The sequence below is a fragment of the Dermacentor albipictus genome, chromosome 6 (assembly GCF_038994185.2).
Source record: "Dermacentor albipictus isolate Rhodes 1998 colony chromosome 6, USDA_Dalb.pri_finalv2, whole genome shotgun sequence".
In the NCBI taxonomy this organism is placed as follows: domain Eukaryota; kingdom Metazoa; phylum Arthropoda; class Arachnida; order Ixodida; family Ixodidae; genus Dermacentor; species Dermacentor albipictus.
Window position 1 is genome coordinate 63,165,570 of NC_091826.1, and position 128,738 is coordinate 63,294,307.

The 128,738-nt window shown below is 46.8% G+C and overlaps 2 protein-coding genes across 2 annotated transcripts; one reads left to right on the forward strand and one right to left on the reverse strand.

The window, feature by feature from the left end:
- Positions 1–2,272: 2,272 nt before the first annotated feature.
- Positions 2,273–115,099, forward strand: LOC135912353 (prolyl 4-hydroxylase subunit alpha-2-like). The gene is made up of 14 exons (XM_065444784.2): positions 2,273–2,815; positions 66,260–66,508; positions 69,133–69,311; positions 79,772–79,936; positions 82,951–83,111; positions 85,214–85,259; positions 91,944–92,047; positions 93,955–94,125; positions 98,520–98,696; positions 99,400–99,474; positions 102,723–102,785; positions 106,068–106,136; positions 112,983–113,079; positions 114,848–115,099. Exons 2-14 carry the CDS (start codon positions 66,312–66,314, stop codon positions 114,940–114,942), a joined length of 1,599 nt encoding a protein of 532 aa, XP_065300856.2. The 5' UTR covers positions 2,273–2,815; positions 66,260–66,311; the 3' UTR covers positions 114,943–115,099.
- On the reverse strand, positions 57,201–62,636 carry LOC135905515 (uncharacterized). Its single transcript, XM_070520968.1, has 3 exons — positions 61,442–62,636; positions 58,882–59,092; positions 57,201–57,564 (listed from the first exon to the last, which is right to left on the reverse strand). Exons 1-3 carry the CDS (start codon positions 62,622–62,624, stop codon positions 57,201–57,203), a joined length of 1,758 nt encoding a protein of 585 aa, XP_070377069.1. The 5' UTR covers positions 62,625–62,636.
- Positions 115,100–128,738: the final 13,639 nt, after the last annotated feature.

Here is a 128,738-nt window from a genome sequence, read left to right on the forward strand (position 1 = left end):
TGTCAACATATATACGATGAAGGCCAGACTCCGGCCGAAACATCACTAAACCACTTCATATGCGCGTCTACTTCACTGTGTGTATACACAGGATGTTTCAGCGAACACTTTAAAAAAGAATGTCTGCGACAGATAGTACAAATCTAGTCCATAAGCTGGTCTCCTCGAAAAGGCAGACATTCCTTGCAAAAAAAAAATGGAAATGCCTAATCGACCAATTAACAAAAAATCACTAATTCAGTTCGTAACTAATTGTCTTATAGAACGCGTTAACGTCCATAAAATCCTGCTATCTTTCCTACATGATTTTATTCTTTGACTTTTTTCGCTGCCGGATCCTGTGATTCAACGCCTCAGTGATATATGCATACATGAGCGCGTGTGAGTGTGCACACGTACGCTATACATGGGCGCCGCCCTATGAGCCCCCCCTGACTAAGAGAGAGTTTAAGGCCTGGTTGTAGGCCCTAAGCGTTCACAGTACATCTATCCGTATTGATAGCCGTGTTAATCAGAGAACTATAGAGCACCTTTCTTGAAAATCGTAACACGTTATGACCACAACTTTTTAAAACCTTTGTTGTACGTATGGTTACGAGGTTCTCCCAGCACATCAACCCGATGCTCTACCCATAATACCATGGACTATCCAGTGACCTTTGTTGGCCTGAGAGAGGTTAGTCGAGGACAAGCATACAAATAGACATACCTCAAACTGAGTGAAGTTCCGAAATAATGCTAATCGCTTTACAAAAATCATGTCTAGGCATTCAGACGCAAAGACGTAACCACAGTCCTCGCCTGCGTAAGGAAAGGTGGAAGATAGTCTTTGTGCCCGCAGAATATACCGCTTGCGCATCTCCACCTCGGGGCCCCAGAAAATTATTCAACTGAATCTGCTTTCTACTTCGCGCACCGAGCAATGGACGAAGTTGGTTCGCATTTGCAATGCAAGGCGCGGTGCCAGACATGGTGAAATCCGTGAGCTTGTGCCACTTTTTGCTCGTTTCGTCGAGTCTAGCAGCTTCCGGGCAGCTCTCCCATCGGCAACATAATAGCACTTTTAGTTCCTCATCGCCCGACAATACTAATTAGTTTAGAAAAGCCACATTGATAGGCCATTCGCTAGGCAATCCTTGCTGGTTCCAAACACTTCTCGTCTTTTCTTTCTTATCCTACCTGGGTTCGTACGCTGTCGCCTTCCCTGGAGTAGCGCGAAAGCCATGCTCCTTGCGCGGAAATGTTCCTTCCATAACCAGCGTAGAAGTGGACCAGGCATGACTTTCAGTTTCTTGTTTATTTTCTTCTTTTTTTTTGCATTCATGACTGTAAAGGGAACTTCATCACTTTCATGACGTCCGTCCTCGCACTTATCAAGCTCATTTTTACGAGAAATTCTACTTGGGCTAGTCGGCGCATCACTTACATGAGACACGGACACACGAAATAGCGGTCGTCGCGGATACGCTGCGCGTCAATCCGAACAAGCCAGTAGGTTCATGGGAGGATGAAGGTGACACCACCGTACAAGCAAAGACTCAGCTTGGAGGTAACCTTTCCACAACGGCGCTTGTCCTCGTCAGGATGAAGGCACGTGTCCATGTCGAAACGTTGTGGTCTTCATGCTGGGGGCTTCTCACACTCAGCCATTGTAGATGAATGTGCTGGCGGTGCGATCGCTTGCTTTGCGCTATACCCGTCACGTAAAAGATATCGACGTCGTGTTTCACTGACAGCTGCCAGAGAAGAAACCTCAAATTATCTCATATCTTGCGCCGTCGTTCCAACGTCAACGCAGTCGTCGTCGTACCGTTGTGCCCGTCACACCGCCGTCGCTAACCTTGCCGTTGCACTAGCTACCGCTTCCGTGGGTCACAGGCTTTTCTTTCAATGCCCGCGAATTTGAATGGCAAACGGCCCCGGAGGGCGGAAGAGGCCGGGCTAATCAATCCAATCTCCGCGTGACAACTCGGCAGCCTACGCTGCCTCCTCGACCGTAACGAGGATGACCGCAGCACGTGTGCGTTTGGACACACAGGCACGTGACCCATGAAAGCGGGCGGTGTTGGGCGGTGTTGGCGAGTCGCGGCACCGCGCCTCTGGCTACCCGACCGGGGCCATCTTCCTCTCTCCCCCTCTCTCTTTCTCTCTCTCACAGCAAAACCCGGTCTTCCGTGGGGGCAAGTGCGTCCTCTCCATTGGCTCCGCGCAGCTCTCCCTTTCCCAACGGGAATTTTTTCAGGAGCGCCTTGGTCCCCGTCTCTGACGGATGATACGGCGGCCTGAGCAGCTGTGTCAGTTGTACCCGCCGCTCGGCCGCACAGCACGAACCGCTTAGCCGCGACGAGAGCCGGTCGCGTGCATATACCGGCGAGAGGAACCTCGGAGCTCACACACCCTCGCGCCTCGAGCCAAGACGACGAGGACCGAGCAGTCGCGGTGGCAGTGAGAGCCTTGCGCGCGTACCGGCTCGCTGTGGGTGATTTCATTGCTCGCCGGCTGTGGCTCGCGCGCGCTCTCCATCCCGTTACTATTGCCGATGCGTCGCGGCATTCATTACCGCGAGCGCGCGTCAAGCTAAGGCGCCCAGGAGATATCGCACCATTCGTTCATCTGTGATCGGCGAGGCCTACCCCCCCTCCCCGGATTATACGTGATCTTCTCAAGCTCTTCTTGCCCTTCGCCGGATGAACTTCTCTCCGTCCTTCGAGTGGGCCCTGCGTGAGTCGAATGTGTGATCAGTGAGACCACGGTGTTCCCGAGTGACCACCTGAGGAAGGCCAAGCAGCGTCGTCGTGGTCAGTGGATTATACGGGTGCGTCTTTTCTTCACTCTTACGTTCTGTGTGTTTTGGGGTCGGTGCAACCGCACAGTACCGGGGGAGCTAACGCCGAACGCGCCAGGGCGCCCTCGCCCGATCGTCGATAATGATCAGCGCCCCGCGCTATCGATCAAGTCGACGTTTTAGTAAGGCGTATTGATTTAATCCGACCCATTCAAGAAATGGCCTCTTCGGTCTTCGCGATCGTCTATACCTGCGTCAGTTGACGCTTTCACCTCGGAAACGGAGCTTGTTTGCATCGGCAGTTCCGCGTACGCTGTTATTCGCTGTAGCGCTACGTCTTTATCGCGCATTTTGATGCCGCTAGATTTCATTTTTTTTTTCTGAAGCTGTTTAGTAATGTTTGACCTTTTTATGAAATAGATATTGTAAGTGCACGCTGCTAGAATGCTTAGGCGAATCGGGCTTGAAAGCAATCATGACCTTTAAGCTTCTAACTCTCGGCACGAAAGAAGACTGTTAGCGTCACAGGTGTACGTAGTAAAAACTTGAAGTGTCTGAAGTAAGGCTCCTTTGTTAGGCGAGCACTCAACTGTGGGGCACTAGTTCTGCAAAGGACTTCGTAACTGACTCTGCGTTTGAAGTGTGCGGTGAACAAGTAGAGTAGCTTTCAATGCATCGGAAGCCGTCTTCGACAAGTCCCTTCGTTGCACTGTCAACTATCTTAAACGTACCTGGGCTTGCAGTTCTGAGAACACACATTAATCAGCGCTGCGTCCGTCTCCACATATAGGGTGCGGCTATCGGCAAGATAAGCTTGGAAAGTGATAACACTCTAGAAGTTGATGATTACGGTAGTCACGAACGAAATAACGGGACACATTTTGCGATTACCATTTCCCTGTGCCGCCGTCGCACAAGTATAGGGATGGGATTCCGAACCGGCTCTGGAGACAGACGTCGTTTTTCATGCAAGTTTTCTGCACCGCGTGACCGCGGAGGGCTCAGACAAAGAATGCTTTGCACGAAGCAGGCGCCCATCATTAATAATCGAAGTCCGCATACACTACTTGTCCAAAGAGCGTGGGACCTCGATCATTTAGTCCTCCTTTCGTGACTTCAGCATCTTATTGCTTGGCCAGCGCTTCTGTACACAAAGCCAAGAACATCGCTATCATTTATCAGCTACGGGCTTGCTTTCCATGGGCTTGTTAACGCAGCTGAAAGATATTCCTTTCGCAGCATTTGTTTAACGACTTGGTAGATAAAGCCCGCCATGCAATGCGTTATTGATAAGCGATTATTTCACATTCATACAATACAAAACTGTTCATCGGCAATTTCGTCGACAAAGGAAAGTCGTGCGCCTTTGTCATTTCTTTGGGCCAACATCGCAATTCTTCATAACTCGCGGTGTCCGCCGCCCGTTCGTAGCCAATCGGTTGTGAGGTCTTCATTTTCAGCTGGGTAGAAGCGAGCGGGAAACGTCATTACCAGGTCGACTCAAGTGCATCGCACGACGTCAGCTTTCCTCTCATATCTCCACCTGCCCTGCCGTGTGTAGGGAGAACCAGTTCCATGCCAAAGTTGAAGCTTATCGTTCTCAAACAAGTGATAAACGAAATTATATGCGGACCAATAACTACTCACGTGAAAGCTGTGATAGCGGATCTTATATTTGGCGTTCGTAATAGAATTATGTTTTAAGCTAATCCACGGTAGCAAGCAAGTGAAGGCATAAAGGAGCAAGGGTTTTCTTTTTCGTTCTTTTCCTTTCTTTCTTTCTTTTTTTTTTTGACACTATGTACGGACATGTTGGCGTATAAATGTGCCACCGGCTACTCCTTGGCTCTCCAATAGGTGGTGTATACAAGATGCAGTTGCAACGAATAACAATGTACAACGTACAGTCACAACAAAGTTGTGTTGTCACACACAAGTCGAGGTAACACCACGGCATTACACAGACACTTTTAAAGCAACAATGCGAACAATGATATCGCATAAGAAAGAAACAGTTGAGCAACCGATGGGAAAAGTCAACTGGTCGAACATGAACATTCAGCGTGCAATTATTTTACACACAAATCTTGGTAAAAGAAATGTCATGGTACGACAGTGATTGCAATAAGAACCTTCTTTTGAGACATATACATAGAGTTGTTGTTGCGGTGTCTGCTGGTGCAACTGGTGCATGCTGTTGGTACATCCCAATTCGATAACTACTGTTAATCCTTCACCACCCTGCATTTTCATTTACTTTTCCTCGGAAGTTATTCTGTTACTCAAAAACACCGACTGCTTACTGATATGTGTACTATGTAACAGACGGCCCATCCAATTCTCGATTTTCTTATCAAACGCGAACACGGATATCATCTGTCGGCATTTGCTATCCAATGCGTACTGACGAATTTCATTATTTTTAGCTACGCCTGCCATATTATGGGCTACCTTTCGTTTCCTGAAGAGATCTAACGGTAGCAAGCTGCAACCTGTCTCCGTCATTTCAGAGATAAGCCACCGATAAGTGCTGTGCTATTCTCCCACAAACATTACTAAAGGAACCTGGCGCTAGCGTCTACGGAAGCTACAAAGTATACATGGTTGTTCAGCGAGAACGGTGGTGATGGGTATTGCATGGATTTGCCTGAACATCGCCCGTATGGCTTCAAATGGCTTCGAGGCTCTGTAATTTGATTGTCTTTAACAAAGTATTGTGTTGTGAATGAGACAACTCGCTTTGTGTACGCATGTGGGAAGAGAATAAATGCTTGCCATGTCTAAAAAACTACGAGCGTTTGTAAATTTTCAAAGATAAAGTGTAATAGATAACGTAATAAGTGCTATAACGATATTGCATAATAAGTTGTGAGCTGCTGAAATAAAGATGTATGTATGTATGTATGTATGTATGTATGTATGTATGTATGTATGTATGTATGTATGTATGTATGTATGTATGTATGTATGTATGTATGTATGTATGTATGTATGTATGTATGTATGTATGTACGTATGTATGTATGTATGTCACAACAACGTTTGAAGCGACTAGTGAGAAGCTTAGGCGAATTCATCTACTAACCGTCAGTGGCGCGGCAGTGAAAACGATCGCAGCGCCAGAGGTCCCACTAGTGATTTTTTTAGGAAACTATCATTATATCAGTGTTATCATCTTTATTCGCATTGAAATATATTATTTGAGTTGATTGGCTCGGAACTGCCGTTTCGAATGTACTGTGAAGATCTTTAGTACACCGACAGCTTTAGTACACCGCAAGCTACAAATCCGCGTGTGACAAAGTTTGCTTCTGGGGTTCATTGCTGCATGTATGCACGACATACAGCATAAACCCAGGACGTTTAAGTCGGGCAGTCATATTACAGCGTATGCAAAAGCACCTACGTAGGCAGGAAAATTACAAGTCCACAGTATATCTGCGCTGAACATTTGGTGATTTACGCGTGCACGCTACATATATATATATATATATATATATATATATATATATATATATATATATATACACACATACGAGAAATCGATGTGTATAATTGACTACTTCACAATAACATCTTAACTTTTAAATTAATTACGTTATGAACGTATTGCTGTTTGCGAATCGTAGACGGCGAGTTCGCAAGGCGTATCCACTTGGAACGACTTTTCAAGATGGCACCAGTTTCGAGACATTCACTCCCAAAGTGTGCGACGGAATACATGAGTGTTTCCGTTCCTGTTGAGAATCAATGCATAAAACGAAGGTCTGTCAAAGAAGTAAAAAGAACGATAAGGCATTTTCATCGCAAGTTTCACAGCACCTTAAAAGTCGTCTGAAGTGGATGTATACGCTTTGCGATCTGGCCGGCTCCCACCAATATCGAGTGGCATCCGTCGGTTATTCTCGAGATTGACCTTTCTTTACCTTGGAGGCGCTCCACAGGTGTGGTTTCCAACCCACGAGGAGCGGATCAGTAGCTCATTTCTTTTCGAGGAGAAGCTCCGCCATCTTTTCGACGACCGGTTTGGTACCCAGCTCGCCGCAAAAAGAATTGCTCTTGCTACCCGCGTGCAGGAGTCGACCGCGCCCTACGTCTCTTATATTCTCGGTGGCTTGGCTCTCTGTCGCAAAGCCGGTCACAGCATGTCGCAGGACGATAAGGTTTGGAATGTCTTGAAGGATGTAGTTGACGACGCCTTCAATGTACTTGCATTCAACAACGTCGCCAGCGTTTACGACTTTATGAAAGAATGCCGCCGCCTTTCCCAGCGCTTCACGTGCCTACCCAACACGGCTGCGACGTCGCATCGTCTTGTCTTGCGACGAGCTCTCACACCAGCCTATCCGATGCGATAACCTCAGTCACATGGTTCGTCGTGAACTCGAGGTGGCCTACCCAGCATTAAAAGCAATAATGTTACGTGTAACTAAAGTACGAGGCTATTTACGAGGTATATTTATATATTTTGTCCAAACGCGATCACGATAGCGATCGTTGTTGTCGTTGTTGTTGTTGTTGTTGTTGTTGTTGTTGTTGTTGTTGTTGTTGTTGTTGTTGTTGTTGTTGTTGTTGTTGTTGTTGTTGTTGTTGTTGTTGTTGTTGTTGTTGTTGTTGTTGTTGTTGTTGACTTGAGTGGTCATGGCGCATACCCACAGTGAGGAATTGGCCATGAATCCGGTGGTGGATAGTTGGATGGATGGAATAACTTTAGTGAAAGGTCCTGCGAGCTACGGGGTTCAAGGCCCCATAGAGCGGGCTACTCCCACGTTGGGACCGGGAGTTGTAACTCCGTGTCCTCATCGTGGACTCGCTGGTCAGCCCAGAGCTGCTCCGCCAGGTCCATGCTGCGTTATACTTCTTGTAGCATGGCGTAGTCTTGGTTCTTGTTTGCGTGGGTCCGACCACACAGTCAGAGCAAATGATGTACGTCTAGTGTGCTATGGCAATTTTCGCAATATGATGTTGTGTATAGGTAAGGCATGTGGTGATCTAGTCTGTTCTGAGTCGGGTACGTGTTGGTTTGAAGCATTCTGAGCGTGAGGGCTTGAGGCCTGGTGAGCTTATTGTGAGGTGTGCTGTATATTGTGCGGTCTAGAGAAAAGTGCTTTGTGAACTCGTAATATGTGGAGGGAGGGTCCCGATTATCGCTGGGATGGTCAGGACCAGAATAGGTGGCGTCGCGGAGGGTTAGGTCTCGCGCGCTACTGTGAGCCATATCATTGAGATTGGGAAGGGCCTCCTCGATCTCTCCGAGGTGTGCCGGGAACCAGCAGATGGTATGATGCTGTAGTGGTGCGGATCTATTGAATATTTGTAGTGCTTGGCTTGCAACGGCTCATTTCTGAAAGGCTTTGACGGCCGAGCGTGAATCGCTGTAGACGTGGTGGTGGTCGGGTCTGTGAGCACGAGTTCGATGGCGACCTGTTCTGCTATCTCGGACTTGTGGGTCTTGACTGTGACAGCGTTTGTGACTTTACCTTTCTTATTGGCAACGAAGGCCTTCCTGGACGGGTACTGTGTCGCGTCTACGAAACAGGCTAGGATTTTCGTATCACGTATTTCGCGCAGGTTTCATTAGGTGAACAAAAATCAGGGAATTGACAGTTTCTATGCTGGAACTTAGAAAGGGAAATTTTTGTGGGACGAAAAAAGAAGATAACAATCAGAAGAAAATCGTGAACTAAAATAAGAAGGAAAATAACTAATAAATAAATAAATATATAAATAAAAGAAAACAAAAATTATGGTGGGGGAGGGGACGATCAGTCTAGCATGGTAATCAATTAGCGTCAATGAGGAGATTTCGGATTGCCAAGCAAACATTTCTGTGGCTGAACCCATAATAGAGACTCCACTAACTATTGGTACTACTTCTAGTTTTTCTCAGTGTCTTCAATGCAGGCCCGCTGAGGCGGCCTTTACCTGCGGTTGTTCAGTGTCAATACACTATGAAATACGTGAGGTCACGCTTATGTACCGGGGCTAATGATCTCGTAGGATTAGGTTGGAGAGTACGCAAAAAACGCGGGCTGATGACAGTGTTTGAGATATGGTGAGATTCGAGTCTCCTCCCCTCTTTATCGACATTCCTGCGGCTCATGTCAGATATAGATGCACATTTATATCGTGGCTGCTTTAGGTTTTCCGAAATGGAGGTCGAAGTCTTTGCGCAACTTGTTTTCCGTGTCCCTTCAGTGTCCGTTTCTCTGTCTCTCTCCTCATCTCGATACCCCTTCCCCCAGTGCAGGGTAGCAAACCGGACGTGCGTCTGGTTAACCTCCCTGCCTTTCCTGTCTTCTATTTCTCTCTCTCTTCTGTGTCCGTGTATCTTGCGTGCTGGTCCTGTGTAGACTTACAAAATGAACAAACTAAAATTATATTAAATGCGGCTATGTTACGTTCCAAAACCACATGTTTGTCAGACACGCCATAGGGTGCGACACCGGACTGACACTGACCATCTGGGGTTCCTTAACGTGCACCTAATTCTAGGTGCACGAGCACTTTTCTAGTTTCCCCGATCTAAATGCGGCCGCTGTGGGCAGGATTGAACCCCCGACCTTGAACTTAGCAGGGCAATGACATCGCCACTACACTACCACGGCGCCTAATTAGCCGCAACCAAAATTTTACTCAGGATGTCGTCATTGAATTAAAAATTTCTAAGCTTGATCTTCATCTACTCATGTATTAATCTTGTTTCTGCCGAATCGTTGAAACTATACTTTTGTATGAATACTCTACCACCTGAAAATAATTTATTGTTTAGCTGAAATGTCCCGAAAGTTCCATTAATATGATCTTGCAAAACTTGTAGCAACTATAAGCACACAGCATGCGGTCAATATTTGCAATCGCACTTTCGTGGTGCTTTTTATTTCGTTCGTTCGTTCGTTTGTTTGTTTGTCTCAAAGAGTGGCTCATACTCACTTTGGGTGATTGGCCAAGAATTGGGTGACCTAAAACATATATATATTATACGAGTCTAAAAAGGAAGCACTATTGAGAAATCTTGAATAGCTTAAAATAATGAAGTCAGATAAAGTTTAAGAATTCAGCAAGGAACTCGTCCTGGTTGAATTATACACTTCACAACAGCTGCACCAACATCCCTATGATAATGTCCCAGAGAAGAGGCTCCCAAAAATAGAATACCGGGAATCGTTACATTCAATCCAGCAGCATGAAATTTTCCTTCTAATGCATGTTTTCTTATTGATGAAAAACAGCGGCACGACAGGAAGACGTGTTCTACCGTTTCGTCCTCACCACAGTATGAGCACCAGCAGGAGGACGGCGCCAGACCAGATCAACGCAAATAATAGCTTAACGTAGGTATTCGAAATCGGAATTTGGTCTGTACAGGGTACCTTTCTTCCTTTTCTCTTTTTTTCGTTATCTATACAAATATTTTATAAAAAAGCTATACAGATAAGTTCGTTGGCAAGGCGAACACAGTTTGCTGCTATAACATGACTTTCAGAGGAACAATTACCGAAAATTTGTTCGCTAAATGTTTATTATAACTTTGGAGAAAGTTGCTTAAACTGCAACCTTCGAAGCAGTCACAGTTAACGTAACTGTCGTTCAAAGCGTGCCGTGAACTTTAGCTGAGCACTACTGCACTTGCATTCTTTAGCGTCCACGCACACGTGACGTTACATAGCTTCGCCGCGGAGACCCAGCTAGTGCGAACGTGTGTGAATAGAACGACGCGAACCTATTTACTCTGAGCCTTCAAGGCTTCATGTGTTCTAAATATTTGCGTCACATGGCGGAAGAGACGGGAACAAGAGGGATTGCATCGCGGCCACACAAAGGTTCTCCCCTCCCAAAAGCAGATAATGCGCTGGCATTCTGAAAGATAAATGACTCGACAAGTATATCACTTCGAACTATATGTGTAAAGCAATGGAGCGATAAGGTATATCATCATGTAAATATGTAAGGTACACATTCAGCTAATGCGTCAAGAAGGGCAACGACGTGAATGTAACAACTAACGCGTAATAAAAATACAAGAATATTTGATATGCCGGGAAGTTACTACACTTTTTTTAGAACAAAGAGTTTTTATGGAAGGATTATTCAAACAGCGTTTGTTTAGAGTTGAAGTAATACTACACTGGAGTGCCTGGGGGCATCCCATAATTTTTGCCTGGCCATGGGACATACCGGAACCCTGAGCGCATGCCTTGCCTGCGTAAGCCGCATTTTCAACACGAAAATTTTTTTTTTCTTCAGCCGAAATCGCTAATTAAACGAGAAATACGAGGCTCTACCGCAACATGACACGATACCATTCACTTACTCATCAATGCTATCACAACAAAAAGCGGTGCCGTTTATAAGTCAGCGTCATCCGGGGCGGAGCGTTCAACGGATATTTCATCTCAGCGCGAACTCTCCACCCGAGTTCTCAGTTTCTCTACGTCTCAATTTCATGGTAAAACAGGAGACCCCTGCTGCCCACAACATCCACAATACAGCCAGCGGCACGGCGAACATTGACGTAACATATGCCGCAACAATTCTCACGATCGCCTCGGCCCACGGTATCGCTTCACCCTTCCCTAACGCCCTGGCACGTGAATGAGACATCAACAGCCTCTTAAGCGCCAATAAAAGCGCATCCAGGGAACATTTCGAACACGCGCTTACGGCCCCCGTACGGCGCATACATTAAATACAATCGAGCTGCAGGGGTTGCAAGGCAACGAAATTGTAGTGGCAGTGCACGGATGACTCTCAATCTCGCGTCCGCTATTTCTTTTTCCCTGCCGCGATCATCCCTCATTACCATAATTCCTCTGAAGACAAGCTCTTGAAAAGCGCTAATCGCCTTCCTATCACCTGGCGCAGCTCCATCGCCCCAGCATGCGGCTGCACTCACGAACCACAACAGCAAGATCGCCTTATATCCTGTTGCATCACGACGCGAAGAGGCAGCAGTCTTTACGGCGCTTCCCTTTCCGCCTCATAAAAGTTGTCCCCGTTTAGACGGATTTTTTCCTGCCTTTCGTCCAGGAACATAAATGCCGGCGCCGCTGCCAGTTTTCGTGTACCCTGCTCTTCCGCGCCGTTAAGACCTTCTCACTTTCTTTTAAACTGTCGTTTGCTCTTTTTTATTATTTAGTCTTCTTCCTTTTCTTTTAGTTCTTTTTACCTCCGTCGGTGCAAGCAAATGTGTCCCCATTCGACAGGTTCTTGCGCTTGCAGGAACGTTTGAATAAGATGCGCCGTACCATTCCCAGACATGCGCCGCACCGCCGTCCAGGCTTTCGAGACTCCTCTCCTTTCTTTCTTTCCTTCTTTCTTTCTGTCTTCCTTACTTACCCACTTCCTTTTCTCTTTCTTTACTTTTCTCTCTACCTATTTCTGAAGGAGTCGACTCCGTCAGCTCAAAGCCAAATAGCTGCTCGCTGAGCCGGCCACACACACTTAGGGATGTGCGATGGAAGAAGTCTCGTAACCGGTGCTTCCGTCGATGCGACCTTGCTTTGCTATGCCGCGCGCGTCTCCGAGTGCGTGCTTGTCAAGGACCGTACGGCGCACAGCGATTATTCAGAGAGAGAGACCCCGTCCGCGCCGAAGTACTAAGTATATATACCCACGCCCGCAGCGCATCGCGCGGTAGAGAGAGAGAGAGAGAGAAGGAGATTCTTGATGGGAAGGAAAGGTTGGGGTAAAGTGCAGCGCAGTAACTGTCTCTCAGCAGAGGACACCTCAACCGCGCTGCACATGGGGGTAGGGAATGAAAGTAGGGGGAGAGAAAGAGCACCAGAACATCGCGCGGTAGAGGAACCGAAGAAGCCGAAAGAAGAGCGAGAGAGGTGGCTTGCGCGAGGACGTCGCATTCCGGGGTCCGTGAGACCGAGTTTGTTGCGTGACGACGCCGCTATGATCCTGCGGTGAAGACGCCGCTCTTCGAGCAGGAAAAACGAAGGCGGAGAAAAAAAAGAAAGAACAGCGTGCGAGCGAAAACGTAATGGAAGGCTGACCCAGACTAATCGTTTAACGTGTCACGAGTCCGCAGTTTCTCCGAGACGCAGCTTGATGTGCCGCTCTTCCTGCGTCTTTTTCTTTTGTCACTGCTCTTTTCTTGTATCCCTGTTCGTTTCTATTTTATTTTAGGTTCCTTTCCTTAATTGTCTTTCTATTTATTTATTTATTTGTGGATGTGCGTCTTTTTCCGCGGGCAACGTAAATGCATTACGTGTGTCTGCTAGCAGGGTCACGAGGGAGCGTGCCCTTTACCCAGAAAATGAAAACTTGCGCGTTTCCTTGGTAGGCATGTTTTATTATTCTTACTATTGTGATAGCAACTGCACGGACACTCCAGGCGCGTTCGTGCCTGCGCCGTCGTGCTGTTCTGGTATACCGACGGCGCATGCGCAGACTGCGCGTGTAGAAAGTAGATTTGCCCTGCGTTTTACTTTGAAAAAAAAATGGCTGTGGCTTAGGTAAGGTTAAGCCCAGGATGCGAAGCATACTAGCCTTTATTTTAGTTGTTGAACCACTGTTTAGCCTGGTGAACTGCTGTTGCTTGGCTATATTTGGTTCGGCTAGACGAAGAAACAACTCATGCATTACTGCTTCGCCTTCAAGAGTGGAACGCGACAGCGTTCCCGTCGACCCGCCAAGGGGTGTAAGACAATGGGCTACAGGGCAGCGACTACGCGCCCCGCATTGGACGCGGTGAGCGTCGAGCAAAGCAGCGTTCGGCGCGGCAACGAAATGTGCGCCTGAGCAAGAGACGCACGCCTTAGAAACAGCTCGTTTCTAAGGCAACACCGCATTCACTAGAGGCGCTTTTGTACCGCTTTGAAGCATCGTACTCGTGGCTCAGTGGTAGCGTCTCCGTCCCACACTCCGGAGACCCTGGTTCGATTCCCACCCAGCCCGTCTTGCAAGAGTTGAGCCAAAGCCACTTCTCCTCTGTCGTGACGTCACGGTGTCACGTGGTTTCAAGGCGACACCGCCGCGCCTGAGGAGCTGGGTTGAGCTCTCGTAATATGCTTCGCATAAAACAAAACAAAACAAACTATGAAGCCAAGGAAACTTGCCGTTTTACGCTTGGCTCCGCATTGGAACCAAGGCAGCGTTCTGGCTGCCATTGTAAGCATTCTGCGCACACATATCGGTGTTTCTGCCGAGAAGTCACGTGCACGCCACACTGTGGTGCGTATACACTATACCTGAACGGAACGGATACTAAACGTCAAGCTAATTCTAACTATATATCCCTGCTTTAGCCGCTGACGAGCGCCGACGCTTTATAAGTCGGTATCATCACGTGCACCACCGAAGTGCGACGCCTGTAAGGGCGCTGTCGGCGTTCCTCCACGTGCCAGCGTTGTGGGGCGCCTGCTGGTTGTTGTTGTTGTCAAAACGCCCACTTGCTGGTTTCTACCAGGACTCCATACCTGCTAGAAGGCAGCAGTTTTCCCGGGGGCTGCATCGCGCCGTCGCCTCGGCGCACTGTTATTATAACACCGTGTGAGGAACTCGAGCGCAACGCCTAAACCTTGTGTAGCAGAACTGCAAATTCTGAGCAATCGCGTCGTGCGTGCATGCGTGCGTGCGCGCGTGTAGGCAAACAAGAGAGATTGAGAACATCGCAGTGGCATGTAAGCGGACTGTCAATTATATCAATATGTTGCACGTAGTATGCCGTGTTGCTTTGAACGTTTCGAACGGCTGCCGGCTCTGCGTTCTCTCTCAATCTTCCTCTCCTTGTTGAAAGACAACCTCCGTAATCGTGATGGTGAGGGGCGAGAAACGGAAGTCAAACGAAAGGTGAGTTCGCATTTAATGGCCTCGCTTAACTTACGTATTTCATAGAAAGGAAGTTGTAGCACCGAACTATATAAAGTGAGCACCATTTCTAAGCGGCAATGCGAAGCGTTTTAGAATAGCCTGAAGTAAAAAAAAAAAAGAAAATATTACCAGTATCCGAGCCCAGGAAAGAGAATCCGACGATTTAAAAGCAACACTTGAGGACTGTACGTGGTAGGAAGGAAAAAGGAAGCGGGAACTGTCCTTTCTTGGTTTGCGGATGTTGCAAGCCAAGTGGCCATCTTAATTTCGCTTCAGTCGCAAGTTGGGATCCGAACTTCGTGGTCAGGCGTATCCAGCGGCACAAAACAACGGTGATCAAAAATGTCATACACAACACACAATCTTCAAACAAACTGCAGCGCTGTTTAGTGAGGCAGCAACGGTAGTTCGACGAGCATGGTAATGCCCCTGTTGTTCATATTGACGGTATGAATGAGATCGATCATATTCAGGGTGTCGCCGTGTATGATACGTACATGATAATCCGCCGGCTACGCGTCGATGCCATATCGTACTCTCAAGTAACCACACTTAATATATTTTATAAATCACCGATTTTCCCGTTCGCAGCAATGTTACCGATGCTGGCCCATTGTCTCCAATAGAGGCGGCTTCACACCTTGACCTGGGGTTTTGTACTAAGCGCCTTGAAAGCAAGTAATTTTCATTATGTTGCTTCGATAGCCTTTGAAGAAGAAGCCACCTTAAGTTTTTAAACAACAAAGTCCGATAGGAACCGCTGAACTACATATCGGATTGCGTAGCACAGAATTAATACAAGCTCATTTGTTTTGATGTGCGGGGAAACATGTAATGGAATGGAAGGGAAGCTATGCCGCAGACAAAAAAAAAAGCCATAAAGGAGGGCTGTAAGAAAAGTCGTAAATGCGTTCTGTCTGAAGCCAGGTCAACATCGCCATAAATCGCTGGTACACGCCTAGATAGAACATTTAGCTAGAGCACAAGGAAGAAGTTGAGGCATATCTATGTACTGTCTCAGGATTTCCACGCTCGGCATGCGCCGCATGCTTCAAGCTGCCGAAGACACTGTTGCACGAGTGCGGCCTCTGGTACTTTTTGTAGGAAACTCTATGACAGGCAGCGCAGGTGGCGTTGGTAGAGTTTGTAGCGTTGGTTGCGTTGGAAGCGTTGATAACGTTGAATGCGTCGGTTTAGTTTGTTGGTTGGCATTGTGCCTAAGGGGCATTCGTTGGTTGCGTGCTCGCGTGTGTGGTGTGTATTCGGTATGTGTGGTGGGCCAATGAAACTCTTCGAAATGAAACACTGAAACCCTCCTAAGTGACCACAGCGTGTTTCAATGTGAAAAAAAAAAGAAAGCGAGAAACACTGCATATGAACCTCGTTTGACCAAGAAATAACAACTGATGGAAGTCGCAAGTGATTAGCAGTTTATAAGTATTTTCTTCAAGTATGGGCCAGAATTTACGTTCTATCGTATTCATATGGCCGTTGAAGGGTCAGAGTACCGCAGTGCTATCCTTATATTTCCGCGGAGCTATACGGTACAAGTTTCTGTGCTTTGTCTATATATCATTCGGCACTATAGCTCCCTCTATAGCAATCATTCAAGGAAACTCGATTATCGATCGGTAATCATGGTTTTTCGCTGAGCCTGGCCGCTTGGTTTTCAGGCATGTGATGAGAGAGCAAGTCGGCACCGAGACAACAGCGGCGCACTGGAGAGGTCGAGGGCAGAACCACCTTAGACTTTTAAATCACAACGTGACCGAACATCTCGGGTCGCGGAGTAGTGGACTTGTATACACGCCTGCAGTTTGGAAAACATGCGGTTGCTCAGGCATGCAGCACGCGTCGCCGCCGCAGGTGTGAACTAGGATGTGAACAACACACTCATTGATATCAGCATTGTGCATAAAGCGCGTCGTGACGAAATTATTCTCGATGATTATCTCGCCAGCGATTTAGCCCGAATGTAGAGAGGGTGAAAGTTTAATGATGTCTGGAGAGGATGTGGCCAAGCGATACGCTTCGCATGCTGGCGCATTTCGCATGCGTGCATGCATTAGCCGAGTAGTAGCAGTAGACAATCTAAACTGTCAGATTAATTTATCTTTGAAAGGATCAGTGTCTGCGATCGTCCTAAGGGTAGATAGCGCAGGCTTTTATTTCTCTGTGGTCGCTTCCGCACACCGAAATGTCCCAAATCTGCGCCCACCTGAATGACAAACCACCCACCCCAGCTAAAGCTGCGACGGCTGATGTGGGCGCATTACGATCGGCCTAAACACTGCACCGGGTTTGCTCCAGTCCGAGTTCTTACGTGAAATGCTGCTTTCGAGGCGTTTGAGGTAAGCCACTGCGAACATTAGTTAGATTTGCATCTTTAAAGCGAAAGCTTTACTAACCTCGTCAAGCCAAGTTTCGCCGTCGCCAGCAATTTGACCTTCATTTGACCGCAGCTGCGCCGTAGCCTTGGAAACGCATCACGTGACTCGCCGCGCCGAGCTCCGCCGCCGCCGCTGGCTTGGCGCATGCGCTTTCCGCGGCTGGGTCGCCGCCTGACCACGTGACTCTCCACACACCTGGCTAAGAGGAGCGCCGCGCTCGCCTTGTAAGTGCGAGCTTGGCCATGGATGAAAGCAAAGCCAGGCCCTCTTCTCTGATTGTTGCGTGGGAGCGGGAAGCTTTGAACCGTCGTCGTGAAGCGGCGTCTGACCACCCCACGGAAATCACCCGGCGAGCTGCTTCACTGGAGAGGGTCCGGAATGCAACAAGCGTCGCACCGTCGAGATCAGTGAAACGACCGCTCCGTTTATGCTTCGACGCTTCACATGTTCGTGGAGTCTCTTTGCATGTCTAGCACTTGCGCTTTCCCTGTGGCACAAAAAGGCTCGCACCGTCGAAGGATGCGTGTCTACCCAAGCCTTATCAGAGTCGTGTCTAGCCACCGACCTAGGCCCAGCCGTCATAGCTGGCTTCACGATGATTGTGTACCTAAGTATAATAATTACAGCTAAATCAAAAGTTGACCAGATGAAACTAAGACTTAACCAGGCTAAGCCAAGCTTCCGCTTTGCATGTCCAGGGTTAGCTGAGCTAAGGCGTAGCCAATATTTTTTCTCGAACTCCGATCATAGTTCGCTTCAATCCGCAGAACTTCTTATTTACCTTATTAGTCTTATTAAAATACATGTGTAATTACGCTGCACCAATGGTAGGAACTTATGCTGGTTTGCTTTCTTTGTCCTTTGTTTACTATACCTCGACGTGAACCATACAGGACCTCGTAGACCTTAATGTCTAGGCGGCGTGCAAGATGCGGAATAAAATTGAAACATGATAAAATTGTGAATATAATTTACGAAAAATTATAAGACGTATCCATGCATGTACGGAATGTACGTGTTCTGTTTGTTGAAACACGAAAATTGTCTTGTAGCGGTCAATAAAGCATTCACAGAAGCCCTATGTTACTGTGATCATACGCATTGAATGCCTAGACTCTCCTTATGTTCCTACCAAATATTTATTGGGGTACCCTTAGTCTCCCTCCTGCCTTTTCTTTAAAAAATGATATTCAATTTGTCAACAGCAACTAAGTTCTATGCACGAAGGAGTGAAAACGTTTCTTGGGTGAGATGTAGCTGTAAACTATGGCCTCCCCGGTTCGTATGCAATCGCGCGTCTTGTGAAAATGACGGCGTATAGGATTTGCGTTATCCATAAATTATTTCGATGTGCTTACGCTGTGGCTTCATTATGCTACTTTGCCCATCATTATGTCGGTTACTTTCGCGTCTGTGCGGGTATCATCATGCGGATGATGCCGCCCGATCGGCCCACGATGGTGCCCACGTTGTACCACTAGCACTGTCACGAACAGACGCAGCCACAAGTCTTCGCTCCCTCGCCCGCGAGCTTACGCAGAATCTGTGGAACACCAATGAGTTCACGAACGAACGTCTCCACAGATTGGATCCATGTCTGCAACTCTGCCTACCACCAGGGTTACCACGAGCGGAAGCAACACTTCTGTGCCGCCCGTGGCTCGGCGTGGCATTCACGAACTCCTATTCATTCCGCATTGGAATGGCCGACAGCCCTACTTGCGGCACCTGCGGCTGCGAGGAGACGATTGAGCACCTCCTTTGTGACTGTCCCAGCTACAAAGTGCCAAGAACAGTGCTCGTAACCGCGCTCGAAAAACTGGACAATCACCCCTTTACAGAGGAGAAAGCTCTAGGACACTGGTCCAAACGGGCTTCGGCACTCAAGGCCTTAAGGGCTCTGCTGAAGTTTTTAAGGACGTGCGAATTATGCGATCGCCTTTGAGTGTTGTATCACGTAGTATCGCGTTACTGCGTGAATTTCCTTTTTTTCTTTCTTCTTTTTCCTTTTATTCCCTTTTCTCTTTTCCCCAGCACAGGGTAGCCAGCCGGTACTTACACTGGCTAACCTCCCTGTCTTTCCTCCTCTTTGTCTCTCTCTCTCTTTCGCGTCTGTGGGCGCCTATCACCTTTATTACATCATTGACGCCGTGATCTGCGGTCTTTAGGCGATGCAAAGGACGGATCCTCGTAGTAAAATTATTAGCCTCCGCAGTATAGTGTTCGAAGTTTTGTTTATAAGCCTTCCTCAAGAGCTGTTTATACGCCCCGTTCATTAGCTTACATTACCTTGCAGTGAATAGTTGCATACCGCCCGTCAAGCGTTCGATTGTCCTCAGTGTCCGCGCCAGAGAGACCTCGTATTGCTCATATCGGACGACATGCAGCGAAAGGTGGGACACACGCCTAAAATGACAGTGACCTGAGGAAGCCATGCAAGAGCGTGGACACAGCCCCTCTTCTGCAGCGAGATTCCATAGCATCGTCAGCAGTAACGCAGATCAGCAGAAACGCCCTCAGATGCCTCCGTAAGCAGCAACAACCAATTAAAGTGGAATTTTGCCCTTTCAGGTTTTACTGCTTGAGCAGTCGTCTGACATCGGTTAACGAAAATTACCCCGAGGTTACAGCCCGTCTTTTTTTCGGGCTAGCTGTTTTCTATGCATTAATAAGCGCGAAGACAGAAAACTGTTTTTGCGGCAAGCGTTAAGTGCTGCTCAACATTTGGCCGATTTTCGTTTTCCTATCAAGGTTGGGCGATGCCAGCCGTGGCGGCGCGGTTTTCATTGCGCTGATTAGCGTCAGCGCATCGGGATGAAATTCCGGCAGCAGCGACCTCATTTCGATAGGGGCGAAACGCAAGTACGGTGCAGTGGGTGGATGTCCTGAAACCCCAGGTGGTCATATTAATGCGGAGTCCCCCGCTACGGCACACTTCACAATCATAGTGTGGTTTCGGCACGTAAAACTCCAGGATTTCTTGAATTTTTTTTTCCAGACAAGCTCTCCCCATGGCCACGCGCTGCAAGGCGCGCATGCGCTCCTATGTTCTGGCGAGCAGGCGCGAAATCAGGTCGTAAGCTGGAAATATGCTCCGCAAGATGAGCTGTGAATGCACTGATGCGAAATCGCAGCACGTGCTAATGAAAACTAATTTTGTAATTATTTTTTCACCTCGCTAGGTTACGTGCTATGATGTTCCGGTTGGCGCGCCGAGTTTCGGCGCTGGTTGCCCATAGTGATACCAGTGCGACAAGTTCTATTTGCTATATTCCAGCACTTTAAGTAAGTTTTCAGGCACGTGTTCGAGGCAGCCCGAAGCTACAGCACCCAAATGCAGTCATCTTCAAGTTGGTATATAGCGGGACCCGATGCGTCGTCTCCAGCCAGACGGTCTAATGGCGCTCGATGAATCTCGCCCCACTTTGATAAGGCGCAATGCACGGTCAACGGCAAATCAAGGTTCCTCGTTCCCCCCCTCCTTCTCTCGTTTCCCGGCTGGGCCTCAACGATGGTCCGGTCGGCCTTGACGTCTCACTGGTCCGTGCGTGTCCGGGCACGTCCCCGACATCGCTCGCTTCGCAGTGAGGAAGCGACGACGACGCGAGCCAAAAGAAAACAAAAAAGTGGAACACCCCGTAGAGGAAGAGGAGTACAGAGACGAGACCGTCAGGGCTGCACACAGAGCGACCTCGACCACTGGTAGCTATAGCTGCCTGCACGCAACGAACTCGCACGCCGGACAGAAACAGCGCTTCATCCACGGCGATAAGCGTACGACGACGGCGTTCTCCGTGGGGAGGGGGCTTCGCGACTCGTGCACGTTAAGTGTCACGGGAGTTAGGCCGCACCGAGAGGCACCGCGTGCGTGGTTTGCGTGCCCCACGCTGTGCGTGACGCGAGTGCGAGTCACGTGTCACGCGCTTGCTTTTTGTTGAAGTTCACCGTCGTGAAGGCGCATCGTAAGGTCGCCACAACACGACAATTGTGGGCGCGCAGAATCAGAGCGCGGAATTGTTTGAGAACGAACGCGAGGTGGTAGCGTCATAATCAAATTAGGGGAATGGGCGGGGATTGTGGGGGACGTGTAATGCGTGGAACGCACATCGTCGCCGGTAGGGTGGATACCAAGGGCACGAAAAATATAACCAATTGTAGCGACTTACGATTTGTGTAATGATGACACTAGACGGTTTACGCGTCTGAGGCGGTTTAAGTTGGAGCGGCGCAGCAGTATATAGACGTTCCTGCGGCAGGCCCTTCTTTTGCAATGAACCGAATGATGCTGTTATGGAAAAGATCATAAACTGTAAAAAAAGAAAGCCATCTCTCACGCGGCATGAATGATATTGCGTAAACTTGCTCGGATATTACTGCGAGAATTGTAAATATAACATTTTGATACAACGACAAGCTCCGACTCCCTCACATACAACCTCTAACCCGCGTAAGTTTCCCAGCTCAATGAACATTTCTTTCGATGAGGTGCTGCCATCTTTATGGAATCATCAAGTGTACCTCACAGAGTGGTGGGGATTGTCGAAAGTGTAGTTCCTGCAACATATACTCTATGTAAACGAACGAATTGAGTAAACTTACTTCGACGAAATAATGTGTTCAAACATAGTTTGCTGGCAATGAAGGAAAACAGAAAGGACGCCTCAACATGTATGTTTATTTTTGTTTCACGTCATGCACGGGGGCAGCACGAATGCTAACCAACTTGTCTAGTTGAGCTCATCCGTGGATGGTAGCTACAATCTCGAGGCGCAGCGCCTCGTTTAGGCCAAAGAAACATATGGGTATTCAAGTTCAAAACTACAGGATTTGGTCATCTATTAAATTTGCATGCAGGCATGGGATGGGAGTCGGATGACCGAAGAAGGACAAATCACAGATCGCTAGGGCAGCCTTTCGTCGTTCATTGAACTGAATGCTGAAGCCTGACGATGATGGGTCTACCTATATGCTCCTCATCATGATTTTGTGGACGAGGTAGCAGTACTTTCTCAGAAAATCGACGTGCTGGGACAGCCATTATGCAAACGCCCGCTCTATACCTTATCGCCGTTCTGCCGATTCCACTTGACGAATACTATCGAACAGCTTTCAGAAAGGTTCTGGGTTTTACGTGCCAAAACTACGATCTGATTGCGAGGCAAGCCATAGTATCTGGCATAATTTTGACCACCTGGAGTTACTGAAGGTGCACCAGATGAACAGTATACACGGGTGTTTTTGCGTTTCGCCTCCATCAGATTCGGGCGGGATTTGAAACCGCGCCCTCTAGCTTAGCAGAGCAACGCCAGAGCGGCTAAACCATCGAAGCGCTTTCCATCCCATGGCATAGCTTGCTAAGCATTTAGTGAAATAACTCATGCCTACAGCGCTTTCTGAAGTGGTATCATCTCTTACAAATACTTCTCGAGGGCTGTCCTAGAGATAGCGACGAGATGTACTCTTCCAAAAACACTCTTGATATTTGTTAATTGAACATCTGATGTTCTGTGCACGCATAATCCCTTGCTGATATAGCTATAATCGTGAAGATTATCACACCAGACGATCCCCGCAGAAGCATCAGGCTACCGGGCGCCTGTGATCTTGCTAGCGTGGCCTAAAGCAAGCCATTCCTTGACCGCTTCATCACATCGCGGTTCAGACTCATTCACTCATGAACTGCCGGTGAAGGCTATGCATAAATTGTCGATCGTTCCTCCGCGTAATTAACTCTCTGCCTGACCTCGCATGTTGACATAGCCGCATGTCTACCTCCGTGTTTAGGAACAAGGCAGTGGCTGGCTGGGACGACTGCGTTGAAATGAAACGGAAACCTCCAGGAGGTGGACGTTGGGGGGCGCTAGGTCGGGGACGTGAACTTCGAAAGCAAGCATCTGCCACTTGACTTGTTCATCGCACTTGTTCAGACGCTTCTCTTATAATGTAAACTGGCCTCCGCTGCCACGATCGGACATTATCGCTGGGTATACATGACAACAGTTACGACAGAGCAAAACACTGAATAAATTCACACACAGAACAGATCTTATGGCACATACTGCAAGATAAACGTTATGGTTTTGGGACAAGTATCCGTCGCGATGAAATAATTTAAATTGCCTTCTTTTTCTGTAGCTGCGAGTGGTCTTTCGGTTCAATCTCACTGTCCTTTTATAAACATTTGTTCAAGGGGCCACGCAAATCACATTTGTGTTTTTTTTTCGTGTTTAGCGTAGATCTGCATAAATTAGGAAAAAAAATAAACCTTTTGCATGTCACCGAGTATGACGAGCACGGAAACACAAAACACGGGGTAAATTTCAAGGCATTTAGGAGGATCTCCTTGTCGCGAAATGCTTTTAAATTGATTTGAGCGTTGCTTTTAAAAATTCGTCGTGGTGCCAGCGGAAACGACTGAGGGGTTTTTCTCATGGACACCGCAGTGACTTAGCAGCCACCGAACCGGCACGTGATATCTTTAGTGAGCTACGCAATTATGTTTTGCCCCCCTTTTTTATGTGAACGACGGCTAGGTCATGGGATCGCCTATCACGGGGAGCCACAGATTAGCACCTAGTATTAAAGGAGTACTGACACAAAAAAAATCCATGTGGTTTTTTCTGCTTTAATAAGTAGTTAATGACCCAGTAATCACGGCACAAGACCTCATTTACTTCAGAGCGCGACAGGTAATTATCTGCAGTCTTTTTTGTAGCGACCAGTCCAAGTTTCGGTTTCAGAGAGCAACGAAACGGTCCACCGGGAGTGTAAACAAAGTGGTCACGTGTTCGCAAAAAGCCATGACGTATGCTCTGCCGCGCAGCCAGCGTTCGGCGCGCCGGCACGCGAGCTTCGTGTTGCTAGTCGTCTGCTACGCCTGCACGTGGTTTGCCATGTCCTCGCCATCATCGTCGTCGTCGTCCTCGTTTTCGTCGTCCAGCGGCGACGATTTCCTGCATGTGGGAGTCGCCGCCGTATTAGACGTAGCCAATCACTTTCAATTTGACCCACTGGAGAGCAGCGACTGGGATATTGCGGCCGGCGACGGCGAGCACGTGTAAAGAGCACGTGTAAAGCCGCATGGCAGCCAACAAAAATTCGTGACGTAGCCACATGACGTAGCGTTTTCTTGGCTATTTACAGACCCGGGTGATGTCAATGTCGCGAGGGGCTCTGTTTTACGGTTGGCTGCGCGCACGTACTTTAAAATTGATTTTAAATATGTTCTAAGCGATATTCGCCTCTGATATTTTACACACGATGTGTGTGTGACCCACTAAATCGATCTCACAAGTTATCTCGACTTCAAATTTTTGTGTCAGTACTCCTTTAATAATATCTATATTTACAGTTCTCTAAATATTGTGCATAGACATTCTGTACGCTTCAAAAGATTCATTTTCTTTAACACATCGCAGTACAAGTAATGTTGTTCTTTTACTTCCTTTTTTTTTGACGGCACATTGTTGCCAGTGGACAACGTCAGTAAATTTGCTACAAAAAAAAAGAAAAAGCTTTGCAAATGATTGCGTTAGCGCACATGATTCCACTGTGTAATCTAAGCTAGTCACTGCAACGCGCATGTCCACTACAATCAGTTCCGGCTTCGAGATATATCGCGGCCAGGCTTCGAGACATGTAGATATACTTTGGCCCTCGTTCTACTGGTTATCTCCTCTCAAGACGTCTACTTGCGAACTGCTGCATAAATCTGCGTGACACAAATGCATTTGGTTGCACATCTTGGAGGCAAACTTTGGAACCGATCGTACAGTCCCAAAGACTCCACCTAAGCGGGAACGCCCTGAACACTGAGCAGTTGTGATTCCGAAATCACAACAGCTAAAGCAAGACTGCGAGTCGGCCTAGTTGGAACAAATTCATCTTGAAACTTATTGTGCGCAACAAACAGGGACGAAGAATAGAAGAAACACAAGGACGAGCGCTTTCTAACAACTGGTTTTATTCTTGAAGAACCACCTGCTTATATACCCACAGATCTGCGCGATCTAGTCAAACAGAGCACACCTATAGCGCATATAATACACACAGATCTGCGCGATCAAGTCAAGAGAGCATATTTACAGTGCATATATCATTTGTGATAAAAAAACCAAGACGTGGACCAAAGCCACCCGGTCAACATAAGAACAGCAAGGTGCATGAAACATCCGCTTATGATAATATGCGTTAAAGATGTGATGATAGAAGTGAATTTTCTTTATCCAACAATGAAACCGATGGATGGCTGATGCATTTTTCTTTTTGTTTTTCAATCCAGTGTGCTTCTACAATTTCTCTCGCGGTTTGATTCCTGTTCCTATACAAAATGTTAGTCCTACTCAGACAAGGGGAGCAATCATGTTCTTGGCAATGCATTGCCAAATGCGTGCTAGGGCGACCTTTCAGACTGGACAAGTGTTCCCTTAACCTGGTGTTAATGCATCTCGCAGTCTGCCCTACGTACACATGACCACACGTCATAGGGATCTGATATACAACGTTCATCGCGCAATCTACAAACTGGTTCTTGCGCGGATGTTTGACACTACATTCTTTCTTTGCATCATCCTTTCTTTCGAACTTATTTTTAACCTTAGAGCACACACTACCTATTTTGTTATTCGCTGAAAATACCACTTTCACTGCGTAACTGCCAGCCACCTTCTTAAGTCTGTGGGAAAGGCCGTGCACATACGGAATCACTGAAATCTTGGAAGCTACATCCTTTTGCCTTTGATTCTTTTTGCATTGTCCTTTATCCTGTTTAAGTTTTTTCATTAGCCTTTCGCACGACGCCAACATCACAGCGAGCGGGTACCCAGCCTTTCTCAACCTATCAACTTGCTCAAAAAATGCACTCTTTACGGTGTGGTGACATGAATTCAACAACGCTGACCGGAAACACGAAATGACTATGCCATTCTTCACAAGCCTGGAATGGTTTGAGGCATAATTCATTAGCGGTTTTCCAGCTCGGGGTGAAAATGACCAACATACATGTTCCGGTAGGAATTCTAACTTGACATCAAGAAATTGTAGCTTGTTATCCACCGGTACTTCAGAAGTGAACGTTAAACCCTTGCCCTGAGAATTGAAGGCTTCTACTACCCTATTCCTAAAGGCACCCTTGTCTACCTGGCAGCCTAAAATCAAGTAGTCATCGACATATCTGTATACCTTATTTACTACACCTTCTAAATCTTTGGCCAACTCTCTGTCTATGCTTCCCAAAAAAATGCTACTTAGGATGGGAGCTACCTTTGACCCGATGCACACACCCTTTGCCTGTATATACGTTTCACCACAGAATCCTACATGTGTGTTCGCTAAATAAAAATGCAGAAGTTCAAGAAAGGATTCAACAGCCATGCCGCACGTGTTGCGGAAAGACACCTCATCATTCTCATTAGTTATGCAATCTTTAACGCTGCACATTAGGGGCCCTTGCGGTAAGGAGTAGTAGAGATCTTGAACATCTATGCTGAATCCCCAGCTGCAGCTTGTCTTATCTGATGCCAGAAAATTCACAAGGCCTTCCGAGTTTTTCAATAAGTACGGATCCTGTACTTCTAAGGAATTCAACATATTTTGCAGGAACTCGGCGACCATAACCTGCCAACACCCTCTCTCGGACACAATTGGCCTAAACGGAATTCCTTCTTTGTGGGTTTTTGCTGTAAAAAATATCTCCAATTTCATTCCTTTTGAGTTCTTTACCTGTGACGCAAGCTTTTCTTGGTCACACTTCTTCAATAACTCCACCGCCTTCTTTTTTACGTTTTCTACACTCACGTCACATTTCTTAAAGCACTTATTCACCGCTAGGAAAGCCTTTTCTAAGTAACAATCATTTGGTAAAACAACCAGAAAGCCTTCCTTGTCTGCTTGAACAACACGCAGATTATTCTCAACCAAATACTTAGCAATCCTATCAACATTGGGTCTGGATCCATCGCTTACCGAAGCTTTGGCCACCACATCCACACATTCCACCACACATCGTTCTTTTTCTTTCTCTGGTACACTCCTGGCAATGTCCCTTGTAAGTGCTAACCTGTCGACGATGTCGATCCTTGGTTCCACGCAGAACTTCGGCCCCAACTTGAGTACCTGCTGATGCCATGCTTCCACCGTTGCACCCCCTAGTGATAGGAGGCGTCCCTCTGGCACTTCTCTTTTCTTCTTCTTCGGCAATTTTCGAAGAACATCGTTCCATATAGCCTCAGTCACAATATTTGTCTGTCTGCACCACTCCCGAAAAGCCTTCACGTTGAAAAGACCATCGGAAGCAGATGAACAGGCCACCTTTAGACATTCGTTTAAACAGACATCAAGATCATTAGACATCAAGATCTTGAGGTCAGAGAGCCGGAGACAGGTTAGACATTTCAAAGAATGTCTAAAGGTGGCCTGTTCATCTGCTTCCGATGGTCTTTTCAACGTGAAGGCTTTTCGGGACTGGTGCAGACAGACAAATATTGTGACTGAGGCTATATGGAACGATGTTCTTCGAAAATTGCCGAAGAAGAAGAAAAGAGAAGTGCCAGAGGGACGCCTCCTATCACTAGGGGGTGCAACGGTGGAAGCATGGCATCAGCAGGTACTCAAGTTGGGGCCGAAGTTCTGCGTGGAACCAAGGATCGACATCGTCGACAGGTTAGCACTTACAAGGGACATTGCCAGGAGTGTACCAGAGAAAGAAAAAGAACGATGTGTGGTGGAATGTGTGGATGTGGTGGCCAAAGCTTCGGTAAGCGATGGATCCAGACCCAATGTTGATAGGATTGCTAAGTATTTGGTTGAGAATAATCTGCGTGTTGTTCAAGCAGACAAGGAAGGCTTTCTGGTTGTTTTACCAAATGATTGTTACTTAGAAAAGGCTTTCCTAGCGGTGAATAAGTGCTTTAAGAAATGTGACGTGAGTGTAGAAAACGTAAAAAAGAAGGCGGTGGAGTTATTGAAGAAGTGTGACCAAGAAAAGCTTGCGTCACAGGTAAAGAACTCAAAAGGAATGAAATTGGAGATATTTTTTACAGCAAAAACCCACAAAGAAGGAATTCCGTTTAGGCCAATTGTGTCCGAGAGAGGGTGTTGGCAGGTTATGGTCGCCGAGTTCCTGCAAAATATGTTGAATTCCTTAGAAGTACAGGATCCGTACTTATTGAAAAACTCGGAAGGCCTTGTGAATTTTCTGGCATCAGATAAGACAAGCTGCAGCTGGGGATTCAGCATAGATGTTCAAGATCTCTACTACTCCTTACCGCAAGGGCCCCTAATGTGCAGCGTTAAAGATTGCATAACTAATGAGAATGATGAGGTGTCTTTCCGCAACACGTGCGGCATGGCTGTTGAATCCTTTCTTGAACTTCTGCATTTTTATTTAGCGAACACACATGTAGGATTCTGTGGTGAAACGTATATACAGGCAAAGGGTGTGTGCATCGGGTCAAAGGTAGCTCCCATCCTAAGTAGCATTTTTTTGGGAAGCATAGACAGAGAGTTCGCCAAAGATTTAGAATGTGTAGTAAATAAGGTATACAGATATGTCGATGACTACTTGATTTTAGGCTGCCAGGTAGACAAGGGTGCCTTTAGGAATAGGGTAGTAGAAGCCTTCAATTCTCAGGGCAAGGGTTTAACGTTCACTTCTGAAGTACCGGTGGATAACAAGCTACAATTTCTTGATGTCAAGTTAGAATTCCTACCGGAACATGTATGTTGGTCATTTTCACCCCGAGCTGGAAAACCGCTAATGAATTATGCCTCAAACCATTCCAGGCTTGTGAAGAATGGCATAGTCATTTCGTGTTCCCGGTCAGCGTTGTTGAATTCATGTCACCACACCGTAAAGAGTGCATTTTTTGAGCAAGTTGATAGGTTGAGAAATGCTGGGTACCCGCTCGCTGTGATGTTGGCGTCGTGCGAAAGGCTAATGAAAAAACTTAAACAGGATAAAGGACAATGCAAAAAGAATCAAAGGCAAAAGGATGTAGCTTCCAAGATTTCAGTGATTCCGTATGTGCACGGCCTTTCCCACAGACTTAAGAAGGTGGCTGGTAGTTACGCAGTGAAAGTGGTATTTTCAGCGAATAACAAAATAGGTAGTGTGTGCTCTAAGGTTAAAAATAAGTTCGAAAGAAAGGATGATGCAAAGAAAGAATGTAGTGTCAAACATCCTCGCAAGAACCAGTTTGTAGATTGCGCGATGAACGTTGTATATCAGATCCCTATGGCGTGTGGTCATGTATACGTAGGGCAGACTGCGAGATGCATTAACACCAGGTTAAGGGAACACTTGTCCAGTCTGAAAGGTCGCCCTAGCACGCATTTGGCAATGCATTGCCAAGAACATGATTGCTCCCCTTGTCTGAGTAGCACTAACATTTTGTATAGGAACAGGAATCAAACCGCGAGAGAAATTGTAGAAGCACACTGGATTGAAAAACAAAAAGAAAAATGCATCAGCCATCCATCGGTTTCATTGTTGGATAAAGAAAATTCACTTCTATCATCACATCTTTAACGCATATTATCATAAGCGGATGTTTCATGCACCTTGCTGTTCTTATGTTGACCGGGTGGCTTTGGTCCACGTCTTGGTTTTTTTATCACAAATGGTATATGCACTGTAAATATGCTCTCTTGACTTGATCGCGCAGATCTGTGTGTATTATATGCGCTATAGGTGTGCTCTGTTTGACTAGATCGCGCAGATCTGTGGGTATATAAGCAGGTGGTTCTTCAAGAATAAAACCAGTTGTTAGAAAGCGCTCGTCCTTGTGTTTCTTCTATTCTTCGTCCCTGTTTGTTGCGCACAATAAGTTTCAACACAACAGCTAATTTTAAACGCTATAGACCCAACTAGGTATTTAGTTGGCACCGAAAAAAAGTGGCGTCAGCACGTTCACTTCCGCGAAGAGACATAGTTCAAGTATGTCAGCAAAACCGTTCATTCTTGCAGTAGCGCTAAACAAAGAGAGAGAGAGTTATACAAATGAGAGAAAGGAAGGGAGGTTAACCCGAGGTAAAACCTCCGGTTTGCTACCCTGCACTAGGGGAAGGGAAAGGGGAAGTAAAGACAGAAAGAAGAGCATGACAAAAATAAAAGCGTGAGAAAAAAATATGAAGAGGGATGGAATGGGGTCATTATAGTCTTTCTAATAGGCCACTCTCACGTAAAAAGGTCAACAAAGCTTTGACTAACTTTCGCTCCGACGACAGTTTATGTCGGCATTCCAAGACTGACTGTTCTGAAAGTGGCCCGTCGTCAAGGTGTGCCAACGCGGTCGCTAGTGACAGCCGGTGCGCGCTATATTGAGGACAGTGCCAAAGCACGTGTTCGATAGTCTCCTCGCCGCCGCAGTGACTGCAAGCCGCGCTCTTGTCCATACAGACTCGAAAGGCGAATGATCTTGTGTAAGCGACACCAAGCCACAGTCGGCAAAGTACTGCTCTCTCGAGTCGAGAGAGTCCAGATGGGGGTCGAAGTCGAAGGGATGGGTTCAGTCGGTGTAGACGTGTGTGCTTCAAGCTTGGTGTGTTCCATAACGTTCTGATGGCTTCATTTGCAAGGACACGAAATTTCATTGCAGCGTCTGTTCGCTAAACAAAGCGACGAATTGGGCTAATTCGTGCTTGTTCGTCGTCCTCGGGCTCTGCACGGCACACACTAAAGGGTCCAAGACGCCATCAGACCAGGACGGAAGCCACAAACGGACGAAACTGACTTCTCCGAGACAATCTGTGTCTTCCTTTTGATTAGTGTCCGTTGCTTTTGGCTCCGTTATAGTGTGCGCCCTACATAGAGCGATAGCGTTAAAGGAATTTGAATTAGCGCTCATATGACATGTGCTTAGCCCAGCTTCCTCCACCCCATACATGCCTTCCCCGTGATATATATATATATACATATATATATATATATATATATATATATGTGTGTGTGTGTGTGTGTGTGTGTGTGTGTGTGTGTGTGTGTGTGTGTGTGTGTGTGTGTGTGTGTATCCCACGGCGAAGGCATGTACGGGGCGGGGGATGTTGAGCAGAAAAACACAGCAGCAATTGCCGTAGGATCCCATTAACGGCAAGGCAGGTCGAGTGAATGAATATGAAAGAGCACGCACTGGGTAGTAAATCGAGAAAACAAAACAGTGCTTCACGCAGTACGAGACGGGAACAGTAGGGGTCGTCACGTCCGGCGCGCACGCGCGAACGCTGACCGGGTCAAGCACGAATTCGTTTCCCGTTGATAATGAGCCGGATCACGTCGTTAGAGGTCAGCCGTTGCATAACGCCCGGGAACGACGGCGCGCGCTGGTGGACGCCCGCACGTTGAGCGCCGCGGCGGTCGCGTGGGTTTCCGCACTGAGCTTGTACTAAACGAATACCTGGCCGTCGTATAGTTTGAATGGCGTGGGAATTACGGACAGCTTCATGATTTTTCTCTATGCTGGCAAATCTTTGTCGAGACAGCATGGACCGTGCTCCTGTGGCATTTGAGGCTCGTGGCCAATAGGTGTCCGTCGGCGGTCCGTCATTCGGTGCATCTATCTATCTATCTATCTATCTATCTATCTATCTATCTATCTATCTATCTATCTATCTATCTATCTATCTATCTATCTATCTATCTATCTATCTATCTATCTATCTATCTATCTATCTATCTATCTATCTATCTATCTATCTATCTATCTATCTATCTATCTATCTATCTATCTATCTATCTATCTATCTATCTATCTATCTATCTATGTCTGTGCGTGTGTGTGTCCGTCAGTTAGTAAAGTCCCTCAGTGAAGCCAGTTATTCTAAACACGAATATTGCAGGTCCCGCAGGACAAAAGCATCATCATCATCATCATCATCATCATCATCATCATAATCATCATCATCAGCCTGGTTACGCCCACTGCAGGGCAAAGGCCTCTCCCATACTTCTCCAACAACCCCGGTCATGTACTTGTGGCCATGCCATCCCTGCAAACTTCTTAATCTCATCCACCCACCTAACTTTCTGCCTCCCCTTGCTTACGCTTCCCTTCCCTTGGAATCCAGTCCGTAACCCTTAATGACCATCAGTTATCTTCCCTCCTCATTACATGTCCTGCCCATGCCCATTTCTTTTTCTTGATTTCAACTAAGATGTCATTCTCTCGCGTTTGTTCCCTCACCCAATCTGCTCTTTTCTTATCCCTTAACGTTACACCTATCATTCTTCTTTCCATAGCTCATTGCGTCGTCCTCAATTTGAGTAGAACCCTTTTCGTAAGCCTCCAGGTTTCTGCCCCGTAGGTGAGTACGGGACAAAAGCATTCATAGACAACTTCATAGTGCCTCACATATCATGAAAATGTTGTGTGCATACCTCAAAACATATCGTAAGGCAGAAAAGCTTTCCAGCTCTAGAGTGAATTATTCTACCCATTTGTTCTTTTATAAACCCATCAATTTTGACACCTGAGAGCATGCTAGTCGCTATATACTGAGAGAAATCAGATTGTAAACTTAGGTAAATGATTTCTATATGCATTGCATTTTCCTCCGTGATGTTCTAGAAAGAGTAGAGAGAAAGCAGCTATAGGTAGAGGCTAATAACTGCTATTCAACAAATTTCCAGTGATAGTTCATCTTCAGTGTCCTTAACGTAAGAAGCTACGAGGACGTTTCAGTATAATCTCATCTCTCTACCTTATCTTTCGCTGATTTAGCCGCCGTTGTCACATCGCATGCAGACGCTGGATTTCCTTCTACAGTAAGCATAATGTAAAGCTATTTACTGTCTGCGCGTGGTCAATAAAAAAAAAAAACTAGAGGGTCGTGCAATCCAGCTTCCCGGTACGATATAGTTTAACGTCACGTGCAGTGAGTGCACCATGAACACGGAAGCTCAAGACTGGCCGGCCCGTATAATGTCTAAGATCCCAGGCGATGCTTATATGTGATTGCACTTCAAAGGAGCCGGCGCTCGTGTCAGAAGAAGGCACTCAAATTGGTGCGTATTGATTGCAGCGAGCTTCGTAATGCAATAGAAACGCCATCAGCAGGGCTCGGGCGAGCGATGGGGTACGAGCATGGAGGGTCGTTACGACCTTCCACTTCACGCCGTGTACACACACACACACACACACAGATGGTGCGTCGCTCGACCTCTCTGCCCCGTCTGTACGAATGACTGCTGCCCCGGAAATGTCTTCCTGGTAGCAGAAGTGGTGCTGCTGACACGGTTCAGTAATCACTCTGGTAATTGACGCCTAGCTCGCAGAGAGTAACAGACAGCGCGCGAGAAGCAAGTGGACGGAACGTAGAACTTCTTCGACTCGAGTATCGTGTTGCAAACGTCATCGGGCCGCTCGTTAAACGCAACCACGTGGTAGTGCGACATGCATTTGCTGCTTGGACAAGAGTTACTATACAATGTCTGACAGGGCCGCGAAAATAAACGTCACGCAAATAACGTGACACAGACGTGCTCTTGCGTTCGTCGTGTTTTATGTGTGGTGCCTGTTTTCGGGCTGTGTAAAAAGGAACATATAGTAAACCCCCACCAATTAGGAAGAAGTCCTTTAGAAAAGGATAGTTTTGCTAAATGACGGTCAGAATTTTTCGACACAGAACGCGTCGACACAATACCACCAGGATGGAACAATGCTTGAAATCGCGGACTACTTACATTATATTCTTCAAGTCCATGGGTTATTCTAGCCCGCATAGACGAGAATGCGGCATTGAGCTCAATCCGAATCGGGCCTGTTCGCGATCAAAATTGACCACGTGACACCACTATTAATTGCACGGTTTAGACTGTAATCATACGTCACCTACGATATACCCCGTATTTCAGCTAAATACAAACAAGGCGCCTTCTTATTTAGCCGCATAGAGCACGAAAACCTACTATGTACGCGTTATTTTGCATAGAAATGTAAGGGAAATAGGTATTCAGTAATTAATTGTCAAGACTCTGAATTTGCCCGGGAACTTGAAACTTTCGGCGCATATCACGCATCAAGTGGTTCCCATGCTTTCCTGTTATAATATTGCTAGCTGCCTGCCACCTTTGTTTCTCCCAGGGCAGCGGGAGAATTCGGTAAATATGGTCGCGTATAATGGCGCAAAGGCAAAAAACTAGCACTTAGAAATTTTCGCCTAACTCCTAGTGGTTATTACCCAGACTCTTCAGAATTTGCTTTCACATCACCCAGGTACCACTTTTCGTGATGGATCGTTACCGTAACTGAGCAGGTTGTAACGTGTTTTCTTTTTTTTTTTCGTCGGTGTGCAACAGATACGTCCCCATGACATCACCATCACCGTGGTACTACGGTTGTCGTCGTCGTTGTTGAATTTCGACGCTTACATCCACCCCACAAGCACGATGCCGTCCCACGCACAGCTTTTCGCCTTTCTCTATTTTGTAACCGTACTCTTTTAACCATGCGCTTCTTATAATATATATGCATGCATGCATGCATAGAGTCATGCGGTAACACTTTGCGCAATTGCAAACGACGATAGACAGCCAGGTATCTACAAAATTGTTCTCAACTTACTGATTTCCGCAGTCTGTCGGATCTGCATTATTTTCTCCAGTGAATTTCTTGCCGAATGCGCAATCGTTCTCAAAAGAAGAAAAAGATTGCGAGGAACCAGTGAAGATGAATTTCACTACACGCAAACACCCGAACGATACTCTTGTCGCTCGACGCAATGTTTCGCAGCACGTGTCTGAGCCGTTCTTGCTCGGGCCGGTGAGCAAAACGTGTATTCTGAAGTCCTGCACTTCAGAAAATGCATGTTACCTCTCTGCGTGCCCTGCACACAAGACAGCGTCGGCATGTTTTAATTGCACGCTCAGGAGGAGGAGGAGGAGGAGGCAAAGGAGAGGAAAGACAGGGAGGTTAGCCAGTGTAAGTACCGGCTGGCTACCCTGTGCTGGGGAAAGGGGTAAAGGGAATAAAAGGAGAAAGAAGAAGAAAAGGAAAAAAAATAAAAAGAAAAAATTCACACAGTAACGCGAAACTACGCTCTACAACGTTCAAAGGCGGTCGCACAATTCACATGTCCTTAAAAACTTCAACAAAGCCCTTAAGGCCTTGAATGCCGAAGCCCGTCTGGACCAATGTCCTAGAGCTTTTTCCTCTGTAAAGGGGCGATTGTCCAGTTTTGCGAGAGCGGTCACGAGCACTGTTCTTCGCACTGCGTAACGGGGACAGTCACAAAGGAGGTGTTCAATCGTCTCCTCGCAGCCGCAGGTGTCACAAGTAGGGCTGTCGGCCATTCCAATGCGGAATGAATATGAGTTCGTGAATGCCACGCCGAGCCACAGGCGGCACAGAAGTGTTGCTTCCGCTCGTGGCATTGCACGCTCAGACTGGCCCACAGTGCCTCCTGGTCAATGGTGGTTCGCCGGATTCGCTTTAAACTAAAAGGAGGAGGAGGGAAACGAGGCGCAATAAGAAAACTTATGCTTGTTTACGACTGGGACTCAGCGTGACCTCCTCCCACGAAGCCTCACCACTGCGCCACCGGCCCCCTGTGGCCGCCGAGCTCAGAAATGCAATCCCCGAGCAGACGACGTCTAGCGAAAGTAGCAGACAGTTCCTTGACCGCTAATCTGCTAATAGTGTGCATGGGAATGCGACGAATACAACCGGAATGCATGTTCAGAGCCAGGAACTATGATACAAGCTCTGTTTCTGTGCGTCATATCCGAGGGCTTTTGAACGTTGCGCCAAACAATCACGCCGAGCATCGGAGGAGACGCAATTAGGACACGGAGGTACCGCCGCTGAACTGCTTCACGGGAAGCACACAAAGTGACGTGCTAGACAGAGTCTTTCGTTTATTTTTCTCCCTCAACTGGTAACCAACAATATTTCTCGTTCGAAATGTTTGCACAAATGTAGAATAAAAACGGACATCCAGTGCACACTTTTAGAATCTTTTCGAAATCGAAAGTTTCGAGAAGCGGCTGTTCCTTTTTCATTTGTTTCGCAGCTTAGCAACTACGTGGCAGCCCGGCAAATCAACAAGACGCGGCGACCATGACCAAGCGACCCACGTGGTCCAAGCGACCGCGGATTACACTGCCTCCGGGACCGGCCCACTTTTCCCCATGCCACCCCCGGGATCGGCAGCTTAGTACTGCCCTATCTTCAGGACCGACCTTCCTTTCGATGACGATCTTGCTCAATCCTGATACAGACGATCGCGATCCGTGCATTGTGATCGAGGCTCTTCATCGCGATTAGAGAAAGAATTGAAGACTCGGCGATCAAGGATGCGTCCAGGTGGGAGGCTGCACTTCGCAGCCCGGACCTGGGTGAACAATTCTGGGCTATCCAGCAGGCTCACGATGTGGCCGTGAGGCTTGGCCTTCCGGTCCCGACGTGGGAGCGGCCCGCTTAGTGATGAATTATCACTACTTGCAGGACCAAATAAAGTTTTCCTTCCTTCCTTCCTTCTTCATCGCGATCGTAGGCTGACGACCGTGTAGTACTGAAAGTTGCAGACGATTAGCAGACGATGACAGCCTTACCCACAATGACGCACGAAATAATATATTATTCAAAAAATATGTTACAATTTTTACGGCATATTTGATATGTGCTTTGGACCCACGCCAGTGCGCTAGAGCTCACCCAGACTGTAGATGCCCAAACTCAAACCGGATCGTTGTTGGACTGTGTAGCAGCGATCATTGTCGATCACAATCGTGAAATTCGATTCGAATAGGGCCCGATCGCGATGAAAAGTGACCGTGTGACACCGGTGTTAACTTCGGGTTTTTTTTTTCAATATTATTTATATGAGAGTTCAAGAGCACTAGATTTATATTTATAAACACTGTATGAAGTTTTCCCCATTGTCCTAGAATAACATAACGCACCACAAATTTGAAAATCCAAAAAAATATAGGCATTTTATTATTGAACTGCAGGGCATACTTTCAGGGACATCAGATAACTGATGACATTGTGAATAAATTCCTTAAGAAAATGCTCGAAAGTTTTGTATTGCATTTATCCACCGCATTGTGGAGAAATGCGGGGGATGATAGAGCTGGTGCTTGAATAAGTTTTGCATCCTTGCTTTAAGTATAAGCGTTGCAAATAATTACTCAAGACTCGTTTCTTGTCGTATTCTCAGGCGGTGCCTATGATTTTTCTCCTGTTTCATCGAAGAACTAAGGAAACGTTAGGTTGGCTAAAGGAGATGTGCAAACCAACCTGAAAGTTAGCAGGTTAACTATGGCCGTTGTAGTAAATTGCTTATTCTAGTGCTCCAGGGGGTTGTGATGCGTATTGCGAGTGGCGTATTACTTAGCCAGCTGTCCTGGCGAAAACAATAGCAGCCAACGAGATAAAGTTTCGTGAAAATTCGAGCATTATTAAGGTTGACGTGCATGCGAACATAGATGCGTGCGGGTGAATCACCTATTGCGCAAAAAAAAAAAATCTTAAGCAAAGGCTAGAAACCAGCATACGGCCGTTATCCGCAATATTCGCATTGGTCATACCAAGAAACCGACAATGGTTGTACCTGCCAAAAAATCGAGCCTCTCGGAATCTCTTCGTCATTTCGCCAATTGTCCTGAGAGCAGCTTACGTAAGCGAAAGTTCAAATTCAGTGGAAACGGTAGGCATGTTAGGGACAATGTGTGGCGAAACTTTAGTGCTTCTGGCTCAGATGTGCGATTTGCAAATAATTATTGCTTATTCGTTTTATGTACCTATTTTCAGGTGGTCTACGAAGCGTTTACAATGTTACATTCGCTGTCCCCGGAGAACTGAGAGTAGCACCGATTTAATTTTTGGTGAGAAAGTGAGCTTGCTATGCTTGAGGGTCGTGCGAAGTTTATTCTGTATACGGTGATTAATTACAAGCACAAGCGTTGCACGGTGTCATGGGAGGTCGTAGTGGGACCCGAGTTTAATTTTGCACGAATTAGATAGAGTCCACGTCACGACTCATGCGCGAGAAGCATATTAACGTCCGTGGTCTGCTTCAGGAAATTGAAATTCCTTAATGGAAGTGCTCAAAAGAAGCAGTTTTCTTTGAAACTGGGCGCGTCATTGCGCAAGATTGCTTAAGTCTGCTGTGTTTCTTTTTGAGGGACAGCCGCTGGGACACCCCTGTCGTCCTTGCGTGGACTTGGCAAAAACAGCTTGCAGCAGCTATCAACTGCCAAGTGAGGGAAGAGGTGACCTTCGTCTCATTACGTGGTGAAACTTGCTTTACTGCTGTAATTGCCTTGAACCCCGATTAGAGCGGCATAGCGCGCTGAACTATACCGGTATTGTGGTTTCGTCAAGGTGGAAACGCATGCCCTATACATGTATGAACGCGTTGAGACAGCAAAACTTATGCAGATCTGAAGCGTTTTGAAAACTGACGTTACGCGAAGGCACCTAGCTCGACTATCCAGTATCCTTTGGGGTTGTGTAAAGCGTAACCAAATGCCCCAGCGTGTTTGTGCAGGGTGACCGAATGTGCGTGCGTGAGTGCGTGTGTGTGTGTCTGTGCAACGACAGCGGCTAAGCAGCAACGATAGTATCAAGGTGACGGCGATGACATGACCACGGGCTTATTGTACTCTGGAGAAGAAGCGTTACAACCTGTACGATGTGGGGGAAACTGGAGTGCCGGTTTTCGCTTTTTGCAAGCAGTTTGTTGCTACGTGGACGAGACGCGCACGCGAAGGACAAGGGTCAGATCGACAATTATCTCAGCCTTCCATTCACACTTCCGCGTACCAAGCAAGCGGACGTGCTCTCGCATTCGTTTCTTGAAAATGAAATAGTTGCTATGAAACAAGAAGCCCTACAGTTGGGATAGAGAGAAAGAAAGACAAGAGTTGTCAAGAAAAGAGTAAGCGTTTAGCTGGTGGTGTAACGCGTAGTGTATAAGCTTTCCTTGCTGGAGATATCGACTTCGTTCCCGACGTTTCGTTCGTTCCTTAACAAACCTTCCCGGTCTTCGCTGACCGTGGCTTCTGCTACACCTGCGGCTGCCTGCGCTGCTATCCTACCCTTGCAACGTGCTCATTGCAAGCTTGAGAACGCCGTGCGCGCAAAAAAGAAATATGTTCCCATGAGATCGCTAGCAAGACACGGCGAACCCATTCGCTGTATGCACGCGGGCTCTGTCGCTGCTATGGGCACTGCGTAGGTCAACAGCAGCATATGCGGAAGTGATCCAGTCGCTTCTCGCGTTCGAACGCAACGGCAACGCAGACAGACTGGATGTATGGCTTGTCTATCCATCGCCCATTGTCTCTCGGCAATTGCGCTGGGTAGCGTCTCCGCGCCAGCTAAACCCTTCCGCTGAGACGGCCGTCCGACTCGTTCCGACCAAGCCCAACGCTAGCTCGACGTCGAAAGAAAACAACAACGCCGTTCCGAAGCAAATGCCCACGACTTTCAAAGCACACGTGCGCGGCTCAGGTGACCTCCAAGCACGTCGTTACACGCAGTCGAACAGAGACGCGGCTAAACGGCTTAGCAGCAACAACAAAGCGCACAGCAGCGGGCAATGAAACAAGCGATCATTCGGGACGGATCGCAGTACACGCTACGCAGCCCCAACCCAGTCGATGAGATGGCCGGGCCTGATTGGCGTAATGGTGTCGGGAACTGCTCCCCGCGCGATCAGCAACCACCCCGCGCTACTCGAGCTGTAGTCCTCCTCCCCCCTACCTAACCCCCTCCCCCCCCACTCCGGCGGTGGATCACACACCCGAAAACGTGACAGACCATAGCTGTGATACGCAGAGCAGCTACTTCTTTTTTTCCTTCTTCGTCAGCTTCTCCATTATCATCATCGTCGATTTTTTTTTTTTTTTACTCGCCTGTTCCTCAATAGGGGTGGCCCGCAAGTGGGCCGATCGTGGCCTTCTGTGCACGGTCTGACACGTCGGTCACTTCGGCGAGACGAGCAGAGAGATGAATCTTGGCGGTTGTTCCTGCCACACTCCTCTCTTTCCATCCTCTTTCTCGTAGTCTCTTTATCTCTATCTCTTTCTTTTTTTATCCAGTACGCCGCATAGCACTTACCTCTTTTCTGGCAGTCGGTCGGGCGGTGCTTATTAGGAGGTTGCGCGTTGGGGAGCCCTCGCCCACCGCTGCTCGATAATTGAGCATGGCTCATAGACGCACGTGGTGCGTATACTACGCGAGTGTGGCTTTATCTTTCTGTGTGTCTGTGCGCGTGTATGCCGCGCGCACGAGCTACAGACACTGCGGAAGGGGTTGTGAACGTCACGCGGTTGGCTGTCGTAGATTTATGTGGTGGGGGGAGTTTTTCATGGAGGGCTCGTAATAGAGCATCGTTGCTCACGATCGCGAAGGAAAATAACTGAGGAGTGGCACGGTTTGAAAACGAGAGACGGACACACATTTTTGCACTTTTTTTTTTGCTTTTCTGCGTCCACTACCGGGGAAGCATGCACGGTGATACCGCGAGATCAAAAGGTGTCTGCTCTTCGTCTTACGATATAGCGATAAACAGCCGGTGGTCAGTAACATTCGCGCGACCCATTCGGGGTGCAAACGCAGTATGTCATCATCATCATCATCGTGTAGCGCGCAGCGAGCTTATAGCGGCAAACGATTAGTTCTGTTGAGTAGACGGCGTCTGCAGTCTTCGCAGTGGGATTTCATGCGTTATAGAGTGAAAGTACTGTAGCTAGATACTGGTTCCTAGATTAATATAATAATTAATTAATCATAATTAATTAATTAATTATTTCATTCATTTCCAGTTATATGTAGGCAATGTCTAGCGCTGCTGTCGCAATCTGTAGCAATTCGCATAAAAAGGAAGACTGATGGAAATAAGCAAATGCTGTTAAGACGCCAACTTTAGCAATACTTCCACAACAAACAGTAACTTCTATGTTATATTTTCGCTGGAAAATTACCTACACAATTTCTCCTGCGCAATAATTGGCACTTGCAAGTTGGTAATCCTTTACTAGGATCTCAAGCATGTGAAGCTTTATGCCTACCATACGATTATCCCATGTGATTGAAATTGCTAATTTTATATAACCTAATCGGATGTGGCGCTGTGTGCTGCATCTTTTCATAGATAACAGCAAATAATATGTTTAACCCACTGCATAAAGAACGTGGCCGTGCACTTTCGTAGACAAAACCGGATCAGTGCGCTACCGTAATTCGTCAAATAGCCCGTCAAACATTTTAGGGAAGCATATACACATCTGTTATCATACTTTTGTAAAAGCTACCAGCGCCCTGGTTCATCGCATTGTATCTGTGATTGACTTTCATGCATTTTGTGTCTTCGACCCCCATTATTATTTATTATTTCACAAATGCCTCATGGGAGCCGCTGCATTCTGACCTCATGGCATATTAAGAGATATAACCGTGGTGATGGCATACTAGCGTAGGCATGCCCAATCCCCGGGAGCAGTACCGCATAAGAATCATTTTGAGGTACTGCGCAACGGCACGTCACAACAGGAACGAATACGAACGCAGGCGCACATGGGTTCCTGTTCCTTTCTGTTGTGTCGTCCCCTTGGGCTGTGCTTCAAGATGGTTCTCACGTCAAGCTACCAACTAGTCCGACCTTCAACTCTTTGTGTATCGGATAGCAGCACCGTATAGTGAATGGCGACGCCTTGAGATGCTGTGACAAACCACAATGTTAAAGAAAGAGACAGAAAGAAATACGTTTATGTCCTGTACGGGAATTATAAACAAAGCGACAAATTATTTTCCTATAGAATATATAAGCCACCATTGACACGTTCTTGTCAGCAAATAACAAGATACTGTAGGCCGTTGTATTATAATTACAAACTTGGAAGACCATCCAGCTTCGCCTTTAAGAGCGGAACGCGATAGCTTTCAATGATCTCTGACTGCATGCTTCTCACGCTTCTCGGCAACTGCAGCTTACGTAACCGCTGTTTTTACCAGGAAACGCTAGCGGCGAATGCTATGCACGAAGGCCATCATTCAGGTGGAAACGCGGTCTCTTACGTGGGCCGATCTCAGATGTAGTGCACAGCCGCGCAAAACAAAAATTACATAATTTTCAGGTTTCCGTTATTGTTCCATACTTTTATTAATTAGGCCTGAGAATATTTACCATAAATGTCATGAGCTGTGTGCATTTTGTTTCATGACATTTGTTTGTGGACTGTCATCCTCAAAATTCCGAGGAATAAATTTGTCAAGAATTTAAGACATGGCATGATAGAATGGATGATAGAATTTAGCGATAGAATAGTGTGGCAATATGACATGCATATATACCGCACGTCATACAGTAAGACGTGGTACATACATATACCTAAACATATACAGCAATTTTCGCTCACGGACAACTCCGCCGACGCGGATGCCGGCACCAGGTTTGCTGCCACACGGGGACCTTAACGATAACGATATGGCGTTAATAAAACGTGCGTGCATTCTTTTGTTTAACTTACGCGTCGGGAGATGTCGCCACCACCGTTGTTGCTCCAATCTATGTCTCCCAGTATCTTTCAGAGATACAGCACGTCTCTGCGCTAATCTGTGGTCCTAGTCGACGGGTACGTGATCTGGGAGTTTCGATTCCCGTAACCTCCAAGTTGCAGAATGCTGCCACCCCGTGGACAGCCTGCGCACTCGTCCCGTCACCGCTATCTGAGCTGCGCCTGCACTCGAGTGCGAGCATATGATAACCACGAAGCGTGTGCGCCTTTGAGGTGTTACGTTACCGGCTGCAAGGCGGCACTCCGTGTGTGTACGTAAACTTTCTTATGTCAGCCGGACATTTGTTCTATGTCAGTTTGGCAGTTAGGCATAAGTCACTGGCCATGTGGCCACTCTATAAGGACAAAAATGATCATTTAAATCTTTTTCTAATGCTCGGCGGAAGTGCAATCCACGCTACGCTCGGTCCTTACGGCGGCACCGCTAGGTCGCGCAGCGTGCGCAGTAGTACGCGCGAGTGAGAGGGGCCTGCCTGCATACATTTTTGGGCGTTGGCAATACTATGTGTTGCTGCATTGCTACCATGTTATTCGCATTTATCGTGACATGAATTCTGCGGAATGTTTGCCTCTCATTGCTGTCGAATTTCAACTGCGTTTTGTTGCACGTACACCGCCATTCTCTTTATTGTACGTTTATCTTTAATGTGCTTGTTTTCTCGCAGTGCGTCCAGTTTTGTTCTCTTTGTGGACATCCTCTCCTTTTTTTTTGTCCCTACACTCTCTCCTAATTGTATTTATTTCTTTTTTTGTTTTATATATGCGTGCGCCGGCATGTGGACCTTATCCATGGTTGCTTCAGGGCACGTTAGATAAATTATTAGTTCATTCCTTGATTGATTCTTGAACAGGTGAATCCAGCGACAGACCTCGTTCTCGACATCAGTACGTCACGGTTGAACCACCGCGACGAGTGGCTTTCTGCACCCTGACAGCGTGACCGCCGAGGGCGTACAACGAAAAGAGGGCTCACCGACTACGAGGCATGCGAGGAAGACGCGCGCGACTGTCCCAGAAAACGCAAGCGGAGCACCGACTGCGCTGTCAGCTCTTTCTTTCCCTGTCCCATAGTCCTTTGTGCTCTCCAGGCTTCCGTTGTCTTCGTCATCGTGCCACTTACCTGCAGTCGCTTCAAAGTGATTTGCGCGAAGCGCTCGACGATGAACTCTAGTTCTTTCTTTCTTTCTTTCTTTCTTTCTTTCTTTCTTTCTTTCTTTCTTTCTTTCTTTCTTTCTTTCTTTCTTTCTTTCTTTCTTTCTTTCTTTCTTTCTTTCTTTCTTTCTTTCTTTCTTTCTTTCTTTCTTTCTTTCTTTCGTTTTGCGCACAATGGCCGCAAACAGTCTGGCGACGTCTTAATGGAAAACCGACCAAAGATTGCGTCGCTCGTCACAACGCAGTCGCCGCAGGCCCCGTCCCGAAGTGGGCTGCGCAATTTCTCAAGAGCGAAATCACGGCGGTGAAAGGGTTTCGGAGAGTTCGGAGCGAATCAGAACGTAATACATTCAGTGAAGTTGGAATCGAAGTTTATACATATGCTTGTTCTCGTTTTTTTTTTGATGTTTCGAAACTGCAGGCTGATTTTCGCTAGCGAGGAAAGTGCGGGACGCTCGTATAGGTACTGCGCTTGGCGAATGATGCCGTTTCTCCCAGTTGCATTGTCTGCGCATCTTTTGCCGTCACCTTCACTTGCTGTCGACAGCTGCCTCTGTGAGCGCTGGCTGGGTTATTGCATCTACACTGACGCAGGCGAAGCTTTTAAAACGACGCTTTTGGAGCACGCCAACGCATGTCGTCCGCTGTCTTGCCGTTCAGCCACAATGGGAACGATGGTTATAGTGAATGGGTATTTATTATATTCGTGCTTGTGCCTTCAGACGTCCTTGTGGCTTCGTTTATTGCGCTTTATCTGGGCCTAAATTGGCCTAAACTTAACAACAATATGTATTTTTTTAAATGTAAAAGGTAATAAAGGTAAAAGAGTCTGTTAACGCGCACAATCGCTACTAATTGCGGTGGTTCCATTCGGGTCCATGCGTCCGTGGCGTAACGGCGTCAATATCGGGCTTCTGAGGCAGGGGCTCTCTGTTGGAATCATTCCGTCGGACAACTTTAATAATCGTTATTTTGATAAGGGGATTTATCGACGGCAAGCGGCAGGCGAAGAGCCAGCACAGCAACAACACAATCACGGTCTTGGCAGCAACAGCTCGCGACCTACGCTTGCACCTTACATCTATGATAGCGCCCCACTACTGCTTGCTCCCTGTTCCTCTTCATTATCGCCTAATTATTTATAACGCAGAACTCTCTTTAAAATGATCACTTTGCAAAATCACGAAGACCTTTTCAAGGCCGGAAGGACGAAGTTTAGGCAAATCAATATACTGCCCCTCATTGCCATGCTGTTTGAAGCTTGCCGCTTGCAGCTCCCCCGTAGACACTAGCGCCGCGTACACTTCCCTCTAGTAATTGTATGACACCTTACGCCCGGCAGGCACAAACGACACGCATCGCCGACGCAGCGTTTCCCTCAGTAAGCACATTGTCGTCGTCGTCTTTCGGTCGCACTTTCCTGCGGCACCGTTATCGGAGAGCACACAACGTATAGCACACACACAGAGGGATTCCGATCCGCCCGATGCTCTCTACGGCTTCCGCATAACACGAGAGAAATGCGGTGCGACTGTGGGAACCTGTTTCGCGTGCGGGTCACATCAGCGGCATACACACACACACACACACACACACACACAGCTTTCACAGATGGCTTGCGTGCCGCACCTCGCGCACAATGGCGTGTTGTCACTGGTCGCGATCACCTTTCCTCTTCACGACACGTCAATATACCACCGTCATCGCGGAAGCGCGAAAAAAAAAATCACACGATCGCCGTTGCATACACACGGCCCAGAATGCGACAACGATCGTGCACTTTAATTGAGAAAATAATGCGGGCATTGTAACTCACTGTTGTTCCAGTGCCGGCCGTGCGCTTCTCTGGACGCTGTTGAAGTAAGAAACGCGGAAGATCCAAGAATGCGCCTCCACCCGTCGTGGTGGCTGAGTAGATATCGCGCTTCATTTCTGAGTACGAGGTCGCACTCTTGACAACCGGGTGCGATGGACTCATTCCAACGGGCTCAGCATGTAAAGACACTCATGTACTGAGGGCGTGTTCCAGTTCTTGCCAGCCGCGAAGAGGCTATGCGTATTGACCCTTTTCGCGGAGCAGTTTCTTCTAGAGAATCGAGATGGCGCTTTCGGCGGCCCGCCGCACGTTGCCCTCTAGCGACAGCGCGCGAATATACGACACCCTTACCGCTTCTCCCGTGCTTCTGTGCGATCAGCTGCCGGAAGTGCAACTTACTTTTCCCTAACGCACTTTGCTCCAATCGTGCTGGAAATTGTGCAGCGGTAGATTGAAGATGCGTGCAGTGGTTGCCTGCGAAAATAGTGACTGGCATATTAAGGCGTGGAGTGCATCTGTGTGACCAAGCTCACGGACCCTTGCTGCATAAGGACAGCCTGTGTTGCCGGCCTTTCGCGACGCACGATTTTCTCCGAGAGTAAAATACTTCACTGATCTGCCAGCGCTTCATCGCTAACGTCCAAATGAAGGACTTAAACCGCGAAAAGTCGGCAGAGAGTGAATGTACCGCTGGTTAAACATGGACAGAGGGCTTAGCGCCGCTTCCTGTCATAGTATGTTTCGCGCACGTTACCAGCACACATCTACCACAACTGGCACGCAAACTCACCCACGACCACCCTGTCGCCAACGTATCAAGAATAAGTGAATTGGTGCGCACTTGAATATATGCACAATATATACGCACGATAAGTGACGGACTACACTGACAGCATACGAGTGGTCGAAGCTGAATGGTTCGTGACGGTGCACAAGAGTAATCGAGTTACTAGCGATAATAGATGTTTGCTACAATGTATTACAATGCAGAGGACAGCTACGTTTCAAGCCTTGTGCGCAGTAAAAACAAATCTATCGGAACTGAGCATACCCGCGAGGATTAGGCAGCAAATAATCAGATAGTGACCTCACCGAGAAACTTTGCTGAGTCAGAAACATGACAAGCCGCTGCTTTAATGTGTTTGCCAAATAAATAACGAAGATCAAAACGCGCTGATCCTGATTCTATTCAAAAGCGAAAAGTTTGGATAGCTTGGAACACACATTTAATCACAGTTTTGGAACAAACACCATATACCTGCTCGCGCCGTTTGGAAATATACCTTAGTGAGCTCCCGAAATGCTTTTACATGCTCTGTGAAGCTGTGGCTAAAGCTTCGTGTCGTCCACCCAGCCACCGTCTACAATATCTCCTGAAACAGAGGTCTGCTAAGCCTAACCAGAGCCATACACATCCTTTGTAAACGCGGAGGCAACGGAGGCAGTTTATACAACCAATGGACCCGTCACCACGTGATCAAACATGGCAACGCCTGGATGGCAGCGAAAAGGGTCAGCAGACAGCTAAGGAGTCGTCTTCGAGTCCACGAAATGGTACCGTCTAGAAGACGATTATCGAGATGATTCATCGGCATCCCTATTGAAATGGCAGCAATGAAAAATATTCACCTAACCTGCTTGAGCTAATCATCTATGCTGTACATGCTTTTCAGTCTAGCGTTTTGTCTAAATCTCCTGAACCTTTTTTTTCTTCCTTAAATCTTTTATATCAATCTTGTACGATTTTTTATTCCTGTAACGGATCCGGTTCCATCAATCTCTCTTATGCTTTCTTCCCCTACCACGCCGCCAAACGGCGACATGGAAAAGCTTAGAAAGCACATAATATACATGGTAGTTTACCTCTTTGTGTGTTTGAACCCATGAAAAGCAAAACGTAGCTTACATCCGGCGCAGGGGACAGCGTGCTACGTTGTTTTGTCCGCAGACTATTCCCCGTCGAGATTCCAAGCTTCCTTATCAGTCACCATATTGAAGTCAAGAGTTCGACGAAAACTCGCCTGAACGGGATTGCTCATAGCCAAGGGTAAAACGGACGCCGACCAAAAACATTAAAAGGAAAGAAACCAAGACGTTTCGGCTCCCATACGAGGGCCTTGTTCACAATTAAAGTAAACGAAAGGGGGGATATGATTATGTACGTGGGAATAGATGGCGCGAACAACGGGCATAAACGGACGGAAGGCTGCCGTAATTGCGGTTCAGCGTGGTACCAGTAGTTTGGATCAGTAATGACTCCGGATGCAAACCTGAGGTTAGATTACTTTCAGTGGCAAACACATGGGCCCTACCCCAGTCAATATCATTTCCTTCTGTTACAGAATGCTCGGCAAGAGCGTTAGAAGAAACTTTTTTTTCTTACATTATGGCAGTGTTCCTTGATGTGCCTTTGAAAATTGCCCGTCTCGCCGATGTAGACGTAACTGCACTCTGCACAAGGAATGTTGTACCCAGCACCTGGGCCCCTATCTTTCGGAAGGTTGTCTTTGACATTTACAAGCACGTTTTTCGGCGTTTTCGCTGGCACATGTGCGACGTGCACGTCAAAAGAACGAAGTATATGGGCTAAGGCTTCTCTACTACTGGGAGCATAAGGTATCGCAGCACGTTTACAAGGAGCAAACGTGGCGGGGGATGCACTAGGCGGGCGGGATCAGTGGCGCTGCACTGAAACCACAAATGAAGCAGGGTAGCTGTTCCGTGAAAGTTCAAGATGAATAGTTTCCAAATCTTTTTCTGGGTCTTTAGGAGAATTGCAGGTTTGTTGCGAACAGAAACGGTTCGTGTGAACGTGCGTGTGTGTGTAGTTTCTTTAGTTTTTTTATCCTTCTCTCGCTCTCACCTATCGCATCCTCTTGCTCCTCCCCCAGTACAGGGTAGCCAACCGGAGATAATCTCTGGTTAACCTCCCTGTCTTTCCTTTGCCATTCTCTCTCTCTCTCTTTCTTGTTGCGATGCGGCGACGGAACGTTTGTGGCAAGCAGGATGAATTGACATGAAGTTCAAGTAGCGTTCCGTGTGCGTGGGTTTTCCGAACACATTAAAACGAAGTCCTGTTCTTTCACGTTGCACCATCACATCCAGAAAAGGCAAGCGATGATCCTCCTCCAATTCAACGGTAAAATGTATGGTGTGTTCTACCGAGTTTAAATGCTACGAAAAAGCATGCAGGGCATCCTTCTTTATCACGCAGAAGCAGTCGTCCACATATCCAAGAAATATTCTTCGTTGCGGCGCGAACGTTGCTAGAGCTCGGCGTTCTACTGCTTCCATCGTGAGGTTTGCAGCGGTGACCGACAGGGATGCACCCATCGGCGTTCCTTGAAGCTGCTTTACACGACCGAAAAAACTAGTAGGCTTAATTCTTATAGCTATCCGTTAATCTGCAATTGCAGTCGATGCTCGGGCTTTTGGGTGAAACTGCGACTTTTTTTATAGCACGAGACAGCCAAATGCTTTTTCTTTTGTTTTGTGATGCCTATTATCCGCCTCTTAGGGAGAAATATCGTCTTTGCAAGTATAGCCCTTTTCTTTTCTGTTAGTGGCATCGATGATGTACTGATGCATGATTGCGTGCTGCTGCCAATGGTCATGACTTCTAAAAGGTCGTGCACCCGCTTGTCTTTACTTTTTTTTTCTTAAACGTGGATGTCACTAAACTGTACGGTGCAATGGAAATGGGGACTATGAATATTTTTTTAAAAGCATGGTCGTTGACAGAAGCGGGCAATCCTGGATTAGTACACCATCGACACTACCATCAGAAAAGCCACATGCCCACGCGCCACAACCGGCACCGCTACAATGATACTGGAGGACAGGCTCCATAGGAGCTCCATTTTCGGCAGCACGCCCTGGAGGGTCACGGCGGCGAAGTATCTTTGCTTCGTTTTAACGAGAACGATCTTGAACTGTCCGCCCGGCGTTGACGGTAACCATCGGCTTGTGCTGCTCTCTGTACAGCAGTCTGCTGATCACGACGTTGCCTGGTTGTAGCCGCGCACGTAACTCTACGGTTCGCTTCTTCAGCAGCAGTTAGTATATTGTGAGGAGGCACCATGAACTGTACCGAAGAGTAAACACAGGTATCGAGACTACGCGGTTCACAAGTTCCATCCCTTGACCAGGGGCACGATAGGATGCTGTTAATGATGATAATGATGACGATGATGACTTATTGGCACCTCCTTTGATACCGGACAGCATGCTTGGGCTAACCAGGTCCAGCTACTTGCAACAGGCAACTGCTACATGCCGTGATACCTGGTTAAATACACAGTAACAGTAATGCAGAGTTTGCGCCTATTGACGCTACGTGGCGCGCATGTCAGATCGCATGAGAAAGCGCGCGCGTTGATATTGATGATGATAATGATTTATTGTCATCCATTTGAAATGGGCCGGTGACAAGCAGTCACCTAGCCTGCTTGATTTAATCAGGTATGCATAGATGTTTTTGAATGACTCAGTCATTTTTTACGCCTTTCTTTTTGTGCCCGCTATTGTTTCCGTCTTTACTTCCCCTTTCCCTTCCCCTAGTGCAGGTTAACAAATCGGAGGCATTAACTCTGGTTAACCTCCCTTGCCTTTCTCTAATTGGCACCTCTCTCTCTCTCTCTCATGTTTTTCATTCTAGCATTTTGAATACATCTCCTTAAGATAATTTTTCTTCCCCAACACAATCCTTCCATTTCTTGCCCAGTTCTCCATAATTAGTAGAAGGCTCATACTCGACAGACTACACAAACTACACTGTACCGCTATGTAACTGCTACATAGTCTGCCACCTTGTGTAATAATATTCAACTGCAATGCAAAGTGTCCACGTATCGAGGTTGCGCTGCGCACATCTCACATCGCGTGAGGCAAGTGGCACGATACGATGCTAATTATGATGACGATCATGATTATGATGATTTATTGGTATGTCCTTTGAAACGGGGCGCTGACATGCAGTCCCCTAGCCCGCTTGATTTAATCAGGTATGCCATAGATATTTCATTTCGATAGCAATTATATGATCAGTCCTGGCGCATTTCTGCCGTCGCCGTTGTCGTCGCAGTGGTGCCCCGGCCCCGGCCGGGGCACCACTGTGCACCACTGTGTGGGCACCACTGTATTATTGTCCAAGGACAATAATACCGTCGCCGCGCGCTGCATGCTGTAGGTGCGAGAGAAAGTGCGCGAGGTGAGCCGACCATCGCAGCTCAATCTCGTGCGCTCAAGGGACGAAAGCGGGGAGGAAACGCGCTGTCTTCCGTCGCGCGAAAGACCCGGGGGAGAGGAGGGAAGGAGGGGGAGCGCTGTTGTACTCGGGCACCAACTGCGCACTGCGCGGCTGCGCGCGCCCTTTCTTGAAAGCGATCTCCATCTCAGGCTCTGTCTAGGTGCGATGGCTGCCCATACCTTGTGCGTGCGACGTTCTCACCGCTCAAGTTGCGTTGAAGCGATACACAGCACGAAGGTCACTTCTCTCGCTGCTGATGCCGTGCTTCCTCACGCCAGCGTTTTGTCAGCGAGTGCCCGCGGTCATCGAGTGCGATGTGTTCATGTTTGCCTGTGCGCGCTGACTGCATGCTTCTTAATTTAGAAAGTAAGAACATGTATGCAAGTTTATACGGCCGATAAAACTACTAGCCTTATTTCGTATAGCTGTCTATACATTTGCTATCGCAATCGAGGGTTTGCCTTTTGGTCGAAACTGCGACTTCTTTCATTCTAGCATTTTTATACATCTACTTAACCTTCCTTTTCTTCTTCGAGACAATCTAACCATTTCTCGGCCAGTCCACCGCATTGGGTAGGAGACCGGCGATAGCTGCGACGGACACCAAGGCGGCCGAGGGGGCGGCAGACAACATCGGCAACCGAAAGAGCTATTGGAATCAACCCACATTTTGCGCTGTAAAAAGAAAAGGGCTACTTGTGCAAACAGGATCTTTCAACATAAGAGACGGACAATCGGCATGATAAACGAAAAATAACTATTGGCTACCTCGCGCTATAAAAAACCCAGGGAAACGATTAATAAACATTCAACTGCTAGGCCAGAGTGTGTCGTTGTCCCTTTCTGTCCATGTCAGTATGCTTTGCTGGAAACAATTTGTGCTACGATAACCAACGAGCTCGGGCAAACACTATTCTGAATAAAGGCATGCACAATAGATACTTCTGTCTCCGTCTTCCTTTGTGTTGTCAATTTCTTGCACATGTTTACAACTGGGCCACCAGTTGGGCTTTAGCGCTTGCTTTCTTATCCTATACCCGCGACACATGCAGTGTCGTTAGGAATTGTTCAGCGCTCTGAAGAGCGAGCTACGCTGTTCGGTGAGCATATCGAACGAGGCGCGTTTGAAGCCTCACTTTCTAATGTTGTACATACATACTTCTATGTTCTATTCTTTTCTATTTTTGTGAAGTCTTGCGTTATTCCTATGCCTACGTAGTGACCATGCAAAACTATCTCTCAAATACATATACGGTATTTATATATATATATGGTATATATACTATACGGTATTTGCTTCAGCTTCAGTTAGCCTGCGATCGCCACTATATCATGCTGTTTCACGCTGGTAAACCGGAAGCTTGGGCGAGTTGATAGGCCATACAGGGGATTCTAAAACTACGGAGAACGGCGGGAGACGAGCCTAAGAAAGACACAGCGCTGACTGACAATATGTACGAAAGTCGTGACGGGATGGGAAATGTTACGTTGCCTCCTCCGCTTGGTGTTTGCGGGCCTTGCAAACTTGCTTGCGAGCCTTCGTCTCGTCGGCACTAAGTGCACGCTTCGGCGCCACTCTGGGTTGTGCCGTTGTAGCTCACAAAACTGCCCCCCCCCTCTCTCGCTCTCTCTCTGTATTCCCTCGCCAACTAAGGTTTATTCGTCGCAACGGCGCAATATATACTTCCGCTCTCTGGTCCTTTTGGCATTCATTATCGTGACTGCGGCTGCGTGCGTTGGTTTCGATAATGTCAGGTTCTTAACGTCACTGGCACCAGATAACACAAGTTTCGACGCTTCTGAAATGGCCAGGTTAGGCTCCATGTTTGCCAGCAGGCTTTAGGCTTTTGGGTGAAACGAACCCGATAGATTTTTCTTTATTTCCTGACCTTGTGTAGTAATGGACGCAGGAACAGGAATGAACGCACGTTTATTGAGTTAGTCGTTTAAGTAGCCAACAGTGGCGTGACGTCATGTCACTCAAGCATTGACGCATGCGCTCGTGGCGTGCGTGAACGGCTGACTTCACATCAATTCCTTCCCCTTAGGAGGAGCTCTGGAAACGGTCTGGCGCCTTGCGACGCCGGTTTGATCTGCGAATTGGAACTGCCAGAGGTCCAGCATTGGCAGTACCCGTGTCGTGCTCTTCCGGGACTCCAGTGTTGGCAGCTCCCGTTTCGTGCTCTTCGCTAGCCGAGGAATTGGGGCTGGTACCCGAAAAGCCCGCCAGAGGGTCTGCATCTTCGTTTGGTGGGGCTAATCCTCCGTTCCTTTCAGCGCCTTCCTCGTCCAGCGATGTTGGTTGCTGAGCATCCGCGCGGTGTCATGATGATGATATGTGGGGTTTTATGGCGCAAGGGCCACTCATGGCCAAAGAGCGCCAGGCAATGTTTTAATGGATTCAGTGATGCAAGTAATGATCAATGGCATCGTGGTTGGCTATAATAATGGAACCTGGCTGTATAGGGGCCTTAAAACAATAGTAAAATTAATATATATCTATTAAAATTGTCACAGTGACTTTTAAGGTGTACTATGAATTTAAAAGATATGTTCTCATGGAGGGATGGAATAAAATATGTAAATGCCAATAGCACTATTGCCTCAAGAGGCCCTTAAGTGCAAGGGCCTGTAGGCATGTGCTCTACAAATTGCTACTATCGCAGCAGCAGCGTCTGGTAAGATGCTGTGCTACGAATCTCTTCGGCCTATAACTTGTAATGAATTAACATCTTCCAGAAAGTTAAAAACTGACTTTCTATGAAAAAATGGGTCAGCACCAAGCAACATTGCAGGATGAAAAGGAATGTTTTGTCGGTAGGCTAGAGGAAAGTGTTTTTTCCTTTCAGTTTCCATTTCTCTACACTCCAGCAAGACATGGAGGACGGTTAGTGTCTTGCCACATCTACAGCATATGGGAGGTTCGCTACCGGTCAAGAGATAAGAGTGCGTGCCATACGTATGACCTATCCGAAGGCGGCAGAAAAGGACCTCGATTCGCCGTATTTTTGTTATCGGTGGGAAATTTCGTAATTGTGGCTCGATCAAATGGAGTTTATTCGAGGTTTCTGTGTCCCACTTGAGTTGCCAATGCCTTCGAAGTTTTTTGCGTAGAAATGGCTTTAAGTCTGAGGCAGGGATACCTACAGAAGAGCTGCCAGCTTTCGTTGCAATGGATGTGGCAATTTCATCTGCAAGCATGTTGCCCTTAATGTCTCTGTGCCCAGGTACCCAACATATTATGACGTGCTGATTAGATGTATATGCTGTGCACAGGAGCGAATATAACTCATTGAGTACAGGACTGTTGCGTTTCTGGAGTGACATTAGAGATTTTACGACACTAAGGGAGTCTGTGAATATAATAGCCTTTTGCAGTTTCATTTTTTTGATATGTTTAACAGCTGTCAGTACTGCATATGCCTCAGCAGTGAATATGCTTGTTTCTGGGTGCAGGACATTGGAGTCTGAAAATGATGGACCGATGGCTGCATACGAAACGCCGGCATGCGACTTTGAGGCATCTGTGTAAAATTCCTGGCAAGAGTACTTCAACTGAAGTTCAAGAAAGTGCATTTCAATGTGTACCTGGGGAGCGTTCTTCGTTATTTCAACGAACGAAGTATCACACTCAATGAGCTGCCATTGCCACGGCGGACATAGCATGACAGGAGCCATAAGAGGATTTTCAAAAAGTGGCACATCCATTTCCTGACTGAGTTTCCGTACACGCAGTGAGAAGGGTTCTCTAACTGCCGGTCGATTATTAAATAAAGTTGCAGATGTCATGTTGTTTACACTTGCGTAAGAGGGATGCTCACGGTTTGCATTTACCTTCAGAAAATACATAAAACTTGAGTACGACCTCTGAAGATGAAGCGACCACTCATTAGCTTCAACGTAAAGACTCTCCACAGGACTTGTCCTGAAGGCACCGGTCGCCAGGCGGATACCTTGGTGATGGACAGGGTCCAGCATCTTCAATGCACTAGGGCTAGCCGAATGATAAACTATTGCCCCATAATCTAAGCGTGTTCGAATGAGGCTCTTGTAAAGGTTCAGGATGCATTTCTTGTCACTACCCCATGTTGTGTGTGACAAAATTTTAAGAATGTTGATGGTTTTTAGGCATTTGTTTCTGAGGTACTTCAGGTGTGAAATAAAGGTTAATTTCTTGTCTAAAATAACGCCTAGAAATTTGTGTTCTGTGCTCACAGGTATGTGCTGTCCCTGAAGTTCGACTTCAGGATTTGCTATGAGACCTCTTTTTTGAGTGAAAAGAAGACAGGTACTCTTGCTGACATTGAGCGTAAAGCCATTTTCATCAGCCCACTTAGACACCTTGTTTAAACAAAGCTGTACTTGTCGCTCGCAGATAGCGAGATTACATGACTTAAATGCAATCTGAACGTCATCAACATATACTGAATAAAATATACTACGCGGTATTGATGAGCGCAAGGAATTCATTTTTATGATAAAAAGTGTGCAGCTAAGCACGCCACCCTGCGGTACTCCAGTTTCCTGTAGAAATGGTCTCGAGAGGACATTACCAATTCTGACACGGAATGTGCGATTAGATAAATAGCTTTCGATTACATTAAGCATTTTTCCGCGGATGCCCAACTCTGATAAGTCACGTAGAATTCCATACCGCCACGTGGTGTCGTAAGCCTTTTCCATGTCTAAGAATACAGAAAGAAAGAACTGTTTGTGTATGAAAGCGTCCCGAATATATGCTTCAATGCGAACGAGGTGGTCTGTCGTCGATCGGCCTTCCCTAAAACCACACTGATAGGGGTCAAGGTGCTTGTTTGATTCAAGGAAGTGCAAGAGCCTGCGATTTATCATTGTCTCAAAGAGCTTACATAGACAACTTGTGAGTGCTATGGGCCGGTAGCTTGCCACAGAGGACGGATCTTTACCTTGTTTCAAAACAGGGACTACTATCGCCTCTTTCCATGCCAATGGAATGTCTCCTGTTTCCCAGATAGTGTTGAAAATAGACAACAGAGCCATCTGCGTGTCAGGGTGAAGATGTTTTATCATTATGTACATGACTCTGTCGGCTCCTGGCGCCGATTTCGTGCAGCCGTTCAAGGAAGCTTTGAACTCAGCAATGCTAAATGGATGATTGTACGGTTCACTTCCGCTAGCTTTACGGTTCAGTGCCCTACTTTCAGCTATCTGTTTATGTTGCTGGAATGACTGCGAGTAGTTCGCAGAGCTAGAAACTCGCTCGAAGTGTCCTCCCAGAGCGTTCGCCTGGTCTTGAAGGCTGTGGCCTTCATCATCAACCAAAGGCATGTTGTAGGTTTGTCGAGTAGTTAATTTTCTTAGCCTGTTCCAGACTTTTGCTTCTTGTGTATAGGAATTTATGCTTGTGACGTATTTTTCCCAGCTTTCTCTTTTAGCGATACGACGCGTTCGTCTGCCTTTCGATTTCACGTGCTTAAAGTTGATGAGGTTTTCTGCCGTTGGAGATTGACGTAGTAAACGCCAGGCTTTGTTTTGCTCCTTACGCGCATTCTTGCATTGCTCATTCCACCACGGCACGCGCCTCTTTTTTGCAGTCCCCTTCGTTTGTGGAATGCACTCTATTGCAGCGTCAATTATAAAAGCGGTAAAATAAGCAATAGCATTGTTCACACTAAAATCTTTAAAAGTGTTTCGCTGCATCTGGGTGATTTCTTCAAATTTTTTCCAATCTGCGGATGCAACTTTCCATTGAGGGGGGTGTGGCAGGGATTCATTTTGTTCTAAAGCTTTGAGGCAGATGGGAAAATGATCACTCCCGTATGGGTTTTCGACTACCTGCCATTCTAGGCAAGGTACAAGTGTAGCCGAGCAGATAGCTAAATCTATCGCAGAGTACGTGCCATGTGTTGTGCTATAGAATGTCGGCTCCTTTTTATTTAATATGCATGCACTTGAAGAAACAAGGAAATTTTCTATTAAGCGGCCTTTGGCATCGCATCGAGAGTCTCCCCAGAGAGTATGGTGCGCGTTGAAATCCCCAACGAGTACGTAGGGCTCAGGCAGCTCATCGATTAGACTAAGAAATTCTGTTCTTTGGAGTCGATAATGGGGTGCTATATACACAGAAGAGATTGTAATGAGTTTACCTAACAGTAAGGCTCGAACCGCAACTGCCTCAAGAGGCGTTCGGAGTTCCAAGGCCTGGCATGCTACACGCTTATCAACTATAATCGCGACACCACCGGACGAAGCAAAAGCATCGTCACGGTCCTTGCGAAAAATGTTAAATTGGGGTAGAAATCCTGTCTGTGTAAGTTTCAAATGGGTCTCTTGTACACACAGCACCTTTGGATTATATTTACGCAAGAGTTCCTTGACATCATCGAGGTTATGTAGGAGACCCCTGACGTTCCATTGTAATATTTGTGTCTCCATAGCTAATAGTGTGTGTGTGTGCTGTGTCTTAAAAGAGGAAAACTTGATTTAGATTACAGGACCTTCCCAGGCCCTGTAATGCGGAGTTTGTCTTTCTTGCCGCCGTCCTGAGACTGGCGGCGGTCCTTGGGCGCTTGCTGCGCCGTCTGGCTTGAAGTAGTGTCCATTGCCTCTTGAGAGGCACTGGACGTCCGCTCTTGTGAGCGGCGCGTTTGTCGTGAAGGCTTCACCTGAGCAGATGAGACCTTCGTGCCTACCAACCCTGAGGTTGATGGGCCCTCTTTCTGTGACGGCGAGGCAGCGTTGACTGCTATCGCCGAGGGGGCTGGTGGCACAACCTCGGCCACACTCTTTGTGGGCCGGGCTGATGCCGGAGTCTGCTGCAGCGTTGCCCCCTTACGCGCCGCACCAACATAGCTTGCGGTATGAATGAATGAAACACGTTTCCGCGCTTCTTGAAACGATATATTCTCTTTAACTTTCAGTGTAATAATATCCTTTTCTTTTTTCCACGTCGGACATGATCGGGAATATGTGGCGTGATCACCCTCGCAGTTCACACAGTGCAGTGCGCCAGTGCAGTTGTCGGAAGCGTGCTCTTGACCACATTTTGCGCAAGTGAGACGGCCTCGGCAGCTTTGTGAGCCATGGCCAAATCTTTGACATTTAAAACATCTACGTGGATTTGGAATGTATGGTCTTACTCGTGTTTTTGTGTATCCTGTATCGAGAGATTCTGGCAGAACACTTGTAGCAAACGTGAGAACGAGATGTTTTGTAGGAATTTCTTTGTTGTCGCGCTTGATCGTTATTCTTTGTACTTTGACAACTTCTTGTTCCTTCCATCCTTCGAGTAGTTCTTCTTCACTCAGGTTCAAAAGATCGCTGTCTGATACCACACCTCTGGATGTGTTCATAGATCGATGTGGCGTCACTGTGACTTCGACATCACCAAAAGCCAGAATATTTGAAATCTTTTCACGTTGGAGCTGGTCACGTACTTCAAGCAGTAGGTCGCCGCTAGCCATTTTAGTAATCTTGTATGCAGGACCAAGAACATCGGTGAGAACTTTCGCAACGGTGAATGGTGAAAGGGTTCTTACTGTCTTATCAGGGCACTGACTATGTATGACGTGGTAGCGTGGGAAAGATTTCTTGCGTTGGACAGAGAATTGAAATGTTTCTTCGGTGCGCCCTCTTTTCGAAAGAGGGCGATCAGGAAGTCGGGGAAAGGTGCTTAAAGCCATTAATAACTTATTACATTTCGGCAGCTATGCCAGCCACCCACCACCGAGCCCAACAAGGGGACGCTGCGAGACCCGAAGGAAACGCAGACGCCAGCTGTACATAGCTACTATAACCCAATATAATAGATCCAAGGTTGGATGAACTACACCAGGTTAACCCTCGCTGCCTGGAGAATTGGAAGTAAACGAAGTGAGAAGAAGACAGGAAAGGTGGAAAGTGAGAGAGAAAGACGAAGGTTTAAGAGAGAGAAAGATAGGAAAAGGCAACTACCGATTTCCCCCGGGTGGGTCAGTCCGGGGGTGCCGTCTATGTGAAGCAGAGGCCAAAGGGGTGTGTTGCCTCCGCCGGGGGGCCATAAAGGTCCAATCACCCAGCATCAGCTCAACCCCCAGGATCCCCCTTTCCCCAGACACGGCTAAGCCGCGCACGGCTACACGCGGGAGGGTCTAACCCTCGTGTGCTCGGGTCCGTGGTGTCGCCACACACCAAACGCCTGCTTGCGCAGACGCCCCTGCGGGGTCCGCGCGGTGTCGTAGCTGATCTTCATGACGCTCACATAGTTCCCCATCCTCCGTCTTGACCGTGCTCAGGCGGGCGCCCCTGGTATTCTGTATCACTCCGGGTCTCCAGCTCGCACCTGCCCTATAGTCCTTGCACCACACCGGTTGTCCGGGCGAATGTCTGCGCGGAAGTGCTCCTGCAGCAGAAAAAGGTCGTGACACCACATTATCCAACAGAGTATGTGGTTCGAAACCAAGAAGCAAGAAGCCAGGTGTCTTTCCGTTTTGGAGTGGGGTGCGCCGATAACGCAGTAGCCATCGGGCCAAGCGTCTTTCAAGGGTACCATGCACGTTTTTGCGCAGACCTTCTTTAACAGTGCGCACTGCCCTTTCTGCGAGCCCGTTGGATTGCGGATGATACGGAGGAGATCGTAGGTGTACTATGCCATTATCTTCCATGAATTGGCGGAACTGTCTACTTGTGAACTGTGCCCCGTTGTCGGAGACAACTGTTCGAGGCAAACCAAATCTGCTGAAAATGCCCCGCAACGCTTCGACAGTGTTATCTGCGCTGGTTACTTTAAGCGGAACAACCTCTATCCATTTGGTATGCGAATCCACTACGATCATCAACATTCGCCCTTCGACTGGTCCTGCGAAATCAACGTGGATTCTAGACCATCGCTCAAATGTGTCCGGCCACGGAACCGGCTCTTGCGCTGGTGGCATGCTGCAGTTTTGCTGGCACACTGCACATGCGTGTACGATATTCTGGATATCCTTGTCAAGTCCGGGATGCCAGAAAAGTGCCCGTGCTAGATTTTTCATCGCCGACATGCCTTGATGGGTATCGTGCAGCAGCTGCAGCATTGATTCCCGAGCTGCGGCGGGTATCACGGCCCGATGGCCCCAATAAACAATACCATGGCTGCATGTCAGCTCGTCTTTCTTTTGGAACATAGGTCGTAATGCTTCTTGTGTTGCCGGCAGTTTCCTTTGCCAGCCTTCCCGAACATAACGCATAACCTCCATGAGCGTGCCATCACGTGCCGTCATTTCGGCCAAATTGTGCGACGACACCACCCCTGTGTTCAGGTGGTCTGTTAGCAGCACGTACTCCCGTTCATCTTTCAACATTGACTTCACTGTCTTGTCATCATGTGGCGCTTGCACGGGAAGGCGGCTCAATTCGTCGGCCACAATTATGTCCTTTCCCGGTTTGTACTCAATGGAATACTTGTAACCACCGAGTAAAAGTGCCCAACGCTGTATCCTTGCTGCTGCCAAGGGTGGTATTGGTTTATCGGGACTAAAAAGACGCATCAGCGGCTTATGATCTGTGACCAATGTAAATTGGTTTCCCAGCAAATATTCGCGAAACTTCGTCACGCCGAATACCACTGCTAAGGCTTCGCACTCAATCTGAGCATAATTCCGCTCGGCTGAAGAGAGGGTGCGAGATCGAAACCCGATTGGCTGGTTTCCGCCGTCCACTCTGTGGTACAAGACTGCCCCGATACCGCATGAGGATGCGTCCGTCTCCAAGATGAGTGGTTTTGTTGGGTCATAGTGGGTCAAAATCTGCACCTCCTTTATCAACCGCTTCACTGCCTCGTATGCATTCTTTTGCTTAGCTTCCCATTGCCAAGGCGTGTTCTTTCTTAATAACTCATATAATGGCGCAAGCACTGTAGCCAAGTTCCCCAACAATGCGTTGTAATACGTAACGAGACCCAGTAGCGCGCGAAGTTCCGTTACACACGTAGGTTGAGGCATTCGTAAGAGCGCGTCGATGTTTTCCGTCTTTGGTCTTAGGCCTTTTGCGCTAATGCGGTGACCAAGGAATTCCACCTCCGACTGACGGAATCTGCATTTGAGCGGGTGAAGTTTAACACCGGCTTCCCTGAACCGCTGGAACACTTTGCGCAACGTGTCACAATTTCCTCTTTTCTCGGCGACCACCACATCGTCTAAGTACACTTGCACACCCGGTAGCCCTTGCAACAGTGCTTCCATTCGCTTCTGAAAAACTGCCGGTGCCGACGCCACCCCAAACGGCAGCCGGTTGAAGCTATACAACCCTTTTGGCGTGTTTACTACCAGCAGCTTCTTTGTCGCGTCATCTATTGGTAGCTGGTTGTATGCATCCTTCAAATCTATTGTACTGAATACTTCCCCTCCGCTGAGCTTCGCAAATATGTCCCTTATCTTTGGCAGCGGATATTGTTCCGTGTGGCATGCTGTGTCGCCACACAAGCGGATGGAGCCGTCCTTCTTGACGACGGGAACGAGTGGCGCAGCCCACTCGGCGCTGGCGACCTGCGTCAGTATGCCCGTGTCAGCCAACTTTGCGATTTCTGCATTTACAGGCTCTTGTAGTGCGTACGGTATAGAACGGGCCTTGCAGAATCGCGGTATGGTTCCTTCGCGTAACTGTAGATGAACCGGAGGCCCCTTGATTAATCCTAGCCCTGGCGAAAACAAATCGGCATATTCCGCCCTCAGCGTATCAGCAATGGCAATTTGGTCAGGAGCTGGCGGCTTACCGTCGTTGACGTCCACGTTGAGCACTGAGCCTCCAGTCAGCTGGAATGCTTGAATGATGTCTCGCCCACACAGGTTTGGGCCAGAGCAGCCGAGCACTACTAGCGTCGCGTTGGCGGTTTTTCCACCGTAGGTGACAGGAACTTTCAGCTGCCCTTTAACTGGTAGTCTCCCTAGGAAGCAACTCAGTTGCAACGACGACTTGTCGAGCCTGGGCCAGCGGTGGCGATGCTGGGCATAAGTCGGCCATGTCACTATTGACACTGGTGACCCTGTGTCCACTTGCATCTTCACAGGCACCCCTTTCCATTGTAACGTTTGCCATATCGGCCGAACCAGTCCTGTCGACGACTCACGGAGGTGTAACAGGAACTGTCCGTAGTCCTCGCTGTCCGAGGATGGTTCCTCACAGTGAGCTACGTTTTCTTGGTGTGGCTTGGAATTGCACATTGAAGCCAGGTGTCCCCTCTTCCGACAAGAGAAACACTCAACGCGGCGGAACCTGCATTTGGCGGTCTTGTGGGTGTCGCTTCCGCAGCAAAGGCAGCCGGTCTGTACTTCATTGTTCGAATTTTTCATCCTGTCTGGCTGTGGTCTTCTGGAGAACTTCTGCCGCTCTTGCTTCGTTCGCACTGCGTGGACGCCCTCTCTGATTGGCCCATCTCCCATCTGTTGTGCGTTGCGTGCAGCCATCTCAGCGGCTAGCGCCACATCCTCTGCTTCCTGCAGTGTGAGCGTGTGCCTTGCTAGCAGATTACGACGCACTCCAGCATCCCGTAGACCGCAGACAAGCCTGTCACGCAGCATTCTCTCTAGCGCCTGGCCAAAATTGCACCTGTTAGCCATTTTCCGTAGCTCGACAATGAAGTCGCTTGTCGACTCGTCAGCTTGCTGATTCCTTGTGAAAAACTGATAAGACTCCGCTATCTCGTTGCCTTTCGGTGCAAAATACTCGGCCAGTTTTTGAACTGCTGCTTCGTACGTCAGATCCTGAATTTTGTTAGGCGCACAACGGCCTGCCAGGAGATCTACAGTCTTGGTACTAAGGGCGGCAACAAGTAAGGCCCGACGCTTCTTCGGATCGACAATCTCGTGGGCTTCGAAAAAAGCTTCTAATCGCACCTGATATGCATCCCACTTGTCGTCCCCTTCGTCAAAAATAGGCGGCCCAACTTGCGTCGCCATGCTTTACCCTGGCCGTGGGGGTCCCACCCTCGTCGCCACTGTAGTAATGGACGCAGGAACAGGAATGAACGCACGTTTATTGAGTTAGTCGTTTAAGTAGCCAACAGTGGCGTGACGTCATGTCACTCAAGCATTGACGCATGCGCTCGTGGCGTGCGTGAACGGCTGACTTCACATCACCTTTCTTGAAGAATTGTGCGCCCGCTCTGTACAGCTATATCGCAATGGTGTTTTCTTATTAATTTTACTTTTCTTTCTTACCTTGATTTGTTCTTTTGTTGGAGAGTGCGGAAGCATATATTGCGCTGTTGCGACTAATAAACCTTCGTTTAGAGTAACACATTCCCAGCGTCACATAGGTTAGCTTACTCAAGCTGGCGTCAAAGAGATTCACTGAAAAGCGGCACACACTTACTGACACATGCCCACTTACGCAAGTGGCCATCGAAGAGGTTAATTAAAGACCAGCACAGACCGAATGGCACGTATACCCAGTGCTCAATGTCGGCAACAGCGGCACCTACCCAGTTCCGCATCTACAGTGGCCCATGCCGACGTGAAAGAGGTTTGTTGAAGACCAGCGCATGTGTACTCATCGCCAAATGCTTCGTGACCCAAGTTGGTCCGACGGTTCATTTCGAACCCTGTCCGCTTATCCCAACATCCCGATGCGCTACCCGTTCGACTACGGACTACCCGCGATCCAGGTAACTGGGAAAATGGTTCGATACAAACAAACCAAAATGGATATATAGATAGCCCCCTGGAAGTGCAAGTACCCTAATAATTCTAAAGAATTAAAAGACAGCCTTTACATTTCTCCGGTGGATGAAGGCGTACCTACGTCAGTAAGATCTTGATGAGGGCTAGTTGGTTCATCTAGATGGCAGTCAGCGCTTGTCGCTGGTCTCTGTTTCTTTGTGTCCTCGTCTTTTTCGCGCTGTTTGACCCCAGTTCTGAGTACCTACGTCACACGGTTTCCTCAACCACAGCAGCCACAGGCTTTAGCGATTTGCACCAAAAATGCATCGAGTATGTTCTGCTTTTCAATGAACTTCTCTCATGCCTACTTGAGCAACCGGCTATGTGCCACTAGGTATATACCACGCCTCAAAGAAAAAAAAATACACGCCGGCTATAGCATTTCGAAGTCAAGGCCCGGTCTTCGCATCGGAGCCCCTAGACGGCGCAGCGTGTTCAGAGGGAAGTGAACGTATGCGTCAACCGTACAGCAGCCGAGATAAGCAAGAGACGTTTAGAGTATTACTGATAAAAAGAAAAAGCCGGGAAGAGACTGATACGACCGGATCCGTTACAGGCATAGGTAGTGCTTTCAAGGTAGGTTATGAAGTTTTGACGAAGAGAAAGAAAATGAAGGAGATGCATACGAAAATGCTAGAATGAAAAGCTTGCACAACATGCCTGATTAACTCAAGCAGGCTAGGTGACTACTTGTTACCTCACCGTTTCAAAGATATGCGATATATCATCACCATCGAAGTGCGAAAGGAAGGAGAGGCCGGCTGAAGTAGACAGCTCATACATGACGCGTTTCTCAGAGTTCGCACGCACCGGAGCGTCGCGCATCTCGGAACCCAAGAGTGGACTTCGTGGTGGCGCCGCTAGGTGGCGCAGTGAGCGCAGAGGGGAGCATGACAGATGAGCGCAGCTGCAGTGCCAGCCTTCTGCACGACGCGTTTCTGTGGTGGCAGTACGGTTCGTCGCTGCAGTGATTGATTGGTAATCGCATTAGTACCCATTGCGAGATGGGCTGTGGCGAAGTTGTTAGTGTGACTAATAATCACAACTGGCTAACCCAAGCTTATTGCGCTCCTATCCTACTGTTATCGTATGACTCTTTAAAAAAAAAAAGACATCGCCAGCAGTTGGTTTCGAAATTGGTTCCCTCAGCCCAGCAGCCCGTAGGCCTACTATTAGACCCCAGACATACGCCTAGAAATGCCGCACATTACAAGCTTCCTGCCGGCATCATAACGCTGTCATGCTTCAGTCATTCAATCGTGATCATGCCGCCAATGACATGCCATGTCGCCATGCAATCGTTGTATTGTGGTAATTCTATCATCGTCATTCCAGCTCTGTCATCCGATTAAGGTAATGTCATCGTTTTCACGCCGCGTTGTCGTCATTGCTTCATAACCCTATTGTCTTCATGGTAACGTCATCACACCGCTTTCTTTGCTTCATCGACGTCATTCCTTCTATTTCATCGTGATAAAATTGTCGCCATTCTATCCTAATCGTGGCGCCTCTGTCTTGCCATCGTTGTTATTGCCTCCACGGGATACAGTCATCGTAATGATTTCGTTGTCATACCGTCGTCATGGTGCCCTCGTGTCTTTCCATCGTCATCATTCCAGCTTAGTTTTGCCATCCTCGTCACACAGTCGCATTCTTCCCACTCTCCTCAAGCCGTCGTCACCATATTGCCTTCGCCGTTCGATGGATCGACCAACGTCATTCCTTCTTCGTCCTTCCATCGTCATGCATGCTATCGTGGTCATGACAGGCCTTGGTGAGTGAGTGTCGTAGCAAAATGGGCCAATCCCGGAGAAAGCGTACGTCGGATATATTCAACGTAATCTTAACTTCAAAATATCAGCAGACTGTAATTAGAGGTGTCTTCAATGTGTCTTCAATGATAGGATGCGCTGCTACATTGCTTGAATGCTATTCGCATTGTCGTCAGCACTCATCGAGAAGTGAGTTGTGCCGGAATCATTTTTAAGCCAAGTTTTCTTTCTTTCTTCCTTTACTTTGCGCGTGCCAGTCTGTTGTCTTGCGAAATGGGCCAGTACCGGAGGTGCCGGTACCGGAGCCCTGGCAGCTCGACGCGGCAGTCGATGTAGTGCACGTAATCACAGACGCACGCTCAAAGACAAACATGCCTTCATCGTCATACCACCATTCCATCACCTTCATTTCATCTTCGACAAGAGCAGGGTTCCTCGCCAGCAACAAAACAAGCTTGAGATAGGCATAGCGCTTGGGATAGGCATACATTTTACAAGAGTCAACTTGAGAGATGGTCACTTTATTTGAATGCATAGAGATATTAAATGCGAAGCATTTCTTGGCGAACATTTTCCACTTTGACAGTACTTATCTATCTGTCTAGCCGCCTGCATATTGGTGCTCTCGTGTTCGTTTTGTTCATTTATTTTATTTATTTATCACTGTACCCACAGCGCCCGCAGGCATTACAGACAGTACATGACTTCGTATGTACCAAAATTGGCATTGTATGACAAGAGTGTGTGGCGGACATAAATCATAGGTCATGACGCGAATGTCATGACATGTGTGTCATGTAGGTCATGAAACAGCCGCCTACGTCTTGGTGCTCTCATGTTCGTTTCGTTAAGTTAGTAAGCTCCCCGCACACTGCTTCGCATAATGTCGATTCCGGTACGGCGTGGGATCTGTCGTCTTTTTTACTCTGCGCACTTATTCGTAGCTCATGTTCAAACAATGGCCTTTTGCTTTTGAGATCCATACGACAACGCTTTGGAATAAAAACGGACAATGAAAAAACTCCAGGCACTTCGGTGTCGAGAGACTAAAGGTACTGCCTTTTTGTGACGCATCAATGCCTTTCTTTTTTTTTCACCCAGGCATTTCTGCGCCTTCGCTGGTTCGTAGCTGAACCGTCCTTCGGCAACGGCGATGCGCTGCCGGCTACTGCTCGCGGCTTTTGCGACGCTCTGGCTCGCTTCCCTGCTCAACACCGATGCAGTCAGCGCAGCTAACGTCTTCTCGTCGGTGGCGCACATGAACGACCTGATGTCCCTGGAGCAAAGGCTCGTTTACAAGGTCGGCGACTTCCTACACCGCATGGAAACCAAGCTGGGCTACCTGCGCAGGTGAGAAATTGCCAGTGTACCTCGCTCTGCGCACTTGTCTAGTTACGCACGTTCCTGCTTTATTTGACCGTCTTCGCCGAAGATTTTGCGAAGCTCTACACTGACTTTCTTGAAACCGAACATTAATTGAAGAACAGATCTGTCCCCTATTAGCTGGTGGCGCAAGTCAGAGTGACGAATCTCGCTGTTTATTGAGGGCGCGACATTGCTGAGACTTGAAAACAAACGCCGAAGCTTCACGAACCTCCGCTCGTATTTTTGACGCTTTAGCAAAAACGTTGCCTTTATCATCATGCCTTTGACTCAGCTCCGGAGCCCTGCAATTCCGCAAGCAGTGAAGAATACACAAAGCTTTTCGATCGCAACTGCTCTTTTCCATTGGTTGACAGGCTTCGCTAATATAACATGTCCAGCCACAGGACTGGCTGGATTGTGGTCTTACGACCAATTCCAACGGAAGTGCTTTGTCTGAATACGTACCCACGTCTCTAACGTGCCACGTTGCTTGCATGAAAGCGATTCTGTCGTTTGTTATACCGCACATCGACACTCACACTTGCTTCATTCAGTTCCTTCGGCACCTACCAAAGTTAATTCGAACGGGTGCGAACGATGCTGGTCCCTCAGTGCTGCGCTGACTCAGCACAAACCAGACTTCACGCAATATATCATCACACACGTTAGGCGCAAGCACACGGAAGCTTTGTCAAATCATTAATTTTACAGAAAAGTGACGCTCAGCTGTCATCCGGGCCCTCGGCAGATTTCGCAACTTATCTCTACGACCACCGATTCGTCGTCGTCAGTCACCATTGCGCGTTCGTTTGGCTGTCAACGCTGAGAAGCGTCAGGCCATCCTGCCCGCTGGATTCTCTGACTCCATCATTAAGGTACCCGCGTAGCCTGTCGCTCCTGTCTATGACCGCTGAGATTGCGTGCGTTGGCTCCGCTGCCAGCGCGCGCAATCTCAGAGACCATGTCCCGTCACACGCGCCCATGCCGACACTCACTCGTGCTCGCCATTCTGCTACAGCTGATAGTGCCTGCCTCTCCGCCCTCGACTTATGCAGCGTTCTCGTATCCTGTATGTTGCGGCATGGCTTCCGAGCAGCAATGGCTAGACATGTGTTTTGCCGCCCTTATAGCATACGTTCCTGGCAGTTCCACCTCGTTCATGTTCTGGAGCTTTCTTTCACCAACCTTCCCACTTTGGGAACCCGGGTAGAATTTTATATTGGCTCGAATACCTATACGACGGTCGCAAATGGTTCCTTCATCATCATCATCATCATCATCATCATCATCATCATCATCGTGATTGCGCCCACTGCAGGGAAAAGGCCTCTCCCATACTTCTCCAACTATCCCCGTCATGTACTAATTGTGGCCATGTTGTCCCTGCAAACTTCTTAATCTTAATTATTTCTTAATTCTTAACAGCATCCAAACCTTCTGACGTTACAAATGCCTCGTCCGAAAGCACGTGAGTCTGAAATAGAAATTAGTTGGCGTAACGGAAAATCGGAACTTTCCTCCTCTCCCACCACGGCACTTTGCCGTCTCCTATCGACAGCGCCCTCATTTACATCCTAGACACCAGCCCCGTGTCCTCTAGCAAACTAAGCAGTTGCTTGAAGCTGTAAATGCGCCTCTTGCGTACCGCTGTCGGCTACGTGTGCTCCGAGAGCGACGGCATTATTTATCTCGCTTCTTTCCTATGTATGTCCCCTCGCCTCCCCGAAGGCGCCGAGAAGTGCTCCCTAAAGAGCTCCCTAAATTACCGCGCGACTGGCCGCTCGAGGCACTTTACATGTTTTCGTGGGCTTCTTTGACGCTCGGAAAAACCCTTCTATGTCGCACGTACTGAGCAACAGAAAGCTGCGTCTGGAGCTTTTCGTGTTCCTCTACAAATTTCTACTTCACACTTTTCATCTAACCATATTATTTGAGAGGTTGGTTAATTAATTTAGACTAATTAAGTCATTAGGCGCACTGAAATCTGAGTATCTCCTAGCGATGGCAAACAACTTTACCTTAGTTCTGTTCAGCTACATGACATTTGCATGTATTTAAATCTTGGCTCATGATAGTTGGTACACCGTGTAGAGCTAGTAAAATATTAGAGCATAGTCGCCTACCATCTACGTCTTCGTTTCCCAGTCTCTCCTTGTGCCTGTGAGGAGAGGAAGGCTAGAGACGCGCTATCCCGGCCGACCTCTCCTTCTTTCTCTTCATAAAACCCCATCCATCCTTCTCCCATTGAATTATGTGTTGAGGCTGAGACCCTGCAACGGGCAGTTTAGTGAAAAGAGAACGGTTCGTCTGAAGCCGCCGCGGTCTTGCACTTAAACGTAGCACTACGTGAATGCAATCCAAGGCGTTTTAAACGCAGGAAATTTCCTGTGATCAGTTATTTCTCACCCTTGTTTTCCCCCCGAAAGTTCCTTAAATCGGGCCGACGTTAAATTCGTTACGGTGATTCGCGGTCTGCGTAACACTATGCCACATTAATATATGTGCCAGGGGATATTTAACGGCACTTTTGTTAAACCGAAAGTTCCGAAAAATATGGTTCGCTGTTTCCGCACGTATGAGCGTACTGCACTATTCCCCGTCGACTGCAGGTTTCTGAACGACTACTACGAGACGACGGCGTCCAAAGACCGGCAGCTGACGCACTCTTCCGCCGAGCACGAGTACGACACCCGCACGGCCAGCCCCATCGACGCGTATAACACCATAAAGCGGCTGTCGGTCGACTGGAACGAGATCGTGCACCAGTTCAGGGAGCCCGACTGGATGGGTGAGCAGCCCATTTATTCTATTCGTTTGCAGGCGTGACTGTACCAGCCTTACACCAAGCCTTCTGTGGGAGTGGGTGGTGAGTCATGCTCGTTGTGACAAAATTGCAAAACTAAGGAAGTACAAAGTATAAAGTCTCGAAAGTCTCGCATAGGAAGTGGTGGCGATACATGTTCCACAGTACATAAAGGAAATGCAAGCATAAAGCGCAAGCCACAGATAATAATAATAAATAAGTAAAGAGAACGCGAACAACACAGTTTTGTGGTTCTCAACAGAGTTCCTCTCGCACAACTGCCGGCGATAAGTTTTGATTAAAGAGAACTTTGATGGAGGGGGAGAGAGAAAGAAATATACGCTGAAGGCCTCATGCATTCGGAAGTACCATACTTAAAGCGTTTACGAAAAAGAGAAAGTGAATAAAGACAAAAAAGAACTTGAGAGTTTGGCTAAGTTGGTGTTTACTGCATACCATACTGACCGCCAGTAAAGACGAAGACAGGGGAAGAGAACACAAATCGACGACATGGGCGGCACCTGGGAGCGAATGATGCCATTTGCTTCAATGCACATCTTGACCGCAACAAAGAAGTCTTTATGAGGAATGGAGTGAAAAAAGGTATTCTACATCTACCGAAAAGGCTGGGCCTATGTCCTGGCTAGCTCTTTGAAAGTCAGCAACATCATCAGAGCTTTCTGTAAAGGAAGGGGGCCGGATATAACAAGTCCCTTCAAACTCTTTAAAATGAACCGGCTAACTTGAACCTGCCACGTTCCACGCTGCCTAACAAATGTCCTGAACAGAATGCCGGGCTTATGTGTCTTCGTAGTAAAGAAATCCAGGGAAAGTACGGCGGAAGGAGGGAGATGGAAATCCTAGACGATGAGCAGAACAAGAACAACGTAAAAGCAGAAGCGAACCTTCCGACAAGTGGACTTGTCTTCTTCAAGGCTTTGAAAAATACAAGTCGACTTGTCGAAACGTTGGCTCCCGCTTTTACCTTGTTCTCGTTTTGCTGATCACTTCGCAGTAACGAGAACACTTAGCGCTGTTCCCGAAGCGCTAATGATGTGCCTAACTAGCCTATCAAGAACAACCCTGTTTTTTACTCTGGCTTCAAAGTTTCTAATAGGTCCCTTGTCGTCGTTCTGTGTTCACTACCCCTGTCTTCGTTTTTATTTGTGGTCAACATATTATGCAGTGAAAACAACAAGAATATAACAGTATGACAGAGGGGGACGACGAGGATAACATAGCAACATCGCTCATTGCAAAACGAAAAAGAAAAAGAAAGGACGGGAAAAAAGAAAATGCAGAAAGGCCAAGCAAAACATTAAAATATTTCTGACTGATAAAGCATTATTTCAAAACTCTAGCTTCGGTATTCCATGGAGAAAGGTTGGTGACTAGGACAGAAAATCAACACCAAACTTACATATTTTCGAATGTAGATTTCTTTTCTTCTTGATTTGTTCACTTATTTATTTATTCTAGACAACCTTACAGAATTGTCTATCATTTTACAATTTGGCTTACATCGTAAAATTTTAGTTTGCAAATCGTAAACATTTTCATACGTCACCTAAGCACCTGTACGCAGGCGTGACATCGTGGATTACGGAGTTATCTTCTCGTCTTTCAGCCATTGTGGAGCAATAAAAGTTTTCGATACTTACCAAGTTCAGTCTTCAGCTTTATTACAAAAGTTGTAATTCATATCTAACAGAAACAAAATCAGCTAGGCCGGAACAAATGCTATCGAATTTACAGACAGATAGTGACGCGCATATGCTTCTTTATCCTGTCACCGCATTTCATCGGCTAACAACACATGCCTTTCTGCATCAGGACATGCTCGACTGTTGTAGACGATTCTATCTGTTGTGTATCTTGTCGCGAGACATTTTGTACTCAAACTGCATGCGCGACGCGAATTGTGTTGCATTTGGTGGAAGCTACGCGAGCGCCAACGATCACGCATTGACAGTCAACGAGCCGTGCCTAAATAGCCAACGCTTCAGACCCGTAGATCAGATTACAACAATCACCGACTGTGCTGGCCGCTATCGTTGGGCGTCGAGTGTCACTTGATTTTTTTTTTTTTTTTGTGGGTACAGGTTTGCTCAATAAAATGTTAGTTTCGTGATTCACTTTTGCTACTGTGTAATTCATCGTCACTACAGCCTGAAAATAGATAGATAGATAGATAGATAGATAGATAGATAGATAGATAGATAGATAGATAGATAGATAGATAGATAGATAGATAGATAGATAGATAGATAGATAGATATAGATAGATATAGATAGATATAGATAGATAGATAGATATAGATAGATAGATAGATAGATAGATAGATAGATAGATAGATAGATAGATAGATAGATAGATAGATAGATAGATAGATAGATAGATAGATAGATAGATAGATAGATAGATAGATAGATAGATAGATAGATAGATAGATAGATAGATGAGAGGAAGATGGATGAGGTTAAAACAGGCGTACGTCCAGTTTACTACCCTGCATTGCACAAAGGGGGATGTAGGCTTTGTGCGCTCCACTTATGAGCCGAACCTCTAGCGCCACCTGTCGACAGTAGCGGCGAAGGTCGGTTGGGACCAACACGTCATCGAATAGTAGTATACAGCAGAATAGAGTATATAGAACAATTAAAACAGCTCACAAAGAGGACATATACAAGACTGAACAACACAAGCGTTCCTTTGTTGTCCTTTTTTTTGCGCTCGTTTAACTTTACTGTACACCGCGAACCGACTAGCCCAGCAGCAAACCCTGTTATGTAGTATGAATCCCCGTTATCTACTGCTGAATTCCTCGCGTTGCAAAAGAGGTCGCTGCTTTGTACTCTTCTACTATGCCACAAGAGCTCAGGAAGTGCAGTCGGGAAGAATTCGAATGCGACCAAATTTTTTTTAGAAGCCGATATACAACAGCGACAGGTGGCAGTGGTCAAAGCCGACGACTCGCTTATTTCTGATTGTACTCGGGAGGTGGTGTTGACGCATTGTGAAGTCGTTTTGTTTTCTTCTCCGAGCCTGCCCTTCAAAGTCTGTGCCAGTTTACGGACATAAACTCTACTACACAAATTACAGCAACTGGCAGTCGGTAAGCAAGCCAAGGGGGACTCGTATACTCTGCGTTTCCTATTTGCTAGATTACTGAAAGCCGAGAGCTTTTGAATACTATTGTTTTCATTTGTCACTAAAAATGGCTGTGGCTTAGCTAAGGTTAAGCCCAGGATGCGAAGCATACTAGCCTTTATTTTAGTTCTTGAACCACTGTTTAGCCTGGTGAACTGCTGTTGCTTGGCTATATTTGGTTCGGCTAGACGAAGAAACAACTCATGCGTTACTCTGCTTCGCCTTCAAGTGTGGAACGCGACAGCGTTCCCGTCGACTCGCCAAGGGGTGTAAGACAATGGGCTACGCGCCCCGCATTGGACGCGGTGAGCGTCGAGCAACGCAGCGTTCGGCGCGGCAACGAAATGTGCGCCTGAGCAAGCGACGCACGCCTGAGCCTTAGAAACAGCTCGTTTCTAAGGCAACACCGCATTCACTAGAGGCGCTTTTGTACGAAGCATCGTACTCGTGGCTCAGTGGTAGCGTCTCCGTCTCACACTCCGGAGACCCTGGTTCGATTCCCACCCAGCCCATCTTACAAGAGTTGAGCCAAAGAAAATTAGTCTCTGTAGCACGCCGCAACCTTCCCTTCTCATTCCAACGAGCAGCTCTGTCTCGAGGAGGCATCTCACCTCGTGAGTGTCTAGCAGAGGCAAACGCAGCTTCTTACATACCGCCGCGACGCCGCGAGCGACGGCGCGAGTTTGAGCCCCGTTTCTCCTCTGTCGTGACGTCATGGTGTCACGTGGTATTGAAGGCGACACCACCGCGCCTGAGGAGCTGGGTTGAGCTCTCGTAATATGCTTCGCATAACAGAGCACTGTTGCTTTGTGGCAGAAGAAACTGCTTAGTTGAGGTCCTTATACCTTCTTATGTGACACCTTAATTTTGCTCTCCAGCACGAGGTTTGGGGCTCATAAACGTACTATGTCGTTCGTTATTTTGACTACGGTCACGTTCCCAAACATGTTTGCATCCGCCATGAGCCTCTAGGGCTTCACTGTCAACGACGATCGATCGCCGTGTTTAGAGAGAACGGTATTGTAGAAGCGTCGCCGTGTTTACATAAAACGTGTTTACGTGAAAGGTAGCGTATCCATAGCGTTGTCACGGAATACAGATTGCGTGGAAAGAAATATTGCCAGTTCTTCTAAAAAAACAATTTCTCGGTAAGCTATTTTGCATCCCTCCGTGAGGTGCTTTGTTGCCGCTGCCAAACGCTCCATTACTTCTACATGATTTATGCGGTAGCTGCTAACACAAACTCATATTGCTGCGGCACATTTCCATAATCTGAGCATTCATCGTTGGGGAAGCTTTAGCTCGGGATATGGTATGTAATAAATGGGAACGAAGAGATCGTTTTTTTTTCTACAGCCATTAGAACGATTTATTTAAGGTTTGTTGCACTTACAAACAAAAAGATTAAATGTAGTGGCTATACTGAGCGAACTTTTATTTAGGCCACCACTTCTTTACAAATATTTCTTTACAAATACCATTTCTTTACCATTTCTTTACAAATAACAATGTGAAACCATACCAGAAAAAAGCAAATGCAAACTGTTCTTAGCGCTAAGTTGACGAACATTTAAGAGAGAGAAAAACAAAACTAGAAGAATATATGTATACAACACGTGGCAAACGATTTCAGAACATACATCCTATCAGACAAACTTAATGAAGTAGTGTGTGCAAAAATATGTAGCAGTGGCAGGCGCATCAGAAAACACGTGTGTTCGATTTCATGGAAGGGCAGGCCAAAAAAAAAGGAAAAAGAAAAGGAGGGCAGTCGATGTACCTCGCTGGTTTGTACAATTTCTTTAAGCAATTTTAAGAATGATTCAATGGTGCCGCAGACAACCACTGCAGCAGGAAGTACATTCCATACCGTAATGGTTCGGGGGAAATATGCAACGTCTGCTAGGCGATGTTACACAACACCGTTTAAACGCATTAAAAAGCTACCACGAGAGCTTTTGCGAGAAGCGGCGCGCCTTTAAAGTAGTGGGGTGAAAGGCATTGCTTACAAGGGCGGCACATTTTCGATTAAGAACAATAAAGAATGTTCAAGCACTAGACTGGGGAAACAGGTGAACGCACTTGGCTACCGGCACCGCAACAGTGCGGCATACGAGAAAGCGGGGATGCCACCTCACTTCCTTTACGACATTTTAATGGCGCGAAACACGTTCAGCGATTGTGTTCCCGACCTCATCACTCGCACTGCGCGTGAGCCGCGAGCATCGTCAATTCACTCGATGGGCGACTGTGTGGAGATTGATGCTCGATGAAGCACTATACTCTCGTCCGAGACCTGCGTATGTAGCAGCGTTGAAACGATGTGGCCGTCTATTAAGGAGCGGTGGAGCGTGTATCTTTCTATTCGCTAATGAGTAACGACAGCGTAATTCGGTAGATGTAGGACGGAAGATTGAGGAACTCGGGCGTACCTGCTTCGGTAACGTTGTTTCCCAAGCCCCTCACCTTTGCCTCTCTTGCGAAAAATGACAAATAAGAAAAGGCTTGATCCGATGATCGAAGGCCTAAGACAAACTGAGTGCTCCAAGGAAATGTCAGTGGCCGAATCATTCCTGTGGAATGACGTACAATAAGCCGACAATAAGGCGACACGTGGATTGAATTGAATTCTGGGGTTTCACGTGCCAAAGACACGATTTGATTATGAGGCATGCCGTATGTGGAAGACGCCAGATTAGTTTTGGTCCCACAGAGAAATCTTTCACGCGCCCCCAATGGACGGGACACGGGCTTTTGTCCATTTCGCACCCCATCGAAAAGTCACCGCCATGGTGTGGATTTGATCCCGCCATCTTGTGCTTAGTGCTTAGCAGCGCAACACCATAACCGCTAAGCCACCCCGGAGGGCGATTGTGTTAGAGCACACGCAGGGTATCGATAAACGTGGCGGTCATTTAGACCGTGCTAGTGTATGATTTTCTTTCCATTAACGAAACATGGCAACTTAGGTGATCAGACCTGGCAGGACGTCCCCTGGTATGAAAACAAAAGAAAGAACTTATTTTGCTAAAGTTGCCTATTCACTCACATTAATGTTCTCTTTTTTCCAGCTATAGGTGATCTGTCGCGCAAGCCTCAAGCTGTCCACAGTTCAGCGCTTTGCCTCAACCTTCTGCCCATCCATGCCTTCCCGATTCAAGCAAACAACTTTCATATAGCCAGCAAGAAAGGCTTGAAGAGTCACGAGAGAGGGAGGGAAGACAGCAGTGCGGACTAGATAGAGAATCGGCGCCGCAGGCCGTATTCGTTGACACTATAGGAGGAAGATAGGGAGTTTGGCAGGTCATGTAATGATAACGGTAGACGATAACGGGGGCTTAGGAAAAGCCGGTGGTCTATCACAGTTAAACAATGGGTGCCACGACAAGAGAAGCGCAGTCGAGAATGGCAGGGAACTACCCAGATGGTGTGATGAAATTAGGAAATTCGCAGGCGTGAGATGGGGTCAGCTGGCGCAAGACAGGGTTAGAGGTCGCTGAGAGATCCCTTTTCCTTGCAGTTTGCAGAATACTACTACTACTACTACTACTACTACTACTACTACTACTACTACTACTACTACTACCACTACTACTACTACTACTACTACTACTACTAATAATAATAATAATAATAATAATAATAATAATAATAATAATAATAATAATAATAATAATAATAATAACAACATGAACAACAACAACAGAAAAGCATTGATGATGACGCACAACGAAAGCGTTAGATATGTTTGTGGATAAATTTTCGAATGCCAGTACCTTAGTTCTACCTTGCCAACTCGCATTGTATTATATCGCTTTGTATTATAACGGCGATACATTGCGTTGCTACTTCCATACGAAAGCTGAGGTTCCAAGTTCATATTTCGCTTTTATAAATGGTATTATATATATATATATATATATATATATATATATATATATATATATATATATATATATATATATATATATATATATATATATATATATATATATATGCAGTCACACTGTGCGCGAACATTTCTGGGAAACGGCGCAGGGCTCGGTGCGAAGAACAGCCGCGGTCTTCGTCTTTGTTTCGCACGTACTCTCTGTCATGACGTGAGCTGCTTCGCTGCTTCGAGCGCGCCCGCGCAAAGCCGTTCTCCTGATCGAGGGCTTGTATTGTACGAAAATTTCCCCCTTGAGTACAGTCCCAGTTCTAGTGCCATACGTAATCCGCTGCTCTTCCCCTGACGTCATGGTGGCATTGAACGTCTGAAATTTCTGAGCCTCGCTAACGACTCGCCCGCCCTTGCCTCAGCGGAGCCGGACGGAGGTTTCACCATTCAATAACCTTGTTCTCTCTGTCTCGCTTTCTCTGTTTCGCATGTTGCTTCAAAATTAATCGTGTTTTATTTGAAAAAGCGGACAAGAATGGCTCCATGTTTTTTTTTTTTAGACACAAGGCCATGAAGCTGACAGGCCATGAAGTCATAGAAATCGTAAGGGAAACTACCGCGGTGTTAATTTAGAAGTATGACTTTTAAGGTAAATGGCAATGAAAATGGACAAAGAAAGAATTTGCCGCCGGTGGGAGCCGAACCCACAACCTACGCCGCCATGACCCTGAGTGACGCTGGCTAACACTCCCCTGGTTAGATCCTGTGCACCGAAGAAAGTATATGGAAGAACAGCCGTCACCGTAGCTCAATTGGTAGTTGAACACACGCGTAATGTGGAGGTTATGGGTTCGGCTACCGTCTGGGCGGCAAGTTGCTTTTTTTCGTCTAGTTTCAGTTCATGTAAGTAGCTTATCATCCCCACACTTCAATTAAAACCATTAAAACCATAGAAGTCTCCCTTTCCTTGCCAGAATTGTCTGTTGTCTTCAACTGGACATATCTTCTGTACCACCCTTACGGAAGTGGTAAAAATGTTGGTGACAGACCCTTTTTTTACTACAGTAAGGAAATATAATCCGTGATTTTTCTCGTCACAAAGAGCGAATGCAGACAACAAGAAAAAAATAGAGTAACCTGGAAGATCAAGTGCTCGAAAAGGGTGCTAGGTTTTTTTCGCTTTACTTTTTTGGATGGGGTGCCACTCACGCGGAATTTCATTTTTTTTGTCACTATAATTTTAAGGGGCAGAATTTAAAAGAACTACGGAGACGGACTAAGTCGCCTCTTGCACTTTAAGAACTCCCCCTCCACCCCCGCCCCGCGCACACACCCGAAAGCCGTAAAAAGTAAACAAAATGTGTCTGTTCAAAGCCAGCGTCTCTGAAGACAGCTAAAAGGCTCCTTCTTTTCGAGGAAAGCACTTCTAGCGCTGCTATGACACCCAACTGTACATGCTGCAATTCTGAGGCGCTGGCACGTAAATTTAGGGCAGCAAAGTACAACCCCGGGATGCTGCAAAGCGCGTACAGACGCACAGAACTTGATTTAAGTGACATTGCAAGCATTTCACGGTGGCAAACACGTAGAGTTTCGGTTTGTGCAAAACGAAAAAAAGACATATACTAGACGTCTCGTTCGCGAGGTGTAACCTCTCACAGTGGCACTCGCAGGCTATGCGGGACGTCCGACATGCATCTACGGATTTAGACCCCGCTAGTTTTGTGCAGCGTGTGCCTAAATCTAAGCCCACGAGCTTGTTTTTTTTTTCTCATCAACTCCGGGCTGTCCAGAAGGCCCACGATGTGGCGGTGAGGCTTTGCCTTCCCTTCCCAACGCGGGAGCGGCCACAGTCCTGCCCCTATAACAACGGGGTGCGAGATTCTTCCGGACCTGAATAAAGTTTACTACCTGCCTACCTATCTATCCCGCCCCCATCTAAATGCGGTGGCCGTGGCGGGCATTCGAAGGCGCGACCACGTGCTCAGCAGCAGAAGCACCAAGCAGCCACTGAGCTACACCACGACGTTTTTTTATAATAATAATAATAATAATAATACTTTATTGACACAGGAATTCCGCCAGCACTAATACATAATAGGCCTGCCAAAGCCGCATTAGGCTTGAAGGGCAGAGCCGACAGACAGCGTTTAACACGATGTAAAATCGCGGATAACGCAAGATATGCAGAAACATTGTTAACAGGCACGGACACAGAAGGGAAACACAAACAGCAATGAGGAGGCAAAAATGAAAAGAAACCACGTATCCTGCGATGAAAAGTAACATAATCCACCATTCTTAATACAGAGCAAGAAACATACATCAGGCATTTGTATGTCACTTAAAAACCATCAATTATCCTATCGACAACAGCCAACAAAAAACAATGAAAATAGGAACCAAAAAAGAGACAGGAATATACATATGAGACCTGCAGGGAGCCGGACACTGAAACAAAACGAAAGTACTCTTTACACGCTCTATTCACACACATCAGTAGGCGTAAAATGAAACAAATAAATTGATGTATTTGCTCCAGTACCCTAAAGTTATGTAGGGTTTTAATACACATGAAAGAACCAACCGTGTAATGGATTAGAGGTTAATGCGACGAAGAATTTGTTTTAATTTATACTTTGATTTCGCGCGAAAGGCGCTTGGTGGTAGTTTATTGAGAGAGGAAGGGATGAAGTAATTACGAGTGCGCTGACCGTACTTGGTAGAACAGCGAGGCACCCGAAAACAGTCTTTCGGCCGGAGACAACGAGCAGGAACATATTCAACCTTGTGTTTGTGCGACCAGAAATGCCTCAGGATGGCCGTTTCCGCTAGAAGGGCGTTAAAATCTGGCAACCTTAAGGCTTTGAAAAGGTCGATGCCGGTGGTTAAACCTAAATCATAACCATTAATTTTCAGACTAGATCGAAGGATAGAGTTGACTCTATTTTTTCATCGAATCGCGCAGTGACCGTACACCGTAATCCCATAGCGAAGCATACCGTAACACAAAGCTTGCAAAACCATTTTACGAACGGAGAGTGACATGTAATATCTGATATGGCATAATGTACCTGAAACTGCACGTAATCTTGAGCATATATGGGCCAGATGCGTATTCCATGTGAAGTCACTGTCGAGGAAAACGCCGAGGTATTTCACTGTTGAAACATATGGAACGGGTGAGCAGGTGCAGGGGGAGCAAGATGAAGGGTGTGCCAGTAATGGAAGGTCCACGATGCGGTTGCATAACGTTAAACCGTACAAGTGTTTATACACCAAGGGTGTGCTTGTGTTACTCTCTTTTTCAGCAATATTCCAGCAGCATATCGGCCTTACCATACTGCATGCAACAAGTGCCAGAGATAGCGCGCCTTGACTTATGGCGTTCCTATCGTCCCTCTCTAATGGCAGAGATCGAGAGGCTGATGGTGGAGTCGAACGACACGTTCCCGCGCCAGAGCGACCTGCTGGACGCCGGCGAGGCGCTCATCCGCATCCAGAAGACGTACCGGCTCAACCTCACCGACATGGCCAAGGGAGTCATCATGGGACACAAAGCGACGGCGCAGCTCACCGGTACACATGCCATAACCTGGCCGTCGATCTATTCGTTCGTAAAGCCCTCATAAATAAATCTAACAAGCTTCCTGCGGTTCCAGTGAAAAAGCCTATTTTTCTCGTGTTTTAATTTCTTTTTTTGGCCTAGCGGGACTACATGTTTATTAAAAAAAAATTTCTTCTCGAGTTACTGGAGATTCAAACGTGTCTCAACTAAGAGATTACTACGGTATAGTAGCATGCTTCTTTTGCACTTTTTGTGTGTTTCGTATCGAGCTGTTTTGACGTTATACTCTAGATTTTCTTTCATTCCCGATGGACAAAGTTAATGTGCTGGGCTTGTCGAGGACTGAGCCTGGCTGGCTGTGCGACACGAAGTAGTCGGGAAATGGCTAGAAAGATAAGAGGAGAAACGATGTAACCAAGCAAGCCGTACGTTGCACGTTTCGTCCAACTATCGCATGCGCCCATTCAGAGCGATTGGCATCGTAAACAGCAACGTTGCTGTAGGAAATATTTGGTCATCAGCGTGTGGTCGATCAGCGAATGTCCCAACACCGCGTTGCAGACCTCTTCATCGAGCGAGGAGTAAAGGGCTCGCAGCGGCGCAGCGTCAACGTGTTGCCATCGTGTGCTGCGGAACAATTCGGAGGTGCTCGTTCTCCATCAAATCGATCAGGTTTCAGTTCATACAAGGTCGTCCAAGAAACACTGCGTTTCAGTGCGACGTTAACTACAGTACGAGAAATTTTCTCCTAGCTGCGCAAGCATGCGACGAGCATCTGCAGCCGAGGTGTGTGTGCGTGTTGTGAATCATTTTGGCTGTATCAGTTACTTTTACTCGACGAATAGCAGTGGCGTATGCGAACTGCCGCGCGAGAATCGGAAAATATTCCCGCTGTCTCAACGCATGGCGTGGAAAGTAAAAGAAAACATAAAAGTGCATGCTGGTGTACGGCCAACCCAACGCAACCTTGGAACATCTAAGCGTCAATCATTAAAAAATATTTGCGTCAGCCACCGGCCTCGTTCTCATGCATTTCAGATCTCACAATCGCACTGTTATGTCGAAACCACAGTGCTGTGTGTACGCTGGCCTTCTGTATGAGGCCGAAGGCGTTGCTCAAGACCGTGATCACTGCGATTGGTCAAAAATGATTCGTGTAAGCTTTGTGCTTCAGCATTGCCTTTTTGCTCTGTAAAGCAGTAATATCCAAAGGGAATCACATAAAAAGAATCCGACGGCTATTTGTCTAAGACGGGTGAGTGCGTCTTAGAGAGGACGGGACGAACAAGGCCGAAAAAATAAGAACACTGGTTAAGGGCCGCAGTGAGACCTCGCGTGGTGCGCTATATAGGACAAACAAATCTATAACGCAGCATCTACGCCTGCATCGGACGCTCGTACACTTCAGACACAGTCGCTCGACCACTTCACAGGTGTGATTCCGACTATACGGTATGTTGTTATTAATAACCAAAACTACTTTATCCTTGGGCGGAAATCTCTTTCAACTAGCGACGTAGTCCCAGAACGTATTCTCAGATAACATTTTGAGTGCTTTTCAACATAAACAGCACAACTTATTCCGTAGCAGAACGGTACCCACTCTGTTGGGATCGTCATATGTTTCACAACTACTGAGTGCTGTAGAACCACGGCTTAGAACTACAGAAAGAGTGCTGCAGTTATGTCTCATTAGTGAAACGAACTTTCGGAAATACACTAATAAGGGGAAAATGAGACATCCACCCAAACGTAGCTAAGTGCTACAAAGCACTTAGCTTTGTAGCACTTGGCTACGTTTTGGTGGATGTCTAGTTTTCCCTTTATTAATTAGTTCTCTCCACCTCGCGGGTTTCAGCAGAACTATTACTTCAGAAATACAGTTGAAACACGATTTAACGAAGAGATGACCACGTTTGAATTATTTCGTTAAATCGAGAAAGGCATTTTTCGGTCCCTCAAAATCTAAAATTGTAACGTAGCGACACGCAAAGTCTACCGCGGCATTGTATTTGCCGCTAATCCAGCCATCTGTCCCATAAACCATGAAAGAACGAGAGCAACCACAGCATGCAGCCTCGTCAAAATAAAGCTAGGGATGTGACCATGAAGCCTAGATGTTCTAATGCGATGGCTTTAGAGCGCCTGCCCCATGATGAACCCGTCTGTGTCAAAATTAGAAAGAAATCACCGCTTTTTTACTCATTTATTTCAGGAAAAACTTCGTTAAATCGAGTTCGGCCAAGTCTGTTTCGTTAATTCGGGTTGACGACAACATTGAACCGTATGGGTACCTTCCAGTGAATGGAAATTTCTTCGTTGGATCGCGAACTTCGTAAAATCGAGTTTCCTTACGTCGAGTTTTAACTGCACACAGCTGATCTCAGAGACGAATCGCAAGCTCAAACACGCGCGCACACCTAGTGCTTGGTGCTCCGTGCGCCTCAATGCCGCAGAAACTCCCACCATGCTGGCATAGATCGCTTTGGCGCGTTCCACAGAACCGCTTCCCAAGCAGAAGACGACACATAGCAAGGAATAGACCTCGCGACACGATAACAACCACTAGGAACTGCCGCCGAGCGGAGCCGAACACGCAGCTCCCAGGCAATCCAGTTTGCCGACTGTCCAAAGATGGCGCCACTGCCTATGCATTATGGCGGCGCCCATGAAAAAATGAAATAAAATAAAAATAAAAATAGCGGTCTATAAAATTTTCATGTTTGGTATTTTTATATTTTCATATTTTGACTGGGGGGAAACAGAAAAAGTAAAGGAGGATGTTTAGCAGTATCGCACTTTTCCAATAGCATACACTGGCCTCTGCAATGCAAAGTAAGTATACGTTTCTCTTTAATTACATGATCCTCAGGAGACGTTGGCGCCTCTAAGCCGCGACGTCTCCTCGATTTCAAATAGAGCGAATGTATTCAACAAACCTGCACTGAAAAAAAAGAGAAAGGTAACAAGAACGAGAGAAAAAAAAAGAAAGCTTTGCCTTCCCCTTTTCACCTCCGATGCGCAGCGCGAGACTGCCTGTACTTCGGCCAGCTGCTCTACAGCAAGTCTGACTTCGAGCACGCCACCAAGTGGTTCGAGGAGGCACTCACGAGGCTGAGCCTCGAGAAGCAGCCGTCTATTACGCCGAAGACGGTGCACGCTTACCTCGCCAGCAGCCTCGAACAGGTAGGCCCCATTCGACACGTGACTGTGAGTGTGCGCACATTTGCAAGGAACACGACGTCGGGATCTCGGGAATGGACCTGCGGCAGAAGCCGAAAATAGTAATAATAATAATTATTTTTAATCGCGTAAGCGCATACACGCGCCACAAAGAGGAAGAAAAACGGGCTAGCAATTGTCTCCTAAGAGGGGCACCGCGCCCAACTGTTTGAAAAAATAGGAGAAATCAAAGAAGGAGATCAAGGAAGAAAAAAAGAAAGAGAGGAATAAAGGAAACTTCACACAGTCACACGCAGAGAACCGGCTTTACAGACGAGAGTCAAGTGCTGTGGTTGACAAGAATTCCAGTGCAGCTTTGCGAGCCTCATATCAACTTGAAGCACGATCTCTCGGGAAACGAATTATCATAAAACGCAGTTCGAAGAAGATTGAGGCGTTGAAATGTACTCAGGAGCACACAGGGACAGCCGAGGAGAATGGGAAACTCCAACAGCCAGTGTTCAAGTTCTTTGCCGGAGCCAGACATTTGAGCATAAACACACAAAAAAAGACAAAAATAAAAGAACGCCGCTTTCTAACTGACTTTTATCATTTTTGACCTAAAGCCGCCATCATTTTCTCACGAAGAAAATTGTTTCTAGCTAATGCGCTCCTAATTTCTTCCTACAAGGTTCTACTAAGTAAGTGATACATTTGCTTGCAAATTTATTTAATTAGTTGGCGTAACCTGTGTAGAACGGGATTAACACGCTGCACTTACTTATGTTATGCGGAACGATATCAAGAGTGCGTATCAGCAACAGAGGCGAGAGGTTGGACAGAAGGAATGGCGACCCTCAAGGCCGTTCGTTGCACATATGTTTATAAAGTGTAAATGTGGCATTCCTGGAAATATGTTCCACCTAGGGCAACCAAGACTAAAGGGTGGAATGGCTTAAACTTTCTTGGTTAAGATTAAGCGCATTTTGAGCAAACCACACCGTTTTTGTCAGGATTGTTGTGATTTTCGTGAAACTTAAAATTTTGATGTAATAACCCGCGCTGAAGTGACTTTCTTTCTCCCTAATCTTTTCGCTTCAGTTTGTTGTTACTGCGCAGCCGATTCTAACCACACTCGAGCAAGTGCTGTGTATCATGTGCCTGAAGTCATTACATTACGGTTGTTTGTTCGCTCCTGTGACAGTATTGCGCGCGTGAATTTATTTAGGACTGCGAAACATATAAAAGGTTTATGTCGAACCGTAGGCACTTCGAAAAAAACAAGCTGGTTATCTTGGACGACGAGAGGCACATGTGCACAATGATAGGAGTTGCGTGGTGCAGTTTTCTACCCTCTGTAACCTCTTGTCTAGATAATGACAATTGTAGATGAGCGTTCGTGGCATGCGTTTGAAGTATCTTTGCCTTGTTAAATTGTAGCAACCACTATCTTTCACAGCTCTGTTATAAGGCTAGCTTGTCTGCAAGCATTAGCTGCGTTCAGTAAGGTAGCTCTTGACACAACTAAGCATTCCTGACCTCCGCGACTCCGAAAGAGATCATTGGTGGGAAGACATATATCAAGGCACCGTGTTTTCTAAGTACTGGATTTCGTGGGTGTAATACAAATCATAAAGAAACATTTCATGTAAAACCGAAGCACTAAGGCAGTTTGTGCACGATGAGTTGTCACTTTAAAGAAGTATGTACATCCTAAATAATTTGTGGCGCTTCTTCTAGTGTATTGTGTAAATAAATAGCCACCTTTCTCTCGATAATGCTTAGCATTTGTTTTACCACTGAGCACGAGTGAGCTAACCAAGATTTCGACGAAATTTCGTCAGGTCCGGTAAATTGTTAGGGGTTGCTGTCATGGCTTGCGGTGGTGTATAAATTCTGAATGCAGTCAAACCATTTCTTATGTTTTACGTACAAGCATACGAAATCAATTGTGTTTTCTTGAACAAAAATTGATCGAGAATCACATGAAAAATGTAGGTATGAAATGATTTCAAGGCTGCACGTTCACATTTCAGTGCATATTTCTTGTTGGTTGATGCACGAAACTGTTTGCAGCGCAATTATTTAAACCCTGCCATGAGTCTGATATGTTCAGTCTTGTCTAGCTGGAGGAACAGCAGCGGCTGCAAGAAGAACAGCGCTACAGCAGAGGTAAGTGGCACTATTACGTCATCATTTCATTGTTCGAAAAGGAGCAATTGCAACACTTTGCACTTACACAGGTCTGTCTTTGTCTTGTCTTTTCTATTTAGTCGCCAGAACAGCGTTCGGTCAAGAACTGAACGTAATTAAATTTGCGAACGCAGTGAGATATTTGCTGAACTCTTCGCCACACAAACCTTAACTGCATCATTGTCATCTTCCCTATATAAAGAAGATAACAATGTATATATTATCTGAGATATATTTCTACCTGAGTTCGATTTATATCCACACTGAATAGAAACCATTTTATAGCAGTGAGGTCTGTTTTCAAAGAATATAACAGCGCAAAGCTTGTGATTGAGGGAACTGGGCGTACTTATTCCGGGAAGTGAAAGAAATTTGCGCTTTAATATTAACCCTGCCAGCTAACGCCAGGTAGCTACCATACAACGGGAACTCCTCAGTTTTTAATGTTTAAGGAGGAAGTGGATATGTTAGCAGATGTAACACACCCACTGGGCGCTAAGCGTAAAATCCCGGAGACCAAGACCAACGAACAGGTCGCTTCGGTACAGGAGGTCAAGAGACCCCGACCTAGCACAAAAAAAAACTGACGTCCTTGAGGACATGCTCAACAAACTCTCTGACAAAATGGATAAAATGTTCAAGATGCTGGCGGCGCGCATTAGTGACAGCGAGGCAGAGAGGAAGGCGCAGGCCCTAAAGTACGACAGGCGGCTCGCAGAGCTGGAGAAGAAGCTCTCGTAAAGATGGAGGGCACCAAAAAGGGAAGACTCGTCATCTGGCAGTGGAACTGCCGCAGCTTCTCGAACAAAAAAGCAACAATGACACAACACATTAAATTGACCGCAAAAAGACAAAAGCCCGACGTAATCATTCTCCAGGAAACATTCGACCACGCCAAAATTGCCGGGTACGCCACCCACAAACAACGCACAAAAGGGACGGGGAGGGACATAGTCGTGACCACATAAGTCAAAAAAGGACTGGTCGCGATACCGAGAATTATGATAAAAATTACGGACTTTAGCCACATCCTCATAGAAGTCGTGCCACGCAGCAAGGAGAGCAGCACTTTCGTTTTGAACGTCTACAGCAGCCCATCCAAAAAGGGCCTAACACACAATTTCGAAGATTTAATAAACGAAACGTTTACCATCGCCGGCGACAACAGGCTCGTCATCGGAGGGGACTTCAACGATCCACACACGCAGTGGGGATATGGACACTCGTCCAAGAAGGGAAAAAATCTGGCCGACCTCATAGAAAAGGCCGGCCTAACCCTTCTCAACGAGCCGCCCTCACACACCAGAGTGGGTGCGTGCCCCCATAGGGACACCACACCAGACCTAACGCTTTGCAGGAGAGCCGGCAGAATCGCCTGGGAGAACACCTTCGAGGACCTGGGGAGCGATCACAGGATACTCAGCATTGCCCTAGGAGAGCCCCGCGTCACGAAGGGAATAAAACATAAGTTCCGGCTAGTAGACTGGGACAAATTCCGCAAAATCAGAGACGAAAAATAACAGGAACCCATAAGAAACATAGAGGAATGGAACGGAGAGCTGCTACGAGACGTAGAAAAGGCCACGACCGAGATGGAGTGGGGCGACTGGGAGGCTCAACGCGAACATGAAGACGACGACAACGGTGGTGGTCACTCTCCGCGGATGGACAGCAGGCTCGTGCACCTGGTACAAGCCAAAAAATCCATCCAGAAGCGGCTGCAAGGGCAAAAACACAATAGAAATATAAGGCGCAAAATCGCGGAACTAAACAAGACCATCGAAGCACACTGCGCCCAGTTATGCAATCAGGATTCAAGCTCTACCTTGAGAGACCTCCAGCCGTTGAACATCGGAACTACTCGGGCTCTCCCAACGAAGACCTCGACAGAGATTTCTCCCAGCAAGAAATCAAGGCGGTCCTGCAGACCATCAAGGCCAAGTCGGCTCCGGACCCCGACAAAGTGACCAACAAGATGCTCCGGAACCTGGACGACGAGGCAACGAGCCGCTTGACAGACTACATCAACGAGTGCTGGCGGAACGGCGGGATACCCGACGAATGGAAGAGGTCCGACGTGATCCTCATCCCGAAGCCGGGTAAACCCTTAGAAATATAGAACATGCGGCCGATCTCTCACTTCCTGCCTTGGTAAAGTGATGGAGCACGTTTGCCTGAGTAGAGTTAAGGGCTACCTGGAGTCAAACGACCTGTACCACAGCAACACGATTGGCTTCAGAAGAGGGCTCTCCACACAAGACGCAAGGATACAACTAAAGGAGCAAGTCATAGATACCACGGGGCGGGGCTTGAGAGCAATAGTTGGACTTGATCTAAAGAAGGCCTTCGACAGGGTCAAGCACACGGCCATACTCGACAGAATCGTGCAACTCGGCCTGGGCGAACGAACGTATAATTTTATCCGAAATTTCCTTACGGGAAGAACAGCCAGAATCAGACTGGACGAGGAGGAGAGTATCCAGGTGGACATGGGCAGCGCTGGCACACCGCAAGGGTCCGTCGTGTCACCGATGCTCTTCAACCTCGTCATGATGGGACTATCGGAAAAACTGGACCGAATAGAAGGCATTAATCACATCGTTTATGCAGACGACATTACGATTTGGACCACGAAAGACGCAAGCGAGGGTGATATGGAGAACATACTTCAAGGGGCGATGGAGGCAATCGAAAATCATCTAGAGGGCACCGGACTTGAATGCTCACCGGAAAAATCGGAACTGCTTCTCTACCGCCCCAGGAGATCCGGCAAACCGTCCAGAGACGTAGCGGAACTACACAAAAGGGGAATCAGATTAACCACGAGGAAAGGCACGGAGATACCCATGGTCCAAAAGATTAGAGTCCTGGGTCTCTGGATCGAAGCCAGGGGAACAAACACGGAAACTATAACACTCCTGGAAAAGAAAGTCATGGCGGCCATTCGGGTAATACAGAGAGTCTCCAACAACAGGAGGGGCATTAAGGAAAGAAACGTCGTACGGCTCGTTCAGGCGTTCGCGATCAGCCACGTCGCGTACGTGGTGGCATTCGTCCACTGGAACAAGGCCGAGAAAGACAGGATCGACGCGCTCATTAGAAAAGCGTACAGAACAGCACTAGGTCTCCCCCAATACACAAGAAACGAAAGGTTACTACAACTCGGGGTGCATAACACGCTGGGGGAGATCGCAGAAGCACAGAAAATAGCGCAACTCGAAAGACTCTCCGGAACCAAGGCGGGCAGAGAAATCATGGAAAAGATCGGCATAAACTACCACGGAATGAACGGCCCCAAGATGCAGATTCACCCAGACGTCCGAGCCGCAATTAACACGGAAAATATCCCGAAGAACATGCACCCCGTGCACAATGTCGAGAGAAGAAAATGCCGCACGAAAACGATTCTCAAAAATCACGGCGCGCAGGAGGGGGTGCCCTTCCTAGACGCCGCGCGGTACCCCGAAACAGGGACGACAATGGTGGTGTCGGCGCTGACCAAGGTAACTCCCTCTTCGCAATGGCGGTCGTATGCACGAAAGGAAAGACCGTGACTGCGGACTCCGTAAGGACTAGATCGTCGGAGGCAGCGGAAGAAACGGCAATCGCATTGGCTATAATCAGCGCTCGGCAACAATACAGAACAATAATCAGCGACTCGAAGATGGCTATTAGGAATTTCACAAAGGGCTGGGTCTCCACCGAGGCGGCCAAAATCCTGAACCACAGAGCAGAAGGCTTTAAGAACGGCACAATTACACCCAAATACCTCAAATGGATCCCGGCACATATGGGAGAAGTTACCATGAATGCCCCTCCCAACCTCAACGAGAAGGCCCACCTAGTCGCGCGAACACTAACCCACCGCGGCACGGATGGTGACGGCCCAACACTCCGCAACCCCCGGGGAAGGGGGAAGGACTGCGGCGGAGGCGATGGAGAAGACGGAAGAGGCGACGACGACGAAGAGGCGATAAAAGACGGCAGTGACAGACTGGTCACGTACCACGACATACTGACACACTACACGAAACAAAGAGAAGCATACCCACAACCCCACAAACAACTCGACAGGTCTCAAGAAACAGATTGCAGAAGATTGCAAACCAGAACGTTTCGAAACCCAGTACACTTAAACAGAATAAATTCAACACAATATCCAGACGCAAGCTGCAAGCTCTGCAAACACGAACACGCAGACATGGCGCACATCTTGTGGAAGTGCACACAGATCGGTTCAGTATACGTAGAGGACAAGATAGAACCGGACCTTCTCGAGGAGCGATGGCTAAGCGCTCTGACTAGCTCAGAACTACACGACCAATTATGGGCTATCCAGCGGGCCCGGGCAGCGGTGGAAAAGCTATGCCTCACCGCACACAATGCCCGGGTGGCCTGAGCCCGGGCGGGCAACCTCGCAGGTCCTTTTTTTTATTAAAGTTTTTTCCGTCCCGTAATGTTTTTAGGGGTGCTCTTCCGAAGATTTTCTGACCTTCTCCACCCCCTCCGTTCGCCCTTGCATTACAGCGAGGCATAACATATCTATGCTCATGGTAGTTGCTACCTTAAAAAAAAAAAAAAAAACTCTTGCACGTGACGCAGCGTGAAATGCATACACGAAAAGTCGCGAACGACTGAACCTGCCTTCATAACATTGTTAGCGACTATTCTTTAAAACCGTAGGCCCTGCCTTCATTAAGTTTTTAACACAAAATAAATGAGGGGGAAAAGTCGATAAAATTGTGTTAGGTGAAAAATTTGGTTGCCACAACTCCAGTTGAGCGCTATACGTAATGCGAAGCATCGTTGTTCCGTTGTATAGAAGGGCATTCCCGAAACCGTGCTAATTTTCGGAAGCTAAACATACACCGCAGATTGTTAAAATGAAATCTTCATATATTATTACATAGTTACAGATGATGATTAGCCACAATTTTACAATTTTGCATTGTTAGCATGCACAATTAAACGTACGTATACAGTGTTCAGAGATTCAAGCCCTATACCCAGCTCGCGTGGCGGCCGGCGCTTTTTCAGCCATCACTGAAAGCTGGACAATCGCTGCGGGCCCAAATACACTGCCAATGCGTCGCAAAGACTCTCCTGTTTATCGCATATCGTAATGCGTCAGCTCGGTGTCCCAAGAGTCCATCAATTGCGCGAAAATCGCCGGCAGCGATAGCCTCCGAGTGTCGTGTTTTATCCGCTGAACGGTGTACATCACGTGACGTACTCAAAATCCCTCGGTTCACTTATCGTGGTTTCGACCGTGTCTTCACTGGTGGATTCATCGGCTAGGGTGAAGCAAGTCCACTGTGCATCACTGCTGACGTCAATGCGCACTTGTGAAAGAACCCAAGCGTGCTACGGCTATAGAATCCAAGAGCAGGTGTTTCAGGCCATAAGTGATTGCCCGTTTCATCATCGGCGCCCTACCGGGCCCTACAGCTGCGCGCTGCAAATGCAGTTTCAAGTCTTTCATTGAGACGCTGTGTTACATACTGCGCTCCTTCTAGGATAGGGCCACGAAAAGAGTCACATCAATGGCAGGAAAAACCGGTCTACATTCACTGAGAATGGTTCGACATTGAAAGTGCAGAAACAGCATATCAGGGAAAAAAAACAGCACTTACCCAATGACTTATACCTTTCTCGCGCCGGTATAGCGCAGTAATTCTGATACGATGCGCCAATTTCGCTGGAGAGCGCGGGACAGAACCCTGTTTCACTTGACATGCCGCATCGATATTTGGCAATGAAAGACGGCAGCCCCTCTAATAGAACACAGCACGTCGATAACGAACTTCACCATAATCACGTTGTCACGTGCAGCGCCTAATTGAAGGCCGCTAGTACAAGAAACGACGCTTTTCAAGCAGCAGGTCGACACAACAGAGGATGAGTGGCGGCACAAACACAGGAAGAATGCGCTACGAAATTAACGATACAGGTTATTCTTAATTTAATCCACTTTCAAAAGAAATAGCAGAGAGGCAACAGAACGATGACAAGTTCGGTGCCGCCCTATACTTCAAAGAGGAGGTTCCTACAACATCCATCCTATTCATAGTATCATTCCTACACAAATCCATTCATTCATCCATTCATAGCAGTGAATGCGGCACACCAAGCGTAGAAATATTTGTTATTCATGTACTAAGATATAACTTTAAAGATGCTCATGTAACGATGCTACATTAAGAAATGTTACATTAATAACGCTAGGTCGTATACACTAGTCTAGTAAGAGTACATGTGGTTTCGGATACATTAAATAGAGACGTGAGCACTATTATAAGGTAATAAACAGGGAGCTAGGCTAACCTACAAAACCTTTAGTTGCATGCTAGAAAACCATCACAGTAATATAAGAGGGCATCGACTTATATATGCCGCCTGCGTGTAACACGAAACGATAAAAAATCATTTTATTGTGCTTCTCAACAAAATGCAAAAGTTTCACATCATTATAGTGCAATACGAAGTAAGAAACAGCGATTTACTGAGTGACTAGGCGAAGAAAAAAAAAGAACTGCAGTAAATCGGGAAAAGGAAAGGCGAACATAAGTGTTACATGGTCCCAATAAATTGTCTCGTTGTGCTTTGAACTTATGTCGATCGTGTTGCTTCTGTTGCCACGCGTATGCATTGGTGCAACCCAAGAACCTTACGCTGAAGTCAGCCCGAAGACACCCAGCCTCGCAATGCCCTATGCCGAAGGATACCTGGAGACGTACAACAACCTCTGCCGTGGAGACAAAATCCGGGTGAGTCGCTTAGAAACTTTCTTGTTGCGCTCGTATTTTTTTCATGGCTTCCTTGGTATTCGCGCTTGCTGCGTCTTTCTTTGTATGAGCAGCGCCATGTCACTGCCCCGTTTAACACACCCCGGCCGGAGCTGCACATCAAGTGGCGAAGTAAACCAAATCATACAATTTGGCGCTAGCCAATAAGGCAGGCTTGAAAAGAAGTCTTCGCAATAAAGCGTGTTTTAGCAAGTGCCAGTGTGATAAAGGCCACGTAAATGGCGAAAAGTAAAAACGTAGAGAAAAGTACTAGGGATGGCACCTGACCAAGATATTGGAGTATCTTCTTTAATGAAAATTCGCTGGGACTTAGTGCAAAGGTAGTAAAAGTTTTCCATAAGCTGTTCCCCTTGTCCGTAACGTTTTCATTGGCAAGTGCTATGGTACAGGGTTTGAGGCAAATTTATTCTTTCAATGCACCGATGTCACCAACAGTCTCGTACAGTTATTAAAGTGCACAGCTCAAATACAGTGATATATGCGAATAGAAAGCCTGTGCTTCGACATGCCGTTTGTTTCAAGGCCTGTTGGTTTTTATGGTATAGCTAATGATGGGGAACAGATTATAGCCTAGTGCAACCTAGTGTGTTAGCAGTAGCCCTCCTCGGTGTAAGGAGAGTTCGAGGACCTTGTGCCGGCCTCGGTTAAAACCATGTAGACGAGCCTATACCGCAATTGTATAAACATACAGACACAGGTGCGCATGCCCTTTATAGAGCACCTCTCGAGCAGCTCTGACCGCCCCTGCTCAACCACTAAAAGTCTGTGCTTCTAACAAATAAAACAAGACTTTTCATGGTCTAACTATCTTCTCTCTCTGTCCGCCCCATTTTTCTTTGTTAGCTTTTCTACGTAAAGTTAATAGCTGAAAAGGAAAACAAGCAATTAATGCGAATAGCTTTTACTGATGGTCTGCGGCGGCTGAACAAAGGAAGCCTTAGCCCCGGAGCCTTGCAGTCAGGGCAGCACTAAATTGCTGCCCTGATGAATACACTTGCCCTTGTCCAACCGAAGGTTGTACGCAGAGGTTTTCATTGTTCGGCCACGGTTAGCAAACTCAAGCAGACTCCTTCAATGCGTACTTCAAGTCTTCAATACAAGTGTGAGCCTTTTGTGCGTTTTCGGCTTTTAGTAATGTCTTTTTTTTTTAGCGAGTACGCCATGACGCATAGCAAATAAATTTACCAGGAAGGTTCATACCTATGTGGGAGACCACGACATTGAACAAAGCCAAACGACATGCTGTAGCCAATTTACTGCAGCCGAATACGGTAAAGGCTATTATCGTTATTGAGAGCCAAGCGATCGAATTTAGAGTCCGTTTGTCGTAGTTGTTCATTGCTGTTCGTTGTATATTATTCCCAAGGAAACTAAGGCCCCAGTCTGGATCTCCTGGTAGGCTCATGTCTCTTTACTCATCACATTATTGACGTGCTGCACCAGGAGCAGCCATCATAGTCAGTTCATTGTGGCACAAAAAAAAGAAAAAAGCTCAACAGACGACCGGCATAGGATCACGCATGACGAGTGTTGTTTTGTGTTTTATGTAGCCGATGCATATTATAGGATCACACAGGGCAAGGCTAATCTTGCGTTTACAAAGGTCGTTTGAGAAATTTCGTTGCTTTTCTGATTACATTTCGTAGCCTTCACTAAACTACCTGTTGAAATGCAAATGATTATCATGTGTAACTTTTAGAGAGGTGTGTATTCGCGTTGCTATTCAACCACAATAAACAAAACTATTCAGCATACATGGAACACCCCTAGAGCCTATACATAGCTGACAGCTTGCATTCCATGAAATTGTGCTACAGAGCCTATATTTATCATGCATTGTCTACGCTTCACCCTGACCCTGTGCCCAGAATGCTACCGAAGAGAAGGACCTGCGCTGTTACCTGAGCGTTCCGCACCCATACTTCCGAATCGGCCCGGTCAAAATGGAGGTCATGAGCCTAGACCCCTACATCGTCCAGTTCTACGACGTCATCTGGCCCAAGGAGATACGAGCAATCCGCAGCATTGGAGATCCCATAGTGAGTCAGCTTCTGGCATTCCGCGGAGTTAGTGTCACGCTCGCCTGTAACGAACTGGTTCGCTTTGTCGACAAAAATCAGCGGAGGCAACTTTCTTGCCACTAGGCGCCCTCACGATGCCATGGCATCGACCGTCTCCTCACCGCATTACTGAAAGAAACTTTATCATTGAAGTGTCATGCACTGCGTTTTATCAGTAAAGCAGACGAGAAAACTTGTACCACTGCACTCACTTCGTGGCCACAGTCTCTGTCAAAAGTGGCCAGTTGCCCATGCTTGCGTCGCCAATCTGCAAGCCTAACCTGCCAAACCTTACCAGTGCATGTTTCGTTTTTCTCACTGTTCCCGAATCTTAAAGGAAGAGCACATTCCGAAGTTGCTTTGCCGAGGCTGTTATTTCGCCACCACTACCCTTGAAATAACTTATTAGAAAGTGTAGTAGGCGACCTTGCTGATACATCGCTGATGCGAGCCGGCATAAGCAGTCCCAGTCGCTGCTTGCTTCTATAAATTTTGGGAATTCAGAGTACTCCTCAAGGGCATTATTCAATTAAACGCCGAAACCAAAGGGTAGGGTTCGTATACTGACATTCTCAAACTAGCAAAATCAAGCAGCCCGTGTACTCAAGCATGAATCCGGCATAATTCGGGAGTGAATATTTAGGCAGCAATTTCCCGGATTTTCTTTCTTCTGCATATGGAAAAATCCGCTCAGAGTTGCTGGTCCGGGCTAAAACGCTGTGCCGTCCTGTTCCCACAATCCCCTGTGATTCTGACATACACATAGGATATCTCATCGCAGTCGCATTTTCATACATTTTAATCGAACTCAATTGCATAACCCCGCGTCCAGTCGGTAACACCATGATCACCGGCGCTGTAAGATGAACGGAACTTCTCAACAATGGCGCACCGGCTTGCATTTCTGGCTCAGTGGAACGACTTCATCTGCAACGAAAGCGAATTCACCGCAACGCATTCATCTGTAAGCGGGCACAGGCCGTTTGCGCACAATTGCGATAGAGGAGACACGACTTAGCCGTCTTCTTTAAGCAGGGCTACTCGGGTCTTCTCCTTTTGCATCAGACCATGCTACTATCAGTGTGTTTACGCGCTGAGGACGGACGCCGCAGACGGATCGTGGGATCCCGTCCTTCAAGGCGTTATAGCTTCGCATTCACGCTTCCATTGTGCCCCGTTAAATTCAAGCCGTAGACGTCCGGAGGTTAATCGAAGCCCACCTTTGTGCTTGTCGAGGCGCTCCCCCCATCGGCGTGACCGACGTCCGAACGAAAGCCTATCGCGAGCTCACGAAGCTGGCAATCTCGCAATAGCGAGCGGCGACGTCCTCGGCGTCGCGTTATTACGAAGGCCGCCGTCCACCGCGCCAGCTTCACGAGTCGTCGTCGACAGCGAAGGCACGTCGATTACCGGTGGCCAGTCTTGGCAGAGCGCGTCCGTAATAACGGTCCGGTAAATTGGGATCGCCGCCATCTTTGAGGAACGCTTGCCTGCGCGCGCACGCACACAGGCACGCGCTACGCAAACACAAGCGGGCGCGCACATATTGCTGTGTGGCACGAAGCAGGTGAGCACGCTTGTAAAAAAACGCCGGCAAACTGGGACGCCTGATGCCAGGCTCTTCTATAGACGCTGTTAACGTCTTCGAGAAACTACCAGTGGCTGGTAATGACTGAGTATACAGCGAAAACGCTACGTGGTTTTCAAACTTTATGGCCGATGGGGTCAACGCTATAGGGCCGCACTGTACTTCAGAGCCACTGGCGTGCACGACCCCTTTCAATTTCTTTAAATTCTTTTGTTGCCCTTTGTTACATTCCTGAATTTCGAGGTCCTTTTCCGTTGGTGCCATGTGGCCGATGGGATTGTGTAAGACTCTTTGTGCATTTGTTACATCACTGTGTCAGAGCGGTTCAATAACATTGTTTGAAAAAGCAAACCCCCTGGTCATATATGTTTCTCCCATATGTTTGAATATCGGTCTCTTCGAATTCACCAGATCTTGGAAAGTTGCACTCTTTCGCCGCCATGAACTTTGTAGATTTGTTCGCGATTACAAACGGGCGAATTCTGGCGTGATGTTTTTTTGTCAACAAAGCGCAGGGAGAGATGTGGTACGTGCTAACGTTACTGGCCAGCATTTGAGACAGAAGATGTGTTGGAGACTCCGCGCCTTAGACACGCATACAATGAGTTCGTACTAGCATTCTAATTTTATTGCACTGTTACTGATTATTATTTATACACTGTGCAAATGGGATACGTATACACAAAAGAGAGGCAATAACAAATTAGGTGCTGGAAACCCAGCCGCATGTGGCCTGTTCTCCTAATGATGAATAAGCTCATAAACTCCTGACCCATAAACTTCTATTGAATAAACATATCGTTGGAAATTTTCAATCTGCAAAGTTACAGAGCCATCTGAAGTCAGAAGGACGACGTTTAGGAAAATCTATGCACTGTTCATCATCCCTGTACTGCTATACTAGCAGCATCCTGTAGACACCAGCGGCAGAGTATCCACTGGGAGTTTTCTTCTTTTTTTTGTAGGAGTTTCTACGGCCGTTGTATAGCGGACACAAAATATAGGCTGGCGATGATATTGTCAAGCTGTCGTGGAGGGGAAGACCGAGACAGCAGCACAGACTAGAGCGACGAAAATATCTATTTACTGGGCCGAACTTGTGTCCACAAACACAAGTGGCGCTCGGGCAGAACGATAGAGGCGAGGGGGATAAAGTAGGGGGTCCTTCGCGGATGTATGTCAATGAAAGGAACTTTTACATAAAAGACAGCGCAGCTCTACCTCTCACATTCCTCGGAAGTTCTGGGCGTCTGTTTGTAGGCGATTCGTACAGTGAATCGTGACTAGTCCCTCGGGGTTACCGCCCTGCACAGTGTCAATTTTCGCCACGTTGTCAAATTGTATAAATGCGACATTTTGGGTGAATCGGAGAAGCCATAGTAGCTCTTTGGGCCAATCAGAGCTGACCAAATTGCAAATTCTACAATATGGCGGAATTCTAGTGCCCATAATAGTGTCCCTGGTCGTACGACTGCTTCGGGACTCCCACTCAGTGGCGTTGCCTGGACAACACGCTCAGCGTTGACCACCCCAGTCGTGTACAAGCCCCTAGGTGGCCCCCAACATGGAGACTCTACATAGCGGAACGTTTGAAACTAAAGTAGCAGATTACTGGTTAAAAAATTATGTAGATCCCGTGCACTATGGGAATCGATGACAGCTAAGCTTTCTGTGCTGATTGCGTTGATTGTCGATATTTGGTGGTGGTGTGGACGGCCTACGACTGTCATGATGTGGTGTTAAGTGTTACCTTGCGCACACCCCCTTTTTTTGTCTACGCAGTACACAGAACTCACAGCGAGACGTGTTTACTCGAGACGTTGTTGTACGCCATTTTTCAAAGCCTGCGAGAAAGTTAGCACTGACACTGCTGGACAGCCGCTTGCGTTTTGGCGTCTTGACACTGCGGTGCTTTAGTACGGCTTTGAGTCTGCTCGCCATGCGTCAGTTGTCCACACGTGCAAAATTGCACGGTGTTTATTTTTTTTGAAATAGCCGGAACGTACAGTACCATAACATCAATTACTTGTTTTACAGTTTGTCCTCAACTGTTGCGATGTCTAGTGGTAACGTTTCTTTTATTGAAGAGACTCCAAATAAAGCCATGCTTTCCGACGGCTCCTTTCCCTTCTCCGGCGATCCTCCAATGTATGCAAACTGCCACGAGAGAAGAGTGGCCATTATTCCCCCGTTTCGTCAAGGCGTTGCCTTTACGCATTCTCTGGCTCCTCATTCTACCATACTGTCTCTCCTCTGGGCAGTTGCACGTGAGTACAAAAGCAAGCGCTGCAGTTTCTAAAATGCTTTTTGAGAAAGGCTACCTCATAACTACAGCCGTCCAGAGGACATTGTGTCAATGGCCAGGGAGTTCCAGAGGGCATTGTGACAATAACCAGAGAAGTCCGGAAGGCACTGTAGCGATGCCGCAAAGCCCTTTGGAGCCCACAATGCCTGCGATGCGTGCAAGACAGCGACAGCGGAAGCCGCAGCAGCAGCAGCAGCAGCAGCAGCAGCAGTGGAAAAGTCGAGAGAAGAGAAAAAAAAGCTTCGCTTTAATATGGCCATATATAAGTTGTTGCCTATTCAACTGATATTTACGGAATGTAAATTTTATATTGTAATCATTTATTATTGCGTTTCAAAGCAAATTCGGGGGCATGACACGCGTTTGCGTTGCACTCACGTTTGATACCGACCACGCCGTCTCAATGTGGCCCTTCACCACTGCGCAAAAACCGCTGTGGATTTTCACAGCGCTACGAAACCCGGTTTCTGCCCTTCGCAGCTGGCCCGTGCCACAGTTCGCGAGACGACCGAGAACACGGTGTCCCACGGCCGCATCAGTCAGGTGGCGTGGGTGAGCCCAGACACCCACCCGCTGCTGGAAAAGGTCAACCAACGGGTGGCCATGCTCACCGGGCTATCCACTGACTACGAGCGCGGAGACTCCGAAATAATACAGGTGAGCATGCATTGAAAAAAAAAGGTACACTTTCGCGTGTATAAGCCAATCCGAGCAACTCGTACATCAAAGGCAGCGAGGCTGCGTAAGGAAGTTCTCGTACTTTTGGAAGCCCTAAGAATGCGGTTTGTATATGCAATTTATCAACCCAAGACTTTTCTCGGGTCTCTTGTCTCTACATCCGAGCTCGCTACTTCTATAAGCACTCCGGTATGTCCGACGCAAGAGTCGCGAGTCATGAAAACAGTGAGAAAGAAAAAAGGAATGGAGCTGTGCAGACGATGTAATGCGTAGAGTACATAACCGGTGGACCGTTAAAGTTACAGAGTGGGTGCCAAGAAAAGGGAAGCGCAGTCGAGGATGACAGAAACTAAGTGGCTTAATGAAATTAGGAAATTTGCCCGCGATCATTGGAATCAGCTAGTGAGACAGGGGTAATCTGAGATCTCCGGGAGAGGCCTTCGTCCTGCATTGGACATAAACAATATACTGATTATTATTATTATTATTATTATTATTATTATTATTATTATATCCGATGATTTTGATTATGATGCTGATATGCTATGAATGTTCCTGTATGCTGCACCGGCTGTATATATCCTTTCGAACATCGCAAGCCATGCAGTCTGTCTCGCTCGCTTCGCGTTCTCACCCTCCCCTTTCCGTTGTGTTTTTCCGACACGCTGTTCCCGGCGAGCAGTACAACTCCTACGGACCCGGAGGCCATTACGAACCGCATCACGACTACCTTCTGGAGGGACTCACGAAGGAGCAGGTAAGTTGGGGACCACCGCAGTGGCGCTTGATGCGCGTGCTCGAAATGATGAACACAGTGAAAGTTGTACGCTTTAGCATTAACACGAAAACATAACTGCCGCATTGCAGAATGAAACATTTTGAAATTAATGTATTTTAGCGTATCGTTAGCGCTATACCTTAGCGTATTGTTAGCTTTATACCGTTGCAAATACCAGTTGTCACTAAATGTCCATGTGCATTGCTTTAGTAAGCATGCGCGGGGCTTACCGCGCGTGCGCACTTGAGACGAAGGGCTGGCAGTAACGCTAATGGTAGCACGACAACGTTACACAATAACGTACTGCTAACCTGGAAGCAATTATGAGGTTTCTGATTAAAATATAACAGAAAGAATATTCTTAGAATAAAAATAGGGTACAACGTGTCAAAACCACGATCTCCTGATGACGCAGGTCGTAGTTGGACTTCTGAATTAATTTTGACCTCCCGGGGTTCTGTAACGTGCACCTAAATCTAAGTAAATGAACGTCTTTATGTTTAGATTACATCTAAATGTGGCCGCAGCGGCAGGAATCAAACCCTCGACCTCATCATCAAAACGTCATAGACAGCGGCGGGTAATCAACATTAATCACACATGTGATTGTAGACATGACACATTAATTAAGGGAGGCATACTTAGGCCGTCTAAGCCCGGAGGGCACACCCGAGACCACATACCAGGCGACGTTTAAGGAATTCCAGGCTGTATTGTCGTACATTACACTTGAATGCCTTGCATGGGCTTCGACGCTTAATGTCTTGCTGCGTTTATTGCGTAACTCTGAAATCTCCGCGACATTCACGATTTCAAGAATTCTTACTAATTTAAAGAACGCGTGAAAATTCTTTCGCAGGCAATATCGATGCTGCATGCCAGAAAAAAACGCGATGTCTATAAACCCTGACTGCGGCGAAAGTGCCGGTTTCATAAACGCTCAATATGCTTGGGTCTAGATGCTGTGTGATTATACAGTAGCTAAAAAAATCGCCATCGAGAACCGTACACGACCCGATAGTAGCTTCATTAATTGCAGACTTTCCATGTGTCCACGCCGGTTAATGTATGAGACTTCTCAAAAGAAAATATATGGAAACATTCGACACGGCGTACGGCACTTACCCGGAATTTTGCACCGATGGCTCGAAGACGTTCATTTATGTCGGAAGCAGCGTGGTTGAAGGTACGTGGGAACACACAGTTAGACTACCACAGTTTGTATCAATTTTCACTCCTGAGTGTTACGCCTTGTTGATGGCAGTTCAAAATATTAAAAGCGCCAAACATGAACAATCAAATTTATACAGATTCTTTAAGCGCACTTAAGGCCCTCAATATACATTCAGAGTACGAACCTATCATAGGCGACATCCTAGACATAATAGCACATCTAAGTAAAGATCAGACCATTCGTTTCTGCTGGGTCCCAAGCCGCGTTGGGATCCCCGGTAGTGAAAAGGCGGATGAATATGCAGCAACGGTAAGAAATCTGAATATTTCAAAAGCTAATACACCTGTTAAGAATGGGATTCAAACTGTTCGCAAGGCACTACACCCTAACTGGCAACGCGAATCGAAGTTGAAAGACAACAAAAAACTTCAGCTCATCAAACCTGCCCTTGGGGAGTGGAAGACATACTATAATCAAGAACATTGTGTCGAAGTAATTCTCTGCCGGCTAAGGATAGGCCTCACGGGCATCAAACATAATTACTTATTGACGGTGAAGAAGCAACCACCATGTGACAAATGTCATGAACCTTTAAGAGTAATGCACATATTAATCGCGTGTCCACATCTCTAAACGCATCGACAAATACACTTCACCGTATTGTATCAATCACACACTACGCTTCATCCAATGGTGATGTTGGGAGAAAATGCACTGGTACCTCTGACTGACGTGATCAGTTTTTGCACGATGCGGGTTTTTTTAAGTAAGCTTTAATTAGTGCTATGTATGCTGCGTTTACCAACGAAATTTTATCACCCTGCATCTGATGTGGCACAGCCAAAGTCGCATTTGCGCCAATAAACCCAATTTCACTAACAATGCAATTATGCACAGTGCCTCTGTCCCATCATCACATCATTATTGCACATAATTTTCACATACTCGTGCAAGTTCAACATCACAGTATATATAGTGATAATTTGTTTAGGTGAAACTGTGTTTTTCTCTAGGTCTAAGTGGTGATATGTTAGTGAAGCCATGTGGACTCGGACATTTCTGTGAGAACGTGCTGTGTATGTAGTATAAATGCTCAGCAACTTCTATACGTAATCGTCCTGGTGGAATTATTCAGTCATTGCGACTAAGAATATTTGTACACACCTTTACTGGAACAAACCTTTTTCTAAACGCGCGAAATTTGCATGTTATCAGCAGACTGCGCTAGACTGTTAGTGTGCGATCAGCAGCATCTGCCTTCCTTCCGTTTTCTTTAGTTAATTACGTCAATATGCAACGCTCCAATTGCTAAAAACTACTATTGAAAATTCTCTAATTCCATGTTTGTAAAACACAGAAATATGTGAGATTATTGGGAAGCATTCGAAAATCTTTCGGAAAGTTTGTCAAGTATACCTTGAGTGTACCCCTTTACTTGCATCCACTTTACCTGCAGTATACCCCTTTAGGTATACCCATTTAAGTACGCCCGTTTAAGTATACCCCTTTACCTGCATCGCCTAGGACGAAGGATAGACTATTCTACAAAAAATCAAGGGCGCGAAGCACGGCTACCTGTTCCAATTGTTTCTGGGTTTCTGGGTGTTCTGAAGCCATCCCCCCTATTGCTTTCTATAGACGGGACTTCCGTGCAATGGCACAAAAGAGGGAGTTTCATTGTTTCTACACTAATACATATAGCATTCTTTTTTTTTACTTACTTTTTTCTTTGAGCTACCCCGCGAGCACGTCGCAAGCTTAGTGCAGTTGAGAATCTGCAGCTCCATCTCCTTGCAAGAAAGCAAGAAGAAACAAAAGAAACAATACTGGGAATTCGAGGAAACGGACTGAGACACGAGTACGCCGAGTGAAAGCGACGGCTCCGTCATTGTTCATGTTTTTTATGTTGATTTTTCTTTCTTCCTCATTGACCCCAAACGTGAATAGTCTCTTCGTTTTTCATTACGGCGTGCCGGACTGCGTCAGCAAGAAGCTAACACGCTTTTGTGTTGGGTCTTTTTTTTTTCTTGTTCTTTCCACCCGGTTCGCGCAGCAAGAAGAAGTAGACGAAGAGGATAAGAAGTCCGGAGACCGCATCGCCACCTTCATGTTCTACGTGAGTTTACGGCAGCCAACCTCGCACTGCTGGACGTCCGAGACTAAAGTCGTGAAAGTGTGCAGTTCCGTTCATTTTCTCGGAGTCTTGGCCGAGTTCTTTTCTTTCTTGCGTGCTCCTCCTTTTTTTACAGCTTAAAAAAGAAAGGCAGCATTCCGGTTCTGAATTTCCGGGCTTCGAAGATATCGCCTAGACAGTGACAGTCAAACACAATGACTTACCTGTGGCATATTTGTCAGCAAAATGATTTAATATACGGTTTTAGTTTTTGCGTCAACGTACTGTTCGTGCAGTATCTGGTTACCGGAGAGAGGTGTATGGCGGCAATAACGCTGGTGGCGACATCTCTTAACGCATAATGCACATAAATCTGATACTGCAATGACCTACCGTATTCTACTTAATTGCTGGTGTAAGACATTGTTTATAGTTACATAACCATTTCCTTTTCGTCCCTTTATAGTTCTCGGTCTACGAGAACACTCACCCAACACATACATATTTAAATACATTGTAGTTGGGCAAAGCATCCCGAGATGTCGCTACCGAATTTGTTGCTGGTAAATCTAACGTATGGTAACGTATGGTAAATGATTGCGTTACGCCCGAACAGAAAAGTACCTAGTTCTCTTAAAGTCATCACGTGCTCCTACGAAGCTTTCTTAATAAAAGATAAGCGAAACATTTTCTTTTATTGTGAAAGATAAAGGTAAGAAAAGAAAACATCCTGTTGCAATTAAATGAACAATTCACAGCGTGACCATTATGGTGGTGCTGATGAGCGACTTCAGTTCCAGTAATGCCTGAAGACTTTCTTATTCATGTGTCCTAGAATGACCACGCTGCTCTAGCAACGTGCTTTCTTCGAAAGTAGAGTTACTTTTCTTAAATCACTGCAGTATCAAAACTTTGTGCTGCAGAAAAATCAAACTTAAGGGAAGTGCAGCTCCGATATGTGTCAATATTCTTAGTGCTCGTGAACGCGTGCGTTCCATATCACAAATGACCTGCATCACTATATTTCGCTTAAAATTGGGCACCGAAATAAAGCAGAACAAAGAAACAGAAAAAGTGGGATTTGAATGTTTTGATGTTTTCAGTTTCTATTCTACGTTCAACAGAAGAGCGCATATATTGTGTGCCTGTATTATTTTGATGTCTGTCTATGTCGTACAGCTCGAGCAGACGCGTTAAGTAAATTTTAAATGTGCTTCACATTACTTCGCGCACCCTAAGAACGACTCATCTGCAAGAATATTCGCTCCATCGGCTGTGGCCGAGCTCAGATTCCTCTGTCGTTACTGTCGGCGTAACGCAGCGTTTAGTAGTTACTCTCTAAAATATCTGAACTTACGTTGTTAAAAACGAGCAACTTACGTATTGAGGAAGTCAAAGCTCATCCCAAAACAGGAACAGATAATTCAGCATACTTCTTTAAACATTACAAGCAAAAGAAAAGTTCACAGGGCGATGAATGCTTGAAAGGGGGAACACTGGGCAAAAAAGAGATGCCGCTTGAGTCAACATTTCGACACGGGGACTTGCCTTGATCAGGGCAGAAACTGCTTTCCTTAGCAGCGCTTTTATGCACACGAAGTTCACTTTTCCCCAGCCTCAAAGGGGCAAGAGGCGTAGAATGGGGTGATACGCAACCTCACGGCAACGCCAATGGCAGAAATGCGCCCGTAATGTCCATGTAATTTCTATCATAATAAAGCTCCGCTATGAAAAGAAGTTGCTGCTCTGACGAAGACAAGTGTCTCGTCAGTCAGTAACAGAATTGTCAGTAACAGAACAGTCAGTAACAGTCAATTGTCAGTAACAGAAGCGCAAAAATGGGTAATTTTCAGCGATTCACAGGCGGCTCTAACATCACTCTGCAGCACAAAGGGGAAAACATTCAGCGACAGTATAATATATGAAACACTTAAATACCTCACAAAGGCAAGCGAAGCAAAACATGCAATAGCATTCCAGTGGATACCAGGGCATTGCAACATTCCTGGCAACACAGCAGCCGATGAAGCAGCACGACAAGCGCACCTGAAAGATGATACGGCTCCGCTCCCAATATCAAAGAATGAATTACGCTGCATTATAAGGACAACGTCTTTCAACATGTCCAGAAACACTTGGTTTGACCAGAATTCTAAGAGCTCTGACTTATATCATATTGATCCATTTATTGAATTTAAATTTTCATTGTCACTAGATAGAACTATGGAAACGCTTATTCATCGATTAAGGCTAGACACTGCCTACACAAAGCATTTCTTACACAGAATCGGCCGAGCGGAAACCCCCGAATGTGATTGCGGATTTGTAGATGAAGATATATATCACCTCCTTCTAGATTGCCCTTGATCACGACACACCAAGATGCCGACTTAAATCAGCGCTAAGTAAATTAGACCGCAGACCTTTCAGTTTAAGGAAACTTTCGGGCCCTTGGCCAACAACGGCCTTGCAGAAGAGCGCTTTAAAAGCACTAAAGACTTTCTTTGAAGACAGCGGCATCGCTGGACGTTATTAGTGCTTTCATTGTTCTGTTCATTTCAATGTGACTCTATATATCCATCTGTTTGGGAATTATGTTATGTTGACTGCTTAGTTGTGACTGTATGTGCTAATATATTTACACGGTGTATATACCACCCGCTTACTAGACAATGTGTTATTAGGCAACAGTATCGTTTGTACTTTTGAGACTTTCGACTACATAAGTGTGAAGACATTTGCCATGTATATTGTATGTACCCGCTGACCCGCTGACTAGAAAATGTGTTATTAGGCGACAGTATCGTTTCTACTTTTGAGACTTTCGACTACATAGGTGTGGAGACATTTGCCATAGTCTTCCTGTGGAAACGTTGCTTTATAAGTCCTGGTGCTTGTGTGAAATGATTATTTGATATGTAACCGTGAACCCTGAATGATGTATGATGGAACCACCCAAGAGATAAGGAGTAGCCGGCGCCCTAAATTGCGCGCCAACATCTCCTTATATCATATCAATAAAAAATAAAAAAACAAGTGTCTCCTAGTCAAAAGACTGGCTGTAGCGACATTCCTTGTACTACCATTGTTAATCACTTGCTTAATCGCTGTTATAACGTTACATTTGATAAACCATCTTTACCAGAAGTATTAAACACTGCTTAATTTGCTTTTACATTGTCGCTTCCAATTCTACTACTTCATGAAGGTGGTCCTTGCCTTCTGATGGTCGTTGTAACTGTGCTGCCTTAATAAATTGCCTTTTCTTTTTTTTCACCATGACAGCTTTCAGACGTGAGTTTGGGAGGTTCGACTGTGTTCCCCTACGCCAAGGCGGGTGTCTCACCGCGAATGGTAAGAGTCATGTGATCAGCCTATTTTACGTGGCGAAACCAGGTCATATGAAAATGTTTGCAACACACCTGGACTCAAAGAATAGAACCTTCATAGATCTGGAAATTTGTCAGAGGCCTCCGTAAATGTATGTAAATGGAAACAGCCGAGCATGGAGATCCTCCTGAAAGAGATGCGTAACGTAGCATTGCATTTACCATCAACTATAATATGTTAACAAAGTACGTAGTCAGGTGCTCAAGCTCTTTGTATTGTTTTTTTCTCTTGCATTTCTCTAGCGTGATAACACAGTTTCCTTTCATAACGCTACGCACATTTCTTCCGATCACATGTTCAAAACAACTTTAAGCTTGAAATAAATGCCACCTGTAGCGCTTATTTCTGCTACTGGCAGCGCGAAATTTTACGATAACACCACTCCTTGAACATGCAAGTGCATAGCGAAGTTCGGACGCAATAAAAACGTACCGCGTAGCTTTACACATAAGGATCGCTTGGATGGATCGCTTGAAACTTTGTAGGAAATAAGGCACCCCGTGATGCCAGCTGAAGTGATGTTTATGGAGTGCCCTTTTTGCAAAGTTTCTTCGGCAAGAAAAGGAACAACCGTGTCGTAAAGAACGACAAAGCTGAAAATTTGAAGAGTCAATTCACGTGCACCCGGCGACAAAAGTTTACGGACCACAAGATCTGCGAAAAGGTTCAATTCCCGAGCAGTCTCTAGCAGAATCCAGTAAAACTGTGCACGACAATGTTGTTAGCATATCGAGGCCCTAAATGCAAATACGAGACTGCATTGTGAGGTTGCAGAGATATTCACCTTTTTCTCAGATCTCGTGCACCGCGATATTTTGTCGCTGTGCGTACGTAGCGCAACCACGCGTTGGAAGGCAGTGAGCAGTGAAACACACAGGGACAGAAGCGCGAAGTCATGGTGACAATCCGTCTTCATGTTTTTTCAAAGAATATACAGCCGGCCGTCGGTTACACACCCTGTGTCCCGGCTAATTTAGTCAAGCGGTTCGATGAACAGAAAAATTGAAAAAAAAAACACCGTACAAGATGCGATTATAAAGCATACGTGGTTCTGTCCTCAGAGGTCGTACGATTGAACACCACCGTAGGTCTTAAAATCGTATCTTGCGCCATGTTTTTTTTAAACATTTCTTTTCGTGAAACAGCTTGGCTAACATTAGTTGGCACGCCACGTTGTGCATTTAGTCTGTAAAGAAGCACCAACATTCAAAAATTTAAACGAAAGCAATGCTAACAAGCGAAAGACGGGATAGGAAAGAGAATGAAAAGGCTGGCGTCAAATCCACTTAGAATGAAATGCAGTCACCGACCATGTCAAAAAATGCAAACATAATGTTTCGATTTTCGTTTCACCTCCGCATGCTTTCCAACAGGGAGCGCAGCTCTCGATAAAGGAGGAGGCTCAGTCGACACTGAAAAAAAAAACGTTTTCTAGTTGACTGTTGTCGAAAGCGATACCAGATGAAATAATGCAAGACCTGCAGCACATAATATTGCGCCAGATAAAGCGTCACTGCTTAGCATTAAGGGCGAAGCTGCATTATTTTTTCGCATTCAACAGGACTGTCGACATTGGTTTGCGAAATTGCCTTATATTTCTGCGGTTCTTTCAGTTCTTATCACGTTATCACTGTTGATGCGTTCAACATTACGTATAGTTTTCGGAGACGTCAGGAAAGAAACAAGTCTGAAGTTTCCTATTATATCCAAATAAATCATTCACCCATTTACTCCGGAACAATGAGTTCTATAAGTTATAACACCCACTTCTTTATTTAGCATTTACATTTTATATTTCTATTGCGCTGACTCTCATTTCAAATTACACCGGTGATCTTCAAAGCCATTCATGGCAGCGATTGTAACATTGCTACCTTTCACTGATAATAACACTGCTGATGCTAATTCGCTTACCTTTATGTTACGATGTCTAAGTATAAAGCAAGTGGCCTAAATAAGCTTGACTGAAACCTGACAACAGAACTCCCTGTACCCTGCCAACTTGACTACCCATTCGTGAGCTAAGTGTCCTTCTCGGCAAGCACCCAAATCGGTATGGCCGGAAATTGTGGACGTCAGATCGAAACTAAGAAATCGACTACGCCCATTCGTGGGTCTGCGACACGGCAAGAACTGCCGATGGCAATTACGACGTCTAAACTGTCAAACGCTCCTCGTGGGCGCCTTGTCTCAAATCAATAATACCTGTTAAACAAACAAAAAATAACGACACCCAGGAACGAGATACATAGGAATTCAAGGAGTCAGTTATGTACAAGGTGAAAACCGATTTTAGAATCGTATGGCTCGTTTGACTGACAGCTGACGCACCGGGAAGAAACGCGGATGACGAGGTTGACACACCGTGTCAGACGGCGCTAACATGGCGAGGCCTTTCACCTTCATGGTATTCCACTTCCCGGTGTTTCCTCTTTACCGTTTCCTTATCGCGATCACTGTGCCAGGAAGTTCACATGATGACCTCCCGCTTCACGAAATTCAACGAGCTTTCTTTCCGTTTTGTACGGTTGCTTTCTTTCCTGGCGTCTGTGTCGAAAGCTATTGCATTTCACATTACCATCCGTATTGAATAATAGCAGGCGCACGGGTGTCGGGTTTTCCGAATGCTTCCTTCGCGAATGTGTAGCCTGCTTTCATGGTACTAAGAAAAATAAAATCCGCCTTCGTTCCACTCCGTGAGCGTATGTACAGCGAAGCTGCTGCCGACGTTAGACACCTGCCACCACCTTAACTGACCTTAGACGACGTCAGACAAACACCAACACCACAAACGACGTGCGGAAGTGCAGCATATCCTCATTCTTCTATGCCCTCCGTCAAGCGTAAGTGCCTGCTTGAACTAAATGAATTTTTCAAAGTGAATTTCGTGAGAAAGTTCATCAAGTACGACGTACACAAGCTGCATACATGATAGCTTCAGAGTGTAAATCGAATGTACGATCAAACATAATTCTGTTAGGCGGAAACTGAAAGCCCTTTTCAAGCTGCCGTTTAAAGTCGGTGTGAGTTTTTCGATGAGCACGAGCCCAGAAAAAATCCCAAACTAGAAGCTAACAGCTTAGCTGTAAAATTGTCGAGGCTGCATCAGGGAGGCAGTTGCAGTAGAGTATAGGAAACGTATTGCACGTGCTGCAGATTGGCGTACGGGCCTGAGGGTACAGGAATGACGTAACCAAATGGACAAGTCACATTTATTCGCGCGTTAGCAAGCTTGCATGCCTAATTTATGTTACAGCTATAGCAGGCGTACGTACGGTCTAATTTAGCAAGCGACCTCCTCTTACCAATTTAAAGTCTCTTCAGGTCAAACTGAAAGTGAATTCGCGTTTTTCACGGTGCGACGGTGCATACGCCCTGCTCTAGTGGATTAGTCGCGAAACATTTAGAAAAAGTCACGCGCGCGCCTGCGCGGCCTGACATCGAGGGAAAGTCTCCAGAACAAAGAAAGTGCATGGACGCGCACTGCAGCAAACACTCGTGCCTTGCACAGCGTTGGAACTCCAGCGGTATATAGCTCTACCGCGGTGCGTTGCCGAAAACCTGCTTAGTGTAAGACTTCACTTTAAAACTGAAAGGGGCCAGGGAATTGGCCAGACTGCACCGGGAACCACATAACTGCCGCCTTGCATTATTGGCTAGCAAGTTTATCGACAAATTCCTGTCTTTCACTTGGCCGACACTTCAAAAACATGACGCTGCTGACGAAGCCTTCTCGCAGCGTCGGCCCTCTCTTGCTGATGGTGGCAGCGCGTGCCTGACTTGACGTACAGTCGCGATCAATTTGAAGGTGATCGCGCGTGCATCGACCGGCGGGCCTTCCAAGGAGCATAGCGGCCGATTTCGGAACTGCGAAGACAAAAATTGCACTGCCTTCTTCCCCTGTTATGTTCTTACAGGCTGCAGCCATCACCCCCAAGACCAACTCGCCACATTTTTGCGTTTGTTTCCCTTTCATGGCAATGATCTGTGTGCGTCGCTTCCTCATGCATATCTTGGCTAACAATGACGCCTCCGTGCAAAGGCTCATAACGCAATCGAAATGAATTCGCAGATTATGCCGTGAACGGTGGCGGGAGTGACAGCTTTTCAGGGAACACCAAAAGAGAAAGAGGGGAGCTATCTGATGTTTCCCTCTCGAACGACGGTGATGACGTAACGTGGCGCTGCTCCTAGTTTTGGTCGCCGCTCGAGCGATCACCTTTAAATTGATCGCGACTGTACTTGTTTGCGGTGCGGTGACACTGGGTCGATACGAGACCGAGAAGACGCTGACGCCAACAAGTGACCATACTACTTAGCACAGCGTGTCGTTCAGAGCGTTTTATCATAATAGGCGGACACCGACTCAACCGATGTGCGCGAGTTGTCGAAGCGCGACGGGCTTTCCTGTCGACGGCACAGACAAAATCAGCGTGCCGACCATGATTGTTCGAACCAGCCCCACGTAATTGGCTGTCCAAGAAATAACGCGATTGCCGCAGCGCCTTCGCTTGTATCTATAGTTTAATTAATCGCGCTCAACATGAGTCGAAACATCCCTTCAAAGTTGAAATGCACAAGCTTCGGCGCTGACAAGCCGCGCAGATGAAGTTTGAGCCAATGTTGATCCTGTTTAGCGAAGGTTGGGTTAGGCCTGACCCCATCGAAGTCCTGCAGCCTCTGCCGATGAACCTGAACTTTCAAATAAGCAGTTACGACGAAGGAAACTGCCCTTATAGTTCAGTTGTGGCACTGTAACGATTTGATATCAACTATGGTTCACTTTGCAAGGTGCGTACACAATAAGTGACAAGCGGTGACAAAGTTCTATGCCGAAATCTGTACGTGACTGTTCCCGAAGGCTGCCGTTCGCATCCGCTACGGCTGCGTGGATATGTGGGTCTGTACGTGTTGTTGTACTGACACATTTCTTAACTCCAGAGAAGTACTGTTTACCTATGCGTCAAACGGGAAGCAAGAGACAGTCCCTTTGGTATATATAGAGAAGCATGAACAACCACCTCGTTGGGTTACCAACCGTGCCAGCGATGATATCCTCGATTTTGCGAGAGAACTACACGTCCTGTAAGTGAGCGCTTATGCCAAACGCATTTTTCTCTCATGATACTTTACGGCACGCACGATGTAATTATCGTTAAGTTAAAGAAAAGCGAGAGTCAGTAATAACAGCCCTTAATATATGTGTCTAGATCCCATGTTGCCGTTGTTCAAGTGGCTCGGCAGCTCATATAGACTTGTCTCAGGTTGGAACAGCACGGCACATATGCACACATGTGTATGTTTTGCTACGTTTTGACGTTATTTCTTTTCAGCGATGCGCCTTATCCCCAATATCCCCAATTTGTGGCTGTAGATGTCGATGCAAACAAACGCACCGCTTTGCCAAATCCGACGTGGAATGCTGAGCTCGAAGATTTTCTTGAATATGAGAAATTGCTAATGAAAATGTAAGAGGAATACAAAGAGCGAGGTGCAAGAGCAAATAGCGACAACAAACTCCAAGCTCGCCGCGACAGCAGACGGAACTAGCGTTCCTATATCGGCCACACTGTTAGCACAGCAGTGCACTCAGGCCTTGTCGCACAATAGTTGGTAAGTGCTGCATCACCTCCAGGAACGACATGCTGCCCCAGAGAAGCCGTTATAATTCATTGCGATCGAAAAAAAGCACTGGCTTGGACTGTAGGCTTTAAGTTCTCCAAACAGCTTACTATGTGGTTTACATCGTCTCATCTAAACCATTTTCCGTAATGAAGATCCTTGGACCCTGGCCGTACGCTTCGATGGCACAGAAAGCCACGAAAGCGCTTCTGAAATACCTAAGTCGACAGGTCTTGGGAACCGTGTGTAGACTCAGTTCGAACCTTCCACTGTGCGAAAAACTGTGCTCTCCCTCCTCTCTCTCTCTCTCTCTCTCTCTCTCTCTCTCTCTCTCTCTCTCCTCATTCCTGTACCCCCTTCTCACAGTGCAGGGTAGCAAACCGAACGTGCGTCTGGTTAACCTTCGGGCTTTTCCTGTCTACTATTTCTCTCTCTCTCTCTCTCCTCATCATAACCACCCATCATGCGCCTTTTTTCCCTCTTTCTTTGCCTCTTCCCCTTTCCACGGTTCAGAGTAGCTGGCTAGAGGAATGTACCTCAGGCCAACCTTTCTGCATTTCGTATCAGTAAACCTTTCTCAATTGCGATCCACAAAACGCGCTACCAACGCACACACAACATGGGTGCCGATATATGAGGGCGGAATGCAAAAACACCAGTGTACTTCGATTTATGTGGATTAAATTAAATTTTTAACAAATCAACCGGCGAAAGCCCCAGCACCCTTCCAAATAGGTTCCAGCGGCGTGCGGCAGAGGACAGCACAGAAATATGAAAAAAAAAACGAATTGTATAATTCAAGGTCCCAAAATTGCAAGTGGGTTACGAGGGACGCAGTAGCGCGGGCCTCGACGTAATACTTTAGCATCTGAGGTTCTTTAAGGTGCGTCCAATGCGCGGTACGCAAGCGTTCTTGCTTTTCGCCCCTCTAGGAATGTGGCCTGCGTGGCGGGGATCGTACCCGCGACCTCCTGCTCAGAAGCCACTGAGATACAGGCGTGGTTCGTAGTGTTGAGAGGTCGCTATTTGCTGTCAGAGTGAAAATGCACCAGCAGATTGCACTTTTCCTAACGTTTCATTGTGCCTCGCTATGCTACGTTCACTAAGTCAATCTCGTTGAATCAGGGTGAAATGAATCTAAACCGAACATTGTAATCATCACTCATGTGTGCTTGTTCCTTCTTGCAGGGCTCGGCTGCCTTCTGGTACAATATGCGCGAGGACGGCAGCTACGACGTGCGCACCTTGCACGGCGCATGCTCGGTGCTACACGGCACAAAGCACGGTACGTTCTACGCGTGCCGCAATGCACCTTTCCTCTCTATAGTTGTAGGGCCCGCAGTCATTCGTCAAAAGCTTACGGACCACGGAATATAGAAAAAGACAGAATACCAGAAATTAAAAACTGAATGTTTGCGCATTCTGGGCATGTACGCAGTGTGGTATTCGTACATCCAGCTGGTAATAGTATGTATGCATGGAACCAACATAGTGATGTACAATTTTACTGGTTACGCTCGCAAACTGCTGGGAAATTCAACTTTTTCACACGTCCTGCGGTCCCCAAACTTCTGACGCCGCCTGCACCTACGGGCTTTCAGAACCAGAGGCATACTTTATCGTGAGCAAGTGGAATGTCTACATAAAAATTCGAACACTGACGCAAATTGTGAAAACATTTTTAGCTAGCGAAGACGATAAACGATTGGGAATGCATGCCAAGAGTACCGCATAGTCCACAAAGCCAACCCCCGTTTATTATAATTTGGCTACCAATTGCAGCTAAACATAGTGTGGGTGGTGGCGCGAAGAGGTAGCCGCCGTAACCACGGTTTATTTAAGTGCAGTAGGACCTCGGGTGCGACTGACACCACCGCCACTCAGGTCGAGCGGGCTGGCGTGTTCTATTCTCGCGCTACCTGCACGTGATCCCATCTTCTTCACCTGCTTTGGAGGCGATAGTTGCGCCACCACAGGGCTCTTCTCCTACTGTGACGCACTATATAAATAAAGTCTAGTAATAAAGTACAAGTAAAATGTGCAGATGGTGTCGTCGTTGGTAGTGTCGGGTTCACGCAATCCGAGAGAAGGCAGCACCGGTAGCGTAAGTTGTGAGGGAGGCACAGCCACAGTGATACCGTAGTGCGAGATCGCGACCCGCCGCACGTTCGCGTATAGGTGCCCGGGCCTGTAGAAGTCGGAGCTCTAAAGGTAGGCAGTCTGGAAGCTCTGGACTTGCGTGGTGATAGCGCTGTAGTGTCGGTCACTCATATTGATATGATATAGAAGTCATTCTCGAGCTGAAGAAGCCAGTGACAGAGCTGCTCTTGCAAAACTTCTGTAGGCGGTGCATCCGCGGAAGGTGTTAACACCGAACATAGGAAGGCTCGCCTGCTGCTTGAGGTGAAATCGCGAATGCCGAGAGGATCAGGGCTGCAGTGGTCACTGAATGACTCGCGAAGGTTGTGGTTGTGGCGTCGCCGTGTCTGCGAGAGTGAAGTTTGTCCCTAGTGGAGCCGGTGGGAGAGCCTCTGTATCGGTGGCGGGTGGCGAGTATCGGAAGTGGTGCCCCAGGACGGATAGCGGTCAGCTTCCCGGAACGTCCAAAAAAAGAAAGTGGCGGGCCGTAGAGTAGCCGGAAGCTACTCTACGTTTGGCCCAGTGAATTTCTTGGAAAGAGTCGTCGCGCAGCTGCTTTTGAGCTACGGAAGAGACTCACGAACCGAGTAGAGGTCTGATACTGGGGCTGGCGCATGATGACGATCGGCGCGGGTGGACACAGGCCATGTGGGACGACACGACGCGGTATGACGCGACGGTTCAAATGGCGAGAGCGGTTATGACTGAGCGCTCGAGGTGACAGTGAGCAAAGACGGCTGCCCGTAATTAGGTATACCGTGCTGTACTACAATTACTCCTAACTTCTTAATGGTAGCACATCCGGCGTCATACGTTCCTGACGGAATAAAATGCGCGGCTTACTAAACTTAACTATTTAGTTCCACTTTATATGTTAGCTGACATACTCTGTTGCACTATCTTTGCTCTTGCAGTCGCCAACCTATGGATTCGAACCAATGGCCAAATGTTCAAGCGACCATGCCCAGCGACGAAACGGAGACGGACGCTAGATTCTGCGAAGCTGTGATAGTTGTTACCTGTGTTACTTTATTCCTTGTTCCTGCTGCTTATTTGTTCCTCCTCCTTGTACTTTTCTCCTCGCGATTTTTTTCATTGGGAACGACGGGTCGTCCCTGTTAGTGTCTATTGTTTTTATTTTTAAATAAAGAGAAAAGAAAATCAAATGATTGTTTATGTAAAGGAACGCACGCCACCTTGAGGGTGTTAAGAAGAAGGTCGAGGTACGGCACATACCAAAATAAAGCACACGACCTTGAGCATGTTGAAGACTCAAAGGATGGTCCGTGCAGTCTACAGCACACCACCTTGAAGATGTCGGCCCTCCACCGACACTTGATATCGCTAGCTCTGTAATTTGCACGACATTTATTGTGACGCGATAAAAGCTTGGTGGCAAATACAGTAGCCATGTACGCTCAACTTCAAAGTCTCTGTACACACTTTTTTATTCCTTAACAAGGAAACTCAAGCTTGTCCCCGACACGGCGCTGTTTACTATAGCCGGATGTACACCAGTACGGATGCGAAGATGAAAGAAATGCTGCGAAACATGCCGCGTCATTCTTCATTGCTGAGTATAGGGTAAGTAACTGTAATCGAAAAAGAAACGGCGTGCTCCAAGAATGATAATGCTGAAGTAAGCCCAATAAAAACAGCCAGTACTATGATGAATGTGACGGTAAGTTGTGTCATTGCTCTAAAGAGTCGGTATCGTATGGTCGACGAACTCTTACGATGTGCGTTGCCTTGGATTCCTTGTGTGAAGAGCTTGTGGTGCCTTAGGCTTGTAACAAGAAGCATATAGCGCAAATATACTAGACCTGGTAAACTGCGGCACATGTGAGGATTACGATAACAAAAAGAAAACGCAAGAAAGTAAGAATGCTTGCAGTGAGCGGATGAAGAAACTCGACGAAAGAGCTCACATGTAAGACTAACATCTACCTGTCAAATACAAACGGTTTACGCCGAAGTCGACACAGTGGCTTCGATCACCTCTACGCGCGTGTTAAAGCGATAGGCATGAGAACCTTCTGCGCGTCGATAATGTTTGTGAAGCAATGGAGTGTTAAAGTTGTGTCTTGGAGCCGCAACGCTTCAAAGAGTATGTATCGAGTGAAAAGTTCACCAGTGACACGGTACTCAACGGCTCAAACCTCGACTTCATGACCGGGACGAGGAAAGTAACCAATGAAAACGAACAAAAGAAGTTAGTCAGGTGCATGCAGGTCGTCCACTTCAAACGATGCATATCATTAGTTCAAGTGAGCATTTGTACAACCGATCGATGAGGGTTTCTTTCAATGAGGTACTTCTACTTTTCGGGCGTGCACATTCATTATATCCGCAGCCGCTGCGCACCCTCGAAAAAATCATTGCTGAAGCTTCGCAAGCTCAATAAAGAAGATATGAATTGTACGTTGATTTTCTTAGGCAACACAATGTCCGAATATGCATATCTCATTTTATAATTAACGAGTACAGAGGTTCGACAATAGCGTGAACTGTGTGTCTGGCGCCGATGCACCGATCGACAAGCCAAAAAATGTCTGTGAAAGTGAAGCATCCACAGTATGTCTTACTACTGACAGACGATTCCACACTTTCACCATATTTTTTACGACTACTCCTCATGACACATAGTACTAGCGCTTAGTCCTTCGCGGGTACGGTTGGTTGACCTTATTGGGTCACTTGGCTCAGCGTAGTTCTTTGATCCCACAGTTGCTCCTGACGACACTGTCAAAGGATACAAAGTAAGTCGTTGTACGCAGGGCACAGGAGGTCTTCGGGATGGCATTCTCAAGAAGGTGTGAATTCTTTGCACGTGCGCTTCAGTTTAAAATCAGACGGCTAGAGAAAATCTCTCAATAGATAAAAAGACGCGATGTTGCACCAACTGTGACCAGGACGAGGTTCGCTTACAACCCTTTGAGACTTTCCTGACACCACCCAGACACGGTCGACTACAGTGAACAATGGATGATCTTCAAGAGCAATCGGCCCCCGTAACGTGTCCACGCTACTTCGCGCTCATATTCGTCGGTGCCAGTCGGTCCTTCTGGCAATCGACGTTTTCTCCGAGAGCGCTAAAGTAAACCTCTCCTTTCTTCACGTTCAGCTTCTCACCAGCCTGCTGGCGAGTACGCTAAGCGGCCACATCTTCATGTCGTCGGTTGGCAAGCTCCAGCCCCACCGGCTGAAAAGTCACGCCGATCTTAAACCCAGCGCTAAGCATCAATTTCGAATGCCCAGTCTCAGTACAGCACTCCTAATATGTTTCTTCATCGTCTTCGCCATCCTCGACGTTTGCACCGAATCCTTCAAGCCGTTCAAGTATGCAAGTGCAGCACGGTCCAGACGCCCGAGCCCAGCCAGCAGCGGCGCAAACGCCTTGATGCGCGTGTTGGCGCTCGCGGCCAGGCGGTCCGTGCACTTGGACGGAATGCTCTCCCTGTCGAGTCGACAGCTGGGAGGCCTCGTCTGCTTCTAGGTCGCCGTGCTTCTCAATCTGGCGATCATGCTCATTTACGTGCGGTTAGTGGAAGACGTTCAGGCGGCCATACGCAGTCTGGCCCTCATATCGCGACAGGTGGGGACCATCACCGCGCATGAATTCAGGGAGTTCAGCGCTGCTCTTCTCGATGTCTTCGAGGAGGTGCACTTCCTTGAAGTGGCCTTCTCTCTTTTGGTACACGGAACTCATGCTCGCCATCATGGCGTCTATTAACAAAGGGCTCAGGAGAGAGGGTCGGGGCATGCTTTTTTGAACTTCAGTGTACGGGGCGGTTACCATGACCATGGAAAAAAATGGCCAGGCTTAGCTTGGTTAAGCCAAGAATGCGTTGCATATTGCGCGAGTTGGGGCCCAGCTTTTCCTCCGGCTGTCGTGACGTCACGTCACGTGGTTGCGCTAAAGGTCAATGGTGGCTGCCCGGCCGCGCCCAAGGGCTGAACTGAGTGATTGCAATATGCAACGCATAAAAACAGAAGCAACTTAACAACAAACATAGCAAACTTAAAAGAGAATAGACCCACATATGAGACGCGCAGCAATGAACAATGGCTCATACCCCTCAATGGTGGCTGCCCGGCCGCGCCCAAGGGCTGAACTGAGTGATTGCAATATGCAACGCATAAAAAAACCTTGTAGGAATGATTTAACGGCAGGATAATTTCAATAATTTATTGAAAAGAGGTAGTTCTCAGCACAGCTTGTGGAAAGGTTTCCTGAGTTCAGTATTAAATTGCTCTGAACTATGGTCATTACAACCATCGTAGTTCTACATACGGCCCAGGTCACAGGTATTCAAATCTAGTTCTGATGATTTGTCGGGGACGTTGGAATTTTACTTTCCTTCACCAACGTAGATATAAAGGACAGTGTGACCATCCTGTTTTTGATTGTGTTCACTGTAGTCGTCAAAGTTCACAGAAGGTTTCAGTAAAAATTTGCCGCCGCACGCACATGCTGGCGTGCGGCGGCAAAGTGTTATGCAAATCTCGCCCCTCGTAATAATCACCGATGATCCTATAGGAAATTTTTATTAGATGTCAAACTAACAAATTGCTGATCTTAGCAAATAGCCCTCTTATTTTTTCAAGGTGGCTTCACTTCTCGGCAATATTACCTAGTAGCCAACGCTAAAAATCACGGAGCCGAAGGCGAGATGCGACTATGGGCTGGCTTTCCAATGCTCCATTACAGTAGATAGCTAAATGGACAGCGGCCATCTCAAGTCTCGTTCCGATCCTGACGAAGTGTCAAAGTAGACAGCCTCGCAAAGATAGCATCAATGTCAAAAAACTCTGCAGGCTGCATTGTTCTTCATGCAAGATAGCGGCTTCGCAAAATGTCGGGAAACTCGACGTGAACGTCTTCAGCGCACGAGGAATCAAATACGCTCCACAGCAGTCACGTTGTGTACTTCATAAGCTCGTAAGCGCAAGGAATTAAAAATACAGAAACAATATGTACTTTCCTTAGCTTTTTCCTTCCACCGCGAAGTGGTGTCACGTCGCAAAGGCGCCTGAGACGTGACGCCAGCTAGCTGTTTATGATGAGCATGGTAAGGATGGAAAGGGTGCTAGAAGGAATCAATATTGAATTTAACGTCTCCTACAAACCAGTAGCACAATACTTGAGCAGCAGCTTCTGTGTTTATTTAAACCGGACGACATTGTATTTCTTGCTAACGAACAAAGTAATATGCAATGTTTGGCTGATATCTGTGGACAAGAAGGTGAGACTTTACGATGAAAATTAAGCGTTAAAGAATAACGTTTGATGGTATTCAACGAAAAAAAAATGAGCAGACAGTGTTAATACGGAGGCCAGGAAATACCTCTGGTAAACGGGTTCCAGGACTTGCACTCGGAAAATGCAGTTGTTTGTTTGCACAGGTGTGCAATCACGAATGGACGACAACCGAAGGTCACTGGCAAGGCTCGCACTGGGCGCTCACAGGAAGGCTACTAAAGAAGCTGTGCAATGTGACTTAGCGTTAAATATAAGGTTTCATGGTATTCGGTAAAAAGAATAAAGAGAGAAGGTTATTACTGGCCCAGGGCAAAATTATCGGGCAGAATAATACAAGCATTTTGGTGTATGGATAAACGAAGGCGATAGATATCTGGATACACAGAAAACAAAAACAAACCGGCAGCGCTCACGCCCTGCGGGAATCAATGTTATGCGAAGCAGTGTGCGCGTAACCTACCAAGTTAACGAAACGACCTTGAGAGCATCAAGACGTAGGCGGTTGTTTCACAACCTACATGACACACATGTCATGATAATCATGTCATGACCCATTATTTATGTTCATCGTACACTCTTATCAAACCGTGCCAATTTTGATACATACCAATTTACCGAAACGACCATGAGAGCACCAAGACGTAAGCGGCTAGGTAGATACTCTCAAAGTGGCAAATGTTTGCCAAAAAGTGAAAGGCATTTCAAACAGCAATAGCAAAAGGTAAGACAAACGCGGCCATACCGAAACACAGAGCGCTATGGGGATGCAATAGGTACGAGGTGCTCCGGGATATGTGGTAATGTGCTACGTTTCCATACTTACATTTAAAAATGCGGTTGTTTGCTTGAAGTCGGGGGTACAGTCAGGACTCAATGGCAACCAAAGCTCAGTGGGACGCCTCGCATTGGGCGCTCACGGAAAGACTACTAATGAAGTTCTCAGGGCGATATGGGCTGGACAAGTTTTGAAGTGAGGGAAGCTCAATGTAACATTGATCTTTAAAAACAACTGAGGAATATGAAAGAAAGTAAATTGGTTGCGAGACTGTTCTGATATTTGTACAGGAAAAACATTGACTCAAAGTGGAGGAAACGAGCTAGGAAGCTTACCAGGAAGTATGCGAGTGGTATGGTCAGCAACGTGGTAACAAATAACGTCAAACGCAAAGTGAGAGCTGCTGAGACAATTGCATGGGTGGCCGAAATGGAAAAGAAACCTGCTATGAGTACCTACCTTAGAGGTAAAAACGAAATCAGGAAAAAAGGACTTTGTGATCGTTTAAATAGAAGCTAATTTTCCAAGCGAGATCGGGATGCCTTAGAACGCAAAGTCATAAAGTGAGGTACACGAAGGACGAAGAAGCATGTGCTTGCTGCGGTAAAACTAGGGAAACGATGGAGCATGTTTTATTAGAATGTGAAGACTGCCCAGCAGTCGATTTAGGCACCACTGGCAGCCTTCAAGCCCTTGGTTTCGGCGAGAGCAGGGCAAAAGTAAACATGTCCGCAATAGAGGTTAGTAAGAGGCGTTTGGAAGATTGGTGGAAGAAAAGCAGGGAAACGACAAGAAAACGTAGACGTACAGCAACAAAGTTCAGAATAGGGTGAACTAGGGTGGTTGCTTGGGCTAGTTGGTAATTCATGATCAAAAATAACGTACAGCGCGAAGGACAAGAAAAGGAAGGACAAGGAAAACTGGGTAGTATGTGCGTTAGTGCCCCCTCTATCGCGATGACCCCTAGTGAAGTCACGTATCTAAACAAATAGAAATCGTAATGTTCGTTTTTTTCATGTGACCATGCTCTTAGTACAGTGACTTACTGTTCGAACTCCCCTTGTGACTGCCTCCCCTTATGAGTGACTGCCTTTCATTTTCTGCGCATGCCCCCTCTTGTAAATATACATACGATGTGGCAACGCAATAAAATATTGTTGTAAGTCAGCGCTGTGTATGTCGTCTCTCGCAGGCCTTCTCCTTCGCACTGTACGGTATTTTTGATCACAATATGGGGTCAGAAAATTTGCTTATGGGAATTCATTGCGGGTTTAGTTTCCCTTTTCTTGTTTTATTTTTTAACCAAGCTAGGAGATTAAGCAGTATAATAGTAAGAGTTTGGTGGTGCAACCCACCGCTCACGGGACGCTCACAACATCAATCCATCCCGCCGCGGCTTGGGATACGTAGTTCATGCATATGGCATGTGCTGAGCTTGATTTCCTATGCGAAAAAAAAATGCGAGCGCTGGGCTATGGAGGTCACGTGCTGGGCTGTGATAGTGAAAACATGAGATTCTTCCATAGGCTGAAGAGGGCGCTTGGACCTGGCATCTCAACAGCGTACTGGTCACGTATGCAAAAGGAACTCGTAAACACGCGCCAGAAAATGGCTTTAAAACGTGCAATAAGCGTCGAGGACACCCAGGCCCGAAAGAAGCGTCGCGAGGAACAGGATCGTCTTCACTACGCAGCGAAGCCTGGTGCAGACCGCGAATGTATGCATGCAATGTATACACGCAATTTTACAGATATCAATTGAATTACGTACAGCCCCATAATTCAATTAAAGTTTAACACTTCCATTACGATGCCATATGCCATGTGAGACAATGATAATGCTCAACTCTTAGAGATTATGAACGATGACGCAAAACAACGCCTCAAGCAAATACGTCTCCCGGTGTGTTCTGTGGACTAGGCGGACAAACATCAGTCATGCACACAAGGTAACGCTTAGCATACCGTCGCGGGATCAAATCCAGGACACGGCGGCTGCATTTCGATGGGCGCGAAATGCGAAGGCACTTATGTACTTAGATTTAGGTGCACGTTAAAGAACCCCAGGTGGTCCGAATCATTCCGGAGTCTCTCACTACGGCGTGCATCACAATCAGATGGTGGTTTTGGTACGTAAAACCACCATAATTTTTACACGTTTGACATCAACTCATCACTCTCGTATTGGACTAAAAGCTCAATAAATTACACATTTTCCGCAAATGTCACCGCTAATTATCGTCAATAAAAGCAAACAACATGCCAAGCTTCGCTTGCATCGATGATTCTCACAGTGCATGGGATCCGCACATTTTTGTACAAGTAACTCTTACAGAACACCGATAAAAGAACAACGCCTATTTTGCGGGCACTAAGATACTGTGGTATAATATACTGCGTACCTATAAGCACACAATATATAAGAAAGGCCAACAAATGGACGTTTGAAGACGTAGTAATAAAAATAACAGCACAGGTGACCTTAACTTTAAAAACCGCGCACTTATAGGGAAAGCCAACAGAATGATGTATAGCCGTCGTCTATTGTTTGGATGGAGCCTAAGCACTTGCATTGCAATGTAGGACTTCTTCGTTTCAGCATCAACAGTTGCACAAGGTTACTCAAACACTTTCATTTAAACTAGTTGCCTATGCTGCAAACATACAACTATATTCAAAACCCATAAAACAACATTACTATAAGAGCACCGAACTTTATTTTAAAAAATTTGATCACAGATTAGCAATGTTTAGTTTGAGCCTTTTTATCACCCTTTGCTATACACTTGAGCGCTTCTGTCATGTTGGTCAACACAACTTATTACAATAGGACATTATTTCAAGAAATCACGTCGAACAATTGCAATGAAGCATAAGTATGCGCCCAGTATGGTTACTCGTGTTCACAAATTTATTTTCAAAAAATATTAGACTTTTCATAATTATTTGATTTCATAAAAATTTGATTTGACCGAGTGATGCTCTCAACAGCGTCCCTGGTTTCCACTCCGCCCCTCCGGCGGAAAAGTTTGGAGACGCCTGGTCTAGAGCCCTGAATCGGCACGCTATACGATGCAGTGAACTCGACACTGCGGCATTGCTAGCCAACTTGAGAGACAAAGCCTGCGAAGAGCGGAAGCTGGTAGGACGCTAGAGCCACACCGAATTCAGTGCAGTACCTTGAACCTTGAAGCTGCTGTGTTATGTTACTTTCTCCTGGCTCTACGCGGCACATGACTCGAGCGCACTAAACAGAATTGTCGGTATCCATGGAAATTATATTTTATATGTATTATATAGGGTGTCCCAACGAACGTTAGCCAGGCTGTTCAACGAAAGAAATCCTTAGTGAAACACGGTGCAAGACACGATTTTAAGACCTACGGTGTTCAACTGTCGGAACGCTATCGGCCAAACACGGTGATCTTATGATTGCATCTTGCGCCGTGTTTTTTAAATCCTTTTGTTTTCCCTTGAACAGCTCGGGTAACGTTAGCTGGGTCTCACGGTATGCTTATTTCCATTTTTACAAGTTCGCAAGAATTGATTGCTGATCCTGATTTAATTTTCTTTTCAAATTAAACTCGCAAACAATTAGGTCAAATATTAATCATGGATATAAAGTAACATGCATGTGGAAGCATGAACGTAGGCAATATGAACGGAACTCACTCAAAATCACTCAAAAATTATTTACATTCCTTTGGGCTAACTTGGACTCGCCAGAATTTTACTCAAACGGACTCATTCGAATTCAAACTCACCAGACTTCTACTCAGCCGGGCTCAATTGGCCTCACTCATTATTATTCGACGAAGGCAGGTCCACTTGACCTGGCTTACACTCGTTCAGGCTTTCTCGTAAGTGAAGGAGGCAAATAAAAAGTCTTTCATGCGAGACTAAATACTGCACATGCAGAGATATTACAAACGCAAGAACACTTACGAAGATGTATGCACAAGAATCTTGAACACACAAAGAAAGACTTATTTCATCTGCATTCCAATGCCTTGTAAGAAATAAATATGACACGCAGTGTCAGTGATGGAAGTTCGCAGTGGTGGAAGTTTTTCGCTTAAGGGGAAAATGTGCTATAGATAGATCTTTAAAGAATATCGAAATGTTTATTTGTAGGTTGAACTCGGTTCTTTATATCTGGCACTGTGCGCTATGAAGGCCTGCCTCGTAAGAAAATGTAGACGCTGCTCATATTTGGCACGAGACAACTTCACTTTACGTAATGCGACTTCTTAAATACGATTCACCATATTACCGCTGACTGTTTTGCTTGTTGACTTGTCGGACATTGCTCTATAGGTGATGAGTACTTCGTAAGTCCTGGTCGGTCGGAAAATCAAAGGTAGTTTCGCCATTGACACCACGTGCCATAAGATTCAGATGGGTTGTTCCAAGCACTGGCAAGCAGTCAGTATCAATGAACACGAGCTCTAAGCACAGAGGAAGAAAAACGACCAGCAGGTGAGCGTTCCGTACTCATCTTGAAGCCCAGTCATAAAAATATAAAGGAAAGGCTTATTGGGAATAGGCCCTGACCACCTGGTGCACAAGCCATAATTTCTAGCCGTCGAGTGCGCATAATGTACGGGAGAGAGCACATCAGAGAGTGCGTGGTGAGGATCGATTGTGACACGGGCGCCCGCTAAGGCTTACTGCATGCCAAACAGTGTGTTGAAAAGGTCAGACAGTCATGAAGGCCTACAGGGCCTACTCACCAAGAGCCGTCGCGCAGATGGGCCTCAAAGAGCAAGTATCCGGGTGGCGTTAGGCGAGGCCAGCTTGTCGAGGCCGGCTTGTCGAGGCTACAAGGCATGCTCCCTTGGAACGACAGAAAGCTGAGCTAGTTGGTAAGGATTCATTATGAAAAATAGAAGTGAGGCGTGCAGACAGGACACAAGAGTAGGTGTATCAATCAGAGGCTAATGGAACATAAAAGGTCGTTAACCGGTGGATCGACTTCTAACTTTTCGCTACATTGCCGAGATTGTAACTGCAGGCCAGAGTTAGATGAATGCGCGATATTGTACAGGCACAAGATTGAAGGAAGGAAAAAGTGGAGAAGGAAAGGTAGGGAGGTTAACCAGTATGGCTTAACCGGTTTGCTACCCTACACATGGGAGAGGGATGGGGGAGATTAAAGATGGGGAAGGGGGAGAAGGAGAGAGAGCACATATCACAGCACACACACATCGTCCGTTGGAGTCCATCATTCTGGCATGGTACGCGACGTCACTCTCACAGCCGCTTGTCCAATCCCGTCTCTTTCAAAAACCGAAGTAGTCCCTTTGTCGCCTGCACCTGCGATATCTTCTGTCGGCGGCATGTGAAAATCGTGTCGAGCGACAATGGTCTACTGTCAAGGCGCGCTAGAACGGATGCCAGGCACAAGATTGAAGATACGCGTCTTATGGTAGAGGCATGGCATATCAATAATGGTGGAAGTGCGTGCGTGAGTCAGCCTTCGATTACTTTACATAAGGAAGAGATTAAGTGCCTTAACAGTTATCTCTCACGTAGACCGGCACGTGTACCCGATTGACACGTGGTGTTACCATTCCTGAGCATGCGCAGATGAGTTTTGTGTCTTCCTTCTTGTTTCGCCTCAGTGCTCCCTTCAGTTGATAGTTTGCGTTCGTGTTGTCTACTTCTCTACTCTTGCATCCTGTCTGCACGCCTCACTTCTATTTTGCATAATGCTCCCTTGTCTCTTCTACTTGTTTTTTCCTTCCTCCACGGCACCAAACTGTAGTCGTGAAAGGTGTATCTCCCAAGTTAAATCTATTTTCGATTCACGAGAGCACCTCTGAAAGTCTAGCTCACCTCGTCGATCTCGAAGGTTGCGTTGGCAGTGAGCATTTGGAAAACCCGGTCGCTCCACAGAAGCAACGGGAATATCAAATCGTTATAGGAATTCCTAGATGCACAGCATGACCATGAAATGAACTGTGTCATGATTTCAGTCCTCCATCGCACTGAACGCCAGCAAGCGCGGCTTCCTCACGATAGGAAGAGCGCCGACGTTCAGTATAGTCAAAGCGGGAGAGGTCGAGCGAGCGCCGACCAATCCTACCCATGGACATCTGAGACTACACACGCTGGCAGAATATTAGCTGGCTATTTGCTGGAAAAAAGTGTAATGAGGTGCGTGAAATCGGCCATCCCGAGATGGCGCTGTTAGCCGAGGGCTCGGGTGAACGCGGAGGCGGCCGTAGAAGGTTCCCTGCACGAGATCTCAACGTGCGCACTCAATGTTTTTGTACGTTATGTGGAAGGTTTTCACTGGATATATCCCCGTAAATTATTTAGCTCTGCCACGTGCTCTGCCTCGAACGTATTCCCATGGGAACCGTATGGTTCTTTTTTGTATTTATTTTATCATGTTGCTTTCTATATCATTATCCACAGATTTTGTAGCATCAAGGTTCCACGCTTATGGTATGTTTATTATTACACGTTTCAAAACTAATCATGCGTGTGCTAACACACCATTCCCTGTCTGCGAACTTGTACCTTATCGTAAATGGCAGAGTTTAATTGCTGCCTGCCTCTCTTTTCTTTTTTTTCGTAGAAGAAGAACTCGCCTAGCAATTGATTTACTTTGTGTCGGTGCAATGGGAAGGCCACATATAGTGAAGACTACTGAAGAACAGCGTGCATACGAGGCGCGGTGAATTTCTCTTCTCTCATGGTCCACTTATTGTAGGTGCAAGAAGTAGTGGCGCAAGCCACGTCGCGGGTCGTCGAAACGTCTTAGGCTAATAATTAACATACAGATGAATGTCGCAACGTGAATAATTTCAACCTACGTCCCAATGGTTACTCGTTATAGTTGTCGCTCACAGCTTCGCTGTCCGACCAACTTCCAAGCGTGTATTGGAGACCATTTTTCAAGCGAAGCTTGTATTAGCTCACAAGTGGCGCTGTCGTGGTCGTGCAAAACGAAAAAAAAGAAACGGTTGCTCCCTGAGCAGAGTAGCTGCGGGAAAGGGCGGTTTTATCAGTTGAGAGCTGCGCCGGCGCCAGAGCGTGAGCCATTATAAAGGACTCTAGTTGCACATGAGCGCGCTCACACCATGCGCGCACCAAGTAGGAGACGTTTCGCCTTCACCGGAGAGGTAAAGGGCAAGAAAGGGTATCGCGTGCTTCGCCGGCTTCGTTTTCGCTCAGTTCAGTCTCGCAAAACGGATGGGACGGCCACGTGTTGTGCGTTCCCCCGAGGAACGGGCAGCGTTCGACGAGCGGCGGCGAGAACTCGCCCGTGAAAGGGCTCACCGTTGGCGCGCCGATCAAGCCGTTAGAGCTACCCAAGCCCAGGTAATCCTACATCAACGAGAAGAAGATACCGAGCTGGGGGAGCAGGAGGCCGAAGCAATCCATCATCGTTACCTATGGGTTACTTAAGCAAGCCGAAGGTTAGTTGCACGCAGGCCAAGCTTCGCTTACCCCCCTTTTCCGACAGGGGAAGGGTTGGTCTATCTTTTTAAGACCACTCTTTCCCCTTTTCACACTTCAAAACAGCATGTTAGCACGCACATACCTTAGCGGATCTCTCTGCCTTTCTATGTACAAATTCTACTGCCAACACATCCGACTGTAGAGTTTACTGCAGAAACCCGCCGCGGCAGCTTAGCGGGTACGGTGTTGCCCTGCTAAGCCCGATGTCGCGGGATCAAATCCCCGGCCGCGGCCACCGCATTTGGATAGGGGCAAAATGCAAGAACGCTCGTGTCCAATGCATTGGGGACACGTTAAATATAACCTAGTGGTTAAAGTTAATGTGGCGTACTCCGCTGCAGCGTGCCTCATAATCAAATAGTGGTTTTCGTACGTAAAATCCCACGGTTCAGTTTGGGCGAGTTTCATTGCCACTAATGCGGAGCAGGCAAGCGGAGTTCTTGCTTGAACATTTATACGGCTAATAGTTCTCTGAACAATACAACTATCCGTTAATCCGCTACAAAAGTGACGTTGCCTGGGGCTAGTTGGCCATTTTCACAAGTAAGCATGTTGTGCGCGAAATGGATACCGCAAAGAATAAAGACAAACACGACAGAGCATTCTGTTGTGCGTCCCTTTCATTGAGGTGTCAAATAAGCATGGGTTACTACGTGCTATAAAAAGCCAGGGAAACGATTAATAAACATTCAGTCGCTAGGCCAGCGTGTGTCGTCGTCCCTTTCTGTCCATGTCAGTATGTTCTGCTGGAAACAATTCGTGCTATGATAACCAACGAGCTCGGGCAAGCACTATTCTGAATAAAGGCATACACAATAGAGACTTCTGTGTCAGTCTTTCTTTGTGGTGTCAATATTGTGCACATGTTTATAACTGGGCCACCAGTTCATCTAGCTAGCTTTCTTATTTTAAAGAACCCCAGGTGGTCGAAATTTCCGGAGTCCTCCACTACGGCATGCCTCATAATCAGAAAGTGGTATTGTCACACAAAAAACCATAATGTCATTTAATTAATTTAGCTTTCTTATTCTATCTTAGACATACATACATACATACATACACACACACACACACACACACACACACACACACATACATACATACATACATACACACACACACACACACACACACACACACACACACACATACATACATACATACATACATACATACATACATACATACATACATACATACATACATACATACATACATACATACATACATACATACATACATACATACATACATACATACATACATACATACATACATACATACATACATACATA

Excerpts from the sequence above, each read along its gene's own strand:
- LOC135912353 (XM_065444784.2), top strand. The coding sequence starts at position 66,312 with ATGCGCTGCCGGCTACTGCTCGCGGCTTTTGCGACGCTCTGGCTCGCT. Across the intron at positions 83,112-85,213 it reads TCGCCAGCAGCCTCGAACAG|CTGGAGGAACAGCAGCGGCT; the intron begins GTAGGCCCCATT and ends AGTCTTGTCTAG. Across the intron at positions 102,786-106,067 it reads TCGCCACCTTCATGTTCTAC|CTTTCAGACGTGAGTTTGGG; the intron begins GTGAGTTTACGG and ends TCACCATGACAG.
- LOC135905515 (XM_070520968.1), bottom strand. The coding sequence starts at position 62,624 with ATGGCGACGCAAGTTGGGCCGCCTATTTTTGACGAAGGGGACGACAAG. Across the intron at positions 59,093-61,441 it reads CAACGTGGACGTCAACGACG|GAGCACTTCCGCGCAGACAT; the intron begins GTAAGCCGCCAG and ends TTTCTGCTGCAG. Across the intron at positions 57,565-58,881 it reads TCTGCGCAAGCAGGCGTTTG|CTATGTTGGTGCGGCGCGTA; the intron begins GTGTGTGGCGAC and ends TCATACCGCAAG.